This window comes from Salmo salar, chromosome ssa10 (genome assembly GCF_905237065.1).
Source record: "Salmo salar chromosome ssa10, Ssal_v3.1, whole genome shotgun sequence".
Taxonomy (NCBI): Eukaryota; Metazoa; Chordata; class Actinopteri; order Salmoniformes; family Salmonidae; genus Salmo; species Salmo salar.
This window is the reverse complement of record NC_059451.1, coordinates 62,004,082-62,148,260: the sequence shown is the minus strand read 5'-3', so window position 1 is coordinate 62,148,260 and position 144,179 is coordinate 62,004,082. Positions and strand designations below refer to the sequence as shown.

At 42.4% G+C, this 144,179-nt stretch overlaps 1 protein-coding gene across 1 annotated transcript; it reads right to left on the bottom strand.

Moving 5' to 3' along the window:
- Positions 1–35,211: 35,211 nt before the first annotated feature.
- On the bottom strand, positions 35,212–111,954 carry LOC106560693 (forkhead box protein O1-A). Its single transcript, XM_014123816.2, has 4 exons — positions 111,019–111,954; positions 38,996–39,187; positions 36,890–38,369; positions 35,212–36,728 (listed from the first exon to the last, which is right to left on the bottom strand). Exons 1-3 carry the CDS (start codon positions 111,613–111,615, stop codon positions 36,927–36,929), a joined length of 2,232 nt encoding a protein of 743 aa, XP_013979291.1. The 5' UTR covers positions 111,616–111,954; the 3' UTR covers positions 35,212–36,728; positions 36,890–36,926.
- Between the last annotated feature and the right edge of the window lie 32,225 nt (positions 111,955–144,179).

Genomic DNA, 144,179 nt, shown 5'->3' with positions numbered 1-144,179 from the left:
AGATGTCTTTCTTTCATTGACGGGGTGGCAGGTAGCCTAGTGGTTTGAGCGTTGGACTAGTAACTGAAAGGTTGCAAGATCGAATCCCTGAGCTGACAAGGTAAAACTCTGTCGTTCTGCCCCTGAACAAGGCAGTTAACCCACTGTTCCTAGGCTGTCATTGAAAATAAGGATTTGTTCTTAGTTGACTTGCCTAGTTAAATAAAGGTAAATAAATTAGTCTCTAATATTGTGAACCCGTTCTCTCCTATATATTCTATTGAGTCTGTCAGGAGAATTCTAACTAAAAGATACAATGTATGGCTTAACCTCTATGGGCTAGGTGGGACGCAAGCTACTCAACAGCCAGTTGAATCCTGTGGCGCGTTATTCAAATCCTTAGATATGCTCTTACTTCAATTTTTCAAAAATATGACTATTTTACACCATTTTAAAGATAAGACTCTCGTTAATCTAAATACACTGTCCGATTTCAAAAAGGCTTTACAACGAAAGCAAAACATTAGATTATGTCAGCAGAGTACCGAGCCAGAAATAATCAGACACCCATTTTTCAAGCTAGTATATAATGTCACAAAAACCCAAACCACAGCTAAACGTAGCACTAACCTTTGATGATCTTCATCAGATGACAACCCTAGGACATTATGTTATACAATACATGCATGTTTTGTTCAATCAAGTTCATATTTATATCAAAAAACAGCTTTTTACATTAGCATGTGACTAGCATGTGAATTGCATTCCCACCGAACACTGCCGGTGAATTTACTAAATTACTCACGATAAACGTTCACAAAAAGCATAACAATTATTTTAAGAATTATAGATACAGAACTCCTCTATGCACTCGATATGTCCGATTTTAAAATAGCTTTTCGGTGAAAGCACATTTTGCAATATTCTGAGTAGATAGCCCGGCATCACAGGGCTAGCTATTTAGACACCCAGCAGGTTTAGCACTCATCAAAGTCAGATTTACTATAAGAAAAATGTTCTTACCTTTGTTCTCTTCGTCAGAATGCACTCCCAGGACTTCTACTTCAATAACAAATGTTGATTTGGTCCAAAATAATCCATCGTTATATCCAAACAGTGGCGTTTTATTCGTGCGTTCTAGACACTATCCTAAAGGCTAAATAAGGGTGACGAGCATGGCGCAATTCGTGACAAAAGAATTCTAAATATTCCATTACCGTACTTCGAAGCATGTCAACCGCTGTTTAAAATCAATTTTTATGCCATTTTTCTCATAAAAAAGCGATAATATTCCGACCGGGGAATCTGCGTTTAGATAAACAGACAAAGGAAAAGAAACCATTCGGTCGAAGCGGGCACGCGCCTAAGCCCATAGTACTCTGAGTGGCCACTTGCCAAAAGCGATAAAGTGTTTCAGCCAGAGCCTGCCTCGATATCGTTCAACGTTTTCCCGGGCTCTGAGACCCTATGGAAGACGTAGGAAGTTTCACGTTATTGCACAGATCCTGAGTCTTCAATAAAAAGAGCCAAGATGAAACACTACTTCTCAGACAGGCCACTTCCTGCTTGAAATCTTCTCAGGTTTTGGCCTGCCATAGGAGTTCTGTTATACTCACAGACACCATTCAAACAGTTTTAGAAACTTTAGGGTGTTTTCTATCCAAAGCCAATAATTATATGCATATTCTAGTTACTGGGCAGGAGTAGTAACCAGATTAAATCGGGTACGTTTTTTATCCAGCCGTGCAAATACTGCCCCCTATCCCCAACAGGTTAATAACCTCTTACATCTAGACGTTCCGCTAGCGGAACACCTGCTCCAATATCCAATGATAGGCGTGGCGCCAATTACAAATTCCTCCAAAAAAATAAAACTTCCATTTTTCAAACATATGACTATTTTACACCATTTTAAAGACAAGACTCTCCTTTATCTAACCACACTGTCCGATTTCAAAAAGGCTTTACAGCGAAAGCAAAACATTAGATTATGTCAGCAGAGTACCCAGCCAGAAATAATCAGACACCCATTTTTCATTCTAGCATAAAATGTCACATGAACCAAAACCACAGCTAAATGCAGCACTAACCTTTGATGACCTTCATCAGATGACAACCCTAGGGCATTATGTTATACAATACATGCATGTTTTGTTCAATCAAGTTCATATTTATATCCAAAAACCAGCTTTTTACATTAGCATGTGACGTTCAGAACTAGCATACCCCCCGCAAACTTCGGGTGAATTTACTAAATTACTCATGATAAACGTTGACAAAATACATAACAATTATTTTAAGAATTATAGATACAGAACTCCTTTGTGCAATCGAGGTGTCCGATTTTAAAATAGCTTTTCGGTGAAAGCACATTTTGCAATATTCTGAGTAGATAGCCCAGCCATCACGGCTAGCTATTTTGACACCCACCAAGTTTAGCCCTGACCAAACTCCGATTTACTATTAGAAAAGTTTGATTACCTTTGCTGTTCTTCGTCAGAATGCACTCCCAGGACTGCTACTTCAATAACAAATGTTGGTTTGGTTCAAAATAATCCATAGTTATATCCAAATAGCGGCGTTTTGTTCGTGCGTTCAAGACACTATCCAAGGGTGACGAAGGGTTACGCGCCCGACGCATTTTGTGACAAAACATTTCTAAATATTCCATTACCGTACTTCGAAGCATGTCAACCGCTGTTTAAAATAAATTTTTATGCAATTTTTCTCGTAAAAAAGCGATAATATTCCGACCGGGAAAGCGTGTTTACGTACAAAGAGAGAGAAAATAAAAGCATGGGATCCCCTCGTGCACGACCCTGAGTCTCATAGTACTCTGACCGGCCACTATCCAAACGCGCTAATGTTTTTCAGCCAGGGCCTGCAAAGCCACGATTCAGCTTTTTGCCGCCTTCTGAGAGCCCATGGGAGCCGTAGGAAGTGTCACGTAACAGCAGAGATCCCCTGTATTGGATAGAGATAATCAAGAAGGCCAAGAAATGGTCAGACAGGGTACTTCCTGTACAGAATCTTCTCAGGTTTTGGCCTGCCAAATGAGTTCTGTTATACTCACAGACACCATTCAAACAGTTTTAGAAACTTTGGAGTGTTTTCTATCCAAAGCTAATAATTATATGCATATTCTAGTTTCTGGGCAGGAGTAATAATCAGATTAAATCGGGTACGTTTTTTATCCGGCCGTGAAAATACTGCCCCCTAGTCATAACAGGTTAAATACACATGGAATTGATGGAATTGAAACCAGACAAATGGAAAATGAAAGGTGGATCGGCGATGGCTAGAAAACCGGTGACGTCGACCGAACAAGGAGAGGGACCGACTTCGGAGGAAGTCGTCACAGTACCCCCCCCCACCGGCCTTGGGGACGACCCGGAGGGCGAGGTGCAGGGCGATCCGGACGAAGACGGTGAAACTCCTGCAGCATTAAAGGTTCCAACACGTCCTCGACCGGAACCCAGCACCTTGCCTCCTGACCGTACCCCTCCCACGACATACTGAAGGCCCCTCGCCCAACACCACGAATCCAATATGGAGTACGCCGGGGCCCCCTCGATGTCCAGAGGGGGCGGAGGAACCTCCCGCACCTCAGACTCCTGGAGCGGGCCAGCCACCACCGGCCTGAGGAGAGACATGGAACGAGGGGTTAATACGGTAATAGGGGGGAAGCTGTAACCTATAACAAACTTCGTTCACTCTCGGCCCCACAAACCGCAGACCCAGCTTCCAGCAGGGCAGGCGTTGGGTCGAGAGCCAGACCCGGTCCCGCGGTGCCAACACAGGGGCCTCACTGCGGTGGCGGTCTGCATTCTCTTTCTGGCGCAGCACGGCCCACTGAAGGTGAACACGGATAGCTTCCCATGTCTCCTCTGCGCGCCTGAACCAGTCGTCCATCGCAGGAGCCTCGGTCTGACTGATGCCAAGGTGCCAGAACCGGCTGGTAGCCCAGTACGCACTGGAAGGGAGAGAGGTTAGTGGAAGAGTGGCGAAGCGAGTTCTGGGGTGAAACCCTGAAGTAAGGCTGATCGAGACCCCCAGACATTCCATGAAGGCCTTCCAGACCCTAGACATGAATTGGGGACCTCGATCAGACACTATATCCTCAGGCACCCCGTAGTGCCGGAAGATGTACGTAAACAAGGCCTCCGCAGCCTGTAGGGCCATAGGGAGACCGGGCAGAGACGACAGGACTTCGAGAACCGATCCACAACAACCAGGATCGCGGTGTTACCCTGTGAGGGGGGGGAGACTGGTTAGAAAGTCCACCGACAGGTGCGACCACGGCCGTTGTGGAACAGGTAAGGTGTGTAGCTTCCCTCTCGGCAGGTGCCTAACACTGGGCGCACACCGAGCAGGAGGAAACATAAACCCTCACATCCTTAGCCAAGGTAGGCCACCAGTACCTCGCGCTCAAACAGCGCACTGTCCGACCAATCCCAAGATGACATGTGGGTCCAATAGATCAACCGGTCACGAACAGCAGACGGGATGTTCAAACTCCTAGCGGGACACTGGATGGGAGTGGGCTCTGCACGTAATGCCCGCTCGATGTCCGCGTCCAGCTCCCACACTACCGGCGCCACGAGGCAGGGAGTATGGGAGTGGGATCCATGGGCCGCTCCTCTGTGTCATACAGCCGGGACAATGTGTTCACCTTCACGTTCTGGGAGCCTGGTCTGTAGGAAAGGGTAAACACAAAACGGGTGAAAAACATAGCCCACCTTGCCTGGCGAGGGTTCAATCTCCTCGCTGCCCGGATGTACTCCAGATTGCGGTGGTCAGTCCAGATGAGAAAAGGGTGTTTGGCTTGAGGGGGCTAATGTCTCCACGCCTTCAAAGCCTTGACGACAGCCAACAGGTCCCATCACAGCCTCGGACGCGTCTACCTCCACCATGAACGCCAAAGAGGGATCTGGATGGGCCAGCACGGGAGCTGAGGTAAACAGCCCTCAGATTACCAAAAACCCTGTCCGCCTCAGCCGACCACTGCAAATGCACTGGGCCCCCCTTCAGCAGTGAGGTAATGGGAGCCGCTAACCTCAGGTAGTTTCTGGCAAACCCTAAGAACCACTGCACCTCCTTTACCGTGGTGGGAGTCGGCCAATTACGCACGGCTTAAATTGTGGTCACTCTCCATCTCCACCCCTGAGGTGGAAATGCGTTACCTTAGGAAGGAGACAGACTGCTGGAAGAACAGGCACTTCTCAGCCTTGATGTACAGGTTATGCTCCAACAGGCAACCAAGCACCCTGCGCACCAGGGACACATGCTCGGCGCGTGCAGCGGAGTATATCAGAATGTCATCCATATACACCACTACACCCTGCAGGTCCCTGAAAATCTCATCTACAAAGGCCTGGAAGACTGATGGCGCATTCATCAACCCGTTCGGCATGGCGATGTACTCATAGTGCCATGAGGTGGTACTGAAAGCCGTCTTCCACTCGACTCCCTCACGGATACGCACCAGGTTGTAAGCGCTCCTGAGATCTAGTTTGGTGAAGAAGCGTGCCCCGTGCATTGACTCAATCGCTTTGGCTATGAACGGTAGCGGGTAACTATACCTCAATAATCTGGTTCAGACCCCGATAGTCAATACACGGCCACAGACCTCCCTCCTTCACAAAAAAGAAACTCGAGGAGGCGTGTGAAGTGGATGACCGAATGTGCCCCTGACGCAGGGATTCGGAGACATATGTTTCCATAGCCTCCGTCTCCACCTGTGAGAGGGGATAGATGTGACTCCTGGGAAGTAAAGCATCTACCAGGAGATTTATTGTGCAATCGCCCCATCAATGGGGTGGTAAAGGAGTCACCTTCTTTTTGGAGAAGGCGAGAGCCAAATCGGCATAGTCAGGGGGAATGCGCACGGTGTAGACCGGTTCTGGACTTTCCACCGTAGTAGCACCTACGGAAACCACTAAACACCTCCCCGAGCACTCGCGACCGCCCTGTGAGAGCCCTCTGTGGCCAAGAAGCAGTGGGGTCATGACAAACTAACCAGGGTAGGCCTAGCACCACAGGAAACGCAGGAGAGTCAATAAGGAACAGACTAATTCTCTCCTTGTGACCCCCCTGCGTCACCATGCCCAGAGGAGCGGTGGCCTCCCTGATCAACCCTGACCCTAATGGTCGACTATCTAAGGCGTGAACGGGGAAAGGCACAGCCACTGGAACAATGGGGATCCCTAAACTATGGGTGAACGATCTATCTGCATTCCCAGCCGGACGTTCTGAACGTCCGCGGGCAGCCAGCAGGTTATCCAGCCGGATGGACAGGTCCACCAGCTGGTTGAACGTGAGGGTGGTGTGTCTGCAGGCCAACTCCCGACGGACCTCCTCGCGCAGACTGCAGTGATAATGGTCGATCAGGGCCCTGTCGTTCCATCCCATGCCAGCAGCCAGGGTCCGAAACTCCAGGGCGCTCCTCGTCCCCTGCCTCAGATGGAAGAGGCATTCACCCGCCGCTCTACCCTCGGGCTGGTGGTCGAAGACTGCCCGGAAGCAGCAGGTGAACACCTCAAACTGGTCCAACGCCGCATCTCCCTCTCCACACGGCATTGGCCCACTCCAGGGCTTTCCCGGTGAGGCACGAGACGAGGGCGGACACCCTCTCACGGCACAAAGGAGCCGGGTGGACGGTTGCCAGGTTTAAGTCCAGCTGCAAGAGGAACCCCTTGCAGTTTACTAAATAAAACCACTGTAAACAGTACAATAAAGCAATGGGTCAAACCCGTCACACACCAGCATAACGTGCACAATCACTACAATAAACAATACCGGACAAGGACATGGGGGGAACAGAGGGTTAAATACACATGTAATTGAAACCATGTGTGTGGGAAGACAAGACAAATGGAAAATGAAAGGTGGATCGGCAATGGCTAGAAGACCGGTGACGTCGACCGCTGAACGTCGCCCGAACAAGGAGGGACCGACTTCGGAGGTGTCACGTCCTGACCAGTATAAAGATTATTTGCTATTGTAGTTTGGTCAGGACGTGGCAGAGGGTATTTTGTTTATGTGTTTCGGGGTGATGGTTTATGTATTAGGGTGTTTGATTTATTATTTCCGGGATTTTTGGTCACTGTTCTATGTTAGTCTATTTCTGTGTTCTTTCTAGTTAGTCTGTTTCTATGTTTAGTTAATTGGGGTGTGGACTCTCAATTGGAGGCAGGGGTTGTTTAGTTGCCTTTGATTGAGAGTCCTATATATTAGGGTGTGTTTGTGATTTGTGGGAGGTTGTTTCTTGTTTTGCGTGTGTGAGCCTGACAAGACTGTTTTGTTGATCGTTCGTTCTTCATTTTGTTATTTGGTGTTTCTTGTTTTGCGTGTGTGAGCCTGACAAGACTGTTTTGTTGATTGTTCGTTTGTAATGGCTTCGGTAGTCGTGTAGGAGGAATGAGGCGCAGGAAGCAGCGAACACAGGGAGTGGTGTTTTTTAATAACACTGGAGAATAAACAAAAGTTCCCAAACATAGGGAATAAATACAAATAGGCGACAAGGTAAAGCCGACGAACAACACGTCGTCAATGAACAAAATTAATCCCGCACAAACAACGGACGGGCCAGCTAAACTAAATACCCCCTCTAATAGCTAATTGGACACAGGTGCCCAAAATCAAAAAAAGGGAAAACCAAAAAGGGGATCGGTAGTAGCTAATAGGCCGGTGACGACGACCGCCGAGCGCCACCCGAGCAGGAGGGGGTGCCACCGTCAGTGGGAATGGTGACAGTACCCCCCTCCTGACGCGCGGCTCCCGCAGCACGCCGACACCGGCCTCGAGGTGGACCCGGAGGGCGAGGCGCAGGGCGATCCGGACGGAGGTGGTGGAAATCCCTCAACATAGATGGGTCCAGGACGTCCTCCGCCGGCACCCAGCACCTCTCCTCCGGGCCGTACCCCTCCCAGTCCACGAGGTACTGCATGCCCCTCGCCCGGCGTCTCGAGTCCAGAATGGCCCGTATGCTGTACGCCGGGGACCCCCCGATGTCCAGAGGGGGCGGAGGGACCTCCGGCACCTCATCTTCTTGAAGGGGACCAGCTACCACCGGCCTGAGGAGAGACACATGAAACGAGGGGTTAATACGGTAATAGGAAGGGAGTTGCAACCGATAACACACCTCGTTTATCCTCCTCAGGACTTTGAAGGGCCCCACACACTGCGGCCCCAGCTTCCGGCAAGGCACGCGGAGGGGCAGGTTCCGGGTCGAGAGCCAGACCCTGTCTCCCGGTGCGAACACGGGCGCCTCACTGCGGTGGCGGTCAGCACTCCTCTTCTGCCGCGCACTGGCCTCCTTTAGTGAGACCTGGACGGCTCTCCATTTTTCAAACATATGACTATTTTACAGCATTTTAAAGACAAGACTCTCGTTAATCTAACCACACTGTCCGATTTCAAAAAGGCTTTACAACGAAAGCAAAACATTAGATTATGTCAGCAGAGTACCCAGCCAGAAATAATCAGACACCCATTTTTCAAGCTAGCATATAATGTCACAAAAAACAAAACCACAGCTAAATGCAGCACTAACCTTTGATGATCTTCATTAGATGACAACCCTAGGACATTATGTTATACAATGCATGCATGTTTTGTTCAATCAAGTTCATATTTATATCAAAAACCAGCTTTTTCACATTAGCATGTGACGTTCAGAACTAGCATACCCCCCGCAAACATCCGGTGAATTTACTAAATTACTCACGATAAACGTTCACAAAAAACATAACAATTATTTTAAGAATTATAGATACAGAACTCCTCTATGCACTCGATATGTCCGATTTTAAAATAGCTTTTCGGTGAAAGCACATTTTGCAATATTCTCAGTAGATAGCCCAGCCATCACGGCTAGCCATTTAGACACCGACCAAGTTTAGCCCTGATCAAACTCCGATTTACTATTACAAAAGTTTCATTACCTTTGTTGTCTTCGTCAGAATGCACTCCCAGGACTGCTACTTCAATAACAAATGTTGGTTTGGTCCAAAATAATCCATCGTTATATCCAAATTGCGGCGTTTTGTTCGTGCGTTCCAAGACACTATCCGAAATGGTAAATCAGGGTCGCGAGCATGGCGCAATTCGTGACAAAAGATTTCTAAATATTCCATTACCGTACTTCGAAGCATGTCAACCGCTGTTTAAAATCCATTTTTATGCCATTTTTCTCGTAAAAAGCGATAATATTCCGACCGGGAATCTCCGTTTAGCTAAACAGAGGAAAGAAAACAAAGCTTTCGGTCGACGCGGGCACGAGCCTGAGTCTCACAGTACTGTAACCAGCCACTATCCAAACGCGCTACTTTGTTTCAGCCAGAGCCTGCAAAGCCACGATTCAGCATTTTTCCGCCTTCTGAGAGTCCATGTGAGCCGTAGAAAGTGTCACGTAAGAGCAGAGATCCCCTGTAATAGATAGAGATAATCAACAAGGCCAAGAAATGGTCAGACAGGGTACTTCCTGTACAGAATCTTCTCAGGTTTTGGCCTGCCAAATGAATTCTGTTATACTCACAGACACCATTCAAACAGTTTTAGAAACTTTGGAGTGTTTTCTATCCAAAGCTAATAATTATATGCATATTCTAGTTTCTGGGCAGGAGTACTAATCAGATTAAATCGGGTACGTTTTTTATCCGTCCGTGAAAATACTGCCCCCTAGCCATAACAGGTTAATAACACTGGAGAATAAACAAAAGTTCCCAAACATAGGGAATAAATACAAATAGGCGACAAGGTAAAGCCGACGAACAACACGTCGTCAATGAACAAAATTAATCCCACACAAACAACGGACGGGCCAGCTAAACTAAATACCCCCTCTAATAGCTAATTGGCCACAGGTGCCCAAAACCAAAAAAAGGGAAAACCAAAAATGGGATCGGTAGTAGCTAATAGGCCGGTGACGACGACCGCCGAGCACCACCCGAGCACGAGGGGGCGCCACCGTCGGTGGGAATCGTGACATCGTTCTTCATTTTGTTATTTTGGTGTTTTCTTGGTTTAAAATAAAATACAAGATGAGCATCCACATTCCTGCTGCGTTTTGGTCCTCCATTCCCGACGACAACCGTTACAGGAGGAAGTTGTGACACTTCTGACCCACTGGGAATGTGATGAAAGAAATAAAAGCTGAAATAAATCATTCTCTCTACTATTATTCTGACATTTCACATTCTTAAAATAAAGTGGTGATCCTAACTGACCTAAGACAGGGAATCTTTACTAGGATTAAATGTCAGGAATTGTGAATAACTGAGTTTAAATGTATTTAGCTAAGGTGTATGTAAACTTCCAAGTTCAACTGTACATTTATTAAACAAATAATAAATACAAAAATGTAACATGAGTTGTGGACATCCATAGGATCAGTAGTGTATGGAGAGGGTGTTGTATGGTGAAAACAGTCTGCTTACTGGCCTCCTGCAACAAGCAGACTACCAAACAGGAGAACCCAGCAGACTGAGTGGGAGGGACATCACACCATGTCTCTGTCACTAACAAATACATGGGTGGTAACTCTACAATTCACTCGATAAAAGGAACCATTGGAAATATACAAATTAGGCTTTACAACATAGTGTTAAAACACCCAAATTACTTACTGTAACAGTTTTTGTTTAACGCTAATAGGAGTTAACTCTAGATCAACACTAGTGTTGAATACAAATAAGTGTTAATTACATCATGCATTTGAGTAACACTGGCAAGTGTAATGCAGTGGTAATTTTTTAAACTATGGCGTGTTACATTAACACTCAAAATGTAACACTATAATCAGAGTACTTTTTACACTCTGTAGAGTAGGACCATATGTACTCAGATAATTTTAATACTAACTCTAAGTTTTGATTTAACCCTGCAAAGTTTACTGTAACTAAAAAGGGTTCCCCTATGGGGATAAACCAAAGAACTCTATGTGGTTCTACTTGGCCCCTTTTTTTTCTAAGAGTGTATGACTCACCCCCACCCAACCTCTCCCCCCCCCAAATCACTCACTTGTTCATGGACCAATCAGAGGTCTGGATCCACCCGGGGGCACCCCCGTCTCTGGGAACAGCAACCAATTAAGGGATTTTATTGTCATCCGCCCCCCACTGCTAAATGGCTCTCAGTCCACTTGATTGACCAATCTTACCGGGATTAATTGAGTGTGAAACTGGCAGCATCTGGTAATCTGACGATTAGAGAAAGAAAGGAAGGGGGCAGAGAGAGTGGGGAAGTGAGAGAGGGATCAAGGGAGGTAAAGAAAGAGTGAGCGAGAAAGTTCATGGAGAGAAAGAGAGTAGCAGGAAAAAGGGGGGGTGAGAGTGGTAAGTGAGGGTGAGTAGTGTAGCTTTAATACCAAGGTTCCCATTTTTACTCCCCCTTTAAAGAGCACACTGAAATTCTGTCCTTTGACCCTCTTTTTCTTTAATTGTTGGAGATGGATGATAGATCAATGTTGCTTGTTATTTGCCCACCTCGAGTCCATTAGTATTTTTTTTATGTAAATGGAACAGAGATCCTATTAATTTCTATATGTAATTCTAAGGCATTACACCTTGAAGCTTTTTTTTCCAAACTTTAGAAGGAATGGTTTCCCTGTTGTCTTATAGAAGTCTTATGTTATATTTATTCACATGACTAGTCTGATACAGCGTGTCTCTATACATGGCACAGATTGTAAGGAAATAAAAGCACATTTTATGCTGTCCTTTCACTGCTTCCCTTCAAATAAGTAATTAAAACAATGACAAAGCTACATTTTCATGATATATAGGCAAAGTGCAATATTTTTGTCTATGAAATTATGCATGCATTAGGAAAAACGGGGAGAACACTGTCAATTTTTACAACTTACTGTCACGATTGTTGAAATGAGTGGACGAAGGCGCAGCATGCGTAGAGTTCCACATTATATTAAATAGTGACACTTACAACAAAGAATATAACAAACGTGCAGTCACGGCACACACAAAGCACTAACCAAAACAATATCCCACAAAGCAGGTGGGAGAAAGGGCTTCCTAAATATGATCCCCAATTAGAGGCAAAGATTACCAGCTGCCTCTAATTGGGAACCATACAAACCAGCAATATAGAAAATGAATGACTAGAACACCCCCCTAGTCACGCTCTGACCTAAACACCATAGAGAACCGAGGGCTCTCTATGGTCAGGGCGTGACACTTACATACAGTATCTTAATAGAGACCTTAAGCTTTCCATTAACAGTGAAAGGGGAGAGAAGCAGAGAGGAGAGGAGAAGAGAAAAGAGTAAACGTATGTGTTTGCATCCATCACCTTGCTGCCATTAACCCACACCACCTGCACCACCAACACCATGCATGTTGCTGTCCTCCTGTATCACCAGGGATACCCCACACTCTAAATCCTCATTAAATGACAGACTTTGGCACTATTTTCCACCATAGGCGAGCGGCACATCTTTCCATGACATCATAGGTCGGTAATAACCAGCCATCTATCTGTAAGGTTGACTTACTCTCAGGCACATCTAAACAAAAAGGTTGTTAGACAATGGTGGAATATCAGTTTCATTCTGCAATCTTTGATATAGGCTTAGAAATGATTTGGCTCTGGACCAGGGTTTTCCAACGCGTTCTGTAATGTAGATGAGATGATCATCTTATGGCCTCTGTCTAACTTCCCCAGTCATTTGAATTGATGCAGTTTTATCATTTCATTCTTCATCCCAGTCAACATATAATAAGACAATAGAAAAAAGCAACACCGGGTGGAACGAACCAACATGCAGCTAAACCAACTGTTCCTGCTTTACACTGTCTGTCTTGTTCAGCCTTTTTATGATACTAAAAAAAAACTGGAATCTCAGTCAAACAGAAGTAAATATCAAAGTCCAGAGAGAGAGAGAGAGAGAGAGAGAGACAAAGTTTTACAATGTATAAGTATTTAAACTCTTTTCAAATTCACAAGGCCACTACTGGTCTTCCAATAGAAGCCATGTAGCGTTGTACGTATGCTGAACTGCACAAAACACTAAATACGGAATGAAAGCTCAGAATAGCTGTTATATAAAACATAAGAAACCTATAAAGACAATAGAATAATGTTAATTGTCTCAATATGGTCTGACACATTACAAGCAGAGTACAGCTGCACACAAAGACACAGACAGACAGACAGACAGACAGACAGACAGACAGACAGACAGACAGACAGACAGACAGACAGACAGACAGACAGACAGACAGACAGACAGACAGACAGACAGACAGACAGACAGACAGACAGACAGACAGACAGACAGGTAGGCAGAGGTTCCTTGGCCAATTCATAACACAACAGCTTGTAATTCATGAACTACAACAAAACCAAATTATCCATGGAATAGAGGAAATTAATCAAAATACTTCATGTCTGCATTTGTGTGGCACAGATAACATTTGTGCGACGCAGGTAACATTTGTGTGGCACTGGTAACAATGGTGGCATCTCATGCATTCACCACAATGGACATTCTTTCTGCCCAAACAGCTAACAAGTGTATTGGGCAAGTTGGTGGCATTGGCAAGCGAGGGACACACACTCTCACTTCCTCATCAAAAACAGGCCATGTGCTTAAAACTTACTCTGGGCATTTCCAATTGTGCCCAGTCATTGATGGGTGGCACAGATTATGAAACCTCTCTGGCATTATGTCAGATACAGAAAAACAAAACAACCATTCGTGCCACGAGAAAATTCTAAAGATACCTCTCGCTCTTCCTCATATGATGTAAACACAGTGACCACGCTCTTTTAGAAAACTAAACTACCCATTGATACTGATGTTGGGCATCAGTAGGCTGAAGGGAGGGCAGAGTCATATGGGGATGGCTGCTGGTGGATACAGAGAGCTTGTGACTAAAGGGGGAAACAGCCAGGACACGAGACACGATGAGCATGGTTAGTTGAACTCACCTGACCTAGTCCGTAATTCTCTAACAAACACACAATTTTACATTTACATTTACGTCATTTAGCAGACAAGCTTTGAAAGGGAAAGGGAATAGGGATACCTAGTCAGTTGCGCAACCTAATGCATTCAACCTAAATGTGTCTTTTGCATTTAACCCAACCCCTCTGTATCAGAGACTATTCCCAGCTTGCTGCATACCATGATGGAATTCTGGAGTGGCTCACACTGTGAAACATGAAAGGCTCCATATTGAATTTCCAAACTTGAGAGGAATTTCCATAAAATGTGACCACACCGCACGGGCAAAATTTCAAAGGCTTCGCTGAGGTCATACTGGAACTCCAAGGAAAGTGTTGAATTAACACTGTAAAGCAACTAAGTGCAGTTACTGATGAACTCAAATACAGCATTCTTTTAGAGCATTACTGTTGGTTCCCTATTGTGATAATTCTGTCAATTCAACAAACAATGCAGGTCTGGAATAGCCTGGTTGCCGTCTCTGCTATTACATTCCACTCCTTGCAACTCCTGTCATTTGCCAAAGAGCCTGGCCTTTTGTCAGTCTTCTAATATGAACATCTAAGGACTTGATCCTAATTTGAGAACCCTCACAGCTATCATTCAATCACCATGTTTATGCAAATTAGACTGATTAATTCATACATTTGATTGGAAACATTCTAAAATTGGGCATTCTGACGTAATACATTAAATTGTATGTATTGGGCACGGGGAAAGAGGATTCCCATTTATTGCATTTTTACCACCAGTCAATGTGATCACATCAAGCCAGAGAAGCTCTCGCCATTCAAACTTCCCTGACAGTTCACTGTGAAGGCTGTGGCCTATTTTATATCCAGCAAGCAAGAGCAAGGTTCTTCTTTCCTGGAATATATATATTTTTTAATTGCTCAAAGTTATTGACCATATTGCTACTTCTGGGACACACACAGACTGTAGGTGCTCCCGAGTGGCGCAGCGGTCCAAGGCATTGCATCTCAGTGCTCGAATCCAGGCTGTATCACAACCTGCCATGATTGGGAGTCCCATAGAGCGGTGCACAATTGGCCCAGCGTCGTCCAGGTTTGGCCGGTGTAGGCCATCATTGTAAATAAGAATTTGTTCTTAACAGACTTGCCTGGTTAAATGAAATTCAGCTAGGTTGGTTAAAGAGCTATAAACGGAATAGAGAGAGGATGGAAGATAGAGATGCCAGTGGAGATGCATGAATTACGCAAGCAGGGAACAGTGAAGACACGTGTAAATTAGGAATTGATTCATAGGCTGGACTATTCATCCACCATTTGTATGCTAGCCTACTATAGTGAATTTAGGTGACCATCACTTGTGCTATGCAAGCCAGGGACAAAAACATATGAGCCAATTAATTGAAGATGAATATCGCTAAATGCAGAAGTTTAATTAAATGTGCAATAAAAAAAGTATAGTTCTCTAATATCACCCTGGCTGCATTATGCGTAATGTAGCCAAGGCCTACTTTCTGATGGACTACAGATTTGAAGATGAGCCCTAGGTTTTGAACACATTTTTAGGAAAAGTGATTTGTGTGTGTCTGAGATGTGCTGGTGGCTTTGATTGATGGGTCCTTTTAGGGTGGTTGTGTGTGTCGAAGTTAGCTAATTCTCTCTATGTCCATTCAGAAAGTTTCCTAAAGTAGTCTGTTATGGACTCCATCTCTTAATAAGAGAGGAGGGACAAACAATATAACTGAAATGAGCAAAACAAAATTGGGTACCACTTTACTTGACACCCAGATTCATAACACGTTATGACATGGTCTTAACCATGTCATAATATGTCAAAACAGCTGAGATAACTTTTCATACATAACCTGTTATAATATGGTCATAACTCTGTCATGACACATATATTTCGACCTGTTGTGATATGTATTATGTTATATTATGGCTGGTAATGACACCTACATAAGAGTGTCAAAACCCACAAAAACAGTATGTTATATATACAGTGTCACAGTGTCATAAAGTGTATTTTCTCAGTCCAGATAAAGGGACACAGGATGGTCATAATGCTTCTTGACAGTATCATAAAGTGTATTTTCTTAGTCCAAATAAAGGGACACAGGATGGTCATAATGCTTCTTGACAGTGTCATTAAGTGTATTTTCATAGTCCAAGTAAAGTGACACAGGATGGTCATAATGCTTCTTGACAGTGTCATAAAGTGTATTTTCTTAGTCCAAATAAAGTGACACAGGATGGTCATAATGCTTCTTGACAGTGTCATAAAGTGTATTTTCATAGTCCAAGTAAAGTGACACAGGATAGTCATAATGCTTCTTGACAGTGTCATAAAGTGTATTTTCTTAGTCCAAGTAAAGTGACACAGGATGGTCATAATGCTTCTTGACAGTGTCAAAGTGTATTTTCTACCAGTTATTTAAAATATGATGAAAAAAAAATATATGACGAATTAATTACAACAAAAACAAAGGAATTAAGAGATAAACTTTGAAACGAAAGGAAAGTTCTTGTCAGAATTGTTTTAAATATATATAAATGTGGGTTTTGACACTTTTATGTAGGTGTCATTACCAGCCATAACATAATGGAATATATGTCACAACAGGTCTAAATATATGAGTCATGAAAGTGTTATGACCATATTATAACAGGTTATCAAATCAAATCAAATGTTATCTGTCACATGCGCCGAATACAACAGGTGTAGTAGACCTTACAGTGAAATGCTTACTTACGAGCCCTTAACCAACAATGCAGTTTTAAGATAAGTAAAAAGCAACAAATAAAAGCAACAAATAATTAAAGAACACCAGTACAATAACAATAGCGAGGCTATATACAGGGGGTACCGGTACAGAGTCAATGTGCGGGGGCAACGGTTAGTCAAGATAATAGGGGTAATATGTACACTACCGTTCAAAAGTTTGGGGTCACTTAGAAATGTCCTTGTTTTTGAAAGAAAATACATTTTTTTGTCCATTAAAATAACAAATTGATCAGAAATACAGTGTAGACATTGTTAATGTTGTATATGACTATTGTAGCTGGAATCAGCAGATTCTTTTATGGAATATCCACATAGGCGTACAGAGGTCCACTATCAGCAACCATCACTCTCGTGTTCGAATGGCACGTTGTGTTAGCTAATCCAAGTTTATCATTTTAAAAGGCTAATTGATCATTAGAAAACCCTTTTGCAATTATGTTAGCACAGCTGAAAACTGTTGTCCTAATTAAAGAAGCAATAAAACTGACCTTCGATTACAGGCTCAAAATAGCCAGAAACAAAGACCTTTCTTCTGTAACTCATCAGTCTGTTTGTTTTCTGAGAAATGAAGGCTATTCCATGCGAGAAATTGCCAAGAAACTGAAGATCTCGTACAATGCTGTGTACTACTCCCTTCACAGAGCAGCACAAACTGGCTCTAACCAGAATAGAAAGAGGAGTGGGAGGCTCCTGTGCACAACTGAGCAAGAAGACAAGTACATTAGAGTGTCTAGTTTGAGAAACAGATGCCTCACAAGTCCTCAACTGGCAGCTTCATTAAATAGTACCCTCAAAACACCAGTCTCAACATCAACAGTGAAGAGGTGACTCCAGGATCCTGGCATTCTAGGCAGAGTTTCAAAGAAAAAGCCATATCTCAGACTTGCCAAAAAAAATAAGAGATTAAGATGGGCAAAATTTCACAGCCACTGGACAGAGGAACTCTGATTGGCCAAATGGATGAGTGTTTTCCTGTTTACTTGTGGCCGTATACAGCTCATTGAGTGCAGTCTTAGTGCCAGCATCGGTTTGTGGTGGTAAATAGACAGCTACGAAGGATATAGATGAAACTCTCTTGGTAAATACTGTGGTCTATAGCTTGTCATGAGATACTCTACCTCAGGCGAGCAAAGTGCACCAGCTGTTGTTTACAAATATGCATAGACAGGGGCGGAAATCCCGGGGGGGACGGGGGGGACACAACCCCCCCATCCTGGGAAAAATATGATTTGTCCCCCCCAATATATCACTGAAACATAACTATGTAATTTAAATAATATTAATAATACGCAATGAAAGCAATTGTGCTGATTATAGACACTTAATAGCGCGTTTTTAAGTTTCAAAAGATTGCAACCCCCCCACCCTTTGCCTCACAACGGTTTGATCCACTGCCAGTTCCTTAGCTTGCTAGGTAACAGAGAGGTCGTATCTACTGTCGGAAAGGCACTCAATGCACGTCACTGACGTGAGGTTAATCCAGTCAATCGCGCACACACACTAGCTGAATATGCAGAGCTAGCGCACAAATATTAACTATTAAGCTAGCTAGTACCTATTCCATTTATGTGGCGTCGTCAAAGATGGAATCAGCATGCAGATGATGTAAGTTAGTGCTTCAAAGTCCCTGTGATAAGGTTAGCGATAAACTGAAATCCAAACTGAACAGAACTACACTCTCTTCTACCATTGTCTTAAATATATTTAATGGTCTCGTTGCAAAAGCTAAATTGTCGCAAGTGAACTTTTATTTATTTATTTTATTTAACCTTTATTTAACCCGTGTAGCAAAGATTATAGCAAACATCACTGAAACTGAATTGGTGCTCACTAGCTTTGTAAATTCAGCTATTGTTGGAAGCCAGCCAATATGAAACAAACTATTAAAATTTCAAAAGGTTGCAGCATATGTTGTGTAAATGGTGAACTCATACAGCTGTCAACTCTTGTCATTTTAATCCGTTTCACATTTGCTAGCTACCTTTTAGATCGAAGCCCAAATAGAATGATTGAAGATAGAAGCCCATCTCCTACTGTAAATAACCTACACACTGTGTGTGTAGCCAGCCAGCCAGCCAGGTAGAAAAATGGCAGAAAAATAAAAGACGGACATCAGAGTATTTTTCAATACACCAAAATGCAAAGTAAGAACCCTAGTAGCCTAATATCTCAAAGACTAGTTGATAAAATGTTCATAAGAAAGAAATTAAATTCTAATGGAAATGTTTCACAATGATGTCATTAGGCAGAGCAGGCAACAGATGGCACACAGACAGCAGAGTTGGGGACAGATATGCAGGGACAGACTGGCAGAGACAGGGAGTCTCAGGTAAGTTTGTTGAGTCTTTGTTTGGCAACATTATGAAAGGTTCTCAATTTTTTGACTTGTAAAATAGGAACATAATTGGAAAATGCCATGGATACCCCCACTCTCAACTTAAACTGGTGACTGAACTAAGATTTGTTAAAGGCAATGGTATTGCTGTTGTGATTAGTTGTGTAGTTTTGGGTACCGGTAGTTAGGAGTACGGGAAACACCTTATTTCTTTGGTTCCTCAATATACATTTACCATATTACAATGTAGGCTATGTGTTACAGCACTACTTTTCGTGTCCCCCTCAGGAATTGCTCTTAAGAAAATTTCATGTAATTGTCCCCTCCAAAGTTGATATCAGATTTTCGCCCCTGTGCATAGACCGTCACTCCTTGTCTTACCGGAGGCTACTGTTCTATCCTGCCGATTCAATGTATAACACGCCAGCTGTATGTCGTTCACGTTGTCGTTCAGCTGTAACAGTTAATGAGAATATTGTTGGTTTTTGGGCCGTGTAATTGCAAATGTATTTCTGTATTTTAAAATGTATTTAGTGGTTTATTTTGCTAAATTGAAGAGAGTCATGAGAAGGTCACTGCAGCGCAGACCTTGTTGAAAAATACTTTGTGTAATAATGTAAAATCCTTTAGCTGTGTTTGATTGAGCTTGCCAGGCAAAATGGAACCAATAGAGTTTGCAGTCTGCATTCCAGGCCGTCTAAAGCAAACGCTCAAAGTATTTGAAAGATTTAAAATAGTATTTGAACCCTGGTCTGCTGCGGTTCCTTACAAAAATACATTTATTGCTGCAAACTTTCCGTAAGTTTGTGCCAAATTTTCTGCAAACTAAATAGTGTAGCACAAAATGTTGCCAAAAGTTTACAAATGTTTGCCACTAGTGGTAAATCTTCTGCAAGCCTTAGGCAACAATAATGTGTGTGTCCGTAAATTCACTCTGGCTGTCTATTCCGCTTTCAGAGCACACTTGTCTGAGAGCACACTTGTCTGAGTGTGCCAGAAACAGAATAACTGATGAATTTACAAACGCTCAACACCCAATAAATATGCCAGTGTCAATAAACTTTGGCAAAAAAAACGTAATTAAATTGTTTTCAGAAGCACAGTTACAGTCACCAATGCTTTGGATAACATGAAAACAGCCTAACCAGCTCTGCTAGGGCGAGTAAAATGGTCAGAGTGAGGTGTTCTCTAATTATGTGTCTGGAAGTAGCTAGCAAGCTAGCCAAAGTTGGCCAGTTGGTTTGGGTGCTTGATGTCGTGTGAGGTCAGATCGCTCCGATCAACCCTACTCCTTCCTCAGCCAGGTTGTTGAGTATGCAATCTGAACGCTCCTAGAGCGAAACGGTCTGAATTGTTGAATGGATAATCTGACAACGCTCTGAATTTACAAATGCCAAGAGTGCACTCCAGATTGAATTTACGAACACACCCAATATTTATTGCCAATAGCGCAATTTGTTTCTGGAGGACAATTCACTCAGGATTTAATTTGAATCTGTGGCAAAACTATGGCAACAATTTCCAAGACCAGTAACAGTTGATGACCAATCAAGGGGATTTGAAATATCTGTTGGTTAAATGGAAACTAAGCTATTTAGCTAGCTACCTACCAATGTTGTCCTGTGAGTGTCTAACTTGTTAATTAAACTTCCTAATAAACTTTAACATTGTATTAACTAAATGATGACTAGTTAGCAATGTCATGTTTTGGGGATAGAGTGAAACATATTTTGTTGATACCAGTTTCAATCTATCAGTGCTACTGACTGACTGGCTAGAGCATAGCTAGCTAACATTAGATATTATATTTTTCCACAATTCATGTGATAGGTAGCTAGCTAATTAATGATCTGCCTATTTTTAGGTGAATACGTTGCTGTCTTTTAAAACCAATATGCATGTCAATATGCTAGTGTCAAGGTTCTGTATCATATTAGCTAGCACAACAGCTAAAGTAGGTAGCTAGCTAGCTAGCAAAACTATGAGTTGATTTGACGTCAACGCAAAACTACCCTTCCCCTACCCATGGTGTTGGAGGAGGATGCATCAAAACCCAGGAAATATGTTTGTGGTGAACTCATAACACTTTTTTTGAGTGATAAATTAGTGTATCGTCTTCAAGATTGATAGGGTAAGTAAATGCAGGTATTATTCTCATACATGTAGCCCATACATTCATGCTTTGTAACAATTCGAGCTTTCATTGCTTTAAATTAGTAGGTAGTTCATCTTGATCATGTTGTTCCTTCTCTCTTTCTAGAAGCAATCAGTTAGGCAAAAATACAGATTGAGGTTTCAATCAAACTGAGGACAGAGAAATGTGTGCACCAGACAGGTCAAGGCTTCTTGGATGCATGGCTTTGAAATGTAAGTTACAAACAACCCACATTTTTTTTTGTGTATGACCCAATTTCTGGGTTGCAGGCATTGGGTCAGTAGTTTGGTTGTTTACTGTAAATACTGTATAGCAAGGTTGGGTTGTTGGTGCTGGGTTATTAAGTTTGGGTTATGGATATTTGACCCAGCCAGTGGGATAATTCTCCCACCACCAGCACGTGAAGTCCACCAGAATACTTGCACGTATTCTAGTTATAGTTAGTGTGACTGACTGTTTCGACAGACTACGGGTATTTTGGCTGACTGAAAACGCTAAGTAACAAAAGTAACGAATTATACATTTGATGGTCATTCAGGTTAAATGTGTTGTCCTATCATAATTAGGTAGGTAACTAACGTTAGCTTGAGCATTAGATAGTTAGCGAATGAACGTTAGCTAGCGAGCCATTTTCTGTTCTAATAACTCTGGCTGTGGTAACGTTAGCCTCGCGACCATGCTCTCAACGCAAGTTTACTGAAGTGTTGTAACTAAATCTAGTTTTTTTTGTCAGCGTTTGGCTAGCTAGCTACCTATGTCAATGTCTGTAAGAGTAGCTAGATAAATTTAGCTGGCTAGCGACTTTAGCTAGCTTAGTCTGACACTTCTGGACTGTCTCGGACACTGTTTCACTCATTAGTTACATTAGCTAGTTAAGTTAGCTGGCTAACTAGCTAAGTTACCATAGCTAGATTTTACTTATTCTCCATCCGGTTTAATTTAACAAAGCTATTTAGCAGGCTTATCTCATGCTTGCATGGTGATTGATTGAGTTAGTTAGCGTTACTGTACTGGTTGTCAATGGATGCTGACAGTGGCAGCTTTAGTCGGACTTGTGAAGTTGAGGAGGATGGATGCAAATTCTGTTAGCTAGCTAATGTTAGTTTATCTCAAATTGGATGTAGTCAAGTTAGTTTAGATAGCTATGTTTCTAACATTTCTTCATTTCTGTAACAAATGCAGAGGTCAAGACCAATGAATGGACAGCTTTGTAAACATATACTGAATGAGTGGAACCTTGCCTCTTTGATTCCAACCTGACACACTACACACATTACAGGCTTGGAGTAGCTCATGGGCACTTCCTCAACATCAGTAGGTAGTATAGAGATATTGTAGATGGTAACCCCCTGGCTGACAGATCACTCCCTGCAGATTTCCCCGCAAGCAGCTCGGGCGTTCTAAAATCGGCCTTCCTTTCTAACCTCGACGCTACTGCCACACCTATAAATGTAGCTCTTTCCTCACTCCCTTGCCTTTGTTCAACCATTTGACCTGGCTTATCAACCCTTCCCTCAAAGTATTTAATTTAGAAATGTGGGTGAAACTATCCCTTAACTCCCCACTACTGGTTAAGCCAGGCGGTTAAGAGCATTGGGCCGGTAACTAATATGTCACTGGTTCGAATCCCAGAGCCAGCAAGGTGCAAAAACACACTTTCTTTTGCACAACTGTAGCCTGAAATTAAAGAAGAACACAGCCTTACACGCAGTGCATATTCTGTAAATACCACCTTTTTTATACACGAGGGGAGGTTCTTGGGACACACACGTGAAAACATAGGACTGTGGACACACCAAGCTTGATCAGTAGCCGGGTCTTGCCAGGTACATGTTGAAAGATTTGTTTTGTATTTAGAAAATTGGTTGTTAAAAGGGATTTATAATTCATTGAGTACTTTGTGCTCCCAACAGAGTGAAATGTGAGAGAGCAGCCCAGATGATCAAGTGGCTGAACAACATCTGGCTGCGATCCAGAGGGCTCCGTGGACCAGACAGTGCGCATCTGCTGTATACTCCAGGCAAAAAAAATGAGACTGAATTTGATTCTGTTTGCTGTGATTAACTAGCCTGGCTGACGTGACTCACAGCGCAGGGAGAGCTGTGACCACACTGGTCTGGAAAAGAGGATGTTTGTTAATGTAATATTCGTGAATAAATTGTGCTACGGGGTTTGATTGGTTCTCTCAAATGTTTTTTTTTATTTCTTCTGGGTTGAGACCTCCATTGTTTGAATTTGAAAATCCAACCATTGTAATTGAATTGGGCGTCACTCGGGGGCTGTGTGTGGCTCTGGGTGTTTGAGTGAGAAAGACAGGAAAGCCAACCAGTAAAAGCACAGCCCCCTTCATTATCAACGCAATGTGCCGACAACATCAAAGAGCCATTCCAGATGCTGAAGTCAGGACGATTTCAAGAGTTAGGTGTTAGCCAGGCTAGTGATTAACTGCAATGCAAAAGTAATTGTTTGTCTGACTTAAACATGACACATTTGAGTCATATGGGGCAGAGTCTCACAAGCATTAGAAACAGCATTGGGTGTGGATATGGTGGGAACATGTGGATCTGATCAAGTGTGATGTCATTAATGTTTGTAGATATGTTAGGTTGTCTAATGTTTTTGTCAATGCATGTTTTTGTTTGTCTAAAAAAATTTAAAAAATACGGTCAGATGCCGAGCAGTAGCCATACCAGGCGGTGATGCGACCGATCAGAATGCTCTTGATGGTGCAGTTGTAGAACCTTTTGAGGATCTGGGGACACATGCCAAATCTTTTCAGTCTCCTGAGGGGGAAAAGGTTTTCTCGTGCCCTCTTCACGACTGTCTTGGTATGTTTGGTCCATGATAATTTGTTGGTGATGGACACCAAGGAACTTGAAACTCTCGACCCGCTCCACTACAGCCCCGTCGATGTTCATGGGGGCCTGTTCGGCCCGCCTTTTGCTGTAGTCAATGACCAGCTCCTTAGTCTTGCTCATATTGAGGGAGAGGTTGTTTTCCTGGCACCACACTGCCAGGACTCTGACCTCCACCCTATAGGCCGTCTCATCGTTGTCGGTGATCAGGCCTATCTGTTGTACTCGGCACACGTGACAAATAAACAGATTTTTATTTTTATTTGATGTTGACTTATCATTTACAAGCAATATAGACAGCATACATGGTTCATATTTGTCATTTACCTCTGCTAGATCACATTGATCAATATAAGCGCGATTAGTTTTTTTTTAATAAAATGTGATTTTTGTAAAAAATATATATATTAAAATCAAGATATGGGTGGAATATGTTTTTCTTGAACAAATATAAATGAAAAAAGGTTTTCATCACTATTCATGTTTATTGCTTTGAACTAAACAAATTGGAAGGACAAATTTTACACAGTATTTTATGGAAATGATAAATGAACCCCATTGAAAATAAATGAAGGCCGGCCTACACACCAGCATCCTCCTCCTGAATCCTCCGCAGTCTCTAAATTGTCCACCCCTCCATTTGTGGCATTGTAATCCATTATGATTTCTGGTTTTTGATGTTCCTGGCCACAGATTCTCCCATCCCTATGCAGCATACTCATGAGTATCACATTTTTGCCTTTCTTTGACACATAGGACACTAGGGACGTGTCGGCCGTCAATATTTTTTGACCAATATTGACCCAGCGCTGGGTTGTCAAAATTACCCAAATTGGTTATTTTTAACCCAGCATTTTTTAGAGTAACAATAATTCATTTTTGAAAAATTATATGAATTGCCATATTAGACATAGCTCAATTTGTATCTTTTAAGATGCCAAAATATAAATAGTTTTCTGTATCCTAATTTTATTTAGTTTTCTGATTGTTTCAGTGTCTGCATTCAATAAGCTTTGAACGAAGGACTTCCACAGGGCCGCAATCTCCAAAGTTCACTCAAAAGTTTCTGTTTTTATTACATTTATTGCATTTTTTAAATTATCTTTTAAACTTCCATTGGTTAATCTATTGTTCAGTTATCACTTGGCTCATGTAAATAATTATGTAGTTGCCCTTTAAAACCTGTTACGGCTAGATGTTCCGCTAGCGGAGCGCGAAATTCAAATTAAATAATTTGAAATATTTAACATTCTTGAAAATACACATGCAATATGTCAAAACAAAGCTTAACTTCTTGTTAATCCAGCCACCGTGTCCGATTTCAAAAAGGCTTTACAGCGAAAGCAAACCATGCGATTATCTGAGGACAGCACCCCACCATACAAACACATGAAAATCATATTTCAACCAAGCAGGTGCGACACGAAAGTCAGAAATAACTATATAATTCATGCCTTACCTTTGAAGATCTTCTTCTGTTGGCACTCCAATATGTCCCAGAAACATCACATATGGTCCTTTTGTTCGATAAACCCCTTTTTTATATCCCCAAAATGTCCATTTATTTGGCGCGTTTGATTCAGAAAAACACCGGTTCCAACTCGCCCATTATGACGACAAATTATATAATAAGTTACCTGTAAACTTGTCCAAACATTTCAAACAACTTTCCTAATCAATCCTTAGGTATCCTACAACGTAAATAATCAATATAATTTAAGACGGAATATACTGTGTTCAATAGCGGATAAAATGAAAGTGGAGCGAGGTCCAGGTCGCACGCACCAAACAAAAAAGTACACTTGGCTTGACTCTCATTCTGAATAGCTGTACTTCTTAATTTCTCAAAGGAAAAACATCAACCAATTTCTAAAGACTGTTGACATCTATCTAGTGGAAGCCATAGGAACTACAACCAAGTGCCTCTTAAATCTAGTTCCCCATAGAAAACTCAGTCAACTAAAAAAAAAAAACTATCCTGGATGGTTTGTCCTCAGGATTTCGCCTGCCAAATAAGTTCTGTTATACTCACAGACAATATTTTAACAGTTTTAGAAACGTTAGAGTGTTTTCTATCAAAATCTACCAATTATATGCATACCCTAGCTTCTGGGCCTGAGTAGCAGGCAGTTTACTTTGGCCACGCTTTTCATCCAGACATGAAAATACCACCCCCTATCCCAAAGAGGTTTTAAACATCCTAATGTCATCATCCCTATAGTGTAAATGTTGTTTTTATTAAACAATTAAATTGGGAAATATAGTCTTTGCTATTATCTTCATTACCATGCTGCACATTGAAGATGTGTTGTTTAGTATATTTACTACATTTAGTATGTTTTTTACTCTGAAGTACGTCCACTTAAAGTTATGTGATTTGGTTTATGTGGACACATTTCAATGTTTTTTTAACACACAGTAACCAAAAACCTGATAGAATTTGCATGTTCATACTGAGTTTGCAGCAAACATAATGTTTTCCACAAGTTTCCCAGAAGTTTACAAGTTGCTGCAAATTTACCGCATCAGTATGTCACAAAACTAATTTGCATGTGAAAATATGAGCTTGCAGGAAATTGGCCAAAGTTTTGCCACAACTGTTGTCCAGAAGCCTGTTTTTTTGGCAAGGGGGTGTAGTTCTGAAAACGCATTCAGCATGGATTTACAACAAATCACAAGAGCCTGTACAATCTAAATTAATCTAGCACCGTTATCGCTACAGTATGTGTTTATAAACATTGTGCAAATAACTGGAAAAGATAACAGTAAAAATGTAGTGTACTGTAGATTAGAGGCTAAGGGGTTGGGTGTAGAAAGGTGGAAAGTACAGTAAGTAGTTAAAAACAGCCTTTTAATATCAGACCTTTGATATAGGGGTTACAAAGAGAGACGGTCACCAACTATACAATGAAGAGACAGCCACAAATATTTTCAGTAAGATCATTTATATACACATATGGCTTCAACCAACATTTGCAAAAATTGAACTTGTTGCATTTTTTTGTTGTAAATATGGCACAAATAGAATAGTGTCAGGCACTTGCCCCTCAAGGAGAGGTTCCAAGAAAGCACTGTGGTCTAGCTAGCTGGTCTGGGTTGTCATTTAAAGATATGACTACTAATGTCTAAAGACCTGGGGCTGGATTTCTACTAAGCTAACACATGGAATTATTTTAAGATGGTCATACCAACAATAATTTAGCTATTTGATTTGGAAATGTAGGACCCCTGCAAGAATAATTATTTTTTAAATGTTTTAATATTTGATTAAACATTGAATTTGGCCTTCCTGCTATTAGCCCATATAAATGCATTGAATAACATATTCATGCATGGCAAAACAGATTATTCCAAAATAAATCAGAAGGAAGCATATTTTGAAGTGTCTGTCCTATATCTGATAGCTAAAAGAAAGATCAGCAAATACAACTTTTTTGAATGCCCATATTTAACCCCTTTTTTGGCACTAAAGTACTTTCATACAGTGCATTCGGAAAGTATTCAGACCCCTTTCCTTTTTCTACATTTTGTTATGTTAAAGACTTATTCTAAAATTGATTAAACTACATTTTTTCCTCATTAATGTACACACAATACCCAATAATGACAAAGCGAAAACAGCTTTTTAGAAAATTTTGCAAATGTTTAAAACATAAAAAACATTAATACCTTATTTATATAAGTATTCAGACCATTTGCTATGAGACTCATAGACACATGCTTAGGCGCATCCTGTTTCAATTGATCATCCTTAAGATGTTTCTACAACTTGATTGGAGTCCACCTGGGGTAAATTAAATTGACTGGCCATGATTTGGAAAGGCACACACCTGTCTATACAAGGTCCCACAGTTGACAGTGTATGTCAGAGCAAAACCAAGCCATGACATTGAAGGAATTGTCTGTAGAGCTCTGATACAGCAGGATTGTGTCGAGGCACAGATCTGGGGAAGGGTACCGTGAATCCGATCAAACTTTTCTGGAGAGACCTGAAAATATTTCAGGTTTTTCTTTACAATAAATTAGCAAAAATTTCAAAAAACTCGTTTTTGCTTCATCATTGTAAGGTATTGTGTGTAGATTGATGAGGAAAAAAACAATTTAATACATTTTTGAAAAAGGCTGTAACGTAACAAAATGTGGCAAAAGTCAAGGGGTCTGAATACTTTCCGAATGCACTGTATATACTCACAGACATTGTTTGTACCGGGCGAGTCTTGTGAGGCCAAAGCATTCGGATGCTAGACATTTTTGTGAGAATAACGATTTTCTAGATGTCTCCTGGTCTGACAAACACCGCTGTAGCTCCGCATCTGTGGTGGAAGGCCGACATAGAGGGATACAGTGGATTGATATGCAGCCTATGCAAAAAAACACATCTCATCTTAGACAGACAGATTTTGATGGGGATTTTGTTTTATGCTAATTAGATTTCTGTGGGGGCTCGGACATCGACTCTAGGGGGGTGGTTGGATGTATTTTTTTTAAAACTAAGGCTAAATAATTCCAGACAACATTTACATGGCAGAATAAACATTTACCAATAACATTAACATGTAATGAACACTTACCAGAAACAACTTCAAGTCAGAGTCAACACCAACTCATCAACAGTGATTTTAAGGTCAGAATTAACATTGAACAATAACCATTGACTTAAAATATTTTCCATTGTCAAAATATGATACAAATCATATCAACTGTTAACAATTCTACCTCGCTCCAAATCATAACTAACAAAACAGTAAATTCTCTATATAACAAACAGCAACAGCTACCTTACAATATATATTCTGAATATAGATCATCTGTAATGCATAAACAAATCGCATTGAATAATTATATTATACTTTCATGGCATTTCACACATACTGTATATCAAAATACATTTTGCTTTCTGTACATAAGTTAAGAAATGTAACCGGCCCAAACACTTTTTTATGTTTGAGGATAAGCATTTTTCTGTAAAATCTTTTTAATCAAAACAAATTATATGAAACACTTGAGCAACTACAAAACTTTAGTAGTGCAACATCTTAAATGAAAATTGGTCCTACTTGTATTCATTCAACTTTTGTGTATTTTTTTTATTTAACTAGGCAAGTCAGTTAGGAACAAATTCTTTTTACAATGACAGCCTAGGAACAGTGGGTTAACTTCCTTGCTCAGGGGCAGAACAACAGATCTTTACCTTGTCAGCTCGGGGATTCGATCTGGCAACATTTCGGTTACTAGCCCAACGCTCTAACCAGTAGGCTACCTTTTAACATTTCTACTTTTAGTTATTGTTTTTTATATATACAAACAGCAGCTACGTAACAATGTCTGTTACAAAATCAAAAAACAGCACTTAAATCAAAATAGTAACAAAGTTTATATTTTATACAATATAATTGTCTCAGGGATGATGATCTTAAAGCTGGCATTTACTAAAGTGTTTGCATCCCAAATTGCACCCTAATCCCTATGGAATTTAGCCCAAAAAAGTGCACTACAGTGCATTCGGAAAGTACTCAGACCCTTTGACTTTTCCAACATTTTGTTATGTTACAACCTTATTTTAAAATTGATTAAATCGTTTTCCCCCCCTCATCAATCTACACACAATACCCAAAAATGAAAAAGCAAAAACAGGGGAAAAAAATAAATTAAAATGTAAACAAAAAACAGAACATGAAATATTACATTTACATAAGTGTTCAGACCCTTTACTCAGTACTTTGTTGAAGCACCTTTGGCAGCGATTACAGCCTCGAGTCTTCTTGGGTATGACGCTACAAGCTTGGCACACCTGTTTTTGGGGAGTTTCTATCATGGGCCACTCAAGGACATTCAGAGACTTGTCCCGAAGCCACTCCTGCCTTGTTTTGGTTGAGTGTTTAGGGTCGTTGTCCTGTTGGAAGGTGAACCTTCATTCCAGTCTGAGGTCCTGAGTACTCTGGAACAGGTTTTCATCAAGATTTCTCTGTACTTTGCTCCGTTCATCTTTCCCTCGATCCTGACTAGTCTCCCAGTCCCTGCCACTGAAAAACATCCCCACAGCATGATGCTGCCATAACCATGCTTCACCATAGGGATTGTGCCAGGTTTCCTCCAGACATGACGCTTGGGATTCAGGCCAAAGAGTTCAATCTTGGTTTCATCAGATCTTGTTTCTCATGGTCAGAGTCCTTCAAGTGCCTTTTGGCAAACTCCAAGCGAGCTGTCATGTACCTTTTACTGAGGAGCGGCTTCCGTCTGGCCACTACCATAAAGGCCTGATTGGTGGAATGCTGCAGAGATGGTTGTCCTTCTGGAAGGTTCTCCCATCTCCACAGAGGAACTCTGGAGATCTGTCAGAGTGACAATTGGGTCTTGGTCACCTCCCTAACCAAGGCCCTTCTCCCCTGATTGCTCAGTTTGGCTGGAGGGCCAGCTCTAGGAAGAGTCTTGGTGGTTCAAAACTTCTTCCATTTAAGAATGATGGAGGACAATGTGTTCTTGGCGACCTTCAATGCTGCAGCCATTTTTTGGTACCCTTCCCCAGATCTGTGCCTCAACACAATCCTGTCTCGGAGTTCTACGAACAATTCCTTTCACCTCATGGCTTGGTTTTTGCTCTGACATGCCCTGCCAACTGTGGGACCTTATATAGACAGGTGTGTGCCTTTCCAAATCATGTCCAATCAATTTAATTTACCCCAGGTGGACTCCAATCAAGTTGTAGAAACATCTCAAGGATGATCAATTGAAACAGGATGTGCCTAAGCTCAATTTGCTATGAGTCTATGAGTCTCATAGCAAAGGGTCTGAATACGTATGTAAATAAGGTATTCCTGTTTTATTTTTAATAAATGTGCAACATTTTCTATAAACCTGTTTTCACTTTGTCATTATAGGGTATTGTGTGTAGATTGATGAGTAGAAAACATATTTTATACATTTTAGAATAAGGCTGTAACGTAACAAAATGTGGAAAAAGGGAAAGGATCTGAATACTTTCCAAATGCACTGTATATAGGAACTAGGGTACTGTTTGGGACGGAGTCACTCATGATAAGATCTCTGTAGATACTGCATACCCTATCTTAAACGTTTCATTCATTTTAAACAATCAACATATTAATGTATTATTATTTACAGTGAGGTCACATATGTATGCTGAAAGTTAGTAATGGGTATTATTTTGAAATGAGCAAAAAATAAATGGAAACAACAGAAATTGAAAGAATAAATATATAACTCAGTACACACATGGCTGGTAAGGTTTGTGAACAGTCTATTCTAGCATCAACAACTTATCCATACTGTGAATTAAGAAAAAAAGTTATGTATCATATTTTCCATACACAATCCCTACGCACTGTGACAGAAAAAGGAAATGCAAAAAAAATATATATATATCCCTTCAAGATGTTGAGAGGTAAAAAGTCGAGGTGTGAGTGTGCAATAACTCATCTTGCAGGCCTGATATCGCTCCCGGGCCTGGAATTTGAGACTGCTGATTAAGGTTATGTCCCAAAAGGCACCTATAGGGTACCATTTGGAATGCAGACGTAGAATCATAACAGGTTACTCTGGGAATTACTATACATTACAATGCTATGTCCACTAACAAATAACATCTAAGCCTTCACTTTCCCAAACTTAGATTCTAAATCAGGGATGGGCAATTTTGATGGGGGTGGGGTCAAGAAAAACTTATAATGAGAGGCTGCAGAGGCTCGCGGGTCTGCGTACCCACATCCATTCCCACACATACAGTCAGAGCTGGCCCTTGCCTTTTGGGGGCCCTAAGTTACATTTTGCTGAAATTCTACACATTTTGCCATGGGGCGGAGAGAAATGTTTGTAGTTTTTAATATGATCTCTGAGGGAGAGTGACTAACAAAATCAATGGGAGCTCCCCGGTCGGGAATTCAACCATGATTACTACAAGTTTAGATAGCTGGAGACTAGACTAACTTTTAAAAAAATGCTAATTGGGTGACTGTCACTAACTAGGTTTCCATCCAATTGGCGACTGATTTTCATGCAAATATTCTAAAATCTGCATAACAAACTATATGTGCATTAACAGAGACGTTTCCATCATTTACTTATTGTGGATAAAAGGCTGTGCATGAGGACTTTGTACAGAATAAAAAATACAAGTTCAATTCATTTCCATCTCAATTTTAAATCTACTGATGGTGTTCTCACAAAACAAATTGTGCTATATAGCCAAACGTGCCCACTCTGATATTGGCACTTGCACTCTAGCCAACAGCTTGCAGATACAGTGCGGGTATAGCCTACATGATGAGATTATTATGGACAAAAGGAAGAGATTACCAAACGGCAGCCAAGCATCATTGATCATGTCTCCAGAATAAGACCCCCAATATTTATTGGAAAATAACATCAAGCTCATCACCTTGCACTTTCACCACCCTGTGAAGTTCATTATAACTTATTTCATATGTAGCCTAATAAACGTCATGCTTTCCCGACTGGTCGTAATGGGAGGACCGCACAACATCTCGGGAAAATAATGTTCTAAATTAATAGGAACAGAATAGTAACAACTATTTTAAGCAAAATGTGAGACTATATACAGGTAACTGCCTAAATAAATCACCTGGACCGTGCTCCCACCCATCCAGGACATCTACTTGAAACGGTGCCTGAGGAAGGCCTGCAGCATCGTCAAGGACCCCACACACCCCAGCCACGAGCTGTTCACTTCCTTACCATTGGGCAGACAGTATTGCAGCATGAGGTCTGATTCCAACAGGCTCAGAGACAGTTTCTATCTACAAGCCATCAGACAGCTGAACACTTGAACTGGACTGACAACCTGCAATGACTCTCCGCACCTCAGCACACATGCACTCACTCACCCACACAGACATGGGCACGCACACTCGCACACACACCAACAAACAAACACACACACACACACACACACACACACTCACACACACATTCATGCTACACATAACACAACAGCTTCTAATTATTATTGATAAATACTGCACAGTTTAAACACTTGCCCCCCAATCAACCCTTCTCCAAAACGTGTAAATATTGGACTATAAATTGTGCCTTCCTGTATTATACTTATGCTAAAAAAAATATTTATTCTAATGAGCAATTTACTTTATGTACATATTATAATTTTTTATTGTTGTTGCATTGTCGAGAAGGAACATGCGACTAATAAAACTTGAATAAAGGAATCACCAACATAAAGTTTCTCAATAGGTTGTTGGGCAAGCCAGAACACCTTCAATGAACCTTGGCATAGATTCTACAAGTGTCTGGAACTCTATTGGAGGGATCCGACACCATTATTCCATAATAAATTCCATAATTTGATGTTTTGTTGATGGTGCTGGAAAACGCTGTCTCTGGTGCCGCTCCAGAATTTCCCATAAGTGTTCAATTCAGTTGAGATCTGGTGACTGAGACGGCCATGGTATATGGTTTACATTGTTTTCATGCTCATCAAACCATTCAGTGACCAATTGTGCCCTGTGGATGGGGGCATTGTCATCCTATGGTGGCATAGCCATGGTAGCCAAAATAATGGTCCTCATCATGATAGGATGTTAATTGCTTAACTAACTGAGGAAACACAACTGTATGGAAGCACCTGCTTTCAATTTACTTTGTATCCCCCATTTAATTGTGTTTTATTATTTTGGCAGTTACCTGTAGAATAAGTACACTGACTCCAAAACATCAGGTTAGTTGGGTAACACGTTGTGGTTCGTGATAAACAGGGAAGCAAAGATGCAGGGCTCATATGGAAGAAAATAGCTCAAATCCTGTGTTCTGTGAGTTAAACTAGGTTCCATTATCAGCCTTTCAAATTACCACTGCCCTCTTAAAGCAAACAGCGCCCTCACACCCACAGACAGGGAGGGAGAGACAGACAGAGAGAGGGTGAGAGAGCGAGAGAGAGAAGGAAGGAGTAGAGATAAAGTGAGAGAGAATATTAAGGCATAAGGAGAGGTGAGTAAAATAAAATTCAGGAGAGTGGGAGGGAGATATTTTGGAAGTGGGAGAAAGAACAAGTAGTATATTGGGAAGTGAGCTGATTGGAGAAAGGCCAGGAAGGGAGAGTTTGATTGTCAAATTCATTAGATGAGAGAAAAGTAGATGGAATGATGAATCGTAACTCAGGAGTGACTTGAAGAGGGAGAGAATGGAAGACCGATGAAAGGCTGAGGTGAGAATAGCCTAAGATGTTGGATAAGTAACCCCTTGCTACACCTCTCTGATTTGTCCTGTCACTGAAATACACTGAATCTACTATCACTGAACTAGTCTGATATGTACTATCACTGATATATAATCACTGTGATTATGGCTATTCCTATGCTGGACTGGTTCCTGGGTACATGGTTCAACATAGAATATCGGCAGTTTGAAAGGCTTTTTAATGCATAGACCGAGAGAAACTAAGACATTTCTGGTTTTAGGGAAATAGGAAAAAATTTAAGAATATTCTGTATCACAAATATACACACAGCATATAGCATATACTGTGCATTTGGAAAGTATTCAGAACCCTTGACTTTTTCCAAATGTTGTTACGTTACAGCCTTATTCTAAAATGGATTAAATACATTTCTTTTCTCATCAATCTACACACAATACCCCATAATGACAAAGTGAAAACAGTTTTTATTTTAATTTTAGCAAATGTATTAAAAATAAACAACATAAATACCTTATTTACATTAGTATTCAGACCCTTTGCTATGAGACTCAATACTCGGAAGAAGTTTGGAACCACCAACACTCTTACTAGAGCTGGCCGCCCGGTCAAACAGAGCAATCGGGGGAGAAGGGTCTTGGTCAGGGAGGTGACCAAGAACCCGATGGTCACTCTGACAGAGCTGGAGAGTTCCTCTGTGGAGATGGGATAACCTTCCAGAAGGTCAACCATCTCTACAGCACTCCACCGATCAGGCCTTTATGGTACAGTAGCCAGACGGAAGCCACTCCTCAGTAAAAGACACATGACAGCCTGCTTGGAGTTTGCCAAGAGGCACGTAAAGGACTCTCAGACCATAAGAAACAAGATCTTCTGGTCAGATGAAACCAAGATTGAACTCTTTGGCCTGAATGCCAAGAGTCACGTCTGGAGGAACCTGGGAACATCCTTACGGTGAAGCATGGTGGTGGCAGCATAATGCTGTGGGGATGTTTTTCAGTGGCAGGGACTGGGAGACTAGTCAGGATCGAGGCAAAGATGAACTGAGCAAAGTACAGAGAGATCCTTGATGAAAACCTTCTCCAGAACGCTCAGGACCTCACACTGGGGCAAAGGTTGACCTTCCAACAGGACAACGACCCAAAGCACACAGCCAAGACAATGCAGGAGTGGCTTCAGGACAAATGTCCTTGAATGGCTCAGCCAGAACCCAGACTTAAATGTGATCGAACATCTCTGGAGAGACCTGAAAATAGCTGTGCAGCGATGCTCCCCATCCAACCTGACACAGCTTGAGAAGATCTGCAGAGAAGAATGGGAGAAACTCCTCAAATGCAGGTGTGCTAAGCTTGTAGTTGTAATGTGTGCGCTGGGAGTCGGGAAGCAAGTTCAGGGAGTGAATCATTTAATTAATAAATGAAAACATAATACAAAACAAGAAACACGAACAATGCACAGACATGAAACAGAAACAATAACACCTGGGGAAGGAAGCAAAGGGAGTGACATATATAGGGAAGGTAATTAGGGAGGTGATGGAGTCCAGGTGAGTCTGATGATGCGCAGGTGCGCGTAACGATGGTGCCAGGTGTGCGCCATAATGAGCAGCCTGGTGACCTAGAGGCCGGAGAGGGAGCACAACAAGACTCCAGGTTGTAATCACTGCTAATGATGCTTCAACAAAGTAATGACTAAAGGGTCTGAATACTTATGAAAATGTCACATTCAGGTTTTTTATTTTATACAATTACAAAAAATGTTTTTGCTTAGTAATTATGGGGTGTTGTGTGTAGATTGATGAGGGGGGAAAACAATTTAATCAATTTTAGAATAAGGATGTAACGTAACAAAATGTGGAAAAAGTTGAGCGGTCTGAATACTTTCCGAATGCACTATATGTTTGAAGTATAGTAGCATATTTACATCGATAATATCTTATTCAGACATAATATGTCAAACTTTTTTTGACAACCTTATTGAAAAGCACCTTGAAGGGTGGTACAGACCCCACTTGAATGTGAAATAGAACCGACTCCGTTCCAGTTGTTTTTGAAGCGCTAAAACCAGCCCTGATTTTGAACATAAAAAAATAAATACACACTTGCAAAAACATAATGTGAGATCCCAAAAACTAAAATAACATAATAAACACAAAACATTTTTCACAATAAAACATTGCTTTAAGAGTCTCCAGCTTCTTCCAAGTACTGTTGAAGTGAATGATATTGTGCTGAGTCAAGTGCTGCTATATTTACAAGGCCAACTTTAGACCAGCCTTTCCCTCACAGTCTCAGCCAGCGCAGTACCTCCGTAGCCATTGATCTTCGCAAATCTACAGGGTCTAGATATGTAAACACAGTTTAGTGATGGAGTTTCCACCTTATTTCTTCCACCTTACATATCTGCAATGGATAGTGACAGAATTGGGACGGGCTGATGATAGTCCTCTGGAGAGGGGCAATGGTTTCTTTAGAGGCCAGTGGAGAATGGTGAAAAACCTGAAAAATCAAAAATGTAAAACCATCAATAACTGCATAATTAATGTATTAAAGGATTTCAAAACATTTACCATACATGGTTTGAGACACAATTTAATAGTAAATATATTATATTATATTTACACTGTTGTATTTATTATATTGTATCTCTATACACTAACCTGTCTGCTCTGAGTCGGAGAGGTGTGTGTGTGTGTCTTAGCCAGACACCCAGCTGTGTGTGGTGGTCTTCACCCCAACCCCCTGACTAAACCCCTGGGTGGTCACCATGGGGTCAAAGTTGAAGTCCAACGAGTCTCCATCCATCAGCGTATCATGAAGAACAGACTCCATGTCACACTCAAACCTTTCGATGGACATGTCATCTAGATCACTAGGCAGCCTCTCCTGATGATGATGATGATGGTGGTGATGGCGATGGTGGGACTGGGGATGAGCAGAGCTGTGACCTGGACCTGGTCTCCCATAACAATTAGCACTGCTGCCGTAGTTGGGTGGAGGAGCTCCGCTGTGGTTGGGACTGTGGTTGTGATGGCCTGAAACTGGGTGACCACCACCACTGTGGGGCCGCTGCTGTAGCTGGTGGATGTGTGTCCTGAGGCTGGCTAGACGGGCTGGGCCCCCAGCGTGGTTGAGGCTGGTCAGGGGAATCAGGCCACAGCCGTTCATGGAGGACACAGATGGGTGAGGGCACTGGCCCTGGCTGTGGAAAGGCTGCAGGTGAGGGTGAGGGTGTGGATTTTGAGGGTGGGACTGAGGGTGTTGTGGGTGTTGCTGAGGAGGTGGACTCATCATTTTCACCCCTCCGTGCCCCCCCACCTGTCCCACCTGCCCCTGGCTGCTGTAGTTGGGCAGCATCCGCCCTCCTCCTCCTCGCCCTCTCCCTGACTGGGACACTACTGTCTCCATGGTGGGCATGGCCTCACCCCCACCCCTGCCATGGGGGTCAGCTACGTCAGAGGTCAGCAGCTCCTTAAGGAGCCCAGCGGGGCAGTTGTAATGGCTCCGGAAGGGTGCAAAGGACCCTGGAGGCTTGCTCTCTGGCAGCGTCTGCATGGGGATGGGGGAGAGATGCGGGCTGTTCATGCCTGGCCCAGCCTGGCCATAGAGGCACTTCCTGTAGTCCTGCTGTTGGGGTTGGGGGTTCATGGAGGGGGAGCTATAGGGGCTGTTCTGAAGCATGGAGGAGGGGGAGGACCGGGAGGAGTCGGGCCCAGACCCAGGCCCGCCACATACCACCAGCTGGCCTTGATTCTTGGGGGACAACAGGTTGAGGTTGTCAAGGAGATTCTCCATGACATTCTCTGTTCCGTGGTGACCATGATGATGACCCCCCATGGAGCCGGCCAGGCCCACTTCTGATAGGCTGGGCAGGGTGGCCATGGAGGTAATCTTAGGCCCCACCCCTCCAGGGTAGCCCATATGGACGTCGGCCTCTGATAGGTCGATGTCCTGTTCCAGGAAGGGAGAGCGACGGCCAGAGAGGGTGGAGGCGTCGGAGGAGGCACGCGTCCGGAAGGTAGTCCAGGCCTCGAAGTCATCATTGCTGTGGCTGTGGGAGTTGGGGCTGCCGAGCCACTTGGAGTACTGGGAGCCTCCCGGGCTGTCTGCACCCCCAACTACCCCGTCCTGGAGAGCCACCTGGGGAGACGGGAGAGGGACAGAGGTGAGGTCAGGTAGACAAAGGTACACAGGTGGACAGGCCACTGACACAAGGCTGACGGATGTGCAGAACAACTCTGCACAGTAGCTAAAAGTAGAGATTGTTTTAGTTTCAGCAATTTGTGGCACCTCATATTAACCTATAATGGTCTGAGTGATGATGTCACGCCCTGACCTGAGAGAGAGGGTTTGTTTCTCTATGTGGTTAGGTCAGGTTGTGGGGTGGGCATTCTATGTGTTGTATTTCTTTGTGTTGGGCCGAGTATGGTTCCTAACCAGAGGCAGCTGTCCAGAGGCAGTTGTCTCTGATTAGGAACCATACTTAGGCAGCCTGTTTTTCCTTTGGGTTTTGTGGGTAGTTGTTTTCCGTTTAGTTGTAAGTACCTGACGGAACTGTCTGCTGTCATTTTTGTTTAATTTGTAAAGTGTTCATTCTTTCATTAAACCACAAGATGAACATATTCCATACTGCACCTTGGTCTACTCATTTTGACGCCTGTGACAGATGAGCCTATTCACTTTTCCATATTAACAAACAAACACTGTAGAGATGCTGAAATACAGCTAATGATAGACAGTGTATGTACTGTTCTATTCCTTCCTACCTTCTTCTTGGCAGCCCGCCCTCTGCTCTTGGTAAACTTGCTGTTGTTGTCCATGGAGGCAGCTCTACGTCGGGGGGACTTCCCGCTCTTCCCTCCCTCTGGGTTCAGCATCCACCACGAGCTCTTCCCTGTCCCCTCGTTCTGCACACGAACAAAACGACTGTGGAGGGACAGGTTGTGGCGGATGGAGTTCTGGATGAGAGAGGGAGGGAGAGTTTTGATTTAACATCAAAATAGACATTGGTAATAACACCATTCAGGCTTTACTTGTCTTCAACATTTCAGGATATACTCTATACTCAAATAAAGTCTGTCCTCTGATTTTCGAAAATGGTGTAACTTTGTCTTCCTCCCCAGTATTCGTCCATTAAATAATCCATATCTAACCTGACCTAATGTCCCTACGAAACACTTAATGGTGTGACATGTCAGTGTGTGTTTGAGGAGACAATTCCAACTACTTGTAGATCAATTGTTGCCTCGTTACACCACACACAAACACCACATCACACACACACACGTACACACGCATGCATGTGCACACAAACGTACACACACACACACATCCAGAGACCACACAAGGGCTGCCACAATCCTAGCCACTCAATATGAGCTACATAGGTAAGGCATGGCCTATTGGGCTTGAAAAGGAAAACTAATTTGCCATTTTTTCATATGAGAAGGAGGTGGGAGTGAAATCAAAATAAACAAGCCAGACAGACAGACAGACAGTGCCCTGCTCTACGCTGCATGAATATACACACACCCTTCCTAATGATGTTTTGTCTAGCCAGATTTTTCCACCCTGACGAGACCTGTTGGCAGAACCCCCACTGGGCCTCTGTGGTGAGGGGAGGGAGGGAGTTTAAAAAAATAAAAAAAGATTTCACCTTTATTTAACCAGGTAGACCAGTTGAGAACAAGTTCTCATTTACAACTGCGACCTCGCCAAGATGAAGCAAAGCAGTGCGACACAAACAACACAGAGTTACACATAACACAATAGAAAAATATATATACAGTGTGAACAAATGTAGTAAGATTAGGGAGGTAAGGCAATAAATAGGCCATAGTGGCGAAATAATTACAATTTAGCAATTAAACACTGGAGTGACAGATGTGCAGAAGATGAATGTGCAAGTAGAGATACTGGGGTGCAAAGGAGAAAAGAAAATAACAATATGGGGATGAGATAGTTGGGTGTGCTATTTACAGATTGGCTGTATACAGGTAGAGTGATCAGTAAGTTGCTCTGACAGCTGATGCTTAAAGTTAGTTAGAGAGATATAAGACTCCAGCTTCAGTTATTTTTGTAGTTTGTTCCAGTCACTGGCAGCAGAGAACTGTAAGGAAAGGCATCCAAAGGAGGAGTTGGCTTTGGGGATGACCAGTGAAATATACCTGCTGGAGCACGTGCTATGGGTGGGTGCTGCTATGGTGACCAGTGAGATGAGATAAGGCGGGGCTTTACCTAGCAAAGACTTATAGATGACCTGGAGCCAGTGGGTTTGGCGACGAATATAAAGCGAGGGCCAGCCAACGAGAGCATACAGGTCGCAGTGGTGGGTAGTATATGGGGCTTTGGTGACAAAATGGATAGCACTGTGATAGACTACATCCAATTTGCTGAATAGAGTGTTGGAGGATATTTTGTAAATGACATCGCCGTAGTCAAGGATCATTAGGATAGTTCGTTTTACGAGGGTATGTTTGGCAGCATGATTGAAGGATGCTTTGTTGCGAAACTGGAAGCCTATTCTAGATTTAATTTTGGATTGGAGATGTTTAATGTGAGTCTGGAAGGGGAGTTTACAGTCTAACCAGACACCTAGGTATTTATAGTTGTCCACATATTCTAAGTCAGAACCGTCCAGAGTAGTGATGCTAGACGGGCGGGCAGGTGCGGGCAGCGATCGGTTGAAGAGCATGCATTTAGTTTTACTAGCATTTAAGAGCAGTTCGAGGCCACGGAAGGAGTGATTTATGGCATTGAAGCTTGTCTGGAGGTTTGTTAACGCAGTGTCCAAAGAAGGGCCAGAAGTATACAGAATGGTGTTGTCTGCGTAGAGGTGGATCAGGGAATCACCAGCGGCAAGAGCGACATCATTGATGTATACAGAGAAAAGAGTCGTCCCGAGAATTTAACCCTGTGGCACCCCCATAGAGACTGCCAGAGGTTCGGACAACAGGCTCTCCGATTTGACACACTGAACTCTATCTGAGAAGCAGTTGGTGAACCTGGCTGAGGTGCACCCATGACCAGCTCGCAAACCAGATTGCATAGCGGAGAAGGTACAGTGGGATTTGAAATGTTCGGTGATGTTTGTTAACTTGGCTTTCAAAGACTTTAGAAAGGCAGGGTAGGATAGATATAGGTCTGTAACAGTTTCCGTCTAGTGTCTCCCCCTTTGAAGAGGGGGATGACCGTGGCAGCTTTCCAATCTTTAGGGATCTCAGACGATACGAAAGAGAGGTTGAGGCCGATATGTAAAGCGTATTAAAGAGCAGTGATACTATCAAGAGCAGTGTGCGGGTTTCTTCTTTTTTCTCAACTTACGTCTTCGGAAAATTAAAGTTTATAGATAGATTTCCCAAAGAAGCATCACGGTGTGCATGGATAGTAACGTTAGCAGCAGCAGGAGGTGGCGGCGCCAGGATGATGTGTAGCACACGGGTAAGTTGTTTATCAAGTTAACCATCTATTCTAGGTAATGTCAGGTAGCTAAGCTTACTTGCTAATGAACTGATTCTATGATGACTGGTCTAATTTCTATAATTCCTAACCTCAGATACACAGACCTGTGAAAGATGGTAAACCCTGACTGCGGCTAAAGGACCCAATGAAAGTCCCAAGTCCTGGAGAGACTGAAGGGTATATCGCCAATGGGATGTACACTGTATACTACTGGTTTAATGTTATAATTGGTTGTAAGGAATACAAAAATACTCTTAAAAGAAACAATGCATAGACCTAGAACATGCATGGCGATCTAGCTACCGGGTGTTCAGGTTTCTGTTCCAGACCATCCCTGATATCCAGCTTATTATTTGTACTAGACACTATTATTTGAACTATTCAATATTCTCTTGTTTTGGAGTAAGATTAATGTCTAAACCCACTAACGATTTACATAGACGTTCTTTGTATGTATGAGTGTTTAATTAAGTATAGTGGATTTTTTTGGTCATTGAACATTCACTGTTTCTGTTTTATTTGGTTGTCACTCACTCTCATTTTGTCTGATGATATTGCACAGATTTGCAGCTGCAGCTGATGTCCTTGATCATTGCTGTGGTTGTAACAATCCCTGTATGGCTAACCTAGGATGCAACCCCGGTCCACAACAACACTACATACCCACAAAGCAGCGTCTATTACCATACCAAAACCACAATCTTGGTTGGGCTAGGATAACAGTACCTTAGGTCTCAGGGCGGGTGACATAACCACACCATGGCTACTAGGGCATTCTCACTGTCTTTCCTTGATTATTTGCATCCTATCTCCTCAACTGTATTGTATTGCAACTGTATTAGAGGAGAAGGTACAAAGTCCCTCCCCTCTGACCTTCTTCTCCAATGGGTTTTTAGAAAGAGACTAGGAGAGCAATCGAGTAAGGATGAATTGAGAAAGAGCCTAGCACTCACCTGTCAACTAGCTCACATGTGATACACGCTCACCCCTCTTCTACACTCACTGACCTCGTCCTCCTCCGCATCAACCTCAGCAGCCAGCAGAGCAGCCTGTGTGAACTGAGTCAATCTAGCACCCACAGAATACATTTTGTGGGTATTTAATTCTGCTACATTGACTCTGAACAAACAGTCGGTGGCTGAGTTATACTGTCGCTGGCATAGGAGGAGGTGAAAGGGTTGTGACTGTAGTGGAGGTGAGCTGCATGTGAGTTCTAGTAGCCAATGAGATGTGATGTCATCCCCCTTGGGACTTGAAGTAGTGTATCTTCCTGTCTATCATGACGGTATCTATATTTTAATACTGTAAGCATCTCGGCTGCGGGAGGATCTCCTCCTGCAACTTTGCACCGATTTGCTTCATTCTGCTACACTCATTGTCCTCCTTCTCCAGTGGTTAGCATGCTAGCTACAAGTATAATTTGATTAGGGTTTGCATCCTGGCCTGGTCAGGTCAGCCATACAAAGATCGAACTCACACATTACATAGCTGCTTTGCAGCCCATGTAAAAGTTACCCTTCACAGTGGTCATTCTCCAGGGGATTTTTCTTAGATTTTTCTCTTGCCTCCACTATTCGTGCTCTACCCTTTTGGTTACAGTGGATGTGAGATTATTTATGGCGTACATGCCCAATGCAGACATGATTGGATTAGTATTGGCCTCGTAGGCACTTGTACATGTGGCTTGTCATTTGAAACAGCAAATCCTCACACATTGTTTACATTTTGCTGAGATGTTTTCTCCATTTGAAATTATACTATTAGATATAGGAAACTCACTTACACATCTGAGATAACCTGTGTATGTTAATCATTTGCTAATAACTTGAAAGACAAGAAAAGTCTGATTGATAATGGCAATATCAGTGCTTTTTTTCATTAGACAGTTAATGAGGCTAACCATGTTGAAGGATACCAGACTTGACTCCTACAGCTACTGTACATGCCATCATGACATGGATTAGTGCAAGCCCGGTCTTAAGGATGGCTTTCTCAGTAGAGAGACATTATTAGCAAATGTCACTATCATGAGGGTGTGCATAAAGGAATATTTTAAGGTTCATTTTATTTAATTTCAAAATACATGATGGTTGAAATAAAGTTGCAATTTATTTGCTTCATGTAATGCATCATCCTGGTGTAATTAATATGCAGTTCAACATTACCACAAGGCGACAGCGCTAGCATTGGTATTATAAACTATACTACATGTAAACAAACAACTAGCTTGGTCTCGTAACGTGACGTTTATAATACGTGCCTAGCACAAGCTAGCGGTTCATTAAAACTACAGTATGTTTCTTAATTGAAACTAAGTGGGCAGTACAACTGGTTAAAATATAGTTGCGTTTTGGAGGAAACCGATAAAGAGCTAGGAGAGAGATTAGTGAGGGGGAGAGAGAGGTCGATAGTGGGGTAATTACTGCTTCTAGCTAACTTTGATGTAGCTAAACAATGTCGCCGTCAAACATTGGACTCGTATGCTAGCTACATTTAGTTTAGTTATATTGTTGGCTGTCGTGAGATAAATTAATCTACCTAGCTGGCTTAAAAAGTAAGCTGATCTTTGTCTACCTTAACAATGCTAGCTCTGGTTATTTGCTGTGCTAGCCAAATGTAACACCATTAGATTAATCTGATAATAAATGGGAAATAAACATTTTCTGATGATTTTGTTTAGTGGATCTGGTAGCAACAAGTCAATGTGTGTATATAATTAATTTGTTACATTTTTGGGTTGGATCAATAAATACTAACTTATAATTTTGTGCTAGCTAGCCAACTAACTAGGTAGTTAGCAATTATGGTGAGCTGCAGGATTGGATGTTTACTGGGGAACGTCTTGGTTGCGCTTGCATATAGAACGTGTTATTGTTTTGACAGTTGAAAAGGTTCTAGAACCTTGTATACAATCTAAAAATATGTGTAGATCTTTGAGGTGTTTACTCTGAGCCAGAGAGGGAGGGGAGGTGCTAGTGCTAGCCTTGCGGTGTGATTTAAAAAGAAACAAAACTGAGAGCAAAATAGTGGGGTTTTAACATTTCAGTCACAGCACACATACACACGAATATGCATACACACACAACCAGTGGTTGTAATCCTTTTCACAATAGCTCTGAGTAACACGTTTCCTGTAGAGCTCCACCCTGTTTCACCTGTACAACCCTCTCCCACTCATCTATCAACTCCCCCTCAGACACACACGCATGCACATGCGCACACACACACACCCTAACTGCCTACACCATCAAACAGAGAGAAAATAGAGAGAGAGAAAGAACAAAGGGAGGGGAAAATATCAAAAAAAGGTTTTCTTTTTACAGGCGGGCCGGGCAGCATTACAAAAGACACCCAGAGAAACAGTTTGAAGAGCTCAGTAAACGACAATGGAAATAGTTCCCCACACAAATCCTTTCTCCGTCAAAAACACAAAAATGAAGAACATAACTGACAAACAATATAGCTAGATGACAGTAAGTTGAGTTACATTTTCACTACCGGTCAAAAGTTTTAGAACACCTACTCATTCAAGGGTTTTTCTTTATTTGTACTATTTTCTACATTGTAGAATAATAGTGAATACATCAAAACTATGAAATAACATATGGAATCATGCAGTAACCAAGAAAGTGTTAAATAACTCAAACTATATTTTATATTTGAGATTCTTCAAATAGCCACCCTTCGCCTTGATGATAGCTTTGCACACACTTGGCATTCTCTCAACCAGCTTCATGAGGTAGTCACCTGGAATGCATTTCAATTAACAGGTGTGCCTTCTTAAAAGTTAATTTGTGGAATTTATTTTCATCTTAATGCGTTTGAGCCAATCAGTTGTGTTGTGACTAGGGTACACAGAAGATAGCCCTATTTGGTAAAAGACCAAGTCCATATTATGGCAAGAACAGCTCATGTAAGCAAAGAGAAACGACAGTCCATCATAACTTTAAGACATGAAGGTCAGTCAATCTGGAAAATTTCAAGAACTTTTAAAGTTTCTTCAAGTGCAGTCGCAAAAACCATAAAGCGTTATGATGAAACTGGCTCTCATGAGGACCGCCACAGGAATGGAAGACCCAAAGTTACCTCTGCTGCAGAAGATAAGTTCATTAGAGTTACCAGCCTCAGAAATTGCAGCCCAAATAAATGCTTCACAGAGTTCAAGTAAAGAACACATCTCAACATTAACTGCAATGTTTTTCAGTCACAAGAGAATATATACTGTATGAAAACAACGTTATAGTTTTTTGGTGATGTGACAATGACAGGTGAATAGTTAGTCCCATCTGGAGTATGTGACAATAAAACTTTTTTTTCTCTCTTCCAGCCCGACTTGGCTAGGCCAGTGGGTTTTGTGAGGTAAGATCTGATTAGCCTGGCAACGCTGTCTCCACATGACTCACTTCCCTTCTGTGTGTGTGTGTGTGGGTTGAGTTGAGTTGAAGACAGTAAGTACTGGAGTAACCCTGCAAACAATAATGAGGCATTAGGACGTCCCCGGGATGTCACAAAATGGCCACCTAAAGTCATCAGGACTTTTTGTCATGGTTGCATGGAGGTTTTGCCTAGTTCCCAGTTAGTCCCGGGGACATTTTTGAGACACTGTGTCATGGTCCCCTGGAGGTCTTTGTTCTTTGTCACCTGATGGTCACAAAGAACCCCTCCCCACACAAAAAATGGTTATTTATTTACCCAGGGCACACACACCCTAGTTTCATTTTACATCACCCCTTGTTACTCTTGCCAAGCCCATCAAGACCCTGATTGGTGAACCAAACTGATCCAGTCACACCCACAGCATTCAATACAATGTTTTCAACTTACATATTTGACACACATGATGTAAGTTTATTCATACAGTACTTATTATTTAACATGTCCTCCCCTTGGATTTGAACTCACAACCTCTTGATTCACAGCATTCCAAACCTCCTGCTACACCACCATGTCTACATCAATGACTGATGGCCTTTTCCTACACGTTTCACATGTAAGTAAATCTCAGCTCTGGTAAAAATACACTGAAGAAAAACTATTACATTTACCATAGTGATTCAGGAGTAACATTAAAACTGAATGATATGCTCCACCAACAACTCTACTGAAACCTCAAACTCAAATTGCTGAAATTAGTAAATTAAATCAGTGACAGAATAGTCAGATTACCTGATAACTAAAATAGCAGTGCAGATGACATTATTTTGCTAAGTGCAGAGATGTATTATAAGTAATGAATGTGGTTTGGGACACCTGGGACCTGGGACCATCACGTGACAAAAACCTTCAGGGGACAATGACAGAACGTCCAAAAAACGTCCTCGGGGACGTCCCTGGGACAAACCGGGATCTAGACAAAACCTACCAAGAAAGTTAATGTGACCTTAAGGGGATCATAGCACAACGTCCCAAGAAAATCCTAAAAAAACTCCCCTGGGACAAACCGGGAACTATATAAAGGTCCCCCAGAGAATGTTGCTTTCGAACCATCCTAAGGACTAGTAAAATTAAAGTTGTGAGAACGTCCTAAAAAGGTCCTGACATGGTCCTCAGTGACACGCTGAGAACTTACAGGGAAGATCACAAAGGTCCCCCAGAGAACATTCCCTTGGGACTATCACTCAATGTTCTTATAATGTTCTTAGAACAATCCTAATAAATAAAATAAAATCTCAGAATGTCATTGGGATAACAAAACGTTGAAACCCTTAAGGGACCAAATGGTAACATCACCAAATGTCATCAGGACATCCCCTGCTTGCTGGGAAGAGCTTAAAGAGAACGAACACACACACACACACACACACACACACACACACACACACACACACTCAATGACCACCGTTCCCTTTTTTTGTTCTAGCAAACTGTAAGGTCAGCAGAAGGATGTAAGGGGCAACAACAGCACATACTCAAGTTTTAAGTTCCAAAGTTGTATTGTCACGTGCACAAACACAGCGAAATGCCTTTCTTGTATGCTCTTTCCCAACAATGCCGTAATCAATAACAGTAGTACTATAAAATAAAGTAGAACAAAAACAGACGAGAAATAGAAATAAGAAGAACACAAGAAAGGAAGTAAGCTACATTACATGACCAAAAATTATGTGGACACCTGCTCATCAAACATCTCATTCCAAAATCATGGGCATTAATGTGTGCCACTCTTCTGGCAAGGCTTTCCACTACATGTTAGAATATTCCATTAAGCCACAAGAGCAATTGTGAGGTCGGGCACTGATGTTGGGCGATTAGGCCTGGCTGTGCACGGGGGGAATTGTCATGCAGGAAAGGGCCTTCCGCAAAAGTTGGAAACACAGAATTGTCTGGAATGTCATTGTATGCTGTAGCGTTAAGATTTCCCTTCACTGGAACTAAGGGGCCAAGCCTGAACCAAGACAAACAGCCCCAGACCATTATTCCTCCTCCACCAAATTTTACAGTTGGCACTAGAGGTCGACCGATTATGATTTTTCACCGCCGATACCGATACCGGTTATTGGAGCACCAAAAACGCCGATACCGATTAATCGGCCAAATTTTTTTTAACCTTTATTTGTAATAATGACAATTAAAACAATACTGAATGAACACTTATTTTAACTTAATATAATACATCAATAAAATCAATTTAGCCTCAAATAAATAATGAAACATGTTCAATTTGGTTTAAATAATGCAAAAACAAAGTGTTGGAGAAGAAAGTAAAAGTGCATTATGTGCCATGTAAGAAAGCTAACATTTAAGTTCCTTGCTCAGAACATGAGAACATATGAAGCTGGTGGTTCCTTTTAACATGAGTCTTCAATATTCCCAGGTAAGAAGTTTTAGGTTGTAGTTATTATAGGAATTATAGGACTATTTCTCTCTACACGATTTGTATTTCATATACCTTTGACTATTGGATGTTCGTATAGGCACTTTAGTATTGCCAGTGTAACAGTATAGCTTCTGTCCCTCTCCTCGCTCCTACCTGGGCTCAAACGAGGAACACATCGACAACAGCCACCCTCGAAGCAGCGTTACCCATGCAGAGCAAGGGGAACAACTACTCCAAGTCTCAGAGCGAGTGACGTTTGAAACGCTATTAGCGCGCACCCCGCTAACTAGCTAGCCATTTCATATCGGTTACACCAGCCTAATCTTGGGAGTTGATAGGCTTGAAGTCATAAACAGCGCAATGCATTGCGAAGAGCTGCTGGCAAAACGCATGAAAGTGCTGTTTTGAATGAATGCTTACAAGCCTGCTGGTGCCTACCATCGCTCAGTCAGACTGCTCTATCAAATCATAGACTTAATTATAACATAATAACACACAGAAACACGAGCCTTAGGTCATTAATATGGTCGAATCCGGAAACTATCACGTTTATTCTTTCAGTGAAATACGGAACCGTTCCGTATTTTATCTAACGGGTGGCATCCCTAAGTCGAGCCAGGAGGCCCAAACTGTTGCATATATCCTGACTCTGCGTGCAATGAACGGAAGAGAAGTGTCACAATTGCACCTGGTTAATATTGCCTGCTAACCTGGATTTCTTTTAGCTAAATATGCAGGTTTAAAAATATATACTTCTGTGTATTGATTTTAAGAAAGACATTGATGTTTATGGTTAGGTACAGTCGTGCAACGATTGTGCTTTATTCGCAAATGCGCTTTTGTTAAATCATCCCCCGTTTGGCGAAGTCGGCTGCCTTTGTTAGGAAGAAATAGTATTCACAGTTCGCAACGAGCCAGGCGGCCCAAACTGCTGCATATACCCTGACTCTGTTGCAGAGGTGACACATTTTCCCTAGTTAAAATAAATTCATGTTAGCAGGCAATATTAGCTAAATATGCAGGTTTAAAAATATATACTTGTGCATTGATTTTAAGAAAGACATTGATGTTTATGGTTAGGTACAAGTTGGAGCAACGGCAGTCCTTTTTCGCGAATGCGCACCGCATCGATTATATGCAACGCAGGACAGGCTAGATAAACTAGTAATATCATCAACCATGTGTAGTTAACTAGTGATTATGATTGATTGGTTGATTGTTTTTTATAAGATAAGTTTAATGCTAGGTAGCAACTTACCTTGGCTTCTTACTACATTCGCGTAACAGGCAGGCTCCTCGTGGAGTGCAATGTAAAGCAGGTGGTTAGAGCGTTGGACTAGTTAACCGTAAGGTTGCAAGATTGAATCCACAAGCTGACAAGGTAAAGATCTGTCGTTCTGCCCCTGAACAAGGCAGTTAACCCACCGTTCCTAGGCCGTCATTGAAAATAAGAATGTGTTCTTAACTGACTTGCCTAGTTAAAAAATATTTATAAAAAAAAATATATATATATATATATATATATATATATATATATATATCTTTTTTTTTTTTTTTTTTCCAATCGGCAAATCGGTGGCCAAAAATACCGATTACTGATTGTTATGAAAACTTGAAATTGGCCCTAATTAATCGGCCATTCAGATTAATCGGTCGACCTCTAGTTGGCACTATGCATTGGGGACGGTAGTGTTCTCCTGGCATCTGCCAAACCCAGCTTTGTCCGTTGGACTACCAGATGGTGAAGCGTGATTCATCACTCCAGAGAACGCGTTTCCACAGTCCAATGGCGGCGAGCTTTACACCACTCTTAGTGTGCGGTTGCTCGGCCATGGAAACCCATTTCATGAAGCTCCCGATGAACAGTTCTTGTGCCGACGTTGCTTCCAGAGGCAGATTGGAACTCCATAGTCAGTGTTGCAACTGATGACAGACGACGATTGCACGCTACGTGCTTCAGCCCTCGGCACTCCCATTCTCTGAGCATGTGTGGCCTACCACTTCGCAGCTGAGCTGCTGTTGTTCCTAGATGTTTCCATTTACAGTTGACTGGGGCAGCTCTAGCAGGGCAGAGATTTAACACACTGACTTGTTTGAAAGGTGCCATGTTGAAAGTCACTTAGCCCTTCAGTAAAGCCATTCTACTGCCAATCTTTGTCTATGGAGATTGCATGGGCGTGCGCTCGATTTTATACACCTATCAGCAACGGGTGTGGATGAAATAGCTGAATCCACTAATTTGAAGCGGTGTCCAGATACTTTTGTATATAAACTCAGCAAAAAAATAAACGTCCCTTTTTCAGGACCCTGTCATTCAAAGATAATTCGTAAAAATCCAAATAACTTCACAGATCTTCATTGTAAAGGGTTTAAACACTGTTTCCCATGCTTGTTCAATGAACCATAAACAATGAATGAACATGCACCTGTGGAACGGTTGTTAAGAAACTAACAGCTTACAGACGGTAGGCAATTAAGGTCACAGTTATGAAAACTTAGTACACAAAAGAGGCCTTTCTACTGACTCTGAAAAACACCAAAAGAAATATGCCCAGGGTCCCTGCTCATCTGCGTGAACGTGCCTTAGGCATGCTGCAAGGAGGCACGAGGACTGCAGATGTGGCCAGGGCAATAAGTTGCAATGTTCGTACTGTGACTCGCCTAAGACAGCGCTACAGGGAGACAGGACGGACAGCTGATCATCCTCGCAGTGGCAGACCACGTGTAACAACACCTGCACACGATCGGTACATCCGAACATCACACCTGCGGGACAGGTAAAGGATGGCAACAACAACTGCCCGAGTTACACAAGGAACGCACAATCCCTCCATCAGTGCTCAGACTGTCCTCAATAGGCTGAGAGAGGCTTGTAGGCCTGTTGTAAGGCAGGTCCTCACCAGACATCACCAGCAACGTCGCCTATGGGCACAAATCCACCGTCGCTGGACCAAACAGGACTGGCAAAAAGTGCTTTTCACTGATTGTTGGATTCGCGTTTATCGTCGAAGGAATGAGTGTTACACCGAGGCCTGTACGATTTGGAGGTGGAGGATCCGTCGTGGTCTGGGGCGGTGTGTCACAGCATCATCGGACTGAGCTTGTTGTCATTGCAGGCAATCTCAACGCTGTGCGTTACAGGGAAGACATCCTCCTCCCTCATATGGTACCCTTCCTGCAGGCTCATCCTGACATGACCCTCCAGCATGACAATGCCACCAGCCATAGTGCTCGTTCTGTGCATGATTTCCTGCAAGACAGGAATGTCAGTATTCTGTCATGGCCAGCGAAGAACCCGGATCTCAATCCCATTGAGCACGTCTGGAACCTGTTAGATCGGAGGGTGAGGGCTAGGGCCATTCCCCCCAGGAATTTCCGGGAACTTGCAGGTGCCTTGGTGGAAGAGTGGGGTAACATCTCACAGCAAGAACTGGTAAATCTGGTGCAGTCCATGAGGAGGAGATGCAATGCGGTGCTTAATGCAGCTGGGGGCCACACCAGATACTGACTGTGACTTTTGATTTTGACCCCCCTTTGTTCAGGAACACATCTGTTAGTCACGTGTCTGTGGAAGTTGTTCAGTTTATGTCTCAGTTGTTGAATCTTGTTATGTTCATACAAATATTTACACAAGTTTGCTGAAAATAAACGCAGTTGACAGTGAGAGGACGTTTGTTTTTTTGCTGAGTTTATAGTGTATATACAGTGTCAGTGCCAATACCATATTTACAATATGCAGGGATACTGGACTGGTAGGGGTAGAGATACATAATAATAATAATTTATTACATTCGTAAAATGTGCTTTTCATTTTACAAGAATAGTCTCAAAGTGCATAAATAAAATAAAAATGATCAAATATACACTCAGAGGCCAGTTTTATAGGTACACCCATCTAGTACCAGGTTTGACACCCCTTTGCCTACAGAACATTCTGAATTCTCTGGGGCATGTATTCTACAAGGTTTGGCATTCAAACGTTTCTCAATTGGTATCAAGGAACCTAATGTGTGCCAGGAAAGCATTCCCAACACCATTACACCACCAGCCTGTACCATTGACACCAGGCAGGATGGGGCCATGGACTCATGCTGTTTACGTCAAATCCTGACTCTGTCATCAGCATGACGCAACAGGAACTGGGCATGTTTTCTCCCACAGGACTGCTGCTGACTGAATGTTTTTTGTTTGTCGCATCACTTTCTGTAAAAAGGGATATATGATAAACAGAGTAGCAGCAACGTATATGATGATTATATGTGAGTGTGTGTGTGGGTGTGTGTAGAGTCAGTATGAATGTCTGTGCGTTTTATGTGTGTGAGAAAATGAAGTGTGTGTTTGTGTTGGAGTGTCAGTGTGAGTGTGCGTGAGTGAGTGTGTAGAGTCCTGTGATTGTGCATAGAGTCAATATACACTACCGTTCAAAAGTTTGGGGTCACTTAGAAATGTCCTTGTTTTTTAAAGAAAAGCACATTTTTTGTCCATTAAAATAACAAATTGATCAGAAATACAGTGTAGAGATTGTTAATGTTGTATATGACTATTGTAGCTGGAATCAGCAGATTCTTTTATGGAATATCCACATAGGCGTACAGAGGTCCACTATCAGCAACCATCACTCTCGTGTTCGAATGGCACGTTGTGTTAGCTAATCCAAGTTTATCATTTTAAAAGGCTAATTGATCATTAGAAAAGCCTTTTGCAATTATGTTAGCACAGCTGAAAACTGTTGTGCTGATAAAAGAAGCAATACAACTGGCCTTCTTTAGACTAGTTGAGTATCTGGTGCATCAGAATTTGTGGGTTCGATTACAGGCTCAAAATGGCCAGAAACAAAGAACTTTCTTCTGAAATTCATCAGTCTATTCTTGCTCTGAGAAATGAAGGCTATTCCATGTGAGAAATTGCCAAGAAACTGAAGATCTCGTACAATGCTGTGTACTACTCCCTTCACAGAACAGCGCAAACTGTCTCTAACCAGAATAGAAAGAGGAGTGGGAGGCCCCGATGCACAACTGAGCAAGAGGACAAGTACATTAGAATGTCTAGTTTGAGAAACAGATGCCTCACAAGTCCTCAACTGGCAGCTTCATTAAATAGTACCCGCAAAACACCAGTCTCAACGTCAACAGTGAAGAGGCGACCCCCGGGTTGCTGGCCTTCTAGGCAGAGTTGCAAATAAAAAGCTAAGTCAGGCCAGAGCTCTGATCGAGGCAGCAATACATCCTTCATCCACAGTTAAATACATACAGTTATTTGGTCATGGGTGATGCCCAGAGAGAGGGGTGTTGGACTGGGACAGGAGAGTAGGTGTGGAGGCCTGCAGGTCTGGGCTTCCAGGGAGTAAGCTGGACTCTCAGGCCCAGGGAGAGGGAAGGCAGGGAAGCAGGGGCCAGAAACAGAGTGGGCCCGTCCTCTTGGACTGTGAGTCAGGCCTGACTCACTGTGGCCTTCCTGGAAGTCGAAGTGTCACAAGGCACATGCAGGGGCCCCCAGATGGGGCACTCAGAGTCAGAGCAAGGGCGGCCGGACTCGGGCAGGGCCCCTCTCTGGCACGGAAAGTGCATAGTTGGACTTAGGCTGTTGAGCGTAGAGTTGGGACTCTATGAACAGAAAAGCGAGCATGTTACCAGGTGCACAGAGCCTGTTATTGGTTACCAGGTGCACAGTGCGCATTTGGGTCACCAGGTGCTGGTGGTTCATGACAGCGGGGCAATAGAGTTATTTGTGGCCTGGAGAGGGCTGCTTGAGTGTGGGGGCCCAGGTTCGCCTTGGGGCGAGGTTGTGGAGGTGGCTGAGCCCTGGCCGGGACGCGGTGATGGGTGATGCCCAAAGAGATCCAAGGAGGGTGAGGTAGGAGTCAGGACCAACAGCGGTGCTTTGACAGTAGAAGAGGTCACCAGGTCCGTGGGAGCCTGCCTGGAGGTCAGGTAGACCCCAGGGAGAAGGCCTATGTAAATAGGTGTGTGTGACACTGTCCTTCAGGAGAGAAGAGCAGGCAGCATCTGTGGAGGTTGGCTGTTCTGTCCCCCCTTTTTCTGGCTTACTGGGCCTCTAGTGAGTGGAGGGCTGGCTGAGGCCTAGATCTAGGTGACTGGGGGAGTGACACTTTCCTTCTGGGGGGCAGAGTAAGTTCCGTGGATCAGGGCAGGAAGCTGGCTGGATGGAGTGCCCCTCTCTGGGTCTCACCCTATAGTTACCAACTTTCGAACAAGACCTATCCATCCCCCGGAACACCTTCCCCCCACCTCCTCCACCCCTGCTGTCCTCGCCTTATCCTATATTACACTTTATCCCAAAATGGATTTGATTATGGGAAAATGCACATCTAGACATGCTCTTGTGTGCCAGTTATTAATGGTTAAAGTTCAACTTCGGGGATGGGAGATTTGACCACCCCTGGCAGGCCGACGACCCTGTGGTGTGCGGGGCTTATGTTGACAGACAGGCCTGTGTGGTGGTCAGGTACTCCGGGCCCCCCCCTCCCTGGGTCTCCGCCAAACCGGCCATGAATGCCCAGCCCACCCCCAAGGGCCCCTGGAGCTATCCCCCCCAGCTGCACATGGTAGCCTGTTCGGTCACCAGGTCAGACCCGGCGCCAGGGGGCAGATGAAATCAGCGAGAGGGCTACATTTTGGGGGGTTCTTGCATTGGAATTATATTGAATTCTGCTTATATCACACTATACCACAATAAACATAAAGTTGAAATGCAGAGACTCCGAGACCACTGAGTGCCTATGAAGTGACAGGTTGGTGTGTAATCTGTAGCCCATCTCCGCCGCGCTGTGTCAGCGTAAAATAAGGGCATTCAAGTACAAGATTCAGCAGGAGGCTGAACAGGCAGGTACAGTAGAGGTGCAAATGAGTGTTGGATATATTTACACAGCGCTGGTGTTTCAAAGATGACGGTAATATTTACAAAGTTCTGACATCAAAATGTCAGCATTCAAAAGAAAAAGCCTCTTAACCAACAAAGCACATGTGGGGTCTACCAGGCTCAGATACTGCCGCTCCTTACCCAAAACATTACTAACTAGCTGGAACATCCTCAAATGGGCACTTAAATACACTCTATATGCAAAAGTATGTGGACACCCCTTCAAATTAGTGGATTTGTCTATTTCAGCCACATCCGTTGCTGACAGGTGTATAAAATCAAGCACACAGTCATACAATCTCCATAGACAAACATTGGCAGTAGAATGGCCTTACTGAAGAGCTCAGTGACTTTCAACGTGGCACCGTCATAGGATGCCACCTTTCCAACAAGTCAGTTTGTCCAATTTCTGCCCTGCTAGAGCTGCCCCAGTCAACTGTAAGTGCTGTTATTGTGAAGTGAAAATGTCTAGGAGCAACAACGGCTCAGATGCAAAGTGGTAGGCCACACAAGCACACAGAACCGTACCGCCGAGGGCTAAAGCGCGTAGCGTGTAAAAATCATCAATCGGTGGTAACACTCACTACCGAGATCCAAACTCCCTCTGGAAGTAACGTCAGCAAAGAACTGTTCGTCGGGAGCTTCATGAGTGATGAGAGTGGAGTGATGAATCACGCTTCGCCATCTGGCAGTCCGATGGACGAATCTGTGTTTGACGGATGCCAGGAGAAAGCTACCTGCCCCAATGCATAGTTCCAACTGTAAAGTTTGGTGGTGGAGGAATAATGGTCTTGGGCTGTTTTTCATGGTTTGGGCTAGGACCCTTAGTTCTATTGAAGGGAAATCTTAACGCTACAGCATACAATGACATTCTAGACGATTCTGTGCTTCCAACTTTGTTGCAACAGTTTGGGGAAGGCCCTTTCCTGTTTCAGCATGACAATGCCCCCGTGCACACAGTGAGGTCCATACAGAAATGGTTTGTAAAGATCGGTGTGGAAGATCTTGACTGGCCTGCACAGAGCCCTGACCTGAACCCAATCAAACACCTTTGGGATGAATTGGAACGCCGACTGCGAGCCAGGCATGATTGCTCAACATCAGTGCATGACCTCCTAATGCTCTTGTGGCTTAATGGAAGCAAGCCCACGCAGCAATGTTCCAACATCTAGTGGAAAGCCTTCCCAGAAGAGTGGAGGCTGTTATAGCAGCAAAGGGGGACCAACTCCATATTAATGCCCATGATTTTGGAATGAGATGTTCGACGAGCAGGTGTCCACATACTTTTGCTCATGTAGTGTACATTTGGCCACACCTATTCTTGGCGCGCAGGCCAGGTATATCTATGCACGCTAAAGCGTGCACGTTCACACAACATTAAACATGACAGACAAACCGGACACATGCTCTCCAAACAAAAACAACAAAGAAATTGACAGTAAACTAGTAAATGCAATTAAATAAGCCAAAAGTTATTCATCACAAGTGTTGTGCAGTTTCTGAGCTATCCAAACAACATTTCCACTTGGAGAATGAGAATGGTATGAATGTATATTATAATGAATGAATTATAAAAAGGGACAGTCTAGCTCTTGGGCTTTGGTGCAGCAGGCAGCCATTTGGGACCTGGGTTCCCAGGTCCAGGGATCATTATACTTGAACCAGACTACGCAGAAAGCACTCTACCTGTTGAGAGTTCACTAAATCCGCCTTGAAACTTCCTCTAGAGACCGTAAACAAGGTGGCTTTCCACCGAGTGCACAGACTTGGAGCTCGGAGCGACAAGACCAAATTTGAACACTACCAACAAAAGGAGCTGATCAAAAGCAGCGGAAGGGAGCTTAAAGGGACCAAATTTGGTCTCAATTACCAATTTCCAAGGGAGATAAACGAACGGCGTAAAGGCAACAGAGGGAGAAGGGCAAGCGTGCCTTTCTCATTGTGAACAAACTCTTTATAGATGGACAGCTCTACCGAGACAGCTCCATAACACCATGGCTGTACTAAATTCTACGGGGACATCAGGCTCCAGAAAAAATAATGGGGACTGTAAAAATATCTGAACACTATGAAGTTGATACGTGCACACACACTCAATTACACGCTCGCTTACGGTCGCATACACTCTGTCACGACCGTCTAGGACCAGTGGAGATGTGGAATCAGGAGCAGGAGACAGAGGGCCGGAGCAACTGTGTTTTAATAATAATAGTAACACGCAATAGCCGTAGGGCACCAGGCGCGTGGCGAAGTCTGCCAGGGGAAAACACCTTCCCAAAATAAGCGCACTGGGAAAAAAAAGCGCCCGGCAATATAATAGACAATAACAGTTTACAATCACAACTGTCCTGAGTGGACAATAAACAATCCCGCACGAGAACCCCAACTGAAAATACACACTAAATAACCCCCCACTAATGACAAACACAAAACAGGTGCGAGATAGACAGACAAAACCAAAAGACACAGAAACAACGATCGGTGGCAGCTAATAGGCCGGCGACGACGACCGCCGAGCGCCGCCCGACCGAGGAGGGGCGCCACCTTCGTTAGATACTGTGACACACACACACACACACTTGATCTCTCACTCTTATCTCATCTTCTCTCCTCTCTCTATTGTTGAGAACTTTTCTATAATTTAATATATTTTTTGGTTGCCTATTTTTTGTATGTCTTTGCCTACATGTTTATCTATGTTTACAACAAGCAATGGGAAGATATCAGAACAAGGATGTTGGGAAATAATAACATATTGTATGGGATACATTTGTACTGTAGTGAAGCCGTCTCTATAGTAATGCAAGGTCTCTTTCATAATCATGTGAAACGTCAATTACTATGGAAATACTGGGATGTTTTTTTCTATGAGAGTTATGTTTAATGTAAATATGATGCAACTATGATGGTGATATGATAACGATTACAATTATCATCCTGAATATTAAGGCTAAACTCACTTCATGTTACACACATAGACAATCAACAACGCAAAATGTCTGGGTTATTATTTATTTAGACACACACATTATAGTCTTACTCATCCTGACATCATACACACTCTGTCATTGGGAAAAGAACTGAAAAGTTGTGATGCTTTTGATTACGAAAGTGGATGAAAAACAGATTTGGCTAATTAATCTATATGGTCCTAATCAGGATTATCCATATGCTTCGACAATATTTATTCCAATTTATTGAACTTACAGGCAACAAATGATCAAATCATTATTGTGGGAGACAAAAACAATGTTAAGTACCTCAATGGACAGTAAAGGAAATCACTCTACAAACTATCATCACCGTGCCCTTAAGGAGATCACAAATATTATGGACACATTCGTGGATATTTGGAGACTAAAAAACCCTGACCTTGTGAGATTTACATGGAGGAGACATAATTAAGCTAGTATTCTTGACTACTTTCTTGTCTCTTTCGCTCTTGAATCAAAGGTTAAAAAAGTATTAATCGGAAACAGAATGCGATCGGATCATCACCTAATTCACATAACTCTTACAGAATTTCCACGTGGACGGGGATATTGGAAATGTAATCAAAGTCCCCTTATTGTTTGGGATACCTTTAAATGTACTGTACCTTCAGAGGTCATTCAATTCCATACACATCAATAATAAAAAAGCAGTTCCTGTCTAAAGAGACAAGACTAACAAGGAAATACATGAACTAATAGTACAGGTAGATAGCAATGAAAACTGTAGTATGGCGATACAAAATAAGTTAGAGGAAAAACAAAAATAACTGGGGGAACTTATTCAAGAACGATCTAACGTAATCTATTACAAAAATAAAGGAAACTAGATGGAATATCGAGAAAAATTCTCAAAATTCTTCCTGAATCTCCAACACAGGAACGCAACCAAAAATAATTTGCAGAAACTCTTTACTAAAGACAGAGTCATCTATGATTCTCCTAATTATATTTTAAAAGAGAAAGCTAAATATTTTAAGCAGATGTTATCTTTTCAGTCTCATCCTCACCCTCTAAATGACAATCAGTGTAAGGAATTCTTTCCAAAAGATTATAAAAAATGTACAAATGTACAAAAAGATCAGTTCGAAGGCCAAGATACAGAGGAATATCTTTTTGAGGCTATTAAATCCGTTTAGTCTGGATAAAACCCAAGCTTGATGGCATTCTGGTACAGGTATATAAAGACTTTTTTGATATACTCAAAGCTCCATTATTAGCTTGTTTTAACTACTCCTATAGAAATGGTAGTCTATCAGGTACTCAGCAGGAAGGTCTGATTTCTATATTATTAAAACAAGACCCTGATGGCAAATATAAAGACCCAGTCCATCTAAAAAATGGGAGGCTTCTTACACTTCAATGTTGTGATGCAAAAATATTTGCGAAATGCATAGCACTCAGAAATAAAAAGGTTTTACCAGGTATTGTTCATCCTGATCAGACAGGTTTTTTACATGGATGATACATTGGAGATAATATAAGACGACTACTAGAAATAATAGAACAACATGAAACATCTAAGAAGCCAGGCCTGGTTGTAACGCCCTGGCCATAGAGGGGTTTTTGTTCTTTATTTTGGTTAGGCCAGGGTGTTACATTGGGTGGGCGTTCTATGTTCCTTTTTCTATGTTTTTGTATTTCTTTGTTTTGGGCCGTGTGTGGCTCCCAATCAGGCACAGCTGAAGCTCGTTGTTGCTGATTGGGAGTCACACATAAGGAGCATGTTTTTCCTTTGGGTTTTGTGGGTAATTGTTTCTGTTAGTGTTTGCACCTGACAGGACTTTTTGGCTGTCGGTTTCTTGTTTTTTGTCTAACGTGTTCTTTCTGTAATAAATTCCTGAAGATGAACACATCCTCCGCTGCACCTTGGTCTAATTCTAACGACGGCCGTTACACTGGTATTTATAGCGGATTTTGAAAAGGCCTTAGATAAAGTAAGATTGGATTTAATTCATAAATGTTTTCAATTTCGATGAGTCTCTTATAAAATGGCCTAAAGTAATGCATAGCAACCCCAGGTGTAAAATAGTATATAGCAGCTACTTCTCAGAGAATTTTGAATTGTCAAGAGGAGTTAAACAAGGGTTTCCGCTGTCACCATATCTATTCGTTATGGCCATCGAAATGCTAGCTATTAAAAGCAGTGCATATAACAACATTATAGGATTAGAAATCCAAGGCTTAAAAACAAAGGTGTCCATGTATGCCGATGTCTCAAGTTTTATATTAAGTCCGCAAGGTAGAGCCGATTCTCATTGAAAATCTAAATAACTTTTCTGGATTCTCTAGACTAAAACCTAATTATAATGTGTACAATATTGGATCTTTAAAAAAATACAACTTCTACATTACCCTGCAGTTTACCTATAAAATGGGCTGATGGTGAAGTAGACATACTTGGTATTCATATCACAAAATATATAAATGAGCTCTCCACAATGAATTTCAATAGAAAACTAGTAAAAAAAAAAGGATTAACTCCTTAGTAATATCTCAGTTTACTCACTTACTAATGGCACTGGCTACTCCTGATGATTGGTTTTTCAAATGATATGAGCAAGAAATATTTTGCTTTATCTGGGATGCTAAACCAGACAAGATAAAGCGTGCCTATCTATATAATAAATATGAACTGGGTGGGTTGAGATTATTAAATATAAAAGCAATAAACCTCTCTAAAAGCTTCACTTACACAAAAGTTTTTACTTGAATCCTAAATGGTTCTCAAGTGGATTACTAAGAAAAGCTCATCCATTGTTTAAAGATTGCCATGTCTCATTTTCGATTAATTGAAAATGAAACCTTTTTCAAAGTATCTCTCTTTTTCAAACAAGCATTGCAGAGCTGGTTACAATTTGAATTTCATCCCCCTGAAAAGAGAACAAATATTACGGTTGAACTCAAATGTGCTGTTTGATAAAATACCTGTGGTACAGAGTGTATGAGTTGAAAGATAAAATGACGCAAAATTCAAGTGCTTTTCAGCAAAAATTATTCTGCAGTATTCTTGCCACCAACAAAATGTTGAATATCTGGGGAATACAATCATTGCAGCTCTGCAGATTTTGTTGTGAGGATACATTATCAATAGACCATTTGTTTTGGTATTGCTTTCAGGTAGCATGTTTATGGTCTCAGGTTCAGGAATGGCTGAAAAAGCATAACATTAATCTAAAATTTACCCTAAAAATAACATTGTTGGGAGATCTGGAGACACCTGGTCAGTCAATTACTAATACTTTAAGTAAAACTGAAAGCGTGAACCACTGCCTTTAATCATGGTGACCGGAAACATGACCGAATACAAACAGTGTAGCTATTCCTTCCGCAAGGCAATCAAACAAGCTAAGCGTCAGTATAGAGACAAAGTAGTCACAATTCAACGGCTCAGAAAAACCTGCAGGCTCTCCTTCACCGCAGCCAACGTGAGTAAAACATTTAAACGTGTTAACCCTCGCAAGGCAGACCGGCCCAAACGGCATCCCTAGCCGCGTCCTAAGAGCATGCGCAGACCAGCTGGCTGGTGTGTTTACGGACATATTCAATCAATCCCTATCCCAGTCTGCTGTTCCCACATGCTTCAAGAGGACCGCCATTGTTCCTGTTCCCAATGAAAGCTAACTGAGCTAAATGACTATCGCCCCGTAGCACTCACTTCTGTCATCATGAAGTGCTTTGAGACTAGTCAAGGATCATATCACCTCCACCCTACCTGACACCCTAGACCACTCCAATTTGCTTACCGACCCAATAGGTCCACAGACGACGCAATCACAATCACACTGCACACTGCCCTAACCCATCTGCACAAGAGGAATACCTATGTAAGATTGCTGTTCATCGATTACAGCTCAGCATTTAATACCATAGTAGCCTCCAAACTCGTCATTAAGCTCGAGACCCTGGGTCTCGACCCCGCCCTGTGCAACTGGGTCCTGGACTTTCTGACGGGCCGCTCCCAGGTGGTGAGGGTAGGAAACAACATCTCCACCCCGCTGATCCTCAACACTGGGGCCTCACAAGGGTGCGTTCTCAGCCCTGCGTGGCCATGCACGCCTCCAACTCAATCATCAAGTTTGCAGACAACACTACAGTGGTAGGTTTGATTACCAACAACGACGAGGGCCTACAGGGAGGAGGTGAGGGCCCTCGGAGTGTGGTGTCAGGAAAATAACCTCACACTCAACGTCAACATAACAAAACAAAGGAGATGATCGTGGACTTCAGGAAACAGCAGAGAGAGCACCCCCCCTATCCACATTGATGGGACAGTAGTGGAGACGGTGGAAAGTTTTAAGTTCCTCGGCGTACACATCACGGGCAAACTGAAATGGTCCACCCACACAGACAGCATGGTGAAGAAGGGGCAACAGTGCCTCTTCAACCTCAGGAGGCGGAAGAAATTTGGCTTGTCACACTTTTACAGATGCACAATCGAGAGCATCCTGTCGGGCTGTATCACTACCTGGTACAGCAACTGCTCCGCCCACGACCGTAAGGCTCTCCTGAGGGTAGTGAGGTCTGCACAACGCATCACCGGGGGCAAACTACCTGCCCTCCAGGACACCTACACCACCCGATGTCACAGGATGGCCAAAAAGATCATCAAGGACAACAACCACCCGAGCCACTGCCTGTTCAGCCCGCTATCATCCAGAAGGTGAGGTCAGTGCAGGTGCATCAAAGCTGGGACCGAGAGACTGAAAAAACAGCTTCTATCTCAAGACCATTAGACTGTTAAACAGCCATCACTAACATTGAGTGGCTGCTGCCAACATACTGACTCAAATCTCTAGCCACTTTAATAATTAAAAATTGGATGAAATAATTGTATCACTAGTCACTTTAAACAATGCCACTTTATATAATGTTTACATACCCTACACTACTCATCTCATATGTATATACTGTACTCTATACTATCTACTGAATCTTGCCTATAACGCACGGCCATCGCTCATCCATATATTTATATGTATATATTTTTATTCATTCCTTTACACTTGTGTGTATAATGTAGTTGTTGTGAAATTGTTAGATTACTTGTTAGATATTACTGCACAGTCGGAACTAGAAGCACAAGCATTTCACTACACTTGCATTAACATCTGCTAACTATGTGTATGTGACCAATAACATTTGATTTGATTTTATTAAAAGTATTCATTTAACTCGCAATATGTGGATTCTATTTGATTAGATAGATAAAAATTTGATGTTAAACATCACAGCATAGTTGAAAGATATATGGTGCGTAGAATTCAGAAGAGGGTGGCCAGCAGAGACAGGTGGGATGGGTTGAGGGAAGCTGAGGGTTGGGAAGTGGAATTGGAGACAAGTGGGAGAGGAGTTGCTGGGCGGGGGATAGGAAGTTAAGTATGTTTGTTTTACACTGAGGGGCATAGTTGTTTCATCTAATGCCTGTTTGCCTGAGGCTGATGCCACACAGGTGTTTGTATGCGTGTACACATGCATATACACACACTTATTCAAACGCACACACGTGCACACACACACACACTACACACATGTAAATAGTGCCATACATGCACTCAAACATATTCAGTTCGTCTTGCTGTTATGATTCTTTGTTGTATTGTTGTTTTCTGTTTTCATTTTTTCTCTTTTGTTCATTTTGTTGGATGTTGGTGCGTGGGGGTGGGGTCTTTGGGGAGGGGAAATGGAATCATTTTATTTATTTTTATTTTTTATTAAATTTTATTTTTTCTAAGGGAGGGGGGGGGGGGCTCGGATGGTTGAGGGGCAGCACTCGGGAAACTGTGGGAGGATCTTGGAGAGCTGGTGGCCTGGCGGTTGGAAGCTTGGGCCGGTGGCTGACTGGTTGCTGGTTCGGGTCCCCGTTTTTTACCTTGTGGGAGATCTGTAGACGTGCCCTTGAGCAGGATGTTGACCCTTGTTGCTCCTGTGGGTCGCTCTGGAAAGGAGTCTGTTAGATGACTGGAATGTAATATAAATGTTGAGTGTCTTCACTGCAAGTAGATTGTATGTTTTAAAATTCAATAAGAATTGTTTTAGGGTTAGGGAAAATATAATTTTTGATTCCCACAAGGATAGTAACATGACTGTGTGTGTGTGTGTGTGTGTGTGTGTGTGTGTGTGTGTGTGTGCGTGCGTGTGTGCGTATGTGCGTATGTGCATGACTATGTATGAATGCCGTAGCATTAAAGGGTCCACGGTGAATGCAGTGGCAGCCATGGGGGGATCCAGGGAGAGATGGCCATTCCTCTGGGGGGCTAATCTGATAACTGCATGTGTTTTCCCACTGCCTTTTAAATCCCGCCTATTACTAAATGTATTGCTGACTGTTCATTATGTGTATTGTTGTTTGTATTATACTGTTTCACCTACTTGTGTGTTATACGTGGTGCGCTCGCTCACTCGCTGACAGGTCGACATTGTAAATAATAATTTGCTCTTAATTGCCTTACCTGGATAAATAAAGGTGAAATACACATTTTTTAAATCCCTAAACTGAAACAGGTCTCACTCTGCAGGACACAGCAGAAGAGACCTCAACAACCTCAATGACTCTGGGCTGGGGGTGTCCCCTCCTCCCACTCCTCTTCAGAAACAATACCCTGAAATGTCAACCCTGTCCCAAAAAATACCCTGTGAGTCATTTGAAGCACCCCGTCTTCAAAACCAAAGTAGAGCCAGTGTCAGGCTGAGAGGTAGGTATGGGAGATCAGATAAATGATAGCTGTGTGAACTCCATCCCTTAGATATGTGTTTCCCTACAGACAGAACCCTCTGTTTTCTCTGGCTATGAGTGGATATAATCTGCTCTATTTATCTGTGTCTCTGGTCCTGTGTAGCACGGTTGGTAGAGCACGGCGCTTGCAGTGCGAAGGGTTATGGGTTAGGTTCCTGCTGGGGACACTCATACGTAAAATGTATGCATGTGTGACTGTAAGTCTGCTAAATGGCATGTATATATTACCTAGCCATCTACTGAATCTACAGGCACTTTAAGTGGCAGGCCTGCTGCTGACACCTTCAGTTCTACTGATGACAAACATCTAGTGCAATTTACAATTCAAAGGTGCACTAAACAAATAAACAGCTTGTTGTACTGTAGGTTTATTTTCACAGGCTACATAATGTCAATGTACAAGAAAGGACACATAGTATACTGTGCTGTAGGAGAACGTCTCCTCGCTGCTCTCTGGTCTATTTCCAGTGTTGCCCACAATAAGTCAGAGATGCCAGTGGTGTGTGTGTTCATGGTGTGGGGTTTAAAGTTAGCAGAGGGCAGTCAGCCAATGGGATTTAAAGGCATCCCCCTCTCACCTCTCACTGTCATCACATCTGATGGTTTGATGCCCTCGTCCCATCTGCTTCTGTCTGTCTGTCTGTCCATCTGTCTGTCTGACTGTCTGCATGTCTGCCCGACCATCCATCCATCCATCTGTTTATCTGAGACAGTTAAGCATCTGCTAACCAGTGCTAGGCATCTTTACATCTCACCATATGACCAATGGACACTCTCCTCTTCCCTATTCTACCCATTGTTCTGTGAGTCTATAAATAAGTCTATGAGCAAACGGTGACCGCAAAAGAGATGATATATACTCTATGATGTATCCAGGAGATAGATGTCTTGATTTCAGGCATCAGTCTTGGTGGTGATTCTCAAGCGCTCCAACATATTTAAGTCTTAATGATGAACTCAACTGTTTTCCAACAACAACAACAACAACAACATAATCAGCATCTTTCTAATATGAATAACCAGTTCATGGTCCCAGCTATTGAGGCTGGCCCAGGGAGACTAGTGAGGTGTGAGGAGGATCACATTAACGGTCACAGGTCACAACAAGACCCAGATACTGCCAGGTGCACCCTGGGTGACCGAAAAGCCTCGACAGCTAATAGAGGGTATACTGACTGATCTGTCTACAGAGAGAATACTAACTGACAGATGCATCACAACAACAATAATTGTAACTGCCAAAAGTATCTCCAGGAGATTGTCATTCAAGGAGACGAACCACCACATCAACAAACACCACATTGTAAGGTCACATTGCCTATAAGCTTGGTCCAACAACCATAAGAGTGTTAGCGAAACAGCACAAAGAACATTCCTGCTTTTTAAGATATACAGTAGCCAGTGTCAGTTTTCAAGTGAGTCAGATGGTCATGGCTAGAGCAACAAGCAGGTTCACATTGCTGAGATTTGTTTAAAAGGTTTAAGACAACTGGAGTCTTACGGAGATAAGATAACAAATGGAGAGAGAGACAAGAGAGAGAGACAAGAGAGAGCAAGAGGACATGTTCAGAGCTTACAGAGAAGTTCACAATGACAGGCTGAATGGGCTAACCACATCCTTATGTGCTCTTCCTGTACGTAACTCTCTATCTCTCTTTTCTCTTTTCTCCCTTTCAAGCTTTCTATCTTTCTCTGTCTCTCTCCCCCTTGACACTCTCCACCACCGACCTCTTTTTTCTCTCACTCCACACATTAGCTAGCCCAGGAGCAAACTGAAAATTACAAAATGAGAGTTGAGCAGAAAGCTGAGTCAAAGAGAAACAGAGAGAGAGAGAGAGAGAGAGAGAGAGAGAGAGAGAGAGCAGTCTCGGTTGGTGTTACGGGCCTGTAAAGAGGCCAGTAGTGAGGCATGTGCACAGTGGGTGCAGATGAAAATCACTCTTCTTGCACAATCTGGAGAGAGAGAGAGAGAGAGAGAGAGAGAGAGAGAGAAAGAGAGACCTAAATGGCACCTATGGGCTCTGGTCAAAGGTAGTGCACTACAAAGGTAATATGGTGCCATTTGGGAAGGACTTCTAATGGTCCTAGTAAAGTGCAGCCTTCTCCTGTCCTCTGGGAACACTAAGCTACATGACGTTTATGTCCCAAATGACACCCTCTTCCCTATATAGTGCACTACTTTGACCAGGGCCCATAAGGCTTTGGTAAAAACTAGTGAACAACACAGGGAATATGGTGCCATTTGGGAAGGACTTCTAATGGTCATAGTATAGTGCAGCCTTCTCCTGTCCTCTGTGAACACTAAGCTACATGACATTTATGTCCCAAATGACACCCTCTTCCCTATATAGTGCACTACTTTGACTAGGGCCCATAAGGCTTTGGTAAAAACTAGTGAACAACACAGGGAATATGGTGCCATTTGGGTTGCATCCTCTCCTCTGTGAACACTAAGCAACATGATGAGTGACCTTTTTATGCCAAGCCTGTTAATTTGCTTGTGAGTGAGCACTGAGTCAGGTTGAAAACAACAAAGCTTCATCAGGCTTAATGGACCTAGAGAGTCACATTTTACTAGCATAGACAGTCTAACACTTAATGTTGCTGCTCATATCTACATGCTGCATTAACAATATCTGAGGTAACTGTTCTTCAGAAAACAACTCATTATGTCTGATTCCAGGTCTCTATAGCTCAGTTGGTAGAGCATGGCACTTCAAAGCCAGGATAGTGGGTTCGATTTCTGGGACCACCTGTATGTAAAATGTACTGTGTGCACGCATGCCTGTAAGTTGCTTTCGATAAAAGCTATAGGGGTTTAAACGTTTAAACGAAGTTGGGATCCTTAACGCTAAGAGAAAACCCTAACATAATTAAAATTCACAGTGCAGTTATAACAAAACTCATTATTTTCCGTGTTTATAGCTTAACTAGATGATAGGCCATAAAGGACTGGGCAAAGTTCTGTAATTGAAATGAAACCAGAGAGGAAGAGGCGAACTATAGGCTACTTTTGGGAATTTGTGAGGCATGCAAGTCAAGAGCTGGCGAGATGCATATTTCCAAGACATATGCCACGGCTCTGCCTGCCCCATCCTATCTCCCTCGCGCTGGCCTGCCTGCTCTTTCTCTTCGCTAATGATCTGAGTATGTGTGTTCAGTCTTCAGTCTGTTGCATGTACATTGCATTCGGAAAGTATTCAGCCCCCATGACTTTTTCCACATTTTGTTACGTTACAGCATTAGTCTAAAATGTATTAAATCGTTTTTTCCCCCTCATCAATCTACACACAATACCCCCATAATGACAAAGCTTTTTTGCTAATGTATATAAAAAAAAAAAAAAACGGAAATATCACATTTACGTAAGTATTCAGACCGTTCACTCAGTACTTTGTTGAAGCACCTTTGGCAGCGATTACAGCCTCGAGTATTCTTGTGTATGACGCTACAAGCTTGCCACACCTGTATTTGGGGAGTTTCTATCATTCTTCTCTGCAGATCCTCTCAAGCTCTGTCAGATTGGCTGGGGAGCATCGCTGCACAGCTATTTTCAGGTCTCTCCAGAGATGTTCGATCGGGTTTAAGTCCGGGCTCTGGCTGGGCCACTCAAGGACATTCAGAGACTTGTCCCGAAGCCACTCCTGTGTTGTTTTCATCAAGGATCTTGCTGTACTTTGCTCCTTTCATCTTTCCATCGATGGTGACTATTCTAACAGCCCCAGTCCCTGAAAAACATCCCCACAGCACGATGCTGCCACCAACATGCTTCACCATATGGAGTTTCCTCCAGACGTGACGTTTGGCATTCGTGCCAAAGAGTTCAATCTTGGTTTCATCAGACCAGAGAACCTTGTTTCTCATGGTCTGAGAGTCCTTTAGGTGCCTTTCGGCAAACTCCAAGCTCTGACATGCACTGTCAACTGTGGGACCTTATATAGACAGGTGTGTGCCTTTCCAAATCATGTCCAATAAATTGAATTTACCACAAGTTGACTCCAATCTCAACTCCAGTCTCATATCAAAGGGTCTGAATAGGGAAAGGGGGATACCTAGTCAGTTGTCCAACTGAATGTATTCAACTGAAATGTGTCTTCTGCATTTAACCCAACCCCTCTGAATTAGAGAGGTGCGAGGGGCTGCCTTGATCGACATCCATATCTTTGGTGCCGGGGAACACTGTGTTAACTGCCTTGCTCAGGGGGAGAACGATAGATTTTTACTTTGTCAGCTCGGCGATTCTATCCTCTCTAACCACTAGGCTACCTGCCGCCCGTAATACTTATGTAAATAATGTATTTCAGTTTTTAATTTTTAATATATTTGCAAAAACTTCTAAAAACCTGTTTTCGCTTCATCGTTATGTTGTATTGTGTGTAGATTGATGAGAAAAAAATATATTTAATCCATTTTAGAATAAGGCTGTAACGTAACAAAATGTAGAAAAAGTCAAGGGGTCTGAATACTTTCCGAATGCACTGTAGACTATGCTAGCCTATTCATGGCACCAGGGTTGCCATGTCTAACAAAGCATTTCCAGAACAATGACAATTCAAAGCCCGCCCACAAGGCCTGAAAACTATCCTAACATGTTTTTTTTTGTGCAGCAAGAGAGGAGTTGCCACATTTATCCAATAAACCCTTTTTCCAAAATGTTATCGATTGGATTAAGAAGGAATATCGATGTAATTCGTAACAACGTCAGAAGCTAAATTTGGTTTTCAATCAAAGCTTAACGTGACTTTAAAGGAATTTGAATATGTCTGAAGAGAAAATATAATTTTCCTTTATTAAACTCGCCAGATCATTTTTCATCAGTGGATGTTGACTGAACTTGTTTGACTCCTATGATTGTAAATAAATCCTGTTTGCGCATGTGCATAACTATAGAAAAATCCGACAGGCGAGTTTGAGTGATGAAAGTTGGAGAGAGGATCTCAAAATCTCTGTGTAAATTGGACAAAGTTCAAAAAACAAATGTTAGGCTATTTTCTGGCAATTGTGCTGTTATTTTGTGCCAGATGTTAAGACCATAAGCCGTTATAAATTGACTATTTGCGAGATTGACTTGTAATTTCAATAGGCATAGGCTACTGACTAAAATCTGGGTTTATGATTGTAATTACATTTTGCCATGGTTTGCTGAGCTAGATGCAGGTAGCCTATGGCCCCTGATAGGCCTACATCTCATTTCAGAGAAAAGTACACAATGAAACTGACATTAAACGTGGAGAATGATACATTTGCGATAGCGCTGTGACCATGCACTACAGAGGGTTTATTGCGTACGGCCCATTACATCACTGAGGATAAGTTTCCTGCCATCCAGAAGCTCTATACCAGGTGGTGTCAGAGGAAGGCCCCAAAAATTGTCAAGTCATAGACTGTTCTCTCTGCTACCACACGGCAAAGCGGTACCGGAGCGCCAAGTCACCAAAAGGCTCCTTAACAGCTTCTACCCCCAAGCCATAAGACTGCTGAACAATTAATATAAATGGCCACCTGGACTATTTACATTGACACCCCAACCTCCATTTGTTTTTTCACTGCTGCTACGCGCTGTCTATTATCTATACATAGTCACTTTACCCATACCTACATGTACAAATTACCTCAACTAACCTGTATCCCCGCATATTGACTCGGTACCGGTACCCCCTGTATATCGCCTCGTTATTGTTATTTTATTGTGTGACTTTTGAATATTTTTTACTTTAGTTGATTTAGTAAATATTTTCTTAACTCTTACTTGAACTGCATTGCTGGTTAAGGGCTTGTAAGTACGCATTTCACTGTAAGGTCTACACCTGTGGTATTCGGCGCATGTGACAAATAACATTTCACTTGATTTGAATAGCCTACCTACAACTGGTAAAAAGTTGGCACGAAGTGCGCGCGTCTCCTTAGTCACGTGACTCTCAATCAGCGCTTTCAAGACACACACACACACACCCCTCCAGCCCTCCCCACCACACTCACTCACTCAGCAACAGCCTGCTCACTGCCTGATAGTCAGCAGCAGCAGGTCACAGTGAAATCTTTTTTTGAGATAGAGAGAAATGCCATGGTGGCCGCGGTGCAATGTAGAAGTAGCCCAAAACCTGCAATTCTCGACCAAAATATTTTCACCTGCGACATTGTTTTTAAAGTAGCCCAATTTGGCTAGAAAACTGCAGACTGGGCAACCTTTCATGGCACCGATTTCGCTGTGATACAGAGGTATCTTCAGGTCAGTCTTGCGAGAACAGGGTCAATATGTCGGGGCATGGACTCTAAAAGATGTCGAAAGCGTTCCACAGGGATGCTGGCCCATGTTGACTCCAATGCCTCCCACAGTTGTGTCAAGTTGGCTGGATGTCCTTTGGTTGGTGGACCATTCTTGATACACAGGAAACTGTTGAGCGTGAAAAACCCAGCAGAGTTGCATTTCTTGACACAAACCGGTGCGCCTGGCACCTACTACCATACCCTGTTCAAAGGCACTTAAATATGTTGTCTTGCCCATTTACCCTCTGAATGGCAAACATACACAATCCATGTCTCATTTGTCTCAAGGCTTAAAAATCCTTCTTTAACCTGTCTCCTCCCCTTCATCTACACTGATTGAAGTGGATTTAAAAGGTGACATCAATAAGGGATCATAGATTTCACTTGCATTCACCTGGTCAGTCTATGTCATGGAAAGAGCAGGTGTACTTAATGTTTTATATTCTCAGTGTAGGTCTATTTGCACGATAATAAGGACTCAGTCTTAGTTCCACAGGCTGAAGCTATGACAGATATATTCAGACTTGTAATAGTTCCACAGTATGAAATTTAGGCATACATTCTAGACAGAGATATTATGAACTGTAATCTCTGACTGGGTCTAATCTGAAAATTAATGACTCACATTTCTGCATCTACTTACAGGGTAAAAAGTCCAAATAGTCTTAACAGGAATGAACTCTAATTTCTTTATTTTTCTTCACACCATGTCACACTCTTTGTCCCCCTTCCCTGCCTCTCTCGCTCTTTTTGTCTCTCGTTCTCCCTCCCTCTCTCTGTCTCATTTTCTATTTCTCACCATTTCTTTCTCTTTTTCTCTCTCTGTGATTTATATAATGGATTTTAGAAGATCAGATTGTGTGTGTATGTGGGTGTGGGTGTGGGTGTGGGTGTGGGTGTGGGTGGGTGGGTGTGTGTGTTGGACGTAAGTACATGACTAAGAGTGTGTGTGCTGTGATAGTCTGCAGTATTCTGTACGAAGCCAGAGCAGTGTTATGCCAGAGAGAGAGAGAGAGAGAGAGAGAGAGAGAGAGAGAGAGAGAGAGAGAGAGAGAGAGAGAGAGAGAGAGAGAGAGAGAGAGACCTCAGTGTCCCATTGGGCTTGTTCATTCAGAGCACCGCACTCCCTTCTCCATCATATCCGCTCAGGAAGTGCTGCCTGGTGCTGATATGGCATTTCTGACTGCCAAACACAGGAGACAGTGGCCCCCTAAAGGGCACCATGAACACACTGGGGCTAAGTGTGTGGGTGTGTGTGTTAAAGTGTTTGTGTGTTTGTGCATGTGTGAGTGTGTGTGCGTCCCAGTGAAGTCACAGGGAAACGTCTAACGAGTCAGGAAGAAGGGACCTCTGCTGCCTTTTGAAGATGGCAGCCATACTTCATGTTCTTAGAGAATACCTGGGTCTACATCCTTCCAAAACAGCCTCTTAAAACCAAACCTCCAATCACAGGAGAGAGATTTTGTGAGTGAGGGAAATAGTTTGGCCACATCAGCTGAAGAAACATGCATGTTTGGCGCCGGAGAGAATGGCTGATGTTTTACATGCTCTTAACCAACTGTGCTATTTTGTTAGTTTCTTTGCGTTTTTTGTAACTTGTTTTTTTACTTATTTTGTACATAATGTTGCTGCTACCGTCTCTTATGACCGAAAATAACTTCTGGAAATCAGAACAGCAATTACTCACCTCGAACTGGAAGAAGCTTTTTCCTTTAACAAGTCCGACGAAAAGGATATACTGCTTTCTCAGGAACAGGCCCAAATCCCCATAATTTGCATGAAGATAAAAAGGAGATAAACTGGGGCGGAGGTCGGAATGCCTTCTGAGAATTCGTAGGCGAGCAAGTAAACTCTCTCTGCCATCCGTTCTATTGGCTAATTGGAAAATAAAATAAAATAAAACATGATTATCCCACCAACTGGACATAAAAAACTGTAATATCTTATGTTTCACTGACGACACCGATAATATAGAGCTAGAGGGATTTTCCATGCACCGGCAGGACAGAGAAGCTACGTCTGGTAAGATGAGGGGTGGGGGTGTGTGTCTATTTGCCATTAACAGCTGGTGCACGACGTCAAATATTAAAGAAGTCTCGAGGGATTACTCGCCTGAGGTAGAGTACCTTATGATAAGCTGTAGACCACACTATCTACCAAGAGAGTTCTCATCTGTATTATTTGTAGCTGTCTATTTACAATCACAAACCGATGCGGGCACTAAGATCGCACTCAACCAACTCTATAAGGCCATTAAAAAAAATGAGCTTTATTCCGCCATAAGCAAACAAGAAAATGCTCATCCAGAAGCGGTGCTCCTAGTGGCCGGGGACTTTAAATGCAGGAAAACTTAAATCCGTTTTACCAAATTTCTACCAGGAAGTTACATGTGCAACCAGAGGAAAAAAAGATCTAGACCACCTTTACTCCACACACAGAGATGTTTACAAAGCTCTTCCCCGCCCTCCATTTGGCAAATCTGACCACAATTATATCCTCCTCATTCCTACTTACAAGCAAAAACTAAAGCAGGAAGTAGCAGTGACTCGCTCTACGAAAGTGGTCAGATGACGCGGATGCTACGTGACAGGACTGTTTTGCAAGCACAGACTAGAATATGTTCCGGGATTCATTCAATGGCATTGAGGAGTATACCACCTCAGTCATCGGATTCATCAATAAATGCATTGACGACATCGTCCCCACAGTGACCCTACGTACATATCCCAACCAGAAGCCATGGATTACAGGCAACATTCGCATGGAGCTAAAGGCTAGAGCTGCCAATTTAAAGGAGCGGGACACTAATCCGGACGCTTATAACGCCCTCAGATGAACCATCAAACAAGCAAAGCATCTATACAGGATTAAGATTGAATCCTACTACACCGGCTCTGACGCTCGTCAGATGTGGCAGGGCTTGAAAACTTACAAAGGGAAACCCAGACGCGAGTTGCCCAGTGACGCGAGCCTACCAGATGAGCTAAATGCCTTTTATGCTCGCTTCGAGGCAAGCAACACTGAAGCATGCACGAGAGCACCAGCTGTTCTGGACGACTGTGTGATAACGCTTTCGGTAGCCGATGTGCGCAAGACCTTTAAACAGGTCAACATTCACAAAGCCGCAGGGCCAGACGGATTACCAGGACGTGTACTCAAAGCATGCACAGAACAACTGACGAGTGTCTTCACTGACATTTTCAACCTCTCCCTGACCGAGTCTGTAATACCTACATGCATGTTTCAAGCAGACCACCATAGTCCCTGTTCCCAAGAAAGAGAAGGTAACCTGCCTAAATGATTACCACCCGTAGCACTCACGTCAGTAGCCATGAAGTTCTTTGAAAAGCTGGTCATGACTCACATCAACAGCATCCTCCCGGATATCTTAGACACACTCCAATTCGCATACCCCTCCAACAGATCCACAGATGACGCAATCTCAATCGCACTCCACACTGCCCTTTCCCACCTGGACAAAAGGAACACCTATGTGAGAATGCTGTTCATTGACTACAGCTCAGTGTTACACACCATAGTGCCCACGAAGCTCATCACTAAGCTAAGGACCCTGGGACTAAACACCTCTCTCTGCAACTGGATCCTGGACTTCCTGATGGGCCGCCCATAGGTGGTAAAGGTAGGCAACAACACACCTGCCACACTGATCCACACTGGGGCCCCACAGGGTTATGTACTTAGTCCCCTCCTGTACTCCCTGTTCACCCACGCCTGCGTGGCCAACACCATCATTAAGTTTGCTGACGACACAAAAGTGGTCGGCCTGATCACCGACAACGATGAGACAGCTTATAGGGAAGAGGTCAGTGTGGTGCCAGGACAACAACCTCTCCGTCAATGTGAGCTCCAAATCTAGGACCAAAATGCTCCTTAACATCTTCTACCCCCAAGCCATAAGACTGCTGAACAATTAATATAAATTGCCACCGGACTATTTACATTGACCACCCACCCCCCATTCGTTTTGTACACTGCTGCTACTCGCTGTTTATTATCTATGCATAGTCACTTCACCGCTACCTACATGTACAAATTACCTCAACTAACCTGTACCCCCTGCACATTGACTCAGTACCGGTACCCCCTGTATATACCCTCGTTATTGTTATTATATTTGGTTACTTCTCATTATTTTTTACTTTAGTTTATTTGGTAAATACTTTCTTAACTCTTTCTTGAACTGCACTATTGGTTAAGGACTTGTAAGTAAGCATTTCACAGTAAGGTCTATTCAACGGCTCAGACACGAGAGGTATGTGGCAGGGTCTAAAGCCAATCACGGACTACAAAAGAAAAACCAGACCGTCACAGATCACGATGCCTTGCTCCCAGACAGACTAAACAACTTTTTTGCTCGCATTGAGGACAATACAGTGCCACTAACACGGCCCGCTACCAAAACCTGCGGGCTCTCCTTCACTGCAGCCAACGTGAGTAAAACATTTAAACGTGTTAACCCTCGCAAGGCTGCAGGCCCAGACGGCATCCCCGGCCGCGTCCTCAGAGCATGCGCAGACCAGCTGGCTGGTGTGTTTACAGACATATTCAATCAATCCTTATCCCAGTCTGCTCTCCCCACATGCTTCAAGAGGGCCACCATTGTTCCTGTTCCCAAGAAAGCTAAGGTAACTGAGCTAAATGACTACCGCCCTGTAGCACTCACTTCCGTCATCATGAAGTGCTTTGAGAGACTAGTCAAGGACCATATCACCTCCACCCTACCTGACACCCTAGACCCACTCCAATTTGCTTACCGACCCAATCGGTCCACAGACGACGCAATCGCCATCACACTGCACACTGCACTAACCCATCTGGACAAGAGGAATACCTATGTAAGAATGCTGTTCATCGATTACAGCTCAGCATTTAACACCATAGTACCCTCCAAACTCGTCATTAAGCTCGAGACCCTCGAGCTGGGTCTCGTGCAACTTGGTCCTGGGCTTCCTGACGGGCCGCCCCCAGGTGGTGAGGGTAGGTAACAACATCTCCACTCCGCTGATCCTCAACACTGGGTCCCCACAAGGGTGCGTTCTCAGCCCTCTCCTGTACTCCCTGTTCACCCACGACTGCGTGGCCATGCACGCATCCAACTCAATCATCAAGTTTGCAGACGACACTACAGTGGTAGGTTTGATTACCAACAACGACGAGATGGCCTACAGGGAGGAGGTGAGGGCCCTCGGAGTGTGGTGTCAGGAAAATAACCTCACGCTCAATGTCAACAAAACAAAAGAGATGATCATGGACTTCAGGAAACAGCAGAAGGAGCAGCCCCCTATCTACATTGATGGGACAGTAGTGGAGAGGGTGGAGAGTTTTAAGTTCCTCGGAGTACACATCACGGACAAACTGAAATGGTCCACCCACACAGACAGCGTGGTGAAGAAGGCACAGCAGTGCCTCTTCAACCTCAGGAGGCTGAAGAAATTCGGCTTGTCACCAAAAACACTCACAAACTTTTACCGATGCACAATCGAGAGCATCCTGTCGGGCTGTATCACCGCCTGCTACGGCAGCTGCTCCGCCCATAACCGGAAGACTCTCCAGAGGGTAGTGAGGTCTGCACAACGCATCACCGGGTGCAAACTACCTGCCCTCCAGGACACCTACACCACCTGATGTCACAGGAAGGCCAAAAAGATCATCAAGGACAGCAACCACCCGAGCCCCTGCCTGTTCACCCCGCTAACATCCAGAAGGCGAGGTCAGTACAGGTGCATCAAAGCTGGAACCGAGAGACTGAAAAACAGCTTCTATCTCAAGGCCATCAGACTGTTAAACAGCCATCACTAACATTGCTGCCAACATACTGACTCAACTCAAGCCACTTTAATAATGGGAAAATTGATGTAATCAATTTATCACTTGCCACTTTATATTATTTATATTCGATAATGTTTACATAACCTACATTATTCATCTCATATGTATATACTGTACGCCATACCATATACTGCATCTTGCCATCTTGATGTAATTAGATGTATCACTAGCCACTTTAAACAATGCCACTTGATATAATGTTTTCATAACCTACATTACTCATCTCATATGTTTATATTGTACTCTATACCATCTACTGCATCTTGCCATCCTGATGTAATGTATCACTAGCCACCTTAAACAATGCTGCTTTATATGTTTTCATACCCTACAATACTCATCTCATATGTATATACTGTACTCCATACCATCTATTACATCTTGCCTATGCCGTACGGCCGTCACTCATTTATATATTTTTATGTACATACTCGTATTCATTCCTTTACACTTGTGTGTACAAGGTAGTTGTTGTGGAATTGTTAGATTACTTGTTAGATATTACTGCATGGTCGGAACTAGAAGCACAAGCATTTCGCTACACTTGCATTAACACCTGCTAACCATGTGTATGTGACAAATACATTTGATTTGATTTGATTTGACTTGTTGTATTGGTCCAATATTGACCAGTAACGTTTGATTTGATTTGACGTGGTCAACTAGTCATCACAACATCTGCAGATATCTATATGACGTCCAATATCTAACATGGGTTAGGATGACATGTGCTGATGCCCACTTAAACTTTGAAGAGTTGTGGAAATCTGTACTGAGAGCATTGGAGAATGGCTGAGGAGTTTGGTAGGAAGAGGTTGGAAGCAGGAAAACTCAGAGAACTGGCCTGCATTTTTATTTCCACTTGCTTTGTTTCACCTCAAATGCACCCAGGCAGGCAGGCACACTGACTGAGTTCAATGTGACTTTATATCTTGTGTTTTTAACCTTGTCTAAAACAAGGTCTAACTGCAACATATTTCTACCAACACATATAGAAAAACAACAACAGTAAAAACAATTTCCAACTAGTTTATCCGTCCTCCCTACTACTATAGAAACCACCCCATGATCTTCCAGTCTGTCTGCCCTACAACAGCCCCCAGCCAGCCCGATGAATCCTCTTAAATACTTGCAGTTATATGATTTGTATTGTTAGTGGTGGCCCAGAGGCCCCCCAGTGCCCTGAATAGAGGGGGAAGTGAGGGGTGGGGTGTAGTGTAAGGGAGGTGATTATCCTGTCGCTGGCTGGATGGAACTGGAGGACAATGCAGCGGCCAAGCATGCCACACATTCCACAGCCTCACACAGTCTGCTTCTTGGACCATAGACTCTGCACTGTACTGCTTCTGCACAGCCCCTCTCAGGCCTCAACCTCACACGCATAGATACATAGACACATAGACATAGACACAGATGCAGGCAGACACACACACACACACACACACACACACACACACACACACACACACACACACACACACACACACACACACACACACACACACACACACACACACACACACACACACACACAGGCCCTGCACTGTCCTCAAACCCTTAGCCCTCCTCAGCCCCTGAGCTCTAAACCACAGCCGAAGCAGTCAGCTGACAGTTCCAGACAGACACCCGTCCTACGAAGTCTCTCTCTGCCTGTGAAAGCCCATTTCCCAACCCTCCCTCTCCTTCCACAAGCCCCTCTATCTCTCTCGTTCCCTCTCCACTCCCTCTCTCCCCTTCACCAAGCCTCTCTCTCCCTCTCTATTTCTATCATCTCTCCCTCTCTCCTCTCCTCTCTCCGTCCCATCTACCTCCATCCCTTCCTCCTTCTATCTCTCCATCTCCTGGAAGTAGTAGGCCACACAATGCCGAGCTAAAGTGGTGTAAAGCTAGCCGCCATTGGACTCTGGAGCAGTGGAAACGCGTTCTCTTGAGTGATGAATCACACTTCACCATCTGGCAGTCCGACAGACGAATCTGGGTTTGGCGGATGCCAAGAGAACGACACCTGCCCCAATGCAGAATGCCTTACAATTCAATTTCTGTAATTTCCTTTTCAACTAAAATAGCAATTTTTGAGACGTGGTGGTAGTGACATTTCCCCTCGGGTATTTGGGGAGAACAATAAAAAAATATATATTCTTAAATATTATGGTCTCAGCCACTATTAGATCTTGTTTCCAGACAGAGTGAAGAAAATATTCAGATAGATAAAAAGAGGTTTCAAGAGGTTTCCCTTTCCAAAACATTTAACACCCAAAAGTTGCCGTATTTGCAAAATCAACCATATACCGTATACCGGGGTATTTGGAAATAGCCACGGGATGGTTTTTCAATACGTCAATACCATTGAAACAATTTCTTTTAAGTTTTGCAATACATTTTAATATTTGTAGCTACTTTTTGAGTCAATACCTGAAGTCAACTTGTGCAATACATTAGGAGATTAAGCAGATCGAGTTCTTCATTTCACATTATTTGACATTATGAAGCTTACCGTAGTTCCCCAGAACTGTTAAGCCAGTCATGTGTTTGTTTGTAAATAGCACAACAGGAGAAGCGGGAGCAGGTTAGTCAAGCTGTGTATTGATTTGTTACTTCAATAGAGTGATCAGGGATGTGCAACTATAGTTTTCCTTCACAGAAATACAACACATTCGGCATTAAATAGCTTAATTTTCATTTTACATTTTAGTCATTTAGCAGACGCGCTTATCCAGAGCGACTAACAGTTAGATAGCTAGGTGGGTCAACAGTTAGATAGCTAGGTGGGTCAACAGTTAGATAGCTAGGTGGGTCAACAGTTAGATAGCTAGGTGGGTCAACAGTTAGATAGCTAGGTGGGTCAACAGTTAGATAGCTAGGTGGGTCAACAGTTAGATAGCTAGGTGGGTCAACAGTTAGATAGCTAGGTGGGTCAACAGTTAGATAGCTAAGTGGGTCAACAGTTAGATAGCTAGGTGGGTCAACAGTTAGATAGCTAGGTGAGTCAACAGTTAGATAGCTAGGTGGGTCAACAGTTAGATAGCTAGGTGGGTCAACAGTTAGATAGCTAGGTGGGTCAACAGTTAGATAGCTAGGTGGGTCAACAGTTAGATAGCTAGGTGGGTCAACAGTTAGATAGCTAGGTGGGTCAACAGTTAGATAGCTAGGTGGGTCAACCACATAACACAGAAATATTAGTAGAGTCAGAGCTAGAAGGGGGCGGGAGGACAAGTGTAAGTGATGGTTTTCTTGTCGAGGTGAGGAAGAGGATTATTTAAGATACTGTTTGAAAAGGTAGGGTTTCAGATGTTTTTGGAAGATGGGCTCTGCTGTCCTAGCTTCAGGGGGAAGCTGGTTTCACCATTAGGGTTCCAGGACAGAGAAGAGCTTGGACTGGGCTGAGCTGAGTGGGAGCTACCCTCCTGTAGGGGTGGGAGGGCCAATGACCATAGCCTGAAGGTAGGGAGGGGCAGTTCCTCTTGCTGTTCCGTAAATAAGCACCATGGTCTTGAAGTGGATGTGAGCTTCAACTGGAAGCCAGTGGAGTGTGCAGAGGCGCGGGGTGACATGAGAGAACTTGGGAAGGTTGAAAACCAGGGGGGCTGCAGCGTTCTGGATAAGTTGCAGGGGTATGATGGCACAAGCATTGAGCCCAGCCAACAGCGAGTTGCAGTAGAGAGAGTAGTGGGAGAGATAGAGAGAAGATTGTGATGGCGCATGACCATCTGGATTGGGGCTGAGTGGTTAGGGTTGGAGGAAAGGGAGACAGAAAAGGAAACAAAGTAGTGATCAGGGTTGCAGTGAGATTAGTAGGCGTGTAACCTTTAGTAAAGATGTGGTCAAGCATATTGCCTGCCTTGCGAATTGGAGGGGATTGGGAAAGGGTGAGGTCAAAAGAGGCAAGGACAGGAAAGTGTGAGCTGGAAAGAAATGAATCGAAGGCCGACGTCAGGAGGTTGAAGTCGCCAAGTAGGAAGAGCAGTGGGCCATCGTCAGGAAAATAGCTTATCAAAGTGTCAAACTTTGATAAGCTAAATGACAACAAGTTTGAGTGGACAAGTGACAGTGACAGCATGGAATTCAAATGAAGAGATGGACAGGTGGGAGAGGGAGAAAAGAGAAAATCTCAATTCAGGAGAAATGAGTAGCCCTGTGCCACCCCTGCGATGACCAGAAGCTCTCGGTCTATGAGAGAAAACATAGTCAGATGATGAGAGCAGCTGGATGAGCCGTGTTCTCTGGAGTGATCTACGTCAGTGCCAAAAAGTAAAGTGACTGAAGGGAAGCATAGGCTGAGATTAACTCGCCGTTCTTGACCGCAGATCGGCAGTTCAAAACGCTCCCAGAGACCCAGAATTCCACATGGGTTGTGCACGCAGGGTACACTAAATTAGAAGGGTTGCAGACAAGGGGTGGGGAGCATCTGTAAAGCCTACAGGGAGATAAGCAAATAGGTATAGAAAACACACACATATTTGCCAAAGCTACAAAAAAGAGCAGTAATTAGATCATCTGAAAATGAGAGAGTGATGTGAGACTTCTTCTCTTTCCTTCCTCAAATAACTCTGCAGGACAACTCGTCAGAATCGTCTTTGTTTCGGCGACAGTATTATTATTATTTTAAATGTTTTAATTTATGTGACCCGATTCAGGAAACTAGGCGTATGTCGCAAGTCACGACTTCACAGGAGAGCAGTTTGAACGTAAACATTTTCTTTTAATCAAAATGTGTTTTTTTGGCAGAAATGCCTTCTCGAATATGTGAACTTTCAGCTGCCTTACTAACAAACTTTTATGCCATCTGTAAATACGAATGAAGTTGTTAAATTAAGAGCCTAGTTGGTTAAGCCAAAGAAAACAGAAGGAACCTTCCCATTAGCCATGATTGGCTGAGATAATGAGTGGGCTGGACATGCCGAGAGATGAGATTCAGATTGGTCTGCGGTGTAGCATCTTGTGTCTCTAAAATGAGCTGCTCGTTATGCGTAGATAATCCTTTCTAATGCCGTTTTTTCTAAACATATAATGTTAGCCATGGAGAACTACAAATATGTTGCTAGTGCTCTCAAAATCATCGCTGCTCTGAATTTATCAGGCGCTATCGACCAAGGTCAGTGGAAAAAGTTGTGATGAACTACTTTCTGTAGGACAATCGTGGCATGCTGACTCTCTGACTCTGAAAATGAATCAGACGATAAGGAAATCCCTGATTTAGGTAAAAACATTTTCATTGACGAAAACATTGTAAAGTCTTCTGATGATGGGGAAGAAACAGCGATTAACAGTGGTGTTGTCACGGAAAAAGTTGACCGAGTTTTGAAATCGGTGGAATACAACGGGCCAAACAAACTGCAAACTAAACGGAAACGACACAGAACGTCTTATTCAAGGAAAGGGGTTGCAGTCTGCCATGAAGCTTTCATCCATGTATACAGGTAAGAGTCTAGCTACAGTTTCAGATATTATACGTTTCTAATTTTGTCAGAAAGTTGTTTTCATTGCAAGTTAAGTTAACATTGAGCCTAACTTATTTGGTTAACTCTAGCTATGATAATCGGTTTGTATTGCTAATAATGTTACACTATGGATTGGGATTATAGTTAATTTTTTTGCTAGCTAACATTAACGTGACATGTCTAAACAAAAGACCACAAGTTAAAGGTTGCTGTTAGCTAACTAACGTAAGCTGAGGTTAGATTGCTGGCTTGCTAGCTAACGTTAACATTGAACCTAACTTATTTGGTGAACTTTAGCTATGACAATCGGTTTGTATTGCTAGTAATGTTACTCCATGGATTGGGATTCTAGGTAATTTTTTAGCTAGCTAATGTTAACGTGACATGTCTAAACAAAAGACCCCAAGTTAAAGCTTGCTGTTATCTAGCTAACATTAGCTGAGGTTAGATGGCTGGATTGCTAGCTAATATTAATTTACGTGTATGAATTGTGTGTAACGTTAGTGATGTTTTCTCAGAATTGCCATTTCGCATTGCTAGTTATAGCCTAATGTTAGCTAGCTAACATTGAACCTATTTGGTTAACTTTAGGTAGCTATGACAATCGGTTTGTATTGCTAGTTAAAGCTTGCTGTTAGCTAGCCAGCTGACGTTATATGGCTGGCTAGCTAGCTAATATTATGTGTATGGAGTGTGTGTAGTGATGCTATTTCACATCTATTGTATAATAATGCTAAAATATTTGTATCTGTCTTTCAGCATCAGTAGAACATGCCTGAATCTCCTCCACCAGTCATACAAGGAGAATGGTCTAATGCCTCCCATCAAAAAAAGAGCTGGCCCAAGCAAGCAAATACCAGCAGTGCAGTCATCAACTACATGCACCATTTCTTCACCAACTATGGAGTTGGGAAAACACATGTGAACCTGAATTGTGATAACTGTAGTGGCCAAAACAAGAACAAGTTTGTGCTCTGGTATTGTGCCTGGTGATCCATGCATAAGCTCCACCACAGTCTGGACCTTCACTTCCTGATCACAGGCCACACCAAGTTTGCCCCTGTAACCGATGTGAAATGGCTAGCTAGTTAGCGGTGGTGTGCGCTAATAGCGTTTCAATCGGTGACGTCACTCGCTCTGAGACCTTGAAGTAGTTGTTCCCCTTGCTCTGCAAAGACCGTGGCTTTTGTGGAGCGATGGGTAACGATGCTTTGAGGGTGGCTGTCGTTGATGTGTGCAGAGGGTCCCTGGTTCGAGCCCAGGTAGGGACGAGGAGAGGGACGGAAGCAATACTGTTACATTGATGCTGTTGACCCCGATCACTGGTTGCTGCGAAAAAGGAGGAGGTCAAAAGGGGGCTGAGTGTAACCGATGTGAAATGGCTAGCTAGTTAGCGGTGGTGCGCGCTAATAGCATTTCAATCGGTGACGTCACTCGCTCTGAGACCTTGAAGTAGTTGTTCCCCTTGCTCTGCAAGGGACGTGGCATTTGTGGAGCGATGGGTAATGATGTTTCGAGGGGGGTGGCTATTGTCGATGTGTTCAGAGGGTCCCTGGTTTGAGCCCAGGTAGGGGTGAGGAGAGGGACGGAAGCTATACTGTTACACCCCCGACTGGTACTTCGGCCTCATCAAGCAGCACTTCAGAAGACCTGTTCCTCAGCCACTTTACCCCTGATTGTATGCATATAACTACCTCTACCACTGATATCGTTACTGATATTATTTTATTTTGACACTATTTCTGATATTGCTACTATGCAAGTCACCATTTGGCTGTACCGTTTACACCTTCTGTAGAGATCCATCCACTTAGCAAGACTTAGCAAAATATTGATATATAAAATGAATATGGATATGTGTGGTCGTAACATGATTTTGTGACATACCACAACAATATCATGTGACCGTATCAAGTGTCCACCTCATAAATATATGGTGCATCCACGTAAATATATGGCGCATGCATACTAAGCGGGTAATAATGTATATCCAGGTATGAGAGAAGGACGGTATGACGATATGAACATCTGGATACCACCCAACCCTACTATCTACTATCACCCTTATCATCATTATGTCAGTATCACTGGGTGTGGTGTTTGGGAATGATTTCCCACACCCTATATTGTTTCAGAATTATGGTAGTGTAATTACTGTACATACTACAGTACTGTAGATTAGATCTGACCTATGACCTTTTTAGAGATATGATCGCTACTAGAGCAGTGACAAAACTGTTGATACAGTGATAGACAACAGAGTGAGAGCACAGGGAATGACCGTTGCGGAGAATGGAGAGCAGCTAGAGAAAACACACACACACATGCACGTGCACCCACATACACACAATTAGCCTGAGCCAGGAACCATACCACTCCCTCCCTCCTTCCCTCCCCTCTCTCCCTGCCTGGCCCTTATGTTTTTCAGGGTGAAGGGAGGAGATGTGAACAGCAGGCCGGTGCTATTTTCCAGCCAGTCAGCAGGATGTGCATCATAGTTCATTGTGGGGGACGAACCAACACACCAACCGAGCTGCTGCTGTTTTTACAGGAAGGGGTAAAAATAACCAATCGCCAAAGGTTCCACCGTCCGGGGCTTGGCGGCCGGGGGCTGGGGCCGGGCTGGGGGCCGGGGCTGGGTGCGGGGCTTGGCGGCCGGGGCTGGCCGGCATTACATGACATGAAAAGCTCCTCATGTGTTTTTTAGTTGTACATTAAAGGAAAATGACGGTCGGCACACAACGAGTGAGGATGCTCTTTGAGGTTGTCTTTCAGGAGAGTTTGTCACTGCACTCTCTAAAAAATGAGTGTAGACACAAACATAGTACTTTTTGTATGAACAATTTCTTGAATATTGTATAAAAATATGCTAATTATGTGATATCTAATTAAATATGCACATATATGCATATCACGCAAATCAATTTTTCTGGACACTGGATGAAGTCAGCCTAAATATTTTGGTTTAATATGGTTAAGACACTCCAGGACTGGACTTATACATAGCCGATTGTGGATAAAAACATTACATTTTTCTATCTGTAAAATACTAAAGAAAGATACATAAAATCCATATTTTTTGCATTTTTCAAAGAAAATGGTATCTACAATTAACAAAAATAAAACATATCAACAATTCCCGATGTATAGTTCTGGATAATACGTCTAAGGATAACGACACAAAATCTGGTGAATGCAAATGCTTCTGAGGCTGAGAAAAATGTGTTGACTTTCGGGAAATGGCAGTTAAAGACAAGGACATTTAATTCAGACTACCAAACGACAAACATCTATTTAGACCCAATCACCATCTATTCAAAGTAAATTACATATAGTCCAGTTCGTAACATTCTCTATGAAATGAGCTTTTAAATTATCTGTGATTGAGTTTCGAAATTATGTATGCACAGTGCCTTTTAAAAAGTATTCACACTCCTTGACTTTTTCCACATTTTGCTGTGTTACAAAGCGGAACTAAAATGTATTTAATTGTCATTTTTTGGTCAATGATCTACACAAAATACTCTGTAAAATCAAAGTGGAAGAAAAATTCTAACATTTGATTAGATAAGTATTCAACCCCTGAGCCAAAACATGTTAGAATCACCTTTGGCAGTGATTACAGCTGTGATGGGTAAGTCTCTAAGAGCTTTCCACACCTGGAATGCGTAACATTTGACCATTATTATTTTCAGAATTCTTGAAGCTCTGTCAAATTGGTTGTTGATCATTGCTAGACAACAATTTCAGGTCTTTTAAAGCAGATTTAAGTCTTCCTGGTAAGCAACTCCAGTGTAGATTTGGCCTTGTGTTTTAGGTTATTGTCCTGCTGAAAGGTGAATTAATCTGGTTGAAAGCAGACTGAACCAGGTTTTCCTCTATGATTTTGCCTATGCTTAGCTCAGTTTCTTTTTTATCCTGAAAAACTCCCCAGTCCTTAACGATTACAAGCATACCCATAACATGATGCAGCCACCACTATGCTTGAAAATGTGGAGAGTGGTACTCAGTAATATGTTGTATTGGATTTGCCCCAAACATAACACTTTGTATTCAGTACAAAAAGTGAACTGCTTTGCCACATGTTTTGCAGTATTACTTTAGTGCCTTGTTTCAAATAAAAAGCAAGTTTTTGAATATTTTTTATTCTGTACAGGCTTCCTTCTTTTCACTCTGTCAATTATGTTAGTATTGGGGAGTAACTACAATATTATTGATCCATCCTCAGTTTTCTCCTATCACAACTCTGTCACTATTTTAAAGTCACCATTGGCCTCATGGTGAAATCCCTGAGCGGTTTGCTTCCTCTCCGGCAAACGAGTTTGAAAGGACACCTGTATCTTTGTAGTAACGGGCCTCCGAAGTGGCGCAACGGTCTAAGGCACTGAATTGCAGTGCTTGAGGTGTCACTACAGATCAGGATTAGATCCTGGGCTGTGTTGCAGCCGTAAACAACTGGGAGACCCATGAGGCGGTGCACAATTGGCCCAGTGTCGCCCGGGTTAGGGGAGGGTTTGGCCGGCCTGGATGTCCTTGTTCCATCGTACTCTAACGACTCCTGTAGCGGGCCGGGTGCATGCACCCTGACACGGTCGCCAGTTGTACAATGTTTCCTCTGACACATTGGTGCGGCTGGCTCCTGGGAAAAGTGAGCAGTGTGTCAAGAAGCAGTGCGGCTTGGCAGGGTCGTGTTTCTGAGGATGCACGGCTCTTGACCTTTGCCTCTCCCGAGTCTACCGGTAGTTGCATTGATAGGACAAGACTGTAACTACCAATTGGATATCACAAACAAATATATTTATATTGACTGGTATTGATACACCATCCAAAGTGTAATTAACAACTTCACCATGCTCAAAGAGATATTCAATGTCTGCTTTGTCTTGTTTAACCTATCTACCAATAGATGCCCTTCTTTGCATGGCTTTGGAAAACCTCCCTGGTCTTTCTGGTTGAATCTGTGATTGAAATTCACTGCTGGATTAAGGGACCTTACAGATAATTGTATGTGTGGGATACAGAAATGAGGTAGTCAATCAAAAATCCTGCTAAACACTAGTATTGCACACAGAGTGAGTCCATGCAACTTATTATGTGACTTGTTAAGCACATTTTTACTCCTGAACTTATTTAGGCTTGCCATAACAAAGGGGTTTAATACTTATTGACTCAAGACATTTCAGCTTTTCATTTTTAATTAATTTGTAACAATTTCGAAAAACATAATTCAACTTGACGTTATGGGGTATTGTGTGTAGGCCAGTGATGAAAACATCTCAATTTAATCCCTTTTAAATTCAGGCTGTAACACAACAAAATGTGGAAAAAGTCAAGGGGTGTGAAAACTTTCTGAAGGCACTGTATGTCCATTTATAAGTGGTTAGAATTGATGACATTTTAATTATTGTAGTATGATAAACTAAAAGAAATATGCATTTTCATCAACTTTGTTTCATTCAAATTTTTACATTTGCAAAAAAGCCTGTGGTACCTGGCCTTAAAGAAAACAACCAAACTAAGTGACCCAACACCCAGCAGTTGGGTCAACCAAACAAAACAGCATTTTCTTTAGTGGTCGTTATGTTGTTAACAGGTTATAATCACCTGATATACAGTACCAATCAAAAGTATGGAGACACTTACTCATTCAAGGGTTTTTCTTTATTTTTACTATTTTCTTCAGAACAATAGTGAAGACATCAAAACTATGAAATAACACATATGGAATCATGTACTAACCAAAAAAGTGTTAAACAAATCAAAATATATTTTAGATTCTAGATTATTCAAAGTAGCCACCCTTTGTGCAAAGATGTCATCAAGGCAAAGGGTGGCTACTTTGAAGAATCTCAAATATAAAATATACTTTGGTTACTACATGATTTCATATGTGTTATTTCATAGTTTTGATGTCTTCACTATTATTCTACAATGTAGAAAATAATAAAAATAAAGAGAACCACTGCACACTACTCTTACTGCTTTAAACATATACAGTCAGACATCTCTTCATACAGTAAGACCAGAGAGGAAAGGCAAGTTCTAGGATAAGATACAACAACAAGCCCTTCTTTCTCAGAGAGAGAGAGAGAGAGCCTGGTTGGGCCTGGTCTCCTGGTCAAATAGCACCTTATTCCCTATGTTGTGCACTACTTTTGGGCTCTGGTCAAAAGCAGTGCACTAGATGCAGACCTAAAAGGCCAAGCAGTGGCATCCGCTCAGGAAACTCTAGAGGACACGGACAAGGCAGGGATATGAGCACACAACTCTGGAATTCAAGGATGTTTGATGCCTCCCCTTTTGAGTGAATTGTCGAGTTACCACCCATGACTGTACTTGTTAGTGACAGAGATGGTTGTTGAATTTGTTTATTTTCAGTACTGTGGCCTTCACCAAGTGAGTTCCTAGGCAAATGTTAAAGTTATAATTAAACTCTTTATGACAATACATTAAATATCTCATAAGGCTTTATTTTGAAGCATAGCTTTATTGGACATACACAAAATAGTCCAAGATTTCATATAATGGACATACACAAGATAGTCCAAATTGGTGAAGTGAAATGAAATAAATAACTTGTTTCAAAAAATTCTTACAAATAAAAAACGTAAAAGTGGTGCGTGCATATGTATTCCCCCCCTTTGCTATGAAGCCCCTAAATAAGATCTGGTGCAACCAATTACTGTCACGTCCTGACCAGTAAAAGGGGTTATTTGTTAATGTAGTTTGGTCAGGGCGTGGCAGGGGGTGTTTGTTTTGTGTGGTTCAGGTTTTTGTGTGGTTCGTGTTTTCTATGTGTTTATCTAGTTTTTCTATTTCTATGTTGGGGTTTTGGTAGGACCTCCAATTAGAGGCAGCTGGTTGTCGTTACCTCTAATTGGAGGTCATATTTAGTTGGGTTAATTTTCTCTTGTGTTTTGTGGGTGGTTGTTCATAGTATAGTCTGTGCACCTTACGGGACTGTTTTCGTCGTTTGTTTTGTTTAAGTGTTTTTCCTTCAATAAAGAAGAAGATGATAAATACCTTCAGAAGTCACATAATTAGTTAAATAAAGTCTACCTGTGTGCAATCTAAGTGTCACATAATCTGTCACATGATCTCAGTATATATACACCTGTTCTGAAAGACCCCAGAGCCTGCAACACCACTAAACAAGGGGCACCACCAAGCAAGCGTCACTATGAAAACCAAGGAGCTCTCCAAACAGGTCAGGGACAAAGTTATGGAGAAGTACAGATCAGAAAAAATAAGCAAACATGTTTGGTGTTCGCCAAAAGGCATGTGGGAGACTCCCCAAACATATGGAAGAAGGTACTCTGGTCAGATGAGACAAAAATGTAGCTTTTTGGCCATCAAGGAAAACGCTATGTCTGGCGCAAACCCAACACCTCACATAACCCCGAGTGCACCATCCCCACAGTGAAGCATGGTGGTGGCAGCATCATGCTGTGGGAATGTTTTTCATTGGCAGGGCCTGGGAAACTGGAGAATTGAAGGAATGATGGATGGTGCTAAATAAAGGGAAATTCTTGAGGGAAACCTGTTTCAGTCTTCCAGAGATTTGAGACTGGGACAGAGGTTCACCTTCCAGCAGGAAAATTACCCTAAACATACTGCTAAAGCAACACTCGAGTGGTTTAAGGGGAAACATTAAAATATCTTGGAATGGCCTAGACAAAGCCCAGACTTCAATAAAATTGAGAATCTGTGGTATGACTGCTGTACACCAGCGGAACCCATCCAACTTGAAGGAGCTGGATCAGTTTTGCCTTGAAGAATGGGCAAAAATCCCAGTGGCTACAATTTATAAAATGGTCATACATCATTTTTACATACAGACTAGCTAAAAAAAATGAAAATTGACAAATTATCCAATGGCTTATGATATTTTTCAGGTAAAAAAAAGTGCAGGTGTAAAAACAAGTTTGCACCCCCTATTTTAATTTGGCCAAGTGGACACAAGGCTGTTTGGCTCATCTCAGTCACAAAGAGGAATAACTTTGCAGCTGTTTCTGATTAATAAACAGCACTATGCTGGTGGGTGGTAACATTCAAATAAAACCCAGCCCTGAAACAAAACATAAGCTGAACATCCTTCAGATCTAAATAAAAAATTCTACAAGTCACTGGAAAATGAAAAGTTATCTCTTAAAACCTCTTTGGGCTAGGGGGCAGTATACTGCGGAAGCACAGTTCCCTCTCAGCCCAGTCAAAACTGTTCGCTGCTCTGGCACCCCAATGGTGGAACAAGCTCCCCCACGACGCCAGGACAGCGGAGTCAATCACCACCTTCCGTAGACACCTGAAACCCCACCTCTTTAAGGAATACCTGGGATAGGATATAGTAATCCTTCTAACCCCCCCCCCAAAAAAAAAGATATAGATGTACTATTGTAAAGTGGTTGTTCTGGATAAGAGCGTCTGCTAAATGACGTAAATGTAAATGTATATTGACGTCCGGATAAAAAGCGTTCCCAAAGTAAACTGCCTGTTACTCAGGCCCAGAAGCTAGGATATGCACATAATTGGTAGATTTGGATAGAAAACACTCTAAAGTTTCTAAAACTGTTAACATAATGTCTGTGAGTATAACAGAACTGATATGGCAGGCGAAACCCAGAGGACAAACCATTAAAAAAAGAATCTGCCTACCACTGTTTTTAATGGCTGTCATGTTTATGAGCGAAATCCTCCCAGATTGCAGTTCCTAGGGCTTCCACTAGATGTCAACAGTCTTTAGAAAGAGTTTCAGGCTTGTTTTTGGAAAAATGAGCTAGAATTTGTAGTTTTTCTAAGTGGCTCCCATTTTGGCTGTAGTGTTTTCATGCGCGTGAATGAGAGCACATTCTTTGTTGTTTATCTCCGGTAAAGACAATAACGATTCTCCATCTTAAATTGTATCATTTATTTACGTATTAGGGTAGCTGAGGTTTGATTATAAACGTTGTTTGACTTGTTTGGAGAAGTTTATTGGTAACGTTTGGGATTCATTGTGTATGCATTTTGAAGGAGGGAAACCGGTGGATTATTGAATGAAGCACGCTGGCTAAACTTAGTTTTTGGGGTTATAAAGAAGGACTTTATCGAACAAAAGGACCATTTGTGATGTAGGTGGGACCTTTTGGAGTGCCAACAGAAGAAGATCTTCAAAGGTAAAGGCTTTTATTATATCGCTATTTCTGATTTTCGTGGTGCACCTGCCTGTTTGAAAAATGTTTTTCATGCTTTTGTATGCGGGGCGCTGTCCTCAGATAATTGCATAGTGTGCTTTCGCCATAAAGCCTTTTTGAAATCTGACACAATGGCTGGATTAACAAGAAGTTAAGCTTTATTTTGATGTATGACACTTGTATTTTCATGAATGTTAAATATTTCTATAATTTGAATTTCACGCTCTGCAATTTCACCGGATGTTGTCGAGGTGGGTCGCTAGCGGAACGCCTGCGCCAGAAAGGTTAACAGTATAATGCTTTATTATCACAAGCTCTTAGCAAGACTGTAGACCTGAGCATGGTCAACTAAGGTGCTCGACTTTCATCAACATAACGATAAAACCATTTAAACTGGTACAACACTTCCACTAACGGTTGGCTCAAATATAACATATTTTAGACCATGCCCCCAAATATGCTAATATTACCCAGCCACCACAGTGCCTTCACCTACATTTGTAAGAGCAGTGAAAGTAAGGTAAACAACAAGTCATTTTACAACAATCACACCTTCATTCAACTGTAGGCAACTCAGTAGCAGGTAACTTACTATCAAATTACAGGTAATTTTTAACAGTGTGTGCCATAAGCATAGCTGAAGTATCCTATAAGTATAACTGTAGAACTTGTCATTGGTTCTACTTGGAACCAGAGGCTTCTTCATGAGAGAGTTCTGAATGGAGCTCAAAAGGGTTCCCTTATAGGGACAAATCTAAGGGTTCTATGTGGCACCCAAAAGGGTTCCCCCATAGGGAAAAATGACAGAATGTCTATTGGTTCTAGTCTTTTAACAATCTTTATTATACTCACAGATCCAGTGGCGAAGCAGGAAACTGAGAAGTTGTGAGATCCAATCTCAAATGAGGCTGACTCCCAAGTAATCAGAATGTTGCTGGTCTGCAAAACCACACCTGTCATTTTCATATTTCCCAGCATGCTCTATTGCAGTTAGATTTTTTTAAGTTGTTTGTTCCAGTATCTGTGTTTTTGCATGTACTGTACATTGATTGATTAAATAATCAATTCATGTATCTTATACTAGACAAATATAAATAACATACATTTTTCTAAACTAAATCTAAGGTGTTAGTTTAACTTATTTCACCTGTTACTGAAATGGTTGTTCCAGTTTAGATGGTTTAGGTAGTCGCATGTATTACTCTAATACTAGCAGTCATTCTGAATGCAGTTTGTGGGAATCCACTCTGGTTGGATTTCAACAGGAATGAATCATGACTTCATAAGGCTGTATAATGTGACTTGATGCTAGTTTTAGCTAATGCTGGTCACCAGTGTTGAAAATACTGATCACCAGCAAAAACACAACAAAGGCTGGTCGACCAGCAGCACCAGCTGGTCACAACAGCTTGACAAGCATCCGACCAGCTTAAAATTTATGCTGGTCTAAACTGTTGTTTTTTTTAGCAGGTAAGATGAACATTTAATTGAGTTATGGTTTTCAGGCCTAAAAATAAGGTCTGTGGCTACTAGCAGCGACTAGCGTCCCTACCCTACCCTTGCTGCGATGCACCCCCAGGCTATGTCAAAGAATTTCAGACATATTTAGGAGGAAAAGGGCTGTTTTATAGAATTCATGCAGTGACCAAGTGACTGATTTTGTTCAGCCCCAGCAGCCTGTCAGTCACACATAGCTCTGCAGGCATTTCCTGACATAAGGTTGGTGTTTCATCTCACAAAAGAGGAGGTGCGCCAGCTGAGAAGTATGTCTGTCTGCACATTAACTTCCTTAACACTCAACTATTAAGCATTTACTGCAGAAAGTAAATTGAAAACAAGTAAAGCACAGAAAGACGTGTGAGATGAGTTAAAATGCTAGGCTTAATCTCTATGAGTCCATGTTCGTATCTGTGCCTGTCTTCCGGACTATTTGTCAGTCCACAGCTACCAGTCATTCTGTATTTCTAACTGCGTCTGCATCTCCTCTTCTATTTGTTATTCCATCTGTCCATCTGTCTGTGTATCTGATCTAATTAGTAGTGTAGCTCACATGATCCTCCTCACCTCCCGAGTCGGTTCTCCCCGGCTCGCCTCTCCCGTGTCATCACCACTGAGCTGACTAACTACCACGACAGCAACAGCAGACTTTGGCCCAGGGCATTCCAATTCCAGTACATTTATGTAGCAGAACGTCTCTTATAATAAGTCACCTTATCTGAACTCACACATCCATATTAACACATAGCCTACCCACTGCTGTGCCTCAGTCAGCGCTGGCAAGATAGCCTAATAAAAACAACATGAAATAGATTTTGTAAGAGTCCAAGTGTTTTGACTGAAAAAGAAAATTACGATCCATACAAGAATATTGTTGTGCATTATTATATATATTTTTTTACATATCTTTCGCACAGAGGAATTGGTTTAGAGTCCCAAAATATAGTATGTGGGGCCCAAGGTTATTAGAGTTTTATGTTTTTATATTTGTTTTTATTTCTATTAGTTTTACGATTTTTATTTGAAATTCAGTTTAGTTTCAGTTAGTTTTCAGATCTACTTGACTAGTTTTTACTTAGTTTAACTTTTATAAAAACATATTTTGTTTTTATATTATTTCATTTCAGTTTTAGTATTAGGGACATAAAGTAGCCTATACGTGGGAGGCTAGGAGCCATTTATGTGTTGTGTAGCTTTTTTTGGGGGGGGGTAGTAATGCATAAGGTGATGGGTCAGGTCATAGGTTAGGTGAGGTTTAAAAGTAGACTCAGCGAGATGACATAGATGCATGAAGTAAACAGTAGTGGTGGGTAAATTTTCGCCACAACCAGGAGTGTTGAAGCGCGAGGTTAAACTTCTCTGCTATTTTGGTCCTGTGGCTACCACTTTGTAGCGCAGATACTCTGTCTACTAATCTCAATGGGCACGTTTGAGCAGATCACTTTTGTCAAGTCAGCATTTCAAAGTGTGTTGCATTCTGGGGATAAAATTGTCAGACTTGCGTCTACATGTCAACTGCAGGAACTTTACAAAAATCCTAGGATCAAAGGTCATGAAGATTTGACTGCAGTCGACTGCATGTTTCTGCAGTTGCTCTTCACCAATTTCCTCCTGCAGCATCGCCTGCATTGTGGAAGGCTCTATTGTCAACCAATCATTGATGTTTTTGTTTAACCCACACAAATGTGAGCAAAGACATGACTGAAACAAGAACCAATTTGCCATTATTTATGTGTACAGTGGATATATACAAAAATATTTGATATTGGAAGCTCTCTCTCACTAACTGATGGTACAATGTGTACACACATAATATTATATTATGATTTCAGTTTGTAATGTGTGATATGGGGTTTAGATACACGTTAAATTAGACATTATAATATAGATTTTCTTTATAAAAAATTGCAAAACTGCCATGTTGATCTGAGGCATGCTGTTAGAAAACCACATTAGTATCTGACTTTCAGCTGTTGCAGATGCACCTCCCCCGACTTCAGTCCTCGGCTTTCGTGTACCATCGGTTGCTTTAACCTTACCACTCAAACACACTCCCAATATCTTGAGGTGCTGCTTGTGGAAACGTAATCTCGCTGAGTCTATCTTTAAATGATTAAGTAAATCTCAATGTGCTTGAAACCCACATTAGATTTTTGTTCCCCAAAAAACTAGAACTGAATATAATTCATGATGATTTTTATTTAATTTTAGTTCGTTTTGGATTCAAAGATAATAGTTTCAGTATACTTTAAGTATTTCAAACAGGTTTCTTAATTATTTTATTTCAGTTTACTAAATAGTTTATTCATGATTAGTTTTAGTTTTAGATGCAGTTTTAGTGTACTATAATAACCTTGGTGGGGCATTTTACTTAAAAAGCACAAACAAGCCGTTAAGGAATGTCTTTGGCGAACATCAAGGAGGAGAATTGTTCTATGACGAATCCCCAAAGCAATGCTCTTCTTGTTATTCTGCAATATCCATTGGGCTCTCTCATTGCTCTCTCTCTCTCTACTCTTCCAACCACACACTTACAGCAGTCAATCACCCTAGTCCAGGGGCTATATGTAGCCTATCAAGCGTCTCAGAGTAAGAGTGCTGATTTAGGGTAATTTTTGCCTTTAAGATCACAATGGATAAGATGATATGGACAGGGGGGACCTGATTCTAGATCAGCACTCCTACTCTGAAATGCTTGATACATATGGCCTCTAGTCTGAGCCCAAGCCTGCTCTCAGCTCACAGTGCTGTAGTAAAGGAGACAACTTCCTCTGCCAGCGTTATGATAGCTCTTATTGAACTGGCCTAGTGCCAGACCAGCTCCACTGAGGCTTATAATACGTTTACAACTGTCTAGTCTAGTGCAGTGTCACTGTCTGCTGTTCATGTGTGACCCAACACTAAGTGGAGAAATAGAGCTGAGTGAAGCTTTCTCTGATTGCCTGGATGTCTGTAAGACACCACAATAAACTCAGAGCGCTGTAGAATTGACAACAACAGGGAATCGTGTCATTGTGTCCACGAGAGTCATACAGTGTGTTTGGGTGCCAATAACCTGCAGTGCATGCCAAATCTTTCCGTGACCAACTCTGAACACACTCAATCACAATTTTTTGTGCTTCTCTTGTCCTACAATATCATCATGTGCATCGACCGATAGTGTATTTTGTTTTGTTTACTTTCAGATAAGTCTGCTACGGGGCTCTCGCTCTAGTTTTCCAACAGAGGTTCTAGAACTTGTTTATTTTGAAAGAAGTCAGTAAAATGAGTGACAGAGAGGAGGGAGGCCAAAGCACGTGCTGTATCACTGGACAGGGGGGAATCTCTCCACTCTCTTCCCTCACTCCTCTGGAATTCAAAAGTTGCTGGGGTACCAAGGTTCATCCAGCTACCAGCCACATCAATGCTGACTGATGAACACTTGCACAGCCACCAGCAGCAGGGTATTTTGCTACATAAACAGTGCTGTTGAGGAATATGGACAAGTACACAGAGTAATACATTACTAATATAAACAGAGGTGTTTTTGTGTTAGAGTTTAAAAGGAACCAAACATTCAGGATTGACACACAAACAAACCATAGCATAATCGACACTGTGTCTATAGGCATAGTTAAATTGGGTCAAAAAGGATTATGTAAGAAAATATAGCATTTATTCTGCTTTAGAAGGACAGTAAATGCAATATTCTGAAATAAAATGTGCATACAGTATAGGTGGTGTAAATGACTTTGGGACATTTCTTTAGCAAGTCGATTATGATGGAGAGAAACTATTCTTCAGTCTTGGCTGAGCTGAGTCCATCATAACTGTATGCTGGACTGAAAAGAAGACCATAATACAATAGCCTTTATATACTAGAGAGGAACCTCAGAGCAGGGATTCTCAAACTTTTTAGAGCCGAGGACCCCTTTTGTGATAGCAAATTCATCAGGGACCCACTCATAGTTTTACTATAAGTTCGGCAGTGCATGGACGGACGCACCAAGTCTCAGGCCCTGGGACGGAACATTTTAAAAGCGGCTTCTGGGCAAGGCTGATTTTTTTTCACAGTTTTCAAGCTAATTTCATGCAATTCTACACATTTTGTCATGGGGCAGAGACATATTTTGTTGTTGCAGAATTGAAGCTAATATCCTTCAATTCTACACATTTTGCCATGAGACAGAGAGAAGACTTTGCAGTTTTAAAGCTTAAAATACAGTGCATTTATGTAATAATAAAAAAGAAGTATAAAACAAGAAGAGAATACAACAAGTATTGAGTTGAAAAATGTATAATTGGTGGAGTACTGTGGATACCAATATCCAGTGAGTCTCCTAGGCCCATGTTGCCAAGGGTTAAGACCATAAATTGTAGATTAATAATATTACATTGCATTTTATTGTATTATACCCTCTTAACTTATTCCACAGATCCCTTGCCAAAAATGTTTTTGTCTGTTGTAGGTTAGTAATATTCATTAAAAAAAATGAAACGTAAAAATGTTTAAAAAAATATAACGTTTTATTTTATTTTCATAAATTATTTGAGATCTATCCACGGACCCTACTTTGAGAACCTCTGCCTCAAAGTGAACCACAACAGCAGTAGTACAACTTCAGAAAAGCATGAAGTGTTAAGCAGCAGGTTGGCTTTTCTGAATAAAAAATGATTCTACTCTCTCTTTCTTCTCTCTCTCTGTCTATTCATTCTCTCTGTCTCTCTTTCTAGTTCCTCTCACTCTCTCTGTCTCTCTCGATTTCTTCTCTCTCTCTCTGACACACATACCCACAGCTAAAGCTTAAAAGTGGATCCAAAGAAACATCCCATGACCACATGGAACGTTGACACTGACTTTTAACAAGGAGAACGAGGGCAAATGTTTTTCCACGGCACACGTAGGCAGACCATAACTGTTACGTCTTGAAACACACCTCTGGAGTATCTGTCTCGCAGGTAATTCCAGGTAATCCTCCACAGCTATTTTTAGCCTGAAGAAGGGAGGGGTGCCTGATGTCCATAAGAGTAACATAACAGCCTCAAGACTGATAAGCAAAAACTTCAGTTATGTAGTGGAGTGAATGAGAGTCAGTTCTAAGCAGGCCCCCATTCCTGTCCATAGATTCAGCTTTAAGCAAACAAACATTTATAAAGGCTTTATCCTGTTAGGGCTAGGGGGCAGTATTTGCACGGCTGGATAAAAAAAATGTACCCGATTTAATCTGGTTACTAATCCTACCCAGTAACTAGAATATGCATATACTTATTATATATGGATAGAAAACACTCTAAAGTTTCTAAAACTGTTTGAATGGTGTCTGTGAGTATAACAGAACTCATTTGGCAGGCAAAACCCTGAGACATTTTCTGACAGGAAGTGGATACCTGATGTGTTGTATTACCTTTAAACCTATGCCATTGAAAAACACAGGGGCTGAGGAATATTTTGGCACTTCCTATTGCTTCCACTAGATGTCACCAGCCTTTACAAAGTGTTTTGAGTCTTCTGGAGGGAGATCTGACCGAACAAGAGCCATGGACCGATGATGGCCCATTAGACACCTGGCGCGCGAGTTCATGTTGGGTACCCTCGTTCCAATACGTTATAAAAGAGTATGCATTCGTCCACCTTGAATATTATTCATGTTCTGGTTAAAAAAGGCCCTAATGATTTATGCTATACAACGTTTGACATGTTTGAACGAACGTAAATATTTTTTTTCCCCTCGTTCATGAAGTGAAGTCCGGCGGGCTTAGATCATGTGCTAACAAGATGGAGATTTTTGGACATAAATGATGAGCTTTTTTGAACAAAACTACATTCGTTATGGACCTGTGATACCTGGAAGTGACATCTGATGAAGAGAATCAAAGGTAATGGATTATTTACATAGTATTTTCGATTTTAGATCTCCCCAACATGACGACTAGTCTGTATCGCAACGCGTATTTTTCTGGGCGCAGTGCTCAGATTATTGCAAAGTGTGATTTCCCAGTAAGGTTATTTTTAAATCTGGCAAGTTGATTGCGTTCAAGAGATGTAAATCTATAATTCTTTAAATGACAATATAATATTTTACCAATGTTTTCTAATTTTAATTATTTAATTTGTGATGCTGACTTGACTGCCGGTTATTGGAGGGAAACGATTTCCTCAACATCAATGCCATAGTAAAACGCTGTTTTTGGATATAAATATGAACTTGATAGAACTAAAAATGCATGCATTGTCTAACATAATGTCCTAGGAGTGTCATCTGATGGAGATTGTAAAAGGTTAGTGCATCATTTTAGCTGGTTTTATGGTTTTGGTGACCCTGTCTTTGAATTGACAAAACATTACACACAACTCTTGTAAATGTACTGTCCTAACATACTCTAAATTTATGCTTTCGCCGTAAAACCTTTTTGAAATCGTAAAACGTGGTTAGATTAAGGAGATGTTTATCTTTCAAAGGGTGTAAAATAGTTGTATGTTTGAAAAATTTGAATTTTGACATTTATTTGGATTCAAATTTGCCGCTCTTGAAATGCACCTGCTGTTGATGGAGTGCACCACGGGTGGGACGCCTGCGTCCCACCTAGCCCATAGAGGTTAATGTACATTTTATTACCATTCGTTTTTTTTATGATTTGTGAAGCACCCAAGTAGTACATTTGAATAGTTAATGAATGCTCTATGAAGCACTTATGATAAGCAAGTTGGTTCACCTATAATGGAGAAACATGTTCTTCACTGGAAAGGATCAGCTGTGAGAAATGTGTAGACAGAATCAACTAAATATAAAAGGGAATTGTCTTGGCTCTATTCAATCTATTTCTATCTGCTGTGATCAGAGTGCTTCACATCCCTGAGAATACACTTCAGCTTTGAGAAACGAGTCAACTTCTCTGAAGTTGTACTGCTGCTGCTGTTGTTTACGTTGAGGTTCCCCTGAAGACTACCATTATCTCTAGTAACATAATTATCAATGTTGGGGTCAATTCGGAATTTCTACATTTATTTCAATTAAAACAATTAATTGATCCCACCCCACAGTGAGCAGAATTTGAATTGAATTTGAATTCAAGGAAGTAGAATTGAATTCCAAGCAATTCAAACCAATTCAACATAAAACGTGAAAATCTCATTAATTTGGCAAATATTTTATCGAAAGGATATATGCCACTTATTAATGCAAAGAATACACATACCATTTCAAATATTAGTTTGTTTACAACTCAAATATATCAAACAGTATTTTTCTTTGTCATGAGATGTTAGATTGTTCCCTTCCATATAGCAGTGTTTGATCTAATGAATTCTGATATTTTTAAAGATAGTGCATTCGCAAAGTATTCAGACCGCTTGACTTTTTTCACATTGTTATGTATGTTACAACCTTATGCTAAAATTGATTAAATCGTTTTTTTCACCTCATCAATCTACACACAACACCCCATAACGATGAAGCGAAATTTTTGCAAATGTATAAAAGATCCTAAACTTAAAAATCACATTTACATAAGTATTCAGACCCTTTACTCAGTACTTTGTTGAAGCACCTTTGACCATGATTACAGCGTTGAGTCTTCTTGGGTATGACGCTAAAAGCTTGGCACACCTGTATTTGATTTGGGGAGTTTCTCCCATTCTTCTCTGTAGATCCTCTCAAGCTCTGTCAGATTTGATGGAGGGCGTCGCTGCACAGCAATTTTCAGGTCTCTCCAGAGATGTTCGATCGGGTTCAAGTCCGGGCTCTGGCTGGGCCACTCAAGGACATTCAGAGACTTGTCCCAAAGCCACTCCTGCATTGTCTTGGCTGTGTGCATAGGGCGTTGTCCTGTTGGAAGGTGAACCTTTGCCCCTGTCTGAGGTCCTGAGCACTCTGGAGCAGGTTTCATCTAGGATCTCTCTGTTCTTTTCTCCGTTCATCTTTCCCTCAATCCTGACTAGTCTCTCAGTCCCTGCCGCTGAAAAACATCCCCACAGCATGATGCTGCCACCACCATGCTTCACCATAGGGATGGGGCCAGGTTTCCTCCAGATGGTCTGATGGTTTAATCAGACCAGAGAATCTTGTTTCTCATGGTCCGAGAGTCCTTTAGGTGCCACTGTGTTCTTGGGGACCTTCAACGCTGCAGAAATGTTTTGGTACCCTTCTCCAGATCTGTGCCTCAACACAATCCTGTCTCAGAGCTCTACGGACAATTCCTTTGACCTCATGGCTTGGTTTTTGCTGACATACACTGTCAACTGTGGGACCTTATGTAGACAGGTGGACTCCAATCAAGTTGTAGAAACAGCTCAAGGATGATCAATGGAAACAGGATGCACCTGAGCTCAATTTCGAGTCTCATCGCAAAAGGTCTGTTTACTTATGTAAATAAGGTATTTCTGTTTTTCATTTGTAATAAATTTGCGAACATTTCGAAAAACATTTTTTCGCTTTCTCGTAATCGGGTATTGGGTGAAGATTGATAAGGGAAAACATTAATTTAATCCATGTTAGAATAACGTATATATATGTAACGTATATATTTCAAAACAATAAAGGAATGATCAACTATTATAGACACCTGAACCCTCAACATGATCTTAGAATGTTGCCGGACCACTTTAATTATTTAAAATTGTTTTAGGAGAATGACTTTTAAAAATGACCTTATGCTACATGTCAAAATAAACATTACTATGGCGATAAGTCATTTGAATTTCATTGAATTTAATAAAAAATGTCACTTCTCTTATATGTAAAGTCCCCTGTTTTGGGTTCTGGTACCGGTTCCGATAGAGATTTTCACTTTAAAATTGATATTTGGACACCATAGTTCAAAATTGATTGCATTGAGCGGTAGCCCTGATTCTCACAGACACAGGAGTATGTCTCTTCTGCCTATGTGAAGCAGGATGTGAAATCTGACACTACTTGAAGCTGGGATGTCCCTCCTACCATTTCATTCGCTCTTCCGACTCTCCCATCAACTCCTGGCTGAAATCTACATCACAGCCACTAACAACATATATGCCTGGAATCCTTACACCGTAGCGCAGCAGGCTAGTGTTGTTTCGTCGCTGTAGCTTATTCAGAGATCGATTTCTTGTCAGTAATCTGAAATAATTCATTGATTTTAAACAAAAAAACACTTTCTGTCTGTGTCACGGTTGTTGTCGGTAGAAATGGACCAAAACGCAGCAGGTACGTGAATGCTCATCTTGCTTTTTAATTATCTTTCAAAACGAACATACAAAATAACAAAACCACGAACGATCAACAAAAACAGTCTGGTAAGGCATAAGGCGAAACACAGAACAATCACCCACAAATCACACATACAAACACACCCTAATATATGGAACTCTCAATCAAAGGCAGATAGACAACACCTGCCTTCAACTGAGAGTCTCAACCCCAATCAACCAAACATAGAAACACACAACCTAGACTAACCATAGAATTACTAAACATAAACCAAAACCCGGAATTACTAAATTAAACACCCTTTACACAAACACACCACCCCGAACCACAGAAAACAAATACCCCCTGCCACGCCCTGACCAAACTACAAAACAATTAACCTTATATACTGGCCAGGACGTGACAGTACCCCCCTTAAAGGTGCTACCCCAGAAGCACCTTAACAAAAAATAACCCCAAGCAACACCAACAAAAAGTCCCCTTTTCTAAAGGGAGGGAAGGGAGGGTGGCTGCCGTCAACGACGGCACTGTGCTACACCCCCTCCCCAACCCACCTATTTCTGGAGGTGGCTCTGGCTCCGGCCGTTCCAGGCTGTCGGGCCACTCTGGCTTCGCCGGGGGGCAGTCGGGGCAGTCTGGCAATTCGGGAGAGTCTGGGCAGTCTGGCAATTCGGGAGAGTCTGGGCAGTCTGGCAATTCGGGACAGTCTGGGCAGTCTGGCAATTCGGGACAGTCTGGGCAGTCTGGCAATTCGGGACAGTCTGGGCAGTCTGGCAATTCGGGACAGTCTGGGCAGTCTGGCCACTCCGGCAGTTCAGGGCAGTCTGGCCACTCCGGCAGTTCAGGGCAGTCTGGCCACTCCGGCAGTTCAGGGCAGTCTGGCCACTCCGGCAGTTCAGGGCAGTCTGGCCACTCCGGCAGTTCAGGGCAGTCTGGCCACTCCGGCAGTTCAGGGCAGTCTGGCCACTCCGGCAGTTCAGGGCAGTCTGGCCACTCCGGCAGTTCAGGGCAGTCTGGCCACTCCGGCAGTTCAGGGCAGTCTGGCCACTCCGGCAGTTCAGGGCAGTCTGGCCACTCCGGCAGTTCAGGGCAGTCTGGCCACTCCGGCAGTTCAGGGCAGTCTGGCCACTCCGGCAGTTCAGGGCAGTCTGGCCACTCCGGCAGTTCAGGGCAGTCTGGCCACTCCGGCAGTTCAGCGCAGTCTGGCCACTCCGGCAGTTCAGCGCAGTCTGGCCACTCCGGCAGTTCAGCGCAGTCTGGCCACTCCGGCAGTTCAGCGCAGTCTGGCCACTCCGGCAGTTCAGCGCAGTCTGGCCACTCCGGCAGTTCAGCGCAGTCTGGCCACTCCGGCAGTTCAGCGCAGTCTGGCCACTCCGGCAGTTCAGCGCAGTCTGACCTCTCTGGCGACTGTTGACTGGCGGGCAGCTCTGACGACTGTTGACTGGCGGGCAGCTCTGACGACTGTTGACTGGCGGGCAGCTCTGACGATGACTGTTGACTGGCGGGCAGCTCTGACGATGACTGTTGACTGGCGGGCAGCTCTGACGATGACTGTTGACTGGCGGGCAGCTCTGACGATGACTGTTGACTGGCGGGCAGCTCTGACGATGACTGTTGACTGGCGGGCAGCTCTGACGATGACTGTTGACTGGCGGGCAGCTCTGATGATGACTGTTGACTGGCGGGCAGCTCTGACGATGACTGTTGACTGACGGGCAGCTCTGATGATGACTGTTGACTGGCGGGCAGCTCTGATGATGACTGTTGACTGGCGGGCAGCTCTGATGATGACTGTTGACTGGCGGGCAGCTCTGATGAAGACTGTTGACTGGCGAGGCAGGGTTGACGCACTTGTAGCCTGGTGCGTGGTGCTGGTACTGGGATTACCAGATTATGTACACGCACCTCCAGGCTAGTGCGGGAGCGGGAACAGGACGAGTCGGACTGGGTTGACGCACTTCCGGGTCCGCACGAGAGACAGGAGCTGGAAACCCAGGGCTATGGAGGCGCACAGCCGGTCTAGATCTTACCTCCTGCACAACCCGCCTTGGCTGGATGGAACTAGTAGCCCTGTACGAGCGGGGTGCTCGTACAGGGCAGACTGGGCTGTGCAGGGGCCTGATGGTAGCCGTGCGTAGAGCGGGAGTTGGGTAGCCTGGTCCTCGGAGGCGTACCGGCGACCAGATGCGCTGCGCAGGCATCCTCCTACCAGGCTGGATGCCCGCTCTAGCACGGCACCTGCGAGGGGCTGGAATAACGCGCACCGGACTGTGCGTGCGTATGGGTGAGATAGTGCGCTCCTCAGCGAAACATAGCGCTCTCCACCCCATACGCTCCTCCATATAACCACGAGTAGCTGGCTTCCGGCTCTTCTTACGCCTAGCCAAACTACCCGTGTGCCCCCCCAAAATGTTCTTGGGGGTGCCTCTCGTGCTTCTCCTTCAGCGCGTACTTGGCCTCGTACCACCGCCTCTCTGCCTTGGCTGCCTCAATTTCCTCCTGCGGGCGTCGATAATCCCCAGCCTGATGCCAGGGTCCGGCCCCGTCCAGAACTTCCTCCCAAGTCCACTTCTCCCGCCAGTCCAACTCGAACTCCGTCTGCTCCTTCCTCTGCTGCTTGGTCCTTTGGTGGTGGGTGATTCTGTCACGGTTGTTGTCGGTGAATGAGGACCAAAACGCAGCAGGTACGTGAATGCTCATCTTGCTTTTTAATTATCTTTCAAAACGAACATACAAAATAACAAAACCACGAACGATCAACAAAAACAGTCTGGTAAGGCATAAGGCGAAACACAGAACAATCACCCACAAATCACACATACAAACACACCCTAATATATGGAACTCTCAATCAAAGGCAGATAGACAACACCTGCCTTCAACTGAGAGTCCCAACCCCAATCAACCAAACATAGAAACACACAACCTAGACTAACCATAGAATTACTAAACATAAACCAAAACCCGGAATTACTAAATTAAACACCCTTTACACAAACACACCACCCCGAACCACAGAAAACAAATACCCCCTGCCACGCCCTGACCAAACTACAAAACAATTAACCTTATATACTGGCCAGGACGTGACAGTCTGTCATAGACGGAAGAGATTAATATGAAATGAAAGATGAGATCAGGCCTCCCGAGTGGCGCAACGGTGTAAGGTACTGCATCGCAGTGCTAGAGGCGTCACTAAAGACCAGGGTTCGGTCCAGGGCTGTATCACAACCGGATGTGATCGGGAGTCACATAGGGCAGTGCACAATTGGCCCAGCATCGGGGGAGGGTTTGGCCGGGGGAGCTTTACTTGGCTCATCGTGCTCCAGCAACTCCTTGTGGTGGGCTGGGTGCCTGCAGGCTGACCCCGGTCGTCAGTTGAATGGTGTTTCCTCCGACACATTGGTGCGGCTGGCTTCCGGGTTAAGCGGGCAGGTGTTAAGAAGTGCGGTTTGGCGGGTCATGTTTCGGAGGACACATGACTCGACCTTCGCCACCCGAGCCCGTTGGGGAGTTGCAGCGATGAGACAAGATCGAAATTGTGGAGGAAAAGGGGGTAAAAGAAATATATATATTTAAAAAAAGATGACTTCAGGAAGACAAGCTAGATATCTGTGAGACGTTGACAGCAATGGGGGCCGACGTTTTGATCAAGAGAGAACTTTAGAAAATATGCACATCTTCTCTAACGCTAAATATGCAAATACGTATTTTACAGTTATAAAGAAGGTGAAATCTTATAGTTAGTTGTTTTATAAATTGAATATACTAAAAAGATATGAGTCATTTCAAGCCTTATTCATACAGTTTTGTTGAATAGGAAATAAATTATATTTGTATCATATTTGTACTGTGTACTTGAGCTTTTGTCCTCAAAAGCGACTACACCTCAGCAATTTATAACAATTTTTACCAGAAAGGTGAGATTTGAACCTTTCTTGGAGTATACAACATTACTAGTTATTGTTTATGGCCCTCACATGATAAATAATTACTTTTGGGGATTACGTAGATTACATTTTCAATTACATTTAGATACATTTAAGAGGTTTTAATTCAAATTGAAATTACATTTCCTGTGGGGTGTGGCCAATTCAAATTCAAGAACTGAAAAAAAAAGCGCAATTTGCAACTGAATTCAGAATTGACTCAGACCCTGATAATTACAATATACAGGTAATTATCATATATGCCATTAAGCAGATGCTTTTATCCAAAGTGACTTACAGTCATGCATGCATCATATTTTTACGTAAGGGTGGTCTAGGAATCAAACCCACTCTCTTGGCGTTGCAAGCGCCGTGCTTTACCAACTGAGCTAAAGATGAACATCTAGCTAGCCATCATGGTAAACCAGAGAGCCATAAAGCAGGAAGAACGCTATTGATCCCTGGTCAGGCTGGTGTGAATCTCTGATTCCTAGTAACAGTCACCAGACACACTGAGGCCCCACAAGACTTAATATGTGAAACTGATCATTAAATCACAAGACAAACTGTGACCTCACAGCCTAGTGTGAGTGTACTGGGCATGTTAGCAGGACTTGCGTTACAGGGAGGTCAGATGACTTCTCTCAGATTAACGTGACGGCATGGTAAAGGTTTAGGTGCTGCTTTAGGCCTCCATGCTGGTGTACCCTGGTATCCTAGCGGTTAGAGTGTTGGTCCCATAACTGAAAGATTGCTAGTTTGAATCCCTAAACTGACTAGATGAAAAGTCTCTTGATCTGCCCTTGAGCAAGGCACTTAACCATAATTGCTCCAGGGTTGCTGCCAATAATGGCTGGTCCCTGATTTTGACCCTACTATCTGAGGGTGTATTTGGGGGAGTAGGATACGTTTAAAAAATTTGCTGTATCGTCCTGACCTTCATCAGAGGAATGGACAGAATATCATCAGATCGCAGGCACCACACTCGGCTTGACAGACACAGCAACCTGGAGCAGGCAGCCGGTCAGAGATGAGAGGAATGTCGTTTCTTACAATATCAGTGTTCAAATGAAAGCCAGGTTTGATAATTTTTATCACTTTATCACAGAGAAGTTCAACCTGAAAGACTTACAAATGCATTTTTAGTTGCGGGTTAGGCTAGTTTTTTATTGTTTTATGCATGGCTTTCTCCCAATCAAACTGTGAATGTAACAGAGTTCGATCTCAAAAAGTTGTTTTAATAGACTAAAAACGTACAGTAGCAATGGGACTAATAACTAGAGAGAACAAACCATATCAATAGCCTATAGAAACATTTAATGACAAGTTTAATCAAGTTTAGGCTTAATAATGACCCATACGGGCCGGGAAAATCCCTCCACGCAAGGTTGAAAACCAAATGGCCAATAACCTATCCTCCTACTAGGCAGATCATAAAATCTTAAATTAAAGTTAAAGTTATTTACAGTAGCTTATTTCCCAAATATTCTATCCTTAGAAGGTGTTAAAAAAAAGGTCTATAACCTAAGTCTGAGAATAGGCTATTCTCAATTGTGAATGAACATGAGAATAGACAACATCGCTTTTAAGCATTTGATTTATCAAGCTAGAATTTTGATGACACTTTGACATTTGAAATGTTTTAAAGTCAGTGTGTTGTTGTGATTCTGGATGGCCAGATAGTTAGCAACAATGACAAGCTGTCATGTGAGGAATTGTAAGTGACCTGTTTAAGCTAGTTTCATCGTGTTCTTGATTCCATGTCTTTTGAGGTGTTTTGACTGATTTCATGCCAATGCTAATACGGCTAAAATGTGCCGTATAGCTAACAGTTACAATGTATTTGAGAGACAACATGTGCAAATTGTGCAAATGCATTCATGTTTTCAATAAACATCGGCGATGAAACATAGTTTACAGGTTGTCAACAATTTAAGCCAACCCTGTCCGAACCATAGTTGCACACACGTTGGTTTTGTTGCTAAACAACCAACCTGTCTATGGTGTTTGTATTGCAAACTAGTTGGAAGAAATGTGCCATATTCAGTGCGTTCAGAAATTATTCAGACACCTGACTTTCTCCACATTTTGTTACATTACAGCCTTATTTTAAAATTGATGAAATTCATATTTTCCCTCATCAATCTACACACAATACCCCATAATGACAAAGTGAAAACAGGTTTCTAGAATGTTTGCAAATGTATTACAAATAAAAAACAGAAACACCTTATTTATTTCAGTCTTCAGACCATTTGCTATGAGATTCGAATTGAGCTCAGGGGCATCCTGTTTCCATTGATCATCCTTGTCCGTAGATGGAATTGTCCCTAGAGCTCTGAGACAGGATTGTGTCGAGGCACAGATCTGTGGAAGGGTACCAAAACATTTCTGCAGCATTGAAGGTCGTCGAGAACACAGTGGCCTCTATCATTCTTCAATGGAAGAAGTTTGGAACCACCAACACTTTTCCTAGAGCTGGCCACCCAGCCAAACTGAGCAATCGGGGGAGAAGGGCCTTGGTCAGGGAGGTGACCAAGAACCCAATGGTCACTTTGATAGAGCTCCAGAGTTCCTCTGTGGAGATGGGAGAACCTTCCAGAAGGACAATCATCTCTGCAGCACTCCACCAATCAGGCCTTTATGGTAGAGTGGCCAGACGAAAACAACTCCTCAGTAAAAGGCACATGACAACTTGCTTGGAGTTTGCCAAAAGGTACCTAAAGCACTCTCAGACCTTGAGAAACAAGATTATCTGGTCTGATGAAACCAAGATTGAACACCTTGGCCTGAATGCCAAGCGTCACGTCTGGAGGAAACCTAGCACCATCCCTACGATGAAGCATGGTGGTGGCAGCATCATGCTGTGGGGATGTTTTTCAGCGGCAGGGACTGGGAGACTAGTCAAGATCGAGGGAAAGATGAACGGAGCAAAGAACATAGCGAACCTGCACAAGAGCGCTCAGAACCTTAGACTGGGGTGAAAGTTCACCTTCCAACAGGACAATGACCTTAAGCACACAGACAACACAACGCAGGAGTGGCTTTGGGACAAGTCTCTAAATGTCCTTGAGTGGCCCAGCCAGAGCCCGGACTTGAAACTGATTGAACATCTCTGGAGAGACCAGAAAATAGCTGTGCAGCAACACTCCCCATCCAACCTGGCAGAGCTTGAGAGAATCTACAGAGAAGAATGTGAGAAACTCCCAAAATACAGGTGATTTGTTTAGATTTCAAGGCACACTTAACCAGCATGGCTCCCACAGCATTCAGCAGTGATACGCCATCCCATCTGGTTTGCGCTTAGTGGGAGTATCATTTGTTTTTCAACAGGACAATGACCACATAGGCTGTGTAAGTGCTATTTCACCAAGAAGGAGTGTGATGGAGTGCTACATCAGATGACCTGGCCTCCACTATCACCCGACCTCAACCCAATTGAGATGGTTTGGGATGAGTTGGACTGCAGAGTGAAGGAAAAGCAGCCAACAAGTGCTCAGCACACGTGGGAACTCCTTCAATACTGTTGGAAAAGCATTCTAGGTGAAGCTGGTTGAGAGAATGCCAAGAGTGTGCAAAGCTGTCATCAAGGCAAAGGGTGGCTACTTTGAAGAATCTCAAATATAAAATATATTGTGTTTTGTTTAACACTTTTTTGGTTACTACATGATTCCATATGTTATTTCATAGTTTTGGTGTCTTCACTATTATTCTACAATGTAGAAAATAGTAAAAATTAAGAAAAAACCTTAAATTAGTACGTGTGTCCCAACTTTTGATGGGTACTGTATGTAAATGTGTTATTTCAGGGGGTTTATACATTTGCAAAAATTTCTAAAGACCTGTTTTTGCTTTGTCATTATGGGGTATTGTGTGTAGACCGATGAAAAAAAACTATTTCATCCATTTTAGAATAAGGCTGTAACATAACAAAATGTGGAAAAAGTCAATAGGTCTGAATATTTTCTAAATGCATTGTATTGGCTACATCATTCTATGGCTAAGCTGAGTTGAGCAGTGTGTCATTTTGTTGGATGATATGAAATATGCCGCCATCAGAGGCTATTTCTTGTATAGCTTGATATTTACATTTGGTATTTACATTTGGTGAAAACTGTTTGTCAATGTCGGTGAATAGCCTATGTCACTCTGGTTGTTGGAGTTATATGTTGTATGGTGAACTTGGGCTTCATCAAGATTTATTTGTGAGTAAATCTGGCATTGATAAAATAGACACTATACACACCTAACCAGCCACCGACCTCACCGTACTCACTGGGTGAGACCACGGCACCATGTACAAGCAACAGGTGGGGGAATATCAGCCGTCCTTCAAAATTATACACAATTTGGTTCTTGTCTTTTATCGCTGCTCCGTGATCCCCAAATACCTCTATCTATCCATGATGCTGCACTGCAGGACATTGTGGCACACAGTGAATTAATGAAGTGGGCCATTCTTGGCATTAAACCTCGTAATTTTATTGACTTGAAAAATTAAACAGGGTTTAATTACAAAACGCGTTGGCTATAAAATAGGCCTGCATAATGTTATATAGATATCACGTAAGAACTGATCATTATTGCTTACCTTCCAACCTGCTGAGCTATTACTGTCTCCTTTATCCTTAAAATATGGCACACTCTTCACCATCCAGTCATAGATCTGAGACAAGGTGAGTCGCTTCTCCAGTGAGCTCTCTATCGCCTTGGTGATGAGGTCCGCATAGGACATATTGCCCCAGGCGTTCCGACGCGACGAGCTGCTTTTCCTCTGCACGGCTGCGGCGGCGGTCACCGAAATCGACCCGACAGGGGATGAGACCGGGGGCACCTGTTGCTGGTGCGGCAGCAGAGGACACGGGTGCTGCTGCTGATGCTGTAACTGCTGTGGATGTTGTTGCTCCTGCTGCGGGTGTATGCAGTTCCCCTGGCACTGAAAATCATTGCACAAAACGAGCGGTTTCTGATCCTCCGGGTAGTCCTCTGACTCTTCTAAAAAACGGAGGTTACTGATGTATTCGACAGGCTCCTGCTTGACTGAAGGCGCCGGTGAAGATGTGTTTGAGCAGGCCGGTTCGATGAACTCTGGTCGAGGCAGAGGCCAGGTGCATGACCGGGGCCTCGAGAGCGGCTCGAAATCCGGGTCTATATCAACCAACTGTTGCGGCAGCGGTAAATCTGCCATCTCTAAAGTAAACGGACAAATAGCTCAACTGTCACATAAAGACACGCAATGAATCGTCCCGTCCAGGCACCAAATGTAAAAGTGTAAAAAGCGTCGTCACTTCTTCATGAACTCTGATTGAAGGCACTAGTTGACCGGTTGTTTGCGATGATGGAATAAAAAATACAACTCACTCCTGATGTCCTTTATCTAAAACTGCGCGTTGACAGGCAAAGTGTATCTGTGTTCTGTTCGTAGAGTCTATCGCGCCTGACTGTCGTTGTCTACTGTCAATCACACATCTATTACGTTCGTAAGTCCTACGAAGTCAACTGGTAACACCCACTAAGACCTTGAGTGACAGTCAGCGGCCACCAATGGTATGTGCATAAGGTAAACAGGACTTCGTTTTAACATAATACATGTTTCTGTTCTTATTCTAACGTGAACAATATTTCCCACCCTGAAAACGGGGGCCAGGGCAATGAGTTAAAACGTTTAAACATGGAAAATGTTGAAGGAAGTGCAAGCGGGTTAGAACAATGTGTTTTCGAGTTATGTCTGTCAAAACATTTTTTGCCTACTTCTTAGTGGAAAGTTGTCTGGCGTGTCAATGTTATTAAGTATATGCCTAAGATACTTGATATAATTTTGGACAAGCCTTGGATTTATAAAAGTATTAATAAAGTCTATATACTATTAACTGTTATATTTTCTTTATTATATATAGCTTATAAATGTAATAAACATGTTATAGAATGGTATATGTAATAAACCGTTATAACACATAGCATGGCTGGCTCTATCCTTTTGGGGGCCCTAAGTGAGATTTGGTTCGAGTGGAGAGAAATATTGGCAAATTTACAGCACATATTCTGCAATTCTACACATTTTGCTATGGGGGTGGAGAGATGTTTTTGCCGTTTTAAAGCTAATTTCCTGAAATTCTACATATTTTGCTATGACTTATGGCAGGGGTTCTCAATGTTTTTGGGGCCGGGGACCCCTTTTGTGATAGCAAATTCATCAGGGATCCCCTAACTCGAGTGAGATAGGAATAGCATACAAGGAGTTGTACTATGACTTCGGCAGTGCATGGCCGGACGAACCAGGTCTCAAGACCAGGGAAGGAAGATTTTAAATGCCCACCTCTTGGCATAAGATAAAAAATGTTGCCGTTTTCAAGCTAATTTCCTGAAATTCTACAAGCCTCTGTTTTAGTAAAAAGCTGAGGGATGGGCCTGGAGAAATATAAACACTCTCAAATTCATAGACAGAACTACGGATGCAAGGACTGACCATCCCATGATATCAAAATTATATTTTTAACAATGTTTTGAGCCTATACAGTGTTTGTTTACATTTACAAGCTTACAATTTGGGTTGGGGTAAAACAGTTGAACTATGCTCATGAGGCAACTCAGGATATTAGCTTTACATTACAGTGCATTAATGATGCCCAGGGTTAAGAACATAAACTGAAGATATAAAATATAATACAATGTATAATACAATGTATAATACAATGTAATACACCCTCTAAACTTATTCCACGGATAGCTTGGCCAAAATGTGTCTAATCTGTTGTTGTTAGATATATTCATAAAAAAAGTGTCAAGGTTGTCGTATGGATTGGACCAAAACACAGCGGGAATATCTATACTCATCTTCTTTTTATTTTGAAGAAGGAGAAACAACTAAATACGTATACAAAAAAGAACAAAACGAAACAGTCCTGTCAGGTGCAACAAACACCAAACAAGGAACAACTACCCACAAATCCCATAGAAAAACACCCCTCTTAAATAGGACCTTCAATTAGAAGCAACGAGGAGCAGCTGCTTCCAATTGAAGGTCCACCCAATAAACATCACATCGAAATAGACATACTAGAACTAACATAGAAATAGACTAACAAAGAACATAGCCCAACAAACACCGAAACACTCTAAACAAACAACCCCTGCCACGTCCTGACCAAACTACAATAACAAATAACCCCTTATACTGGTCAGGACGTGACAAAAAGAGAAATATAAAAAATAAAAAAACCTATATACAGTATATTCAGTTGAAATCAAAACTTTACATACACCTTAGCCAAATACATTTAAACTCAGTTTTTCACAATTCTTGACATTTAATCCTAGTAAAAATACCTGTCTTAGGTCAGTTAGGATCACCACTTTATTTTAAGAATGTGAAATGTCAGAATAATACTAGAGAGAATTATTTATTTCAGCTTTTGTTTCTTTCATCACATTCCCAGTGGTTCAGAAGTTTGCATACACTCAATTAGTATTTGAGTAAATTGTTAAATTTGGCTCAAACGTTTTGGGTGGCCTTCCACAAGCTTCCCACAATAACATGAGGGATTTTGGCCCATTCCTCCTAACACCAGCTGGTGTAACTGAGTCAGATTTGTAGGCCTCCTTGGTCGCACACGCATTTTCAGTTCTGCCCATACATTTTCTATAGGGTTGAGGTCAGGGCTTTGTGATGGCCACTCCAATACCTTGACTTTGTTGTCCTTGAACCATTTTGCCACAACTTTGGAAGTGTGCTTGGGGTCATTGTCCATTTGGAACACTAATTTACGACCAAGCTTTAACTTCCTGATTGATGTCTTGAGATGTTGCTTCAATATATCCACATAATCTTCCTCCCTCATGATGCCATCTATTTTGTGAAGAGCACCAGTCCCTCCTGCAGCAAAGCACCCCCACAACATGATGCTGCCACCCCCGTAATTCACGGTTGGGATGGTGTTCTTTGGCTTGCAAGCAGGGGCGGAAATCCCGGGGGGGACGGGGGGGACACAACCCCCCCATCCTGGGAAAAATATGATTTGTCCCCCCCAATATATCACTGAAACATAACTATGTAATTTAAATAATATTAATAATACGCAATGAAAGCAATTGTGCTGATTATAGACACTTAATAGTGCGTTTTTAAGTTTCAAAAGATTGCAACCCCCCCACCCTTTGCCTCACAATGGTTTGATCCACTGCCAGTTCCTTAGCTTGCTAGGTAACAGAGAGGTCGTATCTACTGTCGGAAAGGCACTCAATGCACGTCACTGACGTGAGGTTAATCCAGTCAATCGCGCACACACACTAGCTGAATATGCAGAGCTAGCGCACAAATATTAACTATTAAGCTAGCTAGTACCTATTCCATTTATGTGGCGTCGTCAAAGATGGAATCAGCATGCAGATGATGTAAGTTAGTGCTTCAAAGTCCCTGTGATAAGGTTAGCGATAAACTGAAATCCAAACTGAACAGAACTACACTCTCTTCTACCATTGTCTTAAATATATTTAATGGTCTCGTTGCAAAAGCTAAATTGTCGCAAGTGAACTTTTATTTATTTATTTTATTTCACCTTTATTTAACCCGTGTAGCAAAGATTATAGCAAACATCACTGAAACTGAATTGGTGCTCACTAGCTTTGCAAATTCAGCTATTGTTGGAAGCCAGCCAATATGAAACAAACTATTAACATTTCAAAAGGTTGCAGCATATGTTGTGTAAATGGTGAACTCATACAGCTGTCAACTCTTGACATTTAGATCCGTTTCACATTTGCTAGCTACCTTTTAGATCGAAGCCCAAATAGAATGATTGAAGATGATAGAAGCCCATCTCCTACTGTAAATAACCTACACACTGTGTGTGTAGCCAGCCAGCCAGCCAGGTAGAAAAATGGCAGAAAAATAAAAGACAGACATCAGAGTATTTTTCAATACACCAAAACGCAAAGTAAGAACCCTAGTAGCCTAATATCTCAAAGACTAGTTGATAAAATGTTCATAAGAAAGAAATTAAATTCTAATGGAAATGTTTCACAATGATGTCATTAGGCAGAGCAGGCAACAGATGGCACACAGACAGCAGAGTTGGGGACAGATATGCAGGGACAGACTGGCAGAGACAGGGAGTCTCAGGTAAGTTTGTTGAGTCTTTGTTTGGCAACATTATGAAAGGTTCTCAATTTTTTTGACTTGTAAAATAGGAACATAATTGGAAAATGCCATGGATACCCCCACTCTCAACTTAAACTGGTGACTGAACTAAGATTTGTTAAAGGCAATGGTATTGCTGTTGTGATTAGTTGTGTAGTTTTGGGTACCGGTAGTTAGGAGTACGGGAAACACCTTATTTCTTTGGTTCCTCAATATACATTTACCATATTACAATGTAGGCTATGTGTTACAGCACTACTTTTGGTGTCCCCCTCAGGAATTGCTCTTGAGAAAATTTCATGTAATTGTCCCCTCCAAAGTTGATATCAGATTTTCGCCCCTGCTTGCAAGCCTCACCCATTTTCCTCCAAACATAATGATGGTCATTGTGGCCAAACAATTCTATTTTTGTTTCATCAGACCAGAGGACATTTCTCCAAAAAGTACGATCTTTGTCCTCATGTGCAGTTGCAAACCGTAGTCTGGCTTTTTTATGGCGGTTTTAGAGCAGTTGCTTCTTCCTTGCTGAGCGGCCTTTCAGGTTATGTCGATATAGGACTCATTTTACTGTGGATATAGATACTTTTGTACCTGTTTCCTCCAGCATCTTCACAAGGTCCTTTGCTGCTGTTCTGGGATTTATTTGCACTTTTCGCACCAAAGTATGTTCATCTCTAGGAGACAGAACGCGTCTCCTTCCTGAGCGGTATGACGGCTGCATGATCCCATGGTGTTTAAACTTGCGTGCTGTTGTTGGTACAGATGAACGTGGTACCTTCAGGCGTTTGGAAATTGCTCCCAAGGATGAACCAGACTTGTGGTGGTCTAAAATTTATTTTCTGAGGTCTTGGCTGATTTCCCCATGATGTCAAGCAAAGAGGCACTGAGTTTGAAGGTAGGTCTTGAAATACATCCACAGGTACACCTCCAATTGACTCAAATGATGTCAATTAGCCTATCAGAAGCTTCTAAAGCCATGACATCATTTTCTGGAATTTTCCAAGCTGTTTAAAGGCACAGTCAACTTAGTGTATGTAAACTTCTGACCCACTGGAATTCTGATACAGTGAATTATAAGTGAAATAATCTGTCTGTAAACAATTGTTGGAAAAATTACTTGTGTCATGCACAAAGTAGATGTCCTAACTGACTTGCCAAAACTATAGTTTGTTAACCTGTTATGGCTAGGGGGCAGTATTTTCACGGCTGGATAAAAAACGTACCCGATTTAATCTGGTTACTACTCCTGCCCAGTAACTAGAATATGCATATAATTATTGGCTTTGGATGGAAAACACTCCAAAGTTTCTAAAACTGTTTGAATGGTGTCTGTGAGTATAACAGAACTCAAATGGCAGGTCAAAACCTGAGAGATTCCTTTACAGGAAGTGGCCTGTCTGACCATTTCTTGAACTTCTTTGCCATCTCTATCTTTTACAAAGGATCTCTGCTCTAACGTGACACTTCCTACGTCTTTCATGGGCGCTCAGAGCCCGGGAAAAACCTGAATGTCGTCATCCCAGCCCCAGGCTGAAACACATTATCGCCTTTCTCAAGTGGCCGATCAAGGGACTGTGGGCTTAGGCCGCCCCCATCTTTGTGATTTTTCCTCTGTTTGCCCAAAAGGAGATTCCCGGTCGGAATATTATCGCTTTTTTACGAGATAAATTGCATAAAAATTGATTTTAAACAGCGGTTGACATGCTTCGAAGTACGGTATTGGAATATTTAGAATTTTTTTGTCACGAATTGCGCCATGCGCACGACCCTGATTTACCATTTCGGATAGTGTCTGGGACGCACAAACAAAACGCCGCTATTCGGATAAACGATGGATTATTTTGGACCAAACCAACATTTGTTATTGAAGTAGCAGTCCTGGGAGTGCATTCTGACGAAGACAACAAAAGGTAATCAAACTTTTATAATTGTAAATCTGATTTTGGTGAAGGCTAAACTTGCCGGGTGTCTAAATAGCTAGCCCGTGATGGCTGGGCTATGTACTTAGAATATTGCAAAATGTGCTTTCACCAAAAAGCTATTTTAAAATCGGACATATCGAGTGCATAGAGGAGTTCTGTATCTATAATTCTTAAAATAATTGTTATGCTTTTTGTGAACGTTTATCGTGAGTAATTTAGTAAATTGTTAGCAAATTCCCCGGAAGTTGCTAGTTCTGAACGTCACATGCTAATGTAAAAAGCTGTTTTTTTATATAAATATGAACTTGATTGAACAAAACATGCATGTATTGTATAACATAATGTCCTAGGTGTGTCATCTGATGAAGATCATCAAAGGTTAGTGCTGCATTTAGCTGTCTTCTGGGTTTTTGTGACATTATATGCTAGCTTGAAAAATGGGTGTCTGATTATTTCTGGCTGGGTACTCTGCTGACATAATCTAATGTTTTGCTTTTGTTGTAAAGCCTTTTTGAAATCGGACAGTGTGGTTAGATAAAGGAGAGTCTTGTCTTTAAAATTCTGTGAAATAGTCATATGTTTGAAAAATTGAAGTTTTTGTATTTTTGAGGAATTTGTAATTCGCGCCACGCCTATCATTGGATATTGGAGCAGGTGTTCCGCTAGCGGAACGTCTAGATGTAAGAGGTTAATTAACAAGACATTTTTGGAGTGGTTGAAAAACGAGTTTTAATGACTCCAGCCTAAGTGTATGTAAACTTCCGACTTCAACTGTATACAGGGCTAATAAAATGGAGGGACAGTTTGCGGGACTTTACCCGGATTGGCAGATCCCAGATCCCTCTTGCTCTGAGAAGAGCTGGGGCTGATATCCCAGGGAGCACTCAAAAGGCGAGAGGCCAGTGGCTGAGCCAGGGAGGGTGTTGCGGATGTACTCTACCCACCCACGGAGACCAGGCAGCGTAGAGTCATCTCCAGGTCCAGATTGGCTCGCTCCTACTGGCCGTTAGACTGGGGGTGGAACTCGGAGGACAGACTGAGCGTGCAGAACGCCTTCCAGACTTGGGACGAGAACTGAGGACCCCAGTCAGAGACCATGTCCACCGGAAGTCTATGGATACCGGAGACGTGCTGCACCATGAGCTGGGCCATCTCCTTGGCTGAGGGTAGCTTGGGGAGAGGAATGAAATGGGCGGCTTCGGAAAACCGGTCCACCATACGTGTTGCCATCATATGGCGGGAGACCAGTGACGAAGTCCAGGGATATATGTGACCAGGGATGGTGAAGGACGGGAAGTGGTTGACAGAGGCCAGACGGAGCTTGCTGAGGACTCTTATTCTGAGCACACACGGTGCAGGCGGCGACGAACGCAGAGACGTCAGGAACCAAGGTGGGCCACCAAAAATGTTGTTGTACAAAGGTCAGCATCCGACGGGAGCCAGGATGGCAGGCCAGTCGAGAGGAATGTGCCCATTCCAGAACTGATGAATGGCAGAGACCGGGATAAACATCCGGTTAGCCGGGCCCCCCACCACCGGACCCCGAACTCTGCACCTCATGGAACCAGTTCTCTATACACCAGATGAGTGCAGCCGCGAGACAAGAGGTAGGGAGGATGGTCTCGGGGTCCCATGGTGTAGCAGTGGGGCTATATAGGCGTGACGGCGCATCCGGCTTCACATTCTTTTACCCCAGGCGATACGAAATGGTGAAGTTGAATCGGGTGAACAGCAGGGCCCATCAAGCATGCCTGGAGTTGAGGCTCTTGGCGATGCAGAGATATTCCAGGTTCTTGTAATCTGTCCATACAATGAATAGGTGTTCCACCCCCTCTAACCAGTGCCTCCACTCCTCCAATGCCATCTTCACCGCAAGTAATTTCTTTCTGTAGGGTTGAGACGATAGAAGAGAAAAGCGCAGGGATGCAGCTTTTGGTCTTGTGCTGAACGCTGGGATAGGACAGCCAGGGTAGATTGAAGAGAAACGCCGCTGATAGTGGGGTAATTGACAGTCAAATCAAAATCAAATCAAATTTTATTAGTCACATGCGCCAAATACAACAGGTGTAGACCTTACAGTGAAATGCTTACTTACGAGCCCCTAACCAACAATGCAGTTTTAAAAAAAAATCTGGATAAGAATAAGAGATAAAAGTAACAAGTAATTAAAGAGCAGCAGTAAAATAACAATAGCGAAACTATATACAGGGGGGTACTGATACAGAGTCAATGTGCGGGGGCACCGGTTAGTTGAGGTAGTATGTACATGTAGGTAGAGTTATTAAAGTGACTATGCACACATGACAACAGAGAGGGAGGGGGGCAATGCAAATAGTCTGGGTAGCCATTTGACTAGATGTTCAGCAGTATTATGGATTGGGGGTAGAAGCTGTTAAGGAGCATTTAGGTCCTTGACTTGACGCTCCGGTACCACTTGCTGTGCGGTAGCAGAGAGAAAGTCCATGACTTGGGTGACTGGAGTCTTTGACAATTCTTTGGGCCTTCCTCTGACACTGCCTAGTCCTGCATGTCAGGAAGCTTGGCCCAGTGACATACTTGACTGTACGCACTACCCTCTGTAGTGCCTTACAGTCAGATGCCGAGCAGTTGCGATACCAGGCGGTGATGCAACCGGTCAGGATGCTCTCCATGGTGCAGCTGTAGAACTTTTTGAGGATCTGGGGACCCATGCCAAATCTTTTCAATCTCCTGAGTGAGAAAAGGTGCTGTCGTGCCCACTTCACAACTGTCTTGGTGTGACCATGACAGTTTGTTGGTGATGTGGACACCGAGAAACTTGAAACTTTCGATCCGCTCCACTTCAGTCCCGTCGATGTTAATGGGGACCTGTTCGGCCCTCCTTTTCCTATGGTCTACGATCAGCTCCTTTGTCTTGCTCACATTGAGAGAGAGGTTGTTGTCCTGGCACCACACTGCCAGGTCTCTGACCTCCTCACTTTAGGCTGTCTCTTCGTTGTTGGTGATCAGGCCTACCACTGTTGTGTTGTCAGCAAACGTAATAATGATGTTGGAGTCGTGTTTGGCCACGCAGTCGTGGGTGAACAGGGGGTACAGGAGGGGACTAAGCACGGGCCCCTAAGGAGCCCCCATGTTGAGGATCAGCATGGCAGATGTGTTGTTGCCTACTCTTACCACCTGGGGGCGGACCGTCAGGAAATCCAGGATCCAGTTGCAGAGAGAGGTGTTTAGTCCCAGGGTCCTTAGCTTAGTGATGAGCTTCTTGGGCACTATGGTGGTGAACACTGAGCTGTAGTCAATGAACAGCATTCTCACATAGGTATTCCTTTTGTCCAGGTGGGAAAGGGCAGTATGGAGTGTGATTGAGATTGCGTCATCTGTGGATCTGTTGGGGGGGTATGTGAATTGGAGTTGGTCTAGGGTTTCTGGCATGATGGTGTGATCAACCTTTCAAAGCATTTAATGACTACCGACATGAGTGCTACGGGGCAGTAATCATTTAGGCAGGTTACCTTCTCTTTCTTGGGCACAGGGACTATGGTGGTCTGTTTGAAACATATTGGTATTACAGACTTGACCAGGGAGAGGTTGAAAATGTCAGTAAAGACACTTGGTCCGCGCATGCCTTGAGTACACATCCTGGTAATCCGGCTTTGTGAATGTTGACCTGTGTCAAGGTTTTGCTCACATCGGCTAGGGAGAGCATGATCACACAGTCATCCAGAACAGCTGATGCGCTCATGCATTTTTCAGTGTTGCTGGCCTCGAAGCGAGCATGAAAGGCATTTAGCTCATCTGGTACGCTCGAGTCTTGACAAAGCAGTATATTCTTCGCGTTGGACTCATTAATTAAAAATATTTGTCCAGTTTGAAGTGAGTAATCGCTGTTCCGATGTCCAGAAGCTCTTTTCGGTCATAAGAGATGGTAGCAGCAACATTAAGTACAAATTGAGTTACAAACAATTCTAAAAAACAAACAAAACAGCACAGTTGGTTAGGAGCCCGTACAACGGCAGCCATCTCCTCCGGTGCCAGTTACCTACATAAGCACAATTGTGATAAACACTGTAAAGGTTATGAAATCAGTACTTCGATTGTCTGCGGTTATAAAGGAATACACACATATACATTATCCTCCATACATAAATATGGTTTGCTACAGTAGAAACCACGTCTACCTTTGACTCATTCCTCTCTGCCTCCTTCTTTCCACTCCTCTCCTCTTTTGACCTCACCCTCTCACCTTCCCCCCTACTCACAAGGCAGGCAATACGCTTGACCTCATCTTTACTAGATGCTGTTCTTCCACTAATCTCATTGCAACTCCCCTCCAAGTCTCCGACCACTACCTTGTATCCTTTTCCCTCTCGCTCTCCTCTAACACTTCTCACTCTGCCCCTACTCGGATGGTATTGCGCCGTCGCAACCTTCGCTCTCTCTCTCCCGCTACTCTCTCCTCTTCCATCCTATCATCTCTTCCCTCTGCGCAAACCTTCTCCAAACTATCTCCTGATTCTGCCTCCTCAACCCTCCTCCCTTTCTGCATCCTTTGACTCTCTATGCCCCCTATCCTCCAGGCCGGCTCGGTCCTCCCCTCCTGCTCCGTGGCTCGACGACTCATTGCGAGCTCACAGAACAGGGCTCCGGGCAGCCGAGCGGAAATGGAGGAAAACTCGCCTCCCTGCGGACCTGGCATCCTTTCACTCCCTCCTCTCTACATTTTCCTCTTCTGTTTCTGCTGCTAAAGCCACTTTCTACCACTCTAAATTCCAAGCATCTGCCTCTAACCCTAGGAAGCTCTTTGCCACCTTCTCCTCCCTCCTGAATCCTCCTCTCCCTCCCCCCCTCCTCCCTCTCTGAGGATGACTTCGTCAACCATTTTGAAAAGAAGGTCGACGACATCCGATCCTCGTTTATTAAGTCAAACGACACCGCTGGTCCTACTCACACTGCCCTACCCTGTGCTTTTAGTCCAGGTCTGGGAGGAGATCCCTCAGGAGACCATCCGCCACCTCATCAGGAGCATGCCCAGGCATTGTAGGGAGGTCATACAGGCACGTGGAGGCCACACACACTACTGAGCCTCATTTTGACTTGTTTTAAGGACATTACATCAAAGTTGGATCAGCCTGTAGTGTGGTTTTCCACTTTAATTTTGAGTGTGACTCCAAATCCAGACCTCCATGGGTTGATAAATTTGATTTCCATTGATTATTTTTGTGTGGTTTTGTTGTCAGCACATTCAACTATGTAAAGAAAAAAGTATTTAATAAGATTATTTCTTTCATTCAGATCTAGGATGTGTTGTTTAAGTGTTCCCTTTATTTTTTTTAGCAGTGTAGTAATAAGATCACATACTTTGATGGGAATGCACACATGTCCAAAGTTTTTTAATAAGGTAAACAGCAATGAAGGCTATGTGGGTCAGCTGGGAAATGCGCCAGGGGGGAAAAGTTCATGCAGGTTCTAACTGGGGGTGTGTCTGCATACTTGACCTGGGGAAACACTGGGGGACTGCTTGGGCTCGAAGAGAGAAGTTTGCCCGGCTCATCTAGCTAATCCTCGCCCTACATTAGCATAGCATGCCTCAAAAGTAAATCGGCTGCCACAGTAAAATGGGCTACTTTTATGTGCATTAATGAGGAGGCAGAAATCCTAATTTCAAACTGTTGTTTGAAAATAAAACTGTTGTTTGAAAACAACTTTAAATTGGTAAGTTGAAACATAGCCTATAGATAATTAGCAGGCATCATGCCTTGGTTTGAGTGCAGGATAACTGTACTGTTGCGTAACAACCACATTTTGAAACAGTGAGTGCATTCTGACATCAAGCACATAAAAAAACTCATGCTCTCAGACCATAAGAGATATTTCAAAATCATGCGTGAAAAGGTTAAAATAATGAAGGGCGATTTTAATATGCAGTGAACAACCGCAACATAATAAACAGTAATGACATTTACTATAACGGGTGGCCAAAAATACCTGAAAGCCACAACCCCAGTAGGCCACGCCTCCTGAAAATAACCTATGGATAACATTATAAAAATACCCATCTGCAGGGTCAAACCTGCATGAAAGTGAATAAATACCATACTGATGGTTAAATTAACCCATGAATGGGTAATCCAAGAGGGGGGGTGGGAGCTTGGGATATGCATAGGCACTTAGGATCTCATACTTTTGTGTAGGTCTTATTAAAGCTATAAAAGTGTCAGTGCTCTACATCAACATGTGTTGACATTACAACAGAACAGATTCACCGGAATGACATTTACTATCACAGGTAGTCCTCCCAAAAAACTACCTGAAAGCCACGCCCCTAAAAAGCCACACCTCCAGTCTTCTGATCTGAGCAGGGCATGGTAATGAGATGTTTGTAACCCAACTGGCTAGGTCAATATAACCCAACTTGTGTTCTGTCCAATATTTAACCAAATTAGGTTGTTTTTAACACAGCATTTTTTAGAGCGTAGTAGTCTGGAGGCACGGTGTCTTCAGTAAGACAGCAAGAGGAAGTACAGGAGAGTGAAAAGAAGGGAATACAGGCAGCCTGTTTCCAGATCTGTTTGTATTCTTGCAAACTCCATTGCTCAAAACAATTGTTTTGGCATGACAATGAGTAACAAGGAGTTGGCCTTATAGCGCAAACAGACTGGCAGTCAGGCTTGAATACAGGGGACTGACTCAGAGAATTCAGTAAGCATAAAATCTTTCATAGGGCCTAACATTACCACTGCCAAAGAACAATTACCTGAGCACACTGTCTGACCACATTATCCTGTCTAGACTCTAGGTCCCAAATGGCACCCTATTCCCCACTACTTTTGATCAGGGCCGATTATGGCTCTGGCCAAAAGTAGTGCACTATGTAGGGAATAAGTTGCCATTTGGGACTCAGCCTGCCATACAAGTGGTACCTGTCCATCCTTGTGACTTCTACTTCCCTCACACAGGCAATTACACCATTGGCTAAAATAGTTAACCTGTGTTGGACATCTGAACCTGTATTTGCCTCTGGTTCTTAAACTTGCACACATACACCAATGTACAAAACGTTAGGAACACCCCCTTTTGCCCTCAGGGAATGGATTCTACAAGGTGTCGAAAGTGTTCCACAGGGATGCTGGCCCATGTTGACTCCAATGCTTCCCACAGTTGTGTCAAGTTGTCTGGATGTCCTTTGGGTGGTAGACCATTCTTGATACACATTGGAACCTGTTGAGCGTGAAAACCCCAGCAGCGTTTCAGCTCTTGACACACTCAAACTGGTGCGCCTGGCTATGTCATGGAAAGAGCATGTGTTCCTAATATTTTGTACACTCAGTGTAGTATTTGGCCCAATCCCAAATGGACCCCTAGAGTCTACACCCTATGCACTTGTAGAGAACTCAGAGGAGGTGATTGGTATAAACAATATAGTGAAACTCCAACCTAACCTATCAGAAGACAAGATGGAGCTATTACTATATTGGAGGCATTACCATGCCCTAAGCTCTCTCCTGGCCCCTTACACTAAGTCTGAATTTGTCCTGCTAGGTGACCTAAACTGGGACGTGCTTAAACCACCTGACCAAGTCCTAAAGCCATGGGACTCCCTAAATCTTTCTCAGATTATTACCAATCCCACAAGGTATGACTCCAAACACCCAGATAAGGCTACTCTTGTTGATGTTATCCTCGCAAATAGTCCTGATAGGTACCAGTCTGGTGTTTTCTGTAAAGACCTTAGTGATCACTGTTTAACAGCTTGTGTTCGTAATGGCTGCTCAGTGAAACGACCTGTCCTGATTTGTCATAGACTCTTGCTAAAAAACTTAAATGAGCAAGCCTTCCTTCATGAACTGGCCTCTGTAAAATGGTATAGAATCAGCTTGACCCCCTCTGTTGAAGACGCTTGGACCTTCTTTTTAAGGAGCAGTTCTCTCTCTGTGGGCCTAACCCCAGGAAGTTCTGGAAAACGGTTAAAGACCTGGAGAATAAACACTCCTCCTCACAGCTGCCCATGTCCCTTAAAGTTGATGATGTGATTATTACTGACAAGAAGCACATGGCTGAGCTTTTTAATCACCACTTCATTAAGTCAGGATTCCTATTTGACTCATACATACCTCCTTGCCTGTCCAACATTTCCTCATCTCCCACCCCTTGTAATGCGACTATCCCCGATGCTTCTCCCTCTTTTTCCCCTGCCCGCTACAAAGTTTCTCCCTGTAGGCAGTCACTGAGTCCAAGGTGCTAAAGGAGCTCCTGAAACTTGACCACAAAAAACCATCTGGGTCAGATGATTTAGACCCTTTCTTCTTTAAGGTTGCTGCCCCTATCATTGCCAAGCCTATCTCCAACCTTTTTAACCTGTCTCTCCTCTCTGGGGAGGTTCCTATTGCTTGGAAGGCAGCCACGGCTCATCCTTTATTTAAAGGGGGTGATCAAGCTGATCCTAATTGTTATAGGCCTATTTCTATTTTGCCCTGTTTATCAAATATGTTGGAAAAACTTGTCAATAATCAATAACTGACTGGCTTTCGTGATGTCTATAGTATTCTCTCTGGTATGCAATCTGGTTTCCGCTCAGGTTATGGATGTGTCACTGCAACCTTAAAGGTCCTCAATGATGTCACGATTGCCCTTGATTCTAAGCAATGTTGTGCTGCTATTTGTATTGACTTGGCCAAGGCTTTTGATACGGTAGACCATTCAATTCTTGTGGGCCGGCTAAGGAGTATTGGTGTCTCTGAGGGGTCTTTGGCATGGTTTGCTAAATACCTCTCTCAAAGAGTGCAGTGTATAAAGTCAGAAAATCTGCTGTCTCAGCCACTGCCTGTCAGTACCCCAAGGCTCAATCCTAGGGCCCACGCTCTTCTCAATTTACATCAACAACATAGCTCAGGCAGTAGGAAGCTCTCTCATCTATTTATATGCAGATGATACAGTCTTATACTCAGCTAGCCCCTCCCCTGATTCTGTGTTAAATGCTCTAGTACAAAGCTTTCTTAGTGTCGAACAAGCTTTCTCTACACTTAACCTTGTTCTGAAGTCCTCCAAAACAAAGGTCATATGGTTTGGTAAGAAGAATGCCCCTCTCCCCCCAGCTGCCAAACTAACCCTGATTAAGATGACCATTCTTCCCATGCTAGATTACGGAGACATCATTTATAGATCTGCAGCTAAGGGTGCTCTCGAGCAGCTAGACGTTCTTTACCATTCGGCCATCAGATTTGCCACCAAGGCTCCTTATAGGACACATCACTGCACTCTGGTCACCTCTGTGTAACTGTCGCAAGACCCACTGGTTGATGATTATTTATAAAACCCTCTTAGGCCTCACTCCCCCCTATCTGAGATATCTACTGCAGCCCTCATTCTCCACATACAACACACGTTCTGCCAGTCACATTCTGTTAAAGGTTTCCAAAGTACACATATCCCTGGGTCGCTCGTCTTTTCAGTTCGCTGCAGCTAGCAACTGGAACGAGCTGCAACAAACACTCAAACTGGACAGTTTTATCTCAATCTCTTCATTCAAAGACTCAATAATGGACACTCTTACTGACATTTGTGGCTGCTTTGCATTATGTATTGTTGTCTCTACCTTCTTGCCCTTTGTGGTGTTGTCTGTGCCCAATAATATTTGTACCATATTTTGTGCTGCTACCATGTGTTGCTGCCTTGCTATGTTGTTGTCTTAGGTCTCTCTTTATGTAGTGTTGTGTTGTCTCTTGTTGTGATGTGTGTTTTGTCCTATATATATATATCATTTTCAGTGATGAACTATAACAAGTCAAGGCACAGATCATCTCTTATATATATATTATTCCCAGCCCCCGTCCCCGCAGCAGGTCTTTTGCCTTTTGGTAGGCTGTCATTTTAAATAAGAATTTGTTCTTAACTGACGTGCCTAGTTAAATAAAGGTTAAATAAAAATATTGAATGCACCTGTCAAATCCTCTCAGATTTGTGCCCAGGGTGTAGGGCAGGGCTGGGCAATACGGCCTGCGGAACATGGCCCGCGGAATCATGCTCAGATCACATAAAGAATTTGCGATAGTAAAGTTTTGAAAATGTATTTGTTATTCAAATTAAAAGCCCAATGAATACTTGCCTTTGTAAAATGATTTAACTCCCAGCGGTTGTGGGACATTTATTTTGAAAGGAAGGTATAAATAACAACTGTACGAGGACAGACACTTCCAGACGAAGCACGCAGAGAAATATAGGAATATGTCTTCTGAGCAGAGGGCAAGTGCATCGAAATAGTTGCTTTCTCAGTTGCAAAAGCAGCAAGGACTTTTCACTAAACTGCATTCAGAAAATTACGGAATTGCGATAGCTAGCTATGTACTGTCCCACAAAATTGCTAAACATAGCAAGCCATTCGCTGAGGGCGAATTCATTCAAGAATGTTTAATTGACTCTGTAGCAATACCTTGCCCCGACAAGAAAAAGCTGTTTTAAAATGTTTCCCTGTCAAGACGAAGAGTGACACGGCGTGTTGAGGACATCGCAGAGAATATGGAACAACAGTTGATAGACATGGTACATTTTTCACCTATTCCTCCTTGGCCCTGGATGAGAGAAGTGATGCACCTGACACTGATATTCTTACCAGGCATAACCCCAGACTTTGAAATTATAGAGGAGCTTGCTTCAGTGCAGTCAATGAATAGCACAACCACAGGGAAAGATTTATTGGAGGAGATTAATAAGTGTGTTGCAATGCTGGGACTGAATTTTGAAAAGTTATCGAGTGTGACCAATGATGGGTGCTCAAACTTGACGGGAAAAAATGTTGTCCTTTTGAGCTGAGCTGAACCCAGATCAGAAAATGATTTTCCTGCATTGCATTATTCATCAGGAGGTGCTCTGTAAATGTGTTCTGAAAATGAGCCATGTGGATACAGTCACTAAAGTGGTAAAAAAAATCTTTAAACCACAGGCAGTTTGTCTCACTGATGGAAGAGACAGAATCGGGTCATGCAGATCTCCCCTACCACACAAACGTGAGATGGCGGAGTTTGGGGAAGGTGGTTAAAAGGGTGTGGGACCTGAATTTGGAGATTGCTGAGTTTTTGCATATGAAAGGAAAATATGTGGATTTCCCTCAACTGCAAGATAAAGAATGGTTGGCTGATTTTGCCTTCACCGTGGACATCATGTCCCCCATGAATGAACTGAATTCCAAACTACAAGGGACGGGCCTTTTTGCACATCAGATGTATAGCCTTGTCAAAGCCTTCCAGGGAAAATTACTCCTCCTGACCTGCCAAGTAGAAGCCAACAATCACACCCACATTCCTACACTACTAGTCTGTTCCCTATCAGATGACCAGTGGGAGAAGTATACATTGCTGCTGCGTGCTTTGAACGGTGAGTTTTCTCTTCGTTTTGAGGATTTCAAAGTGTTGGAAAATGACATGCTGTTGGTTTCCTCTCCTTTCACCTTCAATATGGATAACGCTCCAACTGACCTACAACTTGAGCTTATCGATCTTCAATCTGATGCTGTGATTGGAGAACTATTCAAAACAATGTCACTGACGAGGTTCTATGCATCTCTGGATGAACAAAACTTAGGAGTCAAAAAAGATTAGGAGTCAAAAAAGATTAGGAGTCATGCTCAGAAGTTGCTTGTACTGTTTGGGTCAACCTATGTATGCGAACAGACATTTTCAGTGATGAACTATAACAAGTCAAGGCACAGATCATCTCTTACTGACTCTCAGCTCTCAGCAATCCTGCGCATAGCAACGTCAGAAACTACACCTGACTTCATTGCTCAAGTCAATGCCCATCAAAGACTTCACTCCTGACACTGATTGAGTAGTTTAAATGTAATGTTGAGCTCTCTCTCTTTCTTGTGTTTTTGTGCATAACCATTATTAACAAGAGTTCTGTCCGTGGTGCTGAAGGCACAGAAAACGTTTTCCTCTGTGTAGTTCATTGCATGTTTAATAATAAACAACTGCCAAAAGGAGAACATGGATGTGGTTTATTTCTGTGCATGTTAAAAAAGTAAAATAAGCAGCATATCTGGATGTGATTTACGGTAGATATATCTGTCAACACAGTCATACACATAATGTATAATCCTGTAATATGATTCTGGCCCATGATGGCAAAAATATATTCTAATGTGGCCCTCCATGGAAAATAATTGCCCAGGTATGGCGTAGGGTCTAAGGTTCCATTTGGGACTGGGCCTCTGTCTTTCATGGAAAATTGAGCACAAGTAGAAACGGGATAATGTGCTGTTGTGACTGAGCAGTGGTTGACAGAGTGCAGAGCAGTCACTTCAATAGGGAAAATACTGCCACCTTGTGGGCAATTCACAGATGACATTTTGTGACTGAAACTGAAAGGCATAAATATTGTGAAATTATTTTCACATGTAACACATTTTGATATAAAAAGGAGGTTGAAAAAAAACTAAGAAAGCTAATTCCTACTTATAGTCTTGTTTTAAAAACACACTTTGTAGTTCCATTGTGTAAGATGGAAGAATGGGAATACTTGGCATATGATTCAATGAAAGGGAGTTGCTTTGCTTCCTAAAGAAAAGTCATACCCCAAACCTTATTCTTACCACACTTGCACGTTGATGGTGCTATAACATAATTATATTACAATACCTAAGGAGGGTGAATAAATTGTGAGATGTCCATTTGACTTCTAAAAGACAGGATACATATATTGTTTCAGGTGATAATAAAAACATGTTTTGTTTCTGTAACTTTACAGTAAATCAAGCTAGCTTGAACTGCAAAGCAGATAGCAAGCTAAAAGCTAGGCTAGGTTGAAGATACCATTGTAGCTAGCGACCTCCACCTAATAATTACAATCAAAAACACATGACATTACCATAACAATAAACTTAAACGGGAAGCAACAGTCATATAATATAATTGCCTCAAAAACCAATGTGTATTATTTAACATTACTATTAAAATAGAACTTACTTTTATAGGAATGGGTAATTGTTTACAAGTTGCTAGCTATCCTACAAAGTCATCAATATTTTCATCTTATGTGGTTTGGTAACTTCCTGTCCTTTGATGGACCTTGGCTAGACTGAAGACATTGCAGAGTTTGAAACATTTCAAAGTATGCGGCGTCTGTCTTGCAACAACCGAGCCTTCAACCGCATGGAGCGTTGTGTTGCCACTCCGTTGTGGACGTCCCCGTTGAAAGGCATGACATTTGGTGCAACGTAATGTAGTGCTTAAAGGTAATGTGAACAAGGCTTTGGATAGCTAATAGACCGTGCTTGGTTGCCTTTTTGTGCAGATCATTCTATGCATCATTCTGTTTGTGTCTAGCTAACAACGTTAAACATTGAACATAGAGGTACTAGCTAGCCACCAATCCAGCTAACATTAATTACGCTAGCTTGATACCATAATCATTAGTAAAGGAATCCTTCACTTGCTGACAGAATTACTTAAAAAAAAACTTTGTGGTCACTTAGAAATGTCCTTGTTTTGAAAGAAAAGCACTTTTTTTGTCCATTAATTAAAACGAATACAGTGTATGCATTGTTAATGTTGTAAATGACTGTAGTAGCTGGAAATGGCAGATTTTTTTATGGAATATCTACATAGGCATACAGAGGCCCATTATCAGCAACCATCACTCTTGGCACATTGTGTTAGCTAATCCAAGTTTATCATTTTAAAATGAAAACCCTTCTGCAATTATGTTAGCACAGCTGAAAACTGTCGTTCTGATTAAAGAAGCAATAAAACTGGACTTCTTTAGACTAGTTGAGTATCTGGAGCCTGTCGCAAACCCATTTGTGGGTTTGAATTCAGGCTCAAAATGGCCAGAAACAAATACATTTCTTCTGAAATTCGTCAATCTATTCTTGTTCTGTAACCAGTCTCAACATCAACAGTGAAGAGGCGACACCGGGATGCTGGCCTTCGAGGCAGAGTTGCAAAGAATTAGCTATATCTCAGACTGGCAAATAAAAAGAAAAGATTAAGATGGGGAAAAGAACACAGACACTGGACATAGGAACTCTGCCTAGAAGGCCAGCATCCCTGAGTCGGCTCTTCACTGTTGACTTTGAGACTGATGTTTTGTGGGTACTATTTAATGAAGCTGCCAGTCGAGGACTTGTGAGGTGTCTGTTTCTCAAACTAGACACTCTAATGTACTTGTCCTCTTGCTCAGTTGTGCACTGGGGCCTCCCACTTCTCTTTCTATTCTGGTTAGAGACAGTTTGCGCTGTTCTGTGAAGGGAGTAGTAGACAACATTATACGAGATCTGCAATTTGTTGGCAATTTCACTCATGGAATAGCCTTCATTTCTCAGAACAAGAATAGACTGACGAATTTCAGAAGAAAGTTCTTTGTTTCTGGCCATTTTGAGCCTGCAATCGAACCCACAAATGCTAATGCTCCAGATACTCAACTAGTCTAAAGAAGGCCAGTTTTATTGCTTCTTTAATCAGGAAAACAATTTTTAGCTGTGCTAACATAATTGCAAAAGGGTTTTCTAATGATCAATTAGCCTTTTAAAATGATAAACTTGGATTAGCTAACACAACGTGCTATTGGAACACAGGAGTGATGGTTGATGATAATGGGCCTATGTAGATATTACATAAAAAGTCAGTCGTTTCCAGCTACAATAGTCATTTACAACATTAACAATGTCTACACTGTATTTCTGATCAATTTGATGTTATTTTAATGGACAAAAAAATTAGCTTTTCTTCCAAAAACAAGGACATTTCTAAGTGACCCCAAACTTTCGAACGGTAATGTATATGTTTACATTACTTATTTTATTGATTTCCCACCGTTTTATAAGTCAGAAGACAGCAATCCAGTCCTCTGTCGAATAAACTTGTATTTGCCTCCCTCTGGTGATCGGGTACATCATTACATTGATGAATATCACTTCACTGCAACGTTACATCAAAGGGCCTATACTTAGAAAAAATATGTATCCAGCTCGACTGCTACATGGCACAGACATGGCAAAGCAATCACTGAGTTTGTCTCGAGCAGGCGGATCTAAATACATAACTTTCATAGCTTTACGATAAAGAATGTGACCTACATACTTTCTTAAACCTAAAATAAGTAAAGAAGTAATTTTGTGTGGAAGTCAAACATTTGTTTAATGTCAGAGGCAGACACATTGCTCAGAATGACAAAATCTAGAATTTTACTTTTCTCCACGTCTATAAGAGGGACGCACAATGTTTAAATGGCCCAAATGTTCACAAGTTCACAAATGTATCAGCTTTTAACTATCATCAATGTCATTATACAGTATGTTTGGTATAGTAATATAGAAGGTGAAATATTTTGGGTAGATGTTCCTAAAACAGATTTTAACTATATATGGACATATTATAAAGTATGAAAAGTCTCCTAGAGATGAACATACTTTGGTGCAAAAAGTGCAAATAAATCCCAGAACAACAGCAAAGGACCTTGTGAAGATGCTGGAGGAAACAGGTACAAAAGTATCTATATCCACAGTAAAACGAGCCCTATATCGACATAACCTGAAAGGCCGCTCAGCAAGGAAGAAGCCACTGCTCCAAAACCGCCATAAAAAAATCCAGACTACGGTTTGCAACTGCACATGGGGACAAAGATTGTACTTTTTGGGGAAATGTCCTCTGGTCTGATGAAACAAAAATAGAATTGTTTGGCCATAATGACCATCGTTATGTTTGGAGGAAAAAGGGGGATGCTTGAAAGTCGAAGAACACCATCCCAACCGTGAATTACTGGGGTGGCAGCATCATGTTGTGGGGGTGCTTTGCTGCAGGAGGTACTGATGCATTTCACAAAATAGATGGCATCATAAGGTAGGAAAATTATGTGGATATATTGAAGCAACATCTCAAGACATCAGTCAGGAATTTAAAGCTTGGTCGCAAATGGGTCTTCCAAATGGACAATGACCCCAAGCATACTTCCAAAGTTGTGGCAAAATGGCTTAAGGACAACAAAGTCAAGGTATTGGAGTGGCCATCGCAAAGCCTTGACCTCAATCCCATAGAAAAGGTGTGGGCAGAACTGAAAAAGCGTGTGCGAGCAAGGAGGCCTACAAACCTGACTCAGTTACACTAGCTCTGTCAGGAGGAATGGGCCAAAATTTACCCAAGTTATTGTGGGAAGCTTTTGGAAGGCCACCCGAAACGTTTGACCTAAGTTAAACAATTTTAAGGCAATGCTACCAAATACTAATTGAGTGTATGTAAACTTCTGACCGACTGGGAATGTGATGAAAGAAATAAAAGCTGAAATAAATCATTCTCTCTACTATTATTCTGATATTTCACATCCTTAAAATGAAGTGGTGGTCCTAACTGACCTAAGACAGGGAATTGTTACTAGGATTAAATGTCAGGAATTGTGAAAAACTGAGTTTAAATGTATTTGGCTAAGGTGTATGTAAACTTCCGACTTAAACTGTAGTTGTCATTGTGTCTTTATCGATGCCATCTTTTAGAAGAAAACTATCCATGCTGATTTACGGAGACCTGACTCAATGCGTGATAATGCTCACACTCATGCCATCAACTTGGATCAGTGAGATAGTTGCTCTGTTCTGTTCAACTTAATTTAACCAGGATCGGCAACTCAATAACAATTGTCACTACTCTTTAGGACCGGGCTCTCCAACCATGTTCCTGGAGAGCTATACTCCTGTAGGTTCTCACTTCAACCCCAGTTGTAACTAACCCGATTCGGTCATTTATTAGAATCAGGTGTGCTAGATTAGGGTGGCTGCAGTTCTGCAGCTGTGAGCTGGAACCTGTCACCCAGAATTGAGGTTGAATATATTCAACCTGTTAGAAAATGATGAGGACACTATAAGTGCTGTAGAGTGCCTGGGAGCCCGTGAGAGCCATCAACCGCAAATCGGTATGTGCCTATACTTTATGTGCTGCAGTGCTACGTTTTACTCCTGGTTTGCGCCGATTTGGAAAAATGCGCCTGCAGCTGATCGGAAGTCCGTAGATCAGGCTAAAAACGTGTAGTGTCCGCCCGGCTTTAGAGGTAGGCCTATTATTTAAAATTGGAAACTAATGCCGCGTTCACGTCATGTCGGAGATATTGAAGGAATAATTATCTACTTGGGAGGAACGACTTGGAGTGTTCACGCGCTCGGAAGGAATGCAAGAACCATTCTCACCATTGACAGCCAAAATTGTGGCCATGTTTGTTGCCATTTGCAGTGGTGCATAACGTCAGAGTTCAGCATGTGAGAAACATCGGGGTCAAGAGATCATACACGAGTTTCCTAGTCGTAATTCCGAGTTGGGGCGTTCACATGCATTTTTCCCATTAGGAAGGACATACTGTATTTAAGAGTTCCGGACATGCCGTGAATGCAGAATAAGATGCCTACTCCTTTATTGGAGCATCAAGTGTAGCACCACCATGCTCAGAGACCTCCAAGCCATAAGACTGTTGAATATATTAACCCTGACTCTTTGCTATGGCTCCTACTACACTGTACTTAATATTCTCTAGTTATCTACTTATATCATTGTATTGTGCACACTACACTGTATTCCTGCACAAATTACAACTTTGAATAGTTTACCTTAAAACTGTTCACTCGGTTATGATGAAAATATGGAGAAAATGTTGAAAGTTCTTAGACATGCATCTCACCAACATTGGATGTAATGTTTCGCAATAAAATCTAAAGAATGTCCTCATTTCAGGAAGATCTCATGATGTCTGGCTGCAGTTCTGCAGCTGTGTGCTGGAACCTGTCACCCAGATCCGCCACAAACTCTGGCCTGCCAACCCCTCCCTATCAGCCGCAAACAAAAATTTCAATGGACCTCCTGTGCCAGTTACTTTTTTTGTTTGAAGACGGTTGCTATTTACAAAAACAGGGAGCGGTTTCCATTTTCTCTCCTGACTACGCATGTCTATTTGAGGGTTATCTGGAATACAAGTTTTTTTGGCACAATAACCCTAACCCTTTCTCAAAAGATATTGATAAGGTGTTTCTCATTTCGAATGGTCCCCTCAATGTGTTTGATGATTTTCTCACTTACCGTAATGATATGGTTCAATATATCAAGTTCACAACCGAGATTAGTCAGGGTGAGAACCTTCCTTGATCTCTTGTACGCCTTGACTCAGGGTCCTTGTCCACTACTTTGTATACAAAGCCTACAGACAAGAACAGTATCCTACATACCTCTAGAGCGTATCCCACATTTCTGAAGAAGGGATTACCGTACATACAATTTCTGAGACTGAAGCACATAAAACAGACTTTAGAAATTAGACTATGAAAATATTTTGAGGCCCTCTCATACCCTAAAGAATGGCTTGATGATGCTTTCCGTAAAGAACGTACCATTGATGAGAGGTCAACCTGAAAGAATAAAAGTAAAAAATCCAAAAACATGAATGTGTCTGTACCACTATATATTTTCCTTTGAGTGATGATATCAAGGGAATGATAAAGAAGCATTGGAATGGCTGATCCTGCTTGCCAAAATATTTTCTCTGACCCTCCTCTCTTTTCACATTACAAGGCCAGGAATGTCAGGGACTTAATTATTCGGGTTGACACTCATGTCCCCCCGAAAATAAATGGCAGAAGACTGGACAAGGTGACTGGCTTGTACCCCTGCCGTAGTTGTGCGGCATGTAGGGATTCCTATAAAAAAAGTGAGCATATTTAGCAAATAACACACTATAAACAGTTCCTCACATGCAGCTCTTCTAGCTTCATAGACCTTATCTCCTGTCCTTGCAAGAAACAATATGAGGGTAAAACCAGTAGACAGATAAGAACACTTATTATAGAACACAAGAGAGCTTTCAGGAGAAATTACCCTAAATACCCAATTGCATATCATTTCTCAGAGGCCGGTCTCCTCCATGTCCTTCTGTGCTATACAGCAGATAAAATGTTCACGTAGGGGTGGTAATCTTGAACGTAGTCTTCTCCAGACAGAATGAAGGTGGATGTTCTAGACTCTGCAAAAAAAGAAATGTGATTTTTTTCAGGACCCTGTCTTTCAAAGATAATTCGAAAAATCCAAATAACTTCACAGATCTTCATTGTAAAGGGTTTAACCTCTCTAGGGGGTGTGGGACGCTACCGTCCCACCTGGCCAACATCCAGTGAAATTGCAGAGCGCCCAATTCAAAAACAGAAATATTCATTATAAAAATTCATGAAACATACAAGTGTTATACATCGGTTTAAAAATTAACTTCTTGTTAATCCAACCATGGTGTCAGATTTCAAAAAGACTTTACGGAGAAAGCAAACCATGCGATTATCTGAGAACAGCGCCCAGCAGACAAGTCATTACAAACAGTAACCAGCCAAGTAGACAAGTAACAAAAGTCAGAAATAGCGATAAAATAATCACTTACCTTTTGATGATCTTCATATGGTTACACTCACAAGTCTCCCAGTTACCCAATAAATGTTAGTTTTGTTTGATAAAGTCCCTCTTTATATCCAAAAACCTCCGTTTTGTTTGTGCGTTTTGTTCAGTAATCCATTGGAACAAAGCGCGGTCACAACAGACAGACAGACAAAAAATCAAAAAAGTACCATAGAAGTTCGTAGAAACATGTCAAACAATGTTTATAATCAAACCTCAGGTTGTTTTTGTCATAAATAATCGATCATTTTTCAACTGGACAATAGCTTCGTCAGTAAAAAAGGAAAAACAAGAAAGGCACGCTCCCAGTCATGCGCAGGACTCATGTCTGGAAATTCCCACTGTCCTATAATTGAAAGTGGTGTTTCTCCCTAATTTTTCAGAGTAAAAGCCTGAAACAATGCCTAAAGACTGGCCACATGTAGTGGAAGCCATAGGGATCATGAACTAGGTCATAAGTCTTTGTATGCGATAGGCTTTCAATGGAAAAACAAGCATTTCAAAATAATAGCACTTCCTGGATGGATTTTCCTCAGGTTTTCGCCTGCCATATCAGTTCTGTTATACTCAGACATTATTTTAACAGTTTTGGACACTTTATGGTGTTTTCTATCCAAATCTACATATATACATATCCTAGCTTCTGGACCTGAGTAGCAGGCAGTTTACTTTGGGCACGCTTTTCATCCAAAATTCCGAATGCTGCCCCCTACCCTAGTGAGGTTAAACACTGTATTCCATGCTTGTTCAATGAACCACAAACAATTAATGAACATGCACCTGTGGAACGGTCGTTAAGACACTAACAGCTTACCGACGGTAGACAATTAAGGTCACAGTTATGAAAACTTAGGACACTAATGAGGCCTTTCTACTGACTCTGAAAAACACCAAAAGAAAGATGCCCAGGGTCCCTGCTCATCTGCGTGAACGTGCCTTAGGCATGCTGCAAGGAGGCATGAGGACTGCAGATGTGGCCAGGGCAATAAATTGCAATGTCCGTACTGTGAGACGCCTAAAACAGCGCTACAGGGAGACAGAACGGACAGCTGATCGTCTTCACAGTGGCAGACCACGTGTAACACCTGCACAGGATCGGTACATCCGAACATCACACCTGTGGGACAGGTACAGGATGGCAATAACAACTGCCCAAGTAATACCAGGAACGCACAATCTCTCCATCAGTGCTCACACTGTCCGCAATAGGCTGAGAGAGGTTGGACTGAGGGCTTATAGGCCTGTTGTAAGGCAGGTCCTCACCAGAAATCACCGGCAACAACGTTGCCTATGGGCACAAACCCACTGTCGCTGGACCAGACAGGACTGGCAAAAAGTGCTCTTAACTGACGAGTAGCGGTTTTGTCTCACCAGGGGTGATGGTCGGATTCACGTTTATCGTTGAAGGAATGAGCGTTACACCGAGGCCTGTACTCTGGAGCGGGATCGATTTGGAGGTGGAGGGTCCATCATGGTCTGGGGCAGTGTGTCACCACATCATCGGACTGAGCTTGTTGTCATTGCAGGCAATCTCAATGCTGTGCGTTACAGGGAAGACTTCCTCCTCCCTCATGTGGTACCCTTCCTGCAGGCTCATCCTGACATGACCCTCCAGCATGACAATGCCACCAGCCATACCGCTTGTTCTGTGCATGATTTCCTGCAAGACAGGAATGTCAGTGTTCTGCCATGGCCAGCAAAGAGCCTGGATCTCATTCCCATAGAGCACATCTGGGACCTGTTGGATCGGAGGGTGAGGGCTTGAGCCATTCCCCCCAGAAATGTCCGGGAACTTGCAGGTGCCTTGGTGGAAGAGTGTGGTAACATCTCACAGCAAGAACTGGCAAATCTGGTGCAGTCCATGAGGAGGAGATGCACTGCAGTACTTAATGCAGCTGGTGGCTACACCAGATACTGACTGTTACTTTTGATTTTGACCCCATCCCCCCTTTGTTCAGGGACACATTATTCCATTTCTGTTAGTCACATGTCTGTGGAACTTGTTCAGTTTATGTCTCAGTTGTTGAATCTTGTTATGTTCATACAAATATTTACACATGTTAAGTTTGCTGAAAATAAACGCAGTTGACAGTGAGAGGACGTTTCTTTTTTTGCTGAGTTTATTTAAAAACTCTCCACCCATCAGGCATTGTAATTGTGGTGTGTTCTGTAACTGGTATAGTGCCTCTTACTGGTGTTCCATACCCCCATCTAGTGGTCTCTCTCGCTACCTACTCTAATACAATCCTGTGTTATGTATTCTGAGGAAATGTTGACTTTGTATACAGTATGTTAAAGCAATAATTTGTTGTTTCTCTGTCCACATTTGTACATTTTGTATGTCATCTCATGCATTCTGTTGTACTAAGCACTGATTTATAGATTTTCTGATGCATTTTCTTGCTTGATCATGTGACATGTGCAATTGTCCTTGAAATAGAAGCCAGCTGTTTGTGCCAACGATTTACACTGATGATGGCCTGAGGCCGAAACGTTTGTTTTGTTTTCACCTGATTTAGCACCGTGCTATTTTAATAAGCATCTTTATTTTGCATTCAAGCCTCAGTTTTGGATTTATTCCTTTTTTCGACAGTGCGGGTCTCAATCTTTTCCAGTATTCCTATTTTGACTCCTATGCACCTGTAACAGACACTATTTAGTAGTAAGGACCTTAAAAGAGCACAAATGGCTTCTTATCATTCATAAATAGGAAATCAAAATATAGCAGACAGTCTTATCCAGAGTGACTTACAATTAGTGCATTCATCTTAAGATAGCTAGGTGAGACAATCATGTATCACAAGTGTAATAAGTCAGTCATTTTCCTTCAATAATGTAGTTAGTCTTTTTATATATCCTTTATCATTGCATTGCCAAACAGTGTTAAGCAGCACTGCCATTGCAAGCCTTTCAAAAACCCAACACTTCGTCCAAGATTGTGGAGCCGGAAACAGGTTAAGTATGGGGATTGCCAGACAGGGCAAAGCATGGTGGGTGGCTTTGCCACCTGGGATACTACGGTTACCATGAAGGCCTGTCTATATCCACCTGGAAACAGGTGGATACAGTGTCTGGTGCTCCTTTGTAGGAGCACCAGACACACCAACTGAAGTATACTGGATTTTCAACAATGGGATGTATCTCACAATCAGTTTGTTTCACTGGCAGTCTTCCATGTGACATGTGTTTCAGTGTAAAAACCAGCAGCTGGGCTAATGCTTGATAAGTAAAAAGGTTTGATTGAGATAAGTAGAAGCCATTTGTGACCCGTTTCAGGAAATTAAGAGTATGTCACACTTCACTACTTATTAGGAGAGGCACTTGAACGTCAACATTACATTTTTTATCAAAATGTGTTTTTTTAGCAGAAAGGCCATCTGGAACATGTGAAATTTCATGTGCCTTAATAACAAACTTGTATGCCATCTGTAAAAACAAATAAAATAGTTAAATTACGAACCTAATTGGTTTAGCCATGGAAAAAGACAGGAACCCACTAGCCATGATTGACTGAGATAATGGATGGGCTGGACTTGCTGAGAGATGAGTTTGGATTGGTTTGCCATGTAGCATGCTTCTGTCTATAATATGAGCTGCTCAGTATGTGTAGATAATCCTTTCTACCGCAGCTTTTTTGAAAGATATTATGAAGAACTGCAAAAGTGTTGCTACTGCTCTCCACTTTCTGGAGGACGATCATGCCATGCTGACTCTAACTCTGAAAATGAATCCGACAATGAGGAAATCCCTGATTTAGGTAAAAACATTTTTAATGACCCAGACATTGAAGAGACTTCTGTTCACGGTGATGGGGAAGAAATGGTGATCAACAGTGGTGTCACGGAAGAAGTTGACAGAGTTCTGAAATCAGTGTAATGCTCGGTGGAAACAGAGTATGATAGCTAAGGAGATGGAGAAAATTCTGGCGTTTGATTACAAATATGCGGAGGAGAACACAGAAGAGAAGTGTTATTGAAAGGAGAACACAGAAGGCTGTTGTATAAAACACCAGTCTCTGGATTACATCGTCAAACTAAAGGCAACCATGGCATCCATAACGGGTAAGAGTCTGGCTAGCTAAATTTTCGATATTATACGTTTCTAATTTAGTCAGAAAGTCGTTTTCATTGGACATTAAAGCTTGCTGTTAGCTAGCTAGTGTTACGTGTATGATATGTGTAGTAATATTATATTATTTGTATATCAGAAATCCATTTGCATTGCTAGTTATAGAAATTTATCTGGATGCTTACTATTTTTGATATTGCCATTTCACTGTAATGTTTACACTTTCTGTGCCCTGTGCATGTAACAAATAAACATAGATTTTATTTGATATAGTGTGTGTTTACCAGAGACGGTAATGTGAAGAACAACATGGCCTGCACCAAAGTCAGATTAGGATGTAGGCCAAGTACTAGATAAAGTGTACTCGTTCTACTACTTTCATCACCTTCAGTCTTAAAATCTTTGGTTGTTTACTACACTACCTTACTCACTCTGTTTAACACATGGCCTCACATGTGAATCCTTAAAGAGATGGGTGGGGCTCAGGCTTAAGAGGGTGTGAACAATGGTGAATGTGTGTAGACAAAGAAGATCTCTCCAGTAGGTGTACCAAAACATTAAAGGGACATTTTCTCAAAAGTGGGGTAACAAGTTTATCAACTTTCAAAGCAGAATTACTTTCTCATTGTTGGTCAACTGCAGTGCATGATATACCATTTTCTAGCTCTGAGTCAATTTCAAATGTTGCTACATGGGACTGACTGCCGGTCAGTCACATTTATCCTTGGTTATGGGACCATCCTTTCTTTAAACATATTTTTTTAAATTGAACAGATTAGTGAATATGGAGGACCTTTTTCATTAATGGGTAACACTTTACCTTAAGTGTACATTAATGTCTAACTAAATAGTAATACATGTATTTATAACATAGTAGTTACATTTAATTATGCTGTAAAGGGTTTAGCGCTATAGGTTATTACACGAGGAACAAGGATATGTAATTACAAATCAGCTTGTCGGAGGTTATTCCACATGTGTATTTACTTATTTATGTATATGTAATTACAAGATGTCTTGTTCCAAATGTTACTAATATGTTCTGTAATTACACTTTTGCAGTATCCTGTGTAGCACCATGTTAACAATGCATCCTATTATGTAACCTTGTTACATGTGACTACATAAGTCACTACCACCTAAATAAACTAGGCTAGGACTCCGTAAGCTGCTGTAACAATGCATCCTATTATGTAACCTCGTTACATGTGACTACATAAGTCACTACCACCTAAATAAGCTAGCCTAGGACTCTGTCAGCTGCTGTAACAATGCATCCTATTATGTAACCTTGTTACATGTGACTACATAAGTCACTACCACCTAAATAAGCTAGGCTAGGACTCCGTCAGCTGCTGTAACAATGCATCATTTTATGTGTCATGACGTTGCCCTCTTTGGACACAGCGAGCACTATCCCCCTACCTCAGCACCATCCCCCTCTCTCTGTCTCCTACACTCAGGCTGCTGTGGTCAGAGAGGTCGTAAATTCCTAGAGGAGAATACTCTCCTCATGGCCAGAGTATAGAGAGAGTGAGTTTCATAGAGAGAACAAAGGAATTTCTTCCACCTCACAGAACTGGAGAACCGAACGATATTCATGTTCTGGAGAAGGTATAAAAGATTGGTGAAGAATCCAGCTACGAACTGGTCCGTTTGGTACAATTTTGTGAAACTCATGAGAGACAATACAGCCACATAACCATAACCATGTTTATACAAGTGTCTCCGTTATGAGGCTTACATCTAATGGTTGTATAAAATGAATGAGTAAAGATGAAACTATTTGTGAAATTATGTAATGTGATTTTAGACTGTTTAATGAAGGAAACTCCAATTCCCTTTGGAGTTTAACCTGTCTGGGCAAGGTGGGACGTTTGCGTCCCACCCTAGTCAACAGCCAGTGGAATCGCGTCGCGCAAAATACAAATACCTCATAAATGCTATAACTTCAATTTCTCAAACATATGACTATTTTACACCATTTTACAGATACACCTCTCCTGAATCGAACCACGTTGTCCGATTTCAAAAAGACTTTACAGCAAAAGCAAAACATTAAATTATGTCAGGAGAGTACCCTGCCAAAAAAAATCACACTGCCATTTTCAAAGCAACTAGATGCATCACAAATACCCAAAACACAGCTAAATGCAGCACTAACCTTTGACAATCTTCATCAGATGACACTCCTAGGACATCATGTTACACAATACATGCATTTTTTGTTCAATAAAGTTCATATTTATATATAAAAACAGCATTTTACATCGGCGCGTGACGTTCAGAAAATATTTTCCCTCAAATGCTTCCGGTGAATCAGCGATACAATTTACAAAATTACTATTCTAAAACATTGTTCAAATGTAATATTGTCATTCAAAGAATTACAGATTAACATCTCGTGAATGCAACCGCATTGCCAGATTTAAAAATAACTTTACTGGAAAATCACACTTTGCAATAAACGACGTGGTATGCTCAGAAAAATAGGCTAGGCGATACATGTTGGCACCATCTTGGAACCATCTAATATCAAAAATACTATCATAAATATTCCCTTACCTTTGATTATCTTCATCAGAAGGCACTTCCAGGAATCCCAGGTCCACAACAAATGTAGTTTTGTTCGAAAAAGTTAATAATTTATGTCCCAATAGTTCCTTCTTGTTAGCGCGTTCCGAAGGCTACTCATAATGTACTGAAGCGCGCGGGACTTGTCGTCATGAATGTGCAAAAAATATATATTTACGTTCGTTCAAACATGTCAAACGTTGTATAACATAAATCTTTAGGGCCTTTTTCAACCAGAGCTTCAATAATATTCAAGGCGGACGATTGCATTGTCTTACTAAACGTTTCAAAAGGGGAGGGTAGCCATGGGCGCGCGCGTCATAGTAGTAAATGGCCCTCCCCCTGTGACCAACTTCCCAAGCCTCTCTTTGGGTCAGTTTCTACCATAGAAGACTCAAACCACTTTGTAAAGACTGTCGACATCTAGTGGAAGCCTTGGGAAGTGCTAAATGATGAATAAGTCCCTGTGTGTTTCAATGGCAAAGGTTTGAAGTGATTCCACACATCAGATTTCCATTTCCTGTTAGGATTTGTCTCAGGGTTTTGACTGCCATATGAGTTCTGTTATACTCACAGACACCATTCAAACAGTTTTAGAAACTTTAGAGTGTTTTCTATCCAAATCTACTAATTAGTTACTGGGCAGGAGTAGTAACCAGATTAAATCGGGTAC

Coding starts and splice junctions, on each gene's coding strand:
- LOC106560693 (XM_014123816.2), bottom strand. CDS start 111,615: ATGGCAGATTTACCGCTGCCGCAACAGTTGGTTGATATAGACCCGGAT. Junction 39,188..111,018: donor ATAGCTCAGCAGGTTGGAAG/GTAAGCAATAAT, acceptor TCTCTCATCCAG/AACTCCATCCGCCACAACCT. Junction 38,370..38,995: donor GGCGGGCTGCCAAGAAGAAG/GTAGGAAGGAAT, acceptor CCGTCTCCCCAG/GTGGCTCTCCAGGACGGGGT.